We start from the raw sequence: 144179 nt of genomic DNA on the forward strand, positions 1-144179 counted from the left end.
TGATCTGCTCAACAATTTGGTTGCAAAATGAATGAGGTGAAAAGCAGATGGTTCCAGGAGAAAATTCACACAATGGACTGGATACCATGAAACGTATGCACCCCCACACTTCAACTGCAAATGGGAAAATTCAGCCAATTGTTTGAAACTATGACAGTAATATTGAAGCTAGGTATCATTTCTTTGAGATCCATTGCTATTTCTTCACCCAAGTCCATGTGGCATCATCCTACTGGGTGATAGAATCTTAGAATTATACATTACAGAAGACACTTTTTGGCCCATCAGGTCTGTACCACCAAAAATATACGATCTACACTTATCCAGACTAGGACCACAGACTTGAATGTTTTGACACTTCAAGCGCTCATCCAAGTACTTTTTAAAGGTTGTGAGGTTTTTCATCTCAACTGTGCTAATGTTTAGCCAACTCCTCAATATTAACCCTTTCAGACTCTTAACCTTTAGAAGAAGGTGATGACTGCAAATGCTGGACAGTCAGAGTTGATAAAGCTGGAAAAAGCACAGCAGGCCAGGCAGCATCTGAGGCGCAAGAGAGTTGACGTTTCAGGCTTAACCCTTCTTCAGGACTGTGTAGGGGGAAGGGGGCTGAGAGATTAGATGAGATTACGTAAGTGTGGAAACAGGCTCTTCGGCCCAAAAGTCCACACCAACCCTCCAAAGAGCAACCCACCCAGACCCATTCCCCTATATTTACCCCTTCACCTAACACTACAGGCAATTTAGCATGACGAATTCACCTAACCTGCACATCTTTGGACTGTGGGAGGAAACCGGAGCACCCGGAGGAAACCCACGCAGACACAGGGAGAATGTGCAAACTTCACACAGACAGTTGCCCGAGGCAGGAATTGAACCCGGGTCTCTGGTGCTGTGAGGCAGCAGTACTAACCACTGTGCCACCGTGCCGCCCGCAAATAGATTGATATATTGGTGAAGGGGCAAGTGGGGCTAGGGGAAAGGTAGGTGAGATGGCGATGGGTAGGTGAAGGTAGGAGATGATAGTGATAGGTCGGTGAGAAGGAAGATAAATAGGTAGGTCAGATCAAGAGGACGGATCTGAGTCAGAAGGTTGGATCTGGGATGGGGTTCAGGGTGAGAAGATTTGGAAACTGGTGAATTCAGTTTTCATGCTGTGTGGTTGTAGGCACCCAAGGCAAAAGAAGAGGTGTTCCCTCTCCATTTTGAGGGTGGCCTTGTTGGGTGGTGGAGGACGCCCGGAATGGACATGTCATGGGGGGAATGGGAGGGAGAGTTGAAATGGGTGGCCACAGAAAGGTGGGGCTGGTTGGTGGGTACAGACCAGAGATGTTTCCTGTACTGTTCTGTGAGTTTGTGCTCTATCTCCAATGTAGACGAGACCACATTGAGAGCACTGGATAGAATAAATGAGGATGGAGGATGTACAAATAAATCTCTGCTCAATTTGGAATGATCATTCAGGGCCTTGGACTGAGCTGAGGGCGAAGGTGAGCACAGGTTTTGCATCTCTTACAGCGACAGGAGAAGGTGCTGAGTGTGGAGAGGTGGTTGGTGGGCAGTATGGACCAAATGAGGGAGTCGTAGAGGGAATGGTCCCTACAGAATGCAGATGGTGTGGGAGGGAAATACATTTTTGATGGTGGGATCTGACTGTAATTGATGAAAATGCCAGAGGATGATGCACTGGATTTGGAGAATGATGGGGTGGAATGTGAGGACCAGGAGGATTCTTTCTTTGCTAGTGTTGGGGGAATGGGGTTTGAGGCGGAGCTGCAAGAAATGCAGGAGACACGATTGAGGCCACTGTTGATCATGGGAGGGAAAACTATGGTCCTTCAAGTAGGAGGACATCTTGGATGTCCTGGAGTGAAATCGCTCATCCTGAGAGCAGATACGGCAGAGGTGGAGGAAATGGAAGTAGGGGATCGTGTTTTTATGGGGGGGGGGGGGGGGGGGGGCGTGGGAGGAGGTGTAGTCAAGGTAGCTGTGGGAATCAGTCTCAGCACCCTTCCCCCTCCCCAGTCCTGAAGAAAAGTTATGTCCAAAACGTCAACTCTCTTGCTCCTCAGATGCTGCCTGACCCACTGTGCTTTTTCCAGCACCATGCTTAATCGCACTCGTAACCTTTGCACAATAGATTCCCTGCTTGTCTTCCTCAAATATTAACAAACTGTAAATCATTTGGAATGACCACAGGAAGGAAAACTACAGAAACTGATCACAAACGCTCACATGGAGTCTCTTCTTGTTCGTGGCTAGTGTGACAGTTAACTAGAGGTAATACGGTAAACAAGGACCCAGACATTTGTCCAACAGTTAAAGAATTGCAAAACAAAATATTTCAGTTAACCAACCGGGGGCGTGCAATATTTAAAGATGTAGCGAATGCAAGTAAGCAACAGAGAAATAAAATTGGAAAGAAAACAAGAGAAGAAATAACAGTACATTTTCACGAAGTAATTCACAGCAATTATATTCAAAACGAAATGAGACATTAAAGTATGGAGTTTTGTGGCCAGATACTTCTGATACAATTCTGATTGAGTGAAGGCACACTTAATCCACTAAACAACTCGTTTAAACCATTAAGTTGGTTAATATTATACCTTATGTATATTTGTACCATGTTGATTATTACCATCATATGCTGAACAAAGTGTACTCACGTTTACCATTTCAATGACAGTTGACTGAAAAAACAAGGAACAGCAGTCTGGATTAAAAACTGTACTGTCGTAGACATATGTATTTCTAAAAATGTTTTACGATATAGTAAGTAAAAAATAATTATGACAGCTGATTGTTATAGCTTAATGTTAATAGAATGTTTCTGCTCTGACTGCTAACTTCATTTCATTTTGTTCTGGGAGTAAGATTTAAAATTGTAGGCAAACTCCAATGTTGTGACTACTCGTAAGTTTCTTTCATGTTTCATATTTTATCATGCTCTTTTCTCTAAGATTTAAATGCAAGGTGTATAAATCAGTCTTAGATATATTCCTTGTCCATCTTCTGTATAAAATATCTAAACTATTCCTCTTTATATAGACTTGACAAGCTTTAACATAATATTGGAGTTTAATTTTGTTATTTCCCTAAGGTTATCATTTATTATGTGGAACACCCCATGAGTTATTTTTTATTCTATGGAAGCCGTGCCTGATGAGGAGTTTGATGCTGACTAAAAAAGAAACAGTACATAAGTTGCATGATGAAGGGCAAAGATCCAGTTCACAAAGACTTTATCTTTAAACTCCTGCAAATACAAGTTGTGAGAAATAGGACAGAAACCAAGCAGGCTAGCAATTAAAATGGAGCAGGACTTTCCCATTCATCTCCTGCTACACATCTGTTTGACTGCATCTTAAATTTTAAACAGGAAGGAAACCTGCTCCAGGCCAGATGAATCATCTTTCAGGTCCTGGTTTGTGATTTTAACCTGAGGTGTAAACAGGGAAGCATTCATTATCTTCTATGATTAATATTCCTGCTGATGGCTTCATTTGGATTCTTATTTACTAGATGAGCAAAAATCTCCTGAATTAAACTAATCTTTGGCCATCACAATAAAATCCATTCCCTCACCTCCCAATTTTATACCAATCGCTGCTAAATGACTGAAGTTGAGCTCACCTGCTTACTCCCCTGGTTTTGTGTTTGGTCCCAAGATGAACATTGACCACAGAGTGGCACCATCATTAAAAGTGTCCATTTCCAACTCCCATTCATCACTCAACCTTGTTCCAGCCTTAGTTCATCCTCTGCTTGTCATTCAAACCTGCATGACCTCTAAGCTTAAGTATTTAAACACACTCCTGACCAATCTCATATCCTGCCCTCCATTAACTTAATTTTAATCTAAAATTCTGCTTGCTGTGTCTTAATATGAACCATGTCCCTTTCACTCATTGTACTTAGGTTTACTGACTCACATCGGTTACAATAATGTTACTGCTCAATTTTAAAATTCTCATCCTTGCTTTCAGATTCCACCCAGGTTTCACCCTTTCCATATCGATAATTTCCTTTAGTGCTACAAATTTCAGAAATTCCTCCAGTCCTCTATTTCTGGCCTTTCAGGAGTCCTGCGCTATTCACTCAACCTTTGGTAGCTGTTGTGTCAGTTGTCAAGGCTGTGAGCTCTGGTATTTCCTCCCTAATCCATATCCTCTCTTTGTTCCTTTAAGACACTCCTTTATATTTACAAATTTGTTATGTTGCTGTATATGATAGGATGTATCTGAAACAGTTAGCTAACATAATGAGATCACATACATCCATCATGTTAAGGATATAGATGTCTCTTCTTGGGAGTTGCAGATGTCTCTAATTTTGTGTTCTAGAATGTGTCAGTCGCACTTATATGTACTTTTCAGTTGAGCATGGTATCTCACAAGTGACTAGCATTTATCTCAGATGTGATATAACTAGTCAATAAGAACTACATTGTAAACCTTTACTGGTTATTCAGATGAAATCTTTTAGCTCCTGCTGATTATATGTGGTGTTTCTTTTCCTCATGTTGTCAGTAGCATAGAGTGATACCAAAATAAAAGATTGGTGGCAATGAATCTACCTGAGGCTTCTCATTCACACCATTGTAACTTACTGGAGGTTTGGTCTCCTGACATTATAAGATGGTAACAGCAACTAGCAAAAGCTGAAAGAAAAGTCTTTTGTTCTACAAAATATCCAACTATCTGAGAAGAAGCAAATAAGAAAATGTTAATTGAGGACACAAAAACACACAGAGCCAATTAGTTCAGCGAGTGCAGGAGCCAACAGTTAGCAATTGAATTAGATTTGCCTCAGGGCAACTGACTGTGTGGAGTTTGCACATTCTCTTTGTGTCTGCATTGGTTTCCTCTGGGTGCCCCAGTTTCCTTTCACATTCCAAAAATGTGCAAGTTAGGCATGCTAAATTGTCCATCGTGTAGGTTATTAATCAGGGGTAAATGTAAGGGAATGGGTCTGGGTGGGTTACTCTTTGGACGGTCAATGTGGACTTGTTGGGCTGAAGGACCTGTTTCCACACTGTAGGGATCCTAGTTCTAAAAAAAACATTTATTGTTACATCAACTGACATGAGTCAGCAAAATGTTTGCACGTCACCACTTACGGCATCATCTGAGACACAAAGGTTTCTGGGAACAGAATCTTAGGTACAAAGCAGAAAAATAAGGAAAACAAAGTTAAAAAGTCAAACATTACAGTCTTTATTACTAAAATGTAGAAAAAGAAATAAGCATAGTTAACAGGTGAACACCATAGTCCATAACTGCCTGGCTCAACCTCCTCACAAGGGCTCAACTTCTCCCTCATCGGAGCCCCAGCTATCTGCTCTCACCACCTTGCAGCCTGTTCTGGCTACTACTGCCACTTGTTCCCTGCTCTCATTCTCGCCAGCAGCCACTCTGGGCTGTCTGCTCCCATTAAGCAAGTAACTAATACTGCTGGAAACTGAAAACAACTGGAATTAATGGAAAATATTGAAAATGCTTATGTAGACCACAGTCTTAAAAAGCAGCAAGGGAAAAACAGAATGATGTCACATAATATTGGACACCTAAAGAGTGTTAAGGCCCTTAGAGAGATGATGTTTTGTACATTTAAGGAAAACTTTAGGCTGAGAAATTAAAAGAGGGCACAATTCATAATATTTAATAATGAACATTGCTAAACTCTTCAAAATCTTCAATAAAGAAGAAAAGAATATTTGATATGAAGGCCATTCATGAAGGAAATTGTAGAAAGTGCTATATAATTCAACTAATGAGAGAGGAAATGTCAAAGACAAAAAAGAGTTTATTTAGGTTAGAATTCTGAGTAATAAAAACTAATTTTTAATGCACAATCAAAACTTTTCGAAAAATTGCAATAGCAGCATGACACCATTTCTTTTCAAACGTACATCTGCAAAAGAAACAGAGAGAACAAAATAATTTATGTTGTTTAAAAAGGTATGAAAACCATTAAGAAAATGGAGGACAATGACATGAGTAGTCTTATCTCCATGTTAGGGAGAAATGCATCATTTATTCACTTTTAAACATTTCAAAGATCTTTTAAAATAAACCTTCTGCCCTTCACCTGAAAATTCTTCCCTGTGTTATTGATCCTTCAACTAAGGAGAACTGCTAATTCTTATTGACCTTGTCCATGTCTCTCATAATGTCCCACACCTCACTCAGGTTCCCCCTCAGTCTTCTCTGCTCTAAAGAAAACAACCTGAGCTTAACCAGCTTCTCTTCATAGCTATAACGTTCCAACTCAGGGGTAACATCTTGGTGAATGTACTCTGCACCTTCTCCAGTGCAAACACATCTCTCCTACAGTGTGGTGACCACAACTGCACACAATACTTCATCTGTAACTTAACTAAAGTTTTGCACAGATCCAACATAGCTTTTATAATGCATGTCATGACTGATAAAGGCAAATAAGCAAAACTGAGGACTGCAGATGCTGGCAAGTGTCTTGTATGCTTTCTTAACCACCCTATTAACCTGTCCATATTGCCTTCAGGGATCTGTTGTCAAGCACCCCAAGATCCCTCTGTCCCTCTGAGTTTCCAAGTGTTCTGTTTTAATTGAGTACTCCCTTGTCTTGTTATTTCTTCCAAAGTTCATTAACTCAATTTTTAAGTTTAAATTCCATCTGCCATTGATCTGCCCATTTGGCCAACCCATCTACATCTTCCTGTAAACTAAAATTGTCTTCCTCAATATTAACCACTTGGCCAATCTGTGTGTCCTCTGCAAACTCTTAACTTAATATTCCACACCACCATCCCCCATACCTATCCTCTTCTATATCATTTATGTATCACAAACAATAAGAGAGCCAACATTAATCTCTGTGGTTTGCCTCTGGAACTGGTCTCTAGTTACACAATCACATTTCTATCACTGCCCTCTGTCTCTTACCACTAAGCCGACTTTGGAACCTACCAAGTTACCCTGGATCCCATATGCTTGGTTTTGATAAAATCCATATAAACTACATCAAATGTATTACTGTCATCGACAGATATGATCACCCCTCAAAAAAAACAATCAAATTTGTTAGGCATGACCACCTCTGATAAAAGCATGCTGAATATCCTTGACCAAACCTTGCCTCTCCAAGTGGATGAATTCCCTCCATCAAAATTTTCTCCAGTAGTTCCCCTATCACTGATGTGAGACTCACTGATCTATAATGCTCTAGTTTATCCTGACCACCATTTTTTGAAAAGTGGAACCACATTATCTGTCTTCAATCCTCTGGCACTTCACCTCTGGCCAGAGACAATCTGAAAATTTGGGTCAGAGCCCCTGTAATTTCCACTATTTCCTCCCACATCAATCTGAGATACAACTCATCCAGATCTTGGAACTTGTCCACTTTTAAGTCTGCCAAAAGCTCTATCAACCTCCCCATTCCTTATGTCAATCTGCTCAAGAATTTCATATTCCTTCTTCTTGAACTCTGTACATATACCCTCCCTCTCCTGAATTAGGACAGAATATAAAGTACTTATTCAACACCCTACCAATGTCCACCAGCTCCAAGCACAGATTTCCTCCCGGTCCCTAATCGGCCTTACTCTTTCGTTCATATTTCTTTCCTTTCTTGTTACTATATCGTGTATTGAAACACCTCAACCAGTTCAGGAGGCAAATACCAGTGATCAACATAATGTAACTCAAGAAAAGAAGATTTCATAGATTTTAGAAAATTGTTCATTGAACTTGAGGGAAAAAATAAACCACAAAGGTTTTCACGGTTTTGGAAGAACGACTTAATTGTTTTCCAACCACGGGTAAACCTTTAGAATCTGATATCCTTAACAACACAATTACCAGGAGTTGGTAGTAGACCTTTGATGCAACCAATTCAGATATTTAGAAGGAGCAAAATGAAGAGAATTCATCATCTTTAGCATCTATGGTTAAACATGATGAGGTCATTCAAAATGAGTGTAGGTGCAAATGGAAGAAATACATGTAAGTCTACTGTGTTACAACTTAAAAAGGAGAAATTACTACACTACATTACTAATGTAGTATTACTATATTAATAAAAACAACTATGTACCCTGACATGATCTGAGGAAACTAAAAGTCATTTAAAGGAGACAAACATTCAACAGTGGCTTCAATGTCAGAGATAAAGCCATTCTTTACATTAAAAATTCACCAAGGTTTCAGCATAGCAATGAACTGAACTTGAATATTTCATCCTCAAGTAGCAGACTTTTAATCCAACCAAGTTGCCTTAGGTTCAGAGATTTGTGGGGAGACGAGGTAGCAATGGGGAGGTGGTGCCATAGTGTTATTGTCACTAGCCTTGTAATCAGGCTAATTTTCTTGACAGAGGTATGAACCTCAGCATTACAGATGGTGATATTTGAATCAATGAAAATTTGGAATTGCAAGCTATCATACTGGTAAAGTCACTACAGGACGAGTCTCTCATTAAAGAGATATGACCTGGTTGTGGTTTAACTGGAGGGTCTCCATGCCTCAGGTGAAGGGCAAGGTTGAGAAGGCAGACTCAGCCAATGCAGGAATTGAAACCATTTAGTTGGCATCACTCTACATCAAAAACCAGCCGTCAGCCAACCGAACTAATCAACCTCCTACTATTTCAAATCTCCCTCATTTCTATTGACATTAATAAAAATAAAAATCATGAGAGATGTTAAAAAAGGTTATTAATTCACCACCCTCTATGCATTATCACACAAAGTCAAGAATATAGAGTCTGCTTCTTTTTGTTTTTGGTTGTGGACAGAATTGGAAATAAGCCCTATTTAACAATAAAGATCGAGGAAGGAATTGCTATACTTTTAAAGAGTAAGTTACTGAAACCCCTTGTGAGTATGTTTACATTGTTGCTTTGCAAGCTATGGAGGAAGGTATAAGGGTAGCTGGCACAATATGGAGCATTTGTGTAAAGTGAGATTCAAACTGCATCAAATAGTTGATTGGTTTGGGCAATTATGGCCAACTGTAGATGGTAAATTTCCTCAGCCAACTGTCAACTCTTTGTTTGGTTCTTGGATAGCTAAATAGTTTATGAATATGAACAATACAGGGCAAGCCCTTGGACCTCTGGAAAGGGAGGTAGTCTCTCTCTCTCTCTTCTCGCTCTCTCTGTCTACCTAGTGAAATACCTGAAGCTAAGAAGAGCCAGTTGTCTTCTCTCACTAGTTACTATAAGGTGTTGCTTTTAATCAATAAGTCATGGACTCTATAGTTTGTGAACCAGTCACTCTATGTCTCCAGTGAAGACGTAACTGAGCTCAGACAGAAAAAATTGGAGATTTGGAGGACTTGCGAAACGAAAATCAAGCACATCCAATGCTAGAACTGAACTGTCCATTCAACTGATTTCTCAGTATTTGCTTTCCCTCAGACAATGACACCAACATTTTTATCTGTCTGTACATGTCTGTATATGCATGTAAGAGTTTTTACAAGGAGTTAGAGTAACTGGTAGAGTTATATATCAACTGCTCATAGCTATTTACATTTGGCTAGAATCTACATATTTTTAATAAATAGTAGTTATGGTGGCACGGTGGCTCAGTGGTTAGCACTGCTGCCTCACAGTACCAGGGTCCTGGGTTCAATTCCTGCCTGTCTGTGTGGAGTTTGCACATTGTCAGCGTGGGTTTGCTCTGGTTTCCTCCCACAGTCCAAAGATGTGCAGGTCTGGTGAATTGGCCATGCTAAATTGCCCACGGTGTTAGGGGAATGGGTCTAGGTGGGTTTTTCTTCGGAGGGGCGGTGTGGACTTGTTGGGTCGAAGGGCCTATTTCCACACTATAGAGAATCTAAATACATCAATCTGGTCCATAATTTATATTAACCTGAGTCTAGGAGACAGGAAAATTAAGAACTTTTTTCATGCCATGATATTTTTAAAACATTTTAGTGACAACTCTGGGAGTATGAAGGCTTGATTTCAGTGGGTTACTCCAGTGAGTCATGACAACAGCTACGTTGTACAGTCTTACAAACATGCCAAAGGATGAAACAATAATGTGATCATTACATTATTTATTAACATCTACATTGCCTTGTGAATGTTATATGAACATAAAGACATAATGCTGTTATTCGCATACCACCATTGAAATGGCTTTTGTTTTTAAACTTTAAACAATTTAAATTTGCATTGAATGTAAAAGTTTTCAATTCTGAATTCGCTGATTGATTTGCTGCTTACTCGTCATACATGATAGCAGATAATGCTTACCAAAGAGAACACTACTCCAAAGAATAGGCAGACTCTACCTTTAATGGTCTCAGCTTCTATTTCTTTATTGACTCATTGGTATTTTTTGCAATGGCAACCTGACATTCAAAGATAAAATTACAACATGGTCACTTGTTGGCATTTGCTGTTTTAGTAAAAAAATGAAATGATATAAGAGAGATGCAATAGTATGAATGACCTTCAGTGCTTAGCTTGTTTTTGCTTTTCCTCCCCCAGATTTTTGAAACAGGAAGGGTTCTCTGAACTCTTTGGTAGTCAAGTTAATCAGTGAACTCCAAGTATGGATGGAAAATCCACAAGCTCGTTGTTTCGCTATCCCACGTCCTTCTGCGTTTACGCATTGCTGACACTGATGGTATTGTTAATTCTCATTTTAAACATTGCACAAATCAAGGTGGGTGGAGTAATCAAAGTTTGTTCACAGCAAACTGATATGAAAAACAATGTATGAGGTGGCCATGTTTAAAATGTGACACTTGTATTACAAATGGAAAGTATTTCTAGATTTGTTGTGGTTTGGTTATTTGTAATGACATGTTTTTCTTCTAGCTTCCATATTGTTTTCAATGTTTTCCATAACTTTCTCTACTGGGATCCTGTCCTATAGGCATCAGTGTCCTTCCAGTTTCTTTCCCCAGTAACCATTCTGAACATCAGTGCACCACAACTGACCCAAATCTTCAATCCATTTGATGTCCAAACCATCAGCATACTCAGGAATCACATCTGCACCCTGATGCAGCAGGTCCAACTCTAAACTGAGCTTGCATTTGCTGCACTCCACACTCACTTGACTTGAACAAAGATCCTGCCGTCCTGGAAAGTTTCTCCTGGGATTGGTCCAGCAAGTCAGGAAATTTTCTAACCCATACTGCCAATTTGGGAATATAAAAACCAGGCTGATGTGTTCAGATGTAATCACTTCATGATGTAATTCTAGGGCTTTTAGAATTATGAAGAGAATTGATACGTGATCTGGGCAAATTGCTCACAATGGTTAAGTGTTCAAATCCACAAGGCAAAACATATAAAAATAGAACCTATGATGAGAGAACTGGTAGAATAATTGGTAAACATCTGCAGTAAATTACCAAGGAAGACCACTGAGATTGATAGCATGGAGAGAATCATTTAATCTCATGCTAATGGTATGATATGTATCAGAAATCAAAGCTGATGACCAATTATTTTTCTGTTCATTAAGAATAAAACACCAGATACTAGAATGTTGTGTGTAACTGCAAGTTCTTTAATCACTGAGTGATGTATAACCCTCAGGATATCTTCATTTCAAAACACTTCCTTTATTGATTTCAGGAGTTTTTTAGACTGTAATAGATGTTGTTACAACATGGGGTAAGCCCCTCTGCTAATTTAAACCAGACACACAGATAAGATTCACCCTGTGCTATAATCTGTTAAAATTCGAGAGGCAAAGAACTATCCCAAAAGTCATGATTTTAAAGTCAAAATTGACAATTTTTTAAAGTCTAACAAAGAAGATTAACTAACAACTATTTACAACGCCTTTCTCTTAAACCTATCTTTTACCTCCCCCCTCCCCAATTACAACTTACAGAAAAATAATCACGTTTCAAAACCAGTCAGCTTTGCTGAGTTTCCTCGGTAGAGTTTCCTCTGTAGATTCTCTCTTTCCAGGTTGGTTTTGATGTTTTTTTCTGTGCAAGCTCCTTCTCCAGACAGTACCTCTTGGAGACCTCATACTAGCAGCCTAGATCTATTGGTCTTCTGGCATTTCTCTTTGCCGCTCTGGCTAACTGTTCACAATGTCTGATATTTATACCCCGAAACATTGAATTGTTTCATTGACTTTAATATTATCAAAATACTATATTCAAACTTGTTTGGAGTTTGGTATCTTGGGGAATAATTTAAACTGATTGGCTGAATTTGAATTTGTTTTCATCTCATGGCAACCCAGCTACTCTAGCAGTTTCGACTAAATGTTAAATTGTTACCTTGTTCCAGACTCTCTTTGTTTTTCTAAGTCCTTGCTAGCTTTTCAACTCTCTTAAAGGTGCAGTACCCCTACACCTTCATAACACCTCCCCCTTTAAGAAAAAATGAACAATCCTAACAAAAAGATGGCTTCATTTTTTTTCTCTAATCCTTAACTGCAATATCATGACATGCAAATTACTTTAATATAAGTTCATATTAACTTATTCCCACCTATCAATGAATAGATACCAATCTCATCTATACTTTATCCATTAAATCTGCGATAACACACTTGTGATTATATTCTTACAACTCGCAACATATACGATATGTAAATTAAAAGTCTGTAACATAAGACTCCAATGAAATATTCTCATATTCTTGTCTTTAAAGCATTCTAAGAATGTAAAAGGTTTGTGATCCGTATACATAGTTCGTGACATACACATTAAAACGCTGTAAGGCCAGTACCAAACTCAATGGTTCTTTATCAATCGTGGTGTATTTTCTCTGGTAGATGTTGAGTTTCTTTAAAAAGTAACCAACTGACAGTTCAATCCCATCCTCATCTTCCTATAGCAGTAGAGTTCCAACTCTTATGTCACTAGCGTCGATGACAACTTTAAAAGGTTTTGAAAAGTTTTGTGTAGTTAAAATTGGTGCAGTGGTTAATGTTGCTTTTAAATGGTCGACTACTTCCTGCCACTGTTCTGTCCACCAAAACTTTGTGTTCTTCTTCAGCAAATCGGTTAACGGTTGCTATACTGCTGAAGTTTGGAGCAAATTTTCGATGGAATGCACTTAGTCCCAAGAATCGAAGCACCTCTTTCTTTGAGGTTGGTCGTGAAAATTCCTCGATGGCCTTCGTCTTTGCATTCCATGGCGTCAACCTTCCATGACCAATGTTATGACCCAAGAACATCACCTCTGATTTTGTGAATTCTGTTTTATTTAAGTTTATTACCAGTTTTACTTCTCATAGTCATTCAAAGAGCTCTGCCAACTGTACCATGTGTTCTTTCCAGGACTTACTAAAGATCCCTACATTTTCCCAAAAGACTGCAAAGTTTCTTAACCAAGTCACAACTCTGTTCATGAGCCTTTGGAATGTGGCTGGTGCATTCTTTATTCCAAAAGGCATCATTTAAATTGATATAGCCCATTTAGAGTTACAAACACAGAAAATTCTTTCGTTGTCTCTGATAAAGGTACCTGCCAGTAACCATGCAGTAAATCCAACTTGGTGATGTAACTGGCTTGTCTAACTTTCTCAGTGCAGTTCTCCAATCTCAGAATTGGATATGAGTCCAACTTTGTAATGATGTCGACCCTCCGATAATCAACACAAAATAGTTGCGTCCTGTCCGGTTTCGTTGGGTTACGATCGGCAAACTGCACTCACTCTGGCTCGGTTCAATGATATCCTTGTTGAGCATGGCCGCCACCTCCTTCTGGACCAATCTGGCTTTGAAAGGATCAAGCCAATAGGGGTGTTGTTTTATCAGAGCAGTATTCCCTACATCCATTTCATGTACAATAGCATTTGTTTCCCCCCCCCCGTCTGATTGTTACATATGTCCTTATACTGCAGTAACAAATCTTTCAACTATGTTCTGTGCTCCTGAGACAGATAGTTTACTAGCTTATCCCACTGCTCAAGAACTTCTTCATTTTCTAATCTATTTTGAAGCACATCAAAATTCACATCGTCTGGATTTAATTCTTCACTCTGCAGGGCAGTAACTAACACCTATTTCTCCAGTTTTTTCTCCCTAGTATAATACAGTTTCAACATGTTCACATGACATACACAATACTGTTTTTTTCCAATCTGGCATCTTTATTAGATAGTTCACCTGACTCAACTTTTCCTCAACTTGATAGGGACCACTGAACCTGGCTTTGAAGGGATCTCCTATCGCTAGTAACTATACTAACACATAAACCCTTCGGGAAAAGTCCAAGTCTCAGATTTTTTATCTGCCACCTGCTTTATTCTATGCTGTGCCCTCTTTAGGTGCTATTTAGGTAACTCACCTCCTTGATTTAATCTCTCCCTCACCTCTGATACATAATCTAAGTGTGAGGCCTCCAATTTTGGTCCTGTCAATTTTTCTTTAATGAATTTTAAAGGGTCTCTCACTTCATGCTCAAATAATAACTTGAGGGGAATGAACTGAGTAGATTCATTTGGGGCATCTCTAATGGCAAACAATATGAGTGGGATACTTTTATCCTAATCATTTGGGTAATCCTGATAGTATGCTGTCAACATGGTCTTCAAGGTCTGATGCCACCTTTGTAAAGGTCTCCGGGATTCAGGATGATATGCATTTGATTTAAAGTGCTCTATACCTAAGCTATCCATAACCTCCTTAATTAGCCTAGCAGTAAAATTTGACCCTTAGTCTGACTGAATCTCTCTGGGTAACCCATACCACATGAAGAAAGCTAGTAACTCTTCTACCAACCTTTTTGCCTTAATACTCCATAATGGAGTTGCCTCCAGAAATCTGGTAACACATTCACTATAGTTAGCACTTTAAGTTCTCGGGAGGGAACCTACACAATCGATTATAACCTGTGTGACAGGTTCTTGAAATGTGAGAATTGGCAACAAAGGTGCTGACTTTATTACCACTTGTAGCATACCTACCATTTGGCATGTATGACACGTATGGCAAAAGTTAACTACATCCTTGTGCATTCCAGGCCAATGAAAATGTTTTTACACCTTGGCCTGAGTCTTTCTTACCCCTTGGTGACCTCCTACAGGCAGTTCATGCGCTACCCGTAACACGTTCTGTCTGTCTACTACCTGCAACACAAATTGGTGCACTTTGGCCCACTTCTCCTCTGCACTAACCTGCTGTGGTCTCTATTTCTGTCTTAGGATTCTATCTTTCAGGTAATAACCCTCAGGAATATCCTCTTTCAGAGTACGCATCCACATATATATCTTTTATTGTCATCTTTTTCTGTTGCAAATCCCTTAGCCTCTCAGGACTAAACTCTTCTGTCTGACCCCCTGCCTGTTCAGGTTTTTCCTGCACCATTATTTCACACAGGGTGTCCGCTAACTGAACCACAACTCCTTCATCTTTCTCCTTATTTTTTGCTTCGTGCTGTGACCTATGATAGTGGGATCTGGTTACAACACAATTTGGGAAAATATCAGGATATTTCTATTATAACTCCTTGGTTTCTTGGTCTTCCTTGGGTTTCTCAACAACAAAGGGTGTCGCTCCCACCTTGGAGCCTACTGAATCATTTCCAAGAACAAACTGGATTCCTGGTACTGATATTCTGTCAATCACTCCCACTGTAACTTCCCCAGTCTTGAGGTGGCACTCCAACCTGATCTTACATAGGGGAACGCTAAATTTCTGTCTGTAAATCCTACAAATTACCACACTCTCAGGTAACAAATCAGAAAGAGTGCAAATTCACTCGTCCCTTACTATCAACAACTCATTAGATCCTGTATCTCTCAAAATTATAACTTCCTACCTTTCTCCCCCTGTTCTTTCTGAGTGAACTTTACTCACAGAGGCGAATTCTTTATAGTGATCAGGTACTAACTCCAATCACAGCCCCTGTCTAGGCTGTGTGCTGTCCTGCAGCTCTTCAGCTCTTCTTGGGGTTTGCTTTCCTACCTTCATTAATGACACTGGCTTAGCTTCTTTTGCCAGATCTTTACCCACAGTGCTTTTCTTTAATAAACAGCGTTGTGACTTGATGTATCCCACTTTATCACAGTGAGGCCTTTCACCTCCTTTCCAACCTCTTTTTTTAAACCTTATTTAACACTAGTAAACACCAGTGTTCTCTACTTTTGGTTTCGTAGTATAGGATCTCCTCTTCTCCCAACTTCTGTCCCTCACAGGACAAAATTCTGGCCAGAAGCTTGTCTTATGCACCATCATGTACTCATCTGCTAATTCTGCTGCTCTTCTCACTTCCTGAGCTTTCTGTTCTTCCACATGAATTCTTACCATCTCTGAAAGTGAATTTTTAAAGTTCTCCAGCAGAATAATCTCTCTTGGAGCCTCATGGGTCCTATTTATCTTTAAAGCACACACCCATCTATCAAAATGACCATGGTTAATCCATTCAAACTCAACATAAGTCTGACCTGGTTCCTTCTTTACCTTTTTGAACTGCTGTTTATATGCTTCTGCTACCAATTCACAAGCACTTAAAATAGCCTGTTTGATCTCTTCATAATCTCTTGACGCCTCATCTGACAGTACGGCAAACACCTCACTAGGTCTGCCTACCAGTTTAGTCTGAACTAGCATTACCCCTAAATCCTTGGACCACCCCATCTGTCTACCCAATTCTTCAAATTAAATAAAAAAGGCTTTAACATCTTCCTCATCAAAATGTGGCAGAGTTTTGACATATTTGTAAATGTCATTACTCTTTTCATCCCCATCCTGTTAACTTACTTTGCTGACTAAGTTGCAACTTTTCAAGTTCAAATTCTCTCTCTTTTTGCTCAGCTAAGAAACTTCTCTCTTTCTCTTTTTCCTCTCTGTCCCTTTTTTTCTTTCTCTCTCCCTCTCTCCTTCCTCTTTCTCTCTCTTTATCTTCTGACTTCATTCTTCTCAATTGCAATTCAAGTTTTTCTAACTCTCCCTCACTTGTCTGAATCTCTGACACACCAAAGTGTTTGAGTAACTCTCTTACAATTTCAGCTTACTTTTGTCTTTAGTTAAACCCAAATCTAACTTCTTTGCTAATTCTAAAAGTATGGCCTTTTTCTTTCCTTCTAAACTTTCTTGGCAAATTTGAGAATCATCTTCAAATCTCAGAACCTCTTTAGCTATTTTGTCACTTTTAATTTAATCAACCACAAGTCACTGAAATTAAACAAATTGTCTCACTTACGTTTTATTTAAAGATCGAGAACACCAACCTGCAAGAATTTAATTCTATTGGGCTTTATCGCATCCCAAATCTATTCAGAGCTGTCCAAATCTCAGACTGGATCTGTCTAAACCTGTTCAAATCATGAATCTGAAATGCAAACTGCTCAAATCCTAACGATGAACCCCAATCTGTTGCGACACAATTGAAAAGCATTGAAAAGTAGTCACTAAAACAGGAAATAGAAATTATTATGTACAGATTATTTAAAAAGTTGCTCTTTTACACAGAATCATAATGCTTCAATAGATGAGTCAAACCAGAACTGGAGGATTTACCCACTTCCCAAACTTAACTCCAGAGAGAAGCAACAAATGCAGCCCAAGAGGGATCTCTGGACAGAAAGACTGGTGCAATGTGGCTACCAGAATCACAGCTTCACCCCTGAAGAAAGATCAGAGGGAACGTTCCTTATGAAAATGATCGAATGGCCAAAACCACCCAACTCTGCTGTGCCCTTTCAGAAAAGCAGCAACCCAGCATACAGTCCCTTTGTAATTTTAAATTCTGCAAAGACTTTCTATGTGGGGGATCAGTTTCAAGTGATGCTGCAGATGTATGATTTTGATGGTCACCCAAAGCGATATGGGGGTGACTATCTCCAAGCTCGGATCCACACCCCAGCTTTAAAAGCTGGTTCAGCAGGAACAGTTATAGACAACCAAAATGGATTTTACTATATCAATTTTAACTTATCTTGGCCGGGAAAAGTTGAAGTCTCTGTTTTACTGGTTCATCCCAGTGAAGGGATCCAAGTACTTAAAAGATTACGTGAGGAACGGCCAGAGAGAGTATATTTTAAAAGTACCTTCAAATCAGGAGCTGTCTCCGAGACCACTGTGTGTAATCTTTGTTTGTCTCTATCTCAACCACTCTGTAACTTTACTGATGTCAGGACTGGGGAGCCTTGGTTCTGTTACAAACCAAAGGAGCTTCCCTGCTCTGCTCGTATCAACCATATTATGGCGGGCTATGAGCAGAACCTTTTAGAAGGAGAAGAAGGTCATTATTTCCAAAGGTATGCTTTTTTTTAACTTTTATGTCCTCTATCTTCCTTTCTGTGACCTTCATAATAACATGATTTGGAGAATCCAGTATTGGACTGGGGTGTACAAAGTTAAAAATCACACAACACCAGGTTATAGTCCAACAGGTTTAATTGGAAGCACTAGCTTTCAGGTGGTTGTCTGATGAAGGAGCAGCGCTCCAAAAGCTCGTGCTTCCAAATAAACCTGTTGGATTATAACCTGGTGTTGTGTGATTTTTAACTTTGTAATAACAGAGCTAGAATTCAATTCAAAATTCCAATATTGAAAATCTTAGAGTATTACATTTATGTTATATTTAATTGGGGGTTTTATTAATTTAAGAGACAGGTAAGCTTTTTTTAATCGAATCACAGGTCACCAAAGATCACTTACATATAACTGTAGAATAGGTGAAGGAACCTGAAATTTCTGCCCGCTTTCTAAACAATTAGTGTTTCTAATTTTAACAGTTTTTACCTTTTGAAATAGGATCCTCAGCTTCCACACTCACTGACTAGTATACATATGTTTGGAAAGACCCGTGTCAGGCAAGATAGAACACTTTGGCTGCAGTCTCAAATCTGGCTAATTTTACTATTAATTCAAAACACCCTCCTTCACAATCCCTTTGTTTCAAATCTGCTTACGGACAGGAGTTGCACAGGAGCTACAGAGAAGATTTATTTGACAGTCAAATAATTTCACTGAGTTAAGCATACATTGAAAATTTAACAAGAAAATTTAACAAATTTCACCCTTCTTTCAAACCTTCTTCTGTAAAATCACTCAGGCACTCTTCCTCTATTCCACCCCCTGTCCTTAACTCAAAAATGTTCCAACCTCTAACCTCCTGGGCCTGTTCATGTGGGCATTCTTGACCTTTTTTCTTACAGTTAATTGCTGGCTATGGTCAGAATGAAGACATTGATGGGATGACCACATTTATTACTGATCCGATTTCATTGGCAATGAGAATGTAGTGACTGTTCTTCTAACAATAGAACATGCAATTGCACCATCCAAGGGCATTTCAGAGACTTTAAAAGTTGCCTATTAAGTGAAAATGTCACTATCATCACTGGACTATTAATCCCCAGAGACCTAGGAAATGTCTGGGGACTTGGTTCAAATCCTATCACGGTTGATGGTGGAATTTGAATTCAATAAAAAACTGGGATTAAGAGTCTAATGATGACCATGAATTCATTGTTGATTATCAGAAAAACCCATTTGTTCACTAATGTCCTTTAGGGAAGGAATCTGCTATCTTTACCTGGTCTAGCCTACACGTGGCTCCAGACCCACAGCAATTTGGTTGACTCTCAACTGCCATGTGTGATGGGAAATAAATGCTGGCCTATCCAGGAATACCCTCATCCTGTAAATGAATTTAAAAAGGCAGCAGTTGAAGATATCCTTCCATGGAGCAGCATTAGACTGAGTCCATTTGAGACTTTTCAACTAAATACAGCTTGAGTAATTATGGTTCTGAAGCTAAATCATAAACCAACAGATTTATAGTATGTAGCTCTGAAACTTGCATTTGAACTCTGCATTTGAATTCCAATCTTGTTAGTCTAATATCAATCAGACAATGTCCAAATGTAGCAAGAGCTGGATGATATCCAGGCTTGTTTTGATACATGACAAGTAACTTTCACACAAGACAAGTGACAGACAACAAGAGAGAATATAACTATTGTATCCTTAACATTGCATGGTAATACCATTGCTGAATCTCACCATCAGCAACCTGGGGCTTTCCATTGAGCAGAAAGTGAACTGGACTAACCATAAAAATATCATGGTTACAAGAACTGGTAAGAGATTAGGAATCCTGCAGCACATATCCCACCACCTGACTATGCAAAGCCTAATCATGATCAACAAGACAAATCATGAGTGTGATAGAATATTCTCCATTTGCCCAAATGAATGCAATTCCAACAACAGTTAAAAAACCTGATTCTCCAAGACAAAGCAATATGCTTGATTGAAACCACATCCACAGCCAATCACTTACTCCACCAACGACGCACAATGTACGGTCTGTAAGATAACTGCAGAAATTCACAAAGGCTTCTTAGACAGTACCTCGTAAATCCATAACTACAACCAAATGGATGGATAATAGCAGTAAATAAATAGGGCACCACCACTAAGTTCCTGCATGTTTCCCCAAAACCATTCACTTTCCTAACTTGGAGATATCTTACCACTCCTTTCGTGTCAACTGAGTCAAATTCCTAGAACTCCCTCCCAAACATTGTTGGGAGTTTACCTATATCAAAGTGTGGCAGAAGTCCAAGAAGGTAGCTCACCAGCACTGGCCAGTCAGTGATGCCTAGATCTGATGAGTAATTAAGAAACACTATCTTTTATATAGCACATTTTCCATCCTTGGACAACTCAAATAAATTCATAGCCAACAAAGTGTCTTAGATATTTGTGTGCAGAAATTGCTTTTGCAATGTAATGAAATGTGATACCAATATTAGAACACTACAATGTTCGACAAAAGCAAAGAACTAAATAAGTGGATCATGTTTCAGTGATGCTGATTAAAGGATCAATATCAAGCAGGACACAGATAGACATCCTTTTCTTCCATGGACTCTTCTATTTCAGTTTTGAGAGTATGTGAAGGGGCTTGGTTTAACATCTCTGAAAAGCAACAATCTCCACCAAGTGCTTTGTTCAAGTGCTGGGGCTGCACAACTTCTTGGTTCATGGACAAGAATGCTATTCTGACACCTATAGCATGGCCACTAAATTTGCACAACCTGCTGCAGACCAAAGAGAGCAGAATTTTTGAAGATGTTGTGATGGCAGTTGAACAAAACCTCTCCATGCCTGCCCTCAATCACTTAACTCAACAATGTGATGCTGTACATCCCAAAGCCTGGCAGATCATATAAAATAGCATGCCCTTTGGCTATTCGCAAACAGGTGAGGTACTGACCACACACAACATGGCTGAGATTGCAAAACTTGCAACACAGCATCTAACATGATTTGATTTATTTTTTTGTTACAAAATACAATGAGAAGGGTTATATTGTATGGTGTGGCCATCATCTGGCACCATCTTAAAGCACAGAAAAATAAACCAAAACACAGAATATTAAGGCAGAAAAATGAAGAACTAAAGAAGAAGTGTTCGCCTTTACAGTCCTGCTTATTAAGTGTTCCATCATGGGCCATAGGCCTGGTGGCCAGGCTCAAGTACCCTTTGCCACACAGCCACTACCAGAATGCAAGTTGCCAATCTTGGACGCCATCCCACCATCTCACTATCATGAGCCCCTGATGGACCACACCAAAGCAGATGCTACTGGGTACCGCATTGGTATAAACCCAACTCCACCACGGCCATGAGTCTGTATCGTGCCCAACTCGTCAATGCAACCACTGCTGATGGTGCCAGATTTCATCCTGGACCCAAACTCAACCTCTCACCACCTCCACGAATCTGTGCTGGGCTCAGATGCCACTGGAAACCCAAATGCACCTCTTCCGTCATCACCAGGAGGGATAAGTAAAATAAATGACAAAAAGAGGGGAAAAAAAACACAAGAAAAGAGAGAAAAAAGAAAAGCAATGAAATGAAAACTGGATGGAATGGCTGAGCCCAGAAGTCAGAAGCCCTACCCACCACCATACTGGAAGGATCACATTAGATGTGATTTTGTCATTGTTCTTTTTCTGGAGAATCTTGAATGTGCAGAGAATTATGCTGACAATTACAGCCATCCGAGTTCACAGTGGTGTCACAGACACAATACCAGAAGTTAAATACATTAATTCAAGGGACCCCCATTCTTTCCAGATAAAAAGAACATATACACACGCTGAGCCATTTCACCACTACAAACTAGTTAGCAGCCATTCACTGGTTCATTTCTCAGACAATGCCCTGACTAATCAGAGTCAAACTATTTGATTTATAATTTAAATACGATCATTTTCCAATCATACAAGCTAATAATTCTTTCCATGAAGATGAAACATGCAATAATAACAATCATATATTTTCAGTCAGGTCAATGTCAAGAAGCCCATATTGCCCAGTGGCCTGGCTCATGTAACTGTAAAGCCTTCACCCCATGCAGGTAAGAGAAGTCTGAATTACTATGCTGATGAGGGGATAGGCAGTGTCAGATATTAGATGGAACATGAGGTAGTTCTTTGCGAACACTTAAACATGAACGGCTCTCTTGTTTAAGTATAATTTAGTCAGTTACCTCATTTATTATCTACTGAGCATAATCATCTTTTATAACTTCTTTAGTGTGAATAGGGTGCTTTTCGACAAATCTTGTGGCACAGTGGCTCAGTGGTTAGCACTGCTGCCTCATAGCACCAGGGGCCCAGGTTCAATTCCCGCCTCGGGCAACTCTCTGTGTGGAGTTTGCACATTCTCCCCGTGTCTGTGTGGCTTTTCTCCCACAGTCCAAAGATGTGCAGGTCAGCTGAATTGGATGTGCTGTAGTGTTAGGTGCATTAGTCAGGGTGAATGTCGGGGCATGGGTCTGGGTGGTTGCTCTTTGAAGGGTCAGTGTGGACTAGTTGGGCTGAAGGGCCTGTTTCCACATTGTAGGGAATCGAATCTTGATAAGTTTGCATTCATTTGAGTAACACAGTTACAGTGCGCCTATTGTTACTGTAGAATCCCTACAGCATCACATACAATGAATTGGATTTAATCAGCCCTCTGGGGACAGCTTGAGATGGGAGTGCAGTAAAAGTAAAAAGGCGAAGTAATGCCTTCTTTCTTCTTGTTGCTATGTAATTGTAACAGTGGCGGTAAAGGTGAAGAACAAGTCCGCACAGTACCTAATTAGTGCTCAGTCGAGTGAACGTTCTTGACACAGTGAGTTAATTGTCCCTGAAACTGCCATGCGACATCACTTAGTCCACAGAGCACTAAACCCTGGCCAATAATTGACTTGATATGGAAGGCAGGCATCCTGCGAAACAATGCTCTCATTTGCTTTCTGTAGTGTCAGAATCAGACACAGAGCCTCTCGTGTAACACTGGTTGTGTTCCTGCTTCTGATCTAGAAGGCTTGGGTTTGAGCCTCTCCTACTCCAGAGCGATGTAGTAACACATTTGGAGAGGAATTTTAAAAAAAATTCAGAACCAGCATAATGACACTCAGGATCTGACTGGGTATAGTCACTTCAAATTTTACATTGAAACCGGAGGGTCATAATGTTACCCGTGGACAAAATATTGTTAAAGTTAGGCTGTTGAAATTATTGGAATCTTCTGCTGAATATTGTTAAATTAGTTAACTACATGGACTTCTGGACTGACATCTGAATTGAAACAGAAACATAAAAATATAATGTGTATTACCAAAATAAAGTATAGAAAAAAAGTGCAGAAGTCAAGCGGTTTATAGATGGGCTAGGACCCATTCAGTTGGGTAGCTATTTATTAGCTTGAATCAGTTAATAGGCAGAAAACTGTGAGGGGGAGAAGCATTTCTGGGTTGCCAGGCTGTAACTGGCTCTATACAGCAAGGCAAAAGTGAGGACTGCAGATGCTGGAGATCAGAGTCTAGATTAGAGTGGTGCTGGAAAAGCATAGCAGGTCAGGCCGCATCTGAGGAACAGGGAAATCGATGTTTCGGGCAAAAGCACTTCATCAGGAATGAGGCCTCCTCTACAGCAAGGGCCACTACCTGAGCCACAGTTACATATAAACAAGAGTGAGGTATTAAATGAGCAACTAAATATAACCTGTACAGTTTTGCTGATATTACAAAGTTAAATTGGAAAGTAAATGCGAGAGGAATGTGAAGAGGTGGCACAAAGACATAGCTGGGTTGGCTCAGTACAAATGAAAAATAAGAATCATTTTCGAACGATGAGGATTTGGAAGATGAGCAAGCTTTTGTTACAAAAGGACTACATGACAAACAATAAAGGAGGAGTCTCCAGGCGTTGTGCTTAGCCTGAGGATCACCATGCCTCTGGTGATGTCAAGAAGGCAGGACCTTTATGTTGAGGTTGGTGAGTGCAGGAATTGAACCCACACTGTTGGCATTTACTAGTGGCCCAAGCCAGCTGTCCAGACAACTGAGCTAACCAACTACCATTCAACCAAGCATTTAAAATTAACATGATGGAACTTGAAAAGTGCAGCAACAATCTTAATCAGTACACAAGCCTGAATTCCTTTTTATGATCCACAGCAAGCATAGCTCCAATCCCTCACACTGACCAATCTGATACCCAATCACTGTTAAAGCCAGCATTGAACTTGCCCCACCCCACTCTACCACTTCCCAATCATCTGATCAATCCCTGCTCAACCTCAAACTATCTAGGGCATCAAAACGTACATCCACAACATCTGACAGCACCCTGACTACTGTCCCAATATTCAACACCCAACCATTACCCTTATACCCAATCGGAACCATACCACATCCAATCCCCTCCCGCAACACCCACCCAACACCAAGCTCATCCTACCATCTCACTCACTTTCCTGACGCTGACAAAAAATTGTTGAAGTTAGGCTGTTGCAATGGTTGGAATCTTCTGCTGAATATCATTAAGCTAGTTAACTACATGGATTTCAGGCCTGACATCTGAATTGGAATAGAAACATAAGAATATAATATGCATTACCAAAATAAAGTATAGGAAAAAGTGTAGAATTCAAGCTGTTTATAGATGGGTTAAGACTCATTCAGTTGGGTAGCTAACTGAATGCCCTCACCCACCTGCCAATCAAGCCCCTTAAACATTCTTAAAGAGTTTGACAAAGAACATTCTGAGAAAACATTTCTTCTGGCTAGGTAGCTTGGAATACTAAGTCACAGTCATAAAAAAAGAACTGGGGTGGGGAGGAATTCAATAAACATTTAAAATTTAAACCTACAGGCCTCCAAACAGTAGTCAGGAGCTGGGGCACAAGATACACCAGGAGATAGAAAAGATGTGTAGGAAAGGCAAAGTTACAGTGATCATGGAGGATTTCAATATGCAGATGAACTGGGAACATCAGGTTGGTAGTGGATTGCAAGAAAAGGAATTTGTGGAATGTCAATGAGATGGCTTTTTGGAGCGGCTTGTGATGGAGCCCAATAGGGAACAGGCAATACTGGATTTAGTGTTGTGCAATGAGGCAGACTTAATCAGGGAGCTGAAGGCGAAGGAACCCTTAGGAGGCAGTGATCGTAATATGATTGATTTTGCGCTGCAATTTGAGAGGGAGAAGATAGAATCAGGGGTAACAGTATTACAGCTGAATAAAGACAACTACAGAGGCATGAGGGAGGAGCTGGGTGGAATTGACTGGGAGAGGAGCCCAACAGGAAAGACAATGGAACAGTAATGGCAGGAGTTTCTGGGAGTAATTCAGGAGACACAGCAGAGATTCATTCTAAGGGAAAAGAAGTATGGTACAGGGAGGATGAGGCAACCATTGGCAGACTAGGGAGTCAGGGATAGCATAAAAGCAAAAGGGAAAGCATGTAATGTGACCAAGGGCAGTGGGAAATTAGAGGATTGGGAAGCTTACAAAGACCAATTGGGGGCAACAAAAAAAGAATTAAGGAGAGAGAAGATTAAATATGAGGGTAAGCTAGCCAATAATATAAAGGAAGACTGTAAAATTGTCTTTAGATGTATAAAAGGACAAAAGAGAGGCAAAAGTGGACATTGGGCCACTGGAAAATGATGCTGGAGAGATAGTAGTGGTGGAAAACAAGGAAATGGCTGAGGAATTGAATAATTACTTTGCATCAGTCTTCACTGATGAAGATAATAGTTACATCCAAAAAGTTAAAGATAGAGAGGTGGCAGAGCTGAGCATGGCTGCCATCATCAAAGAGAAGGTGCTAGAAAAACTGAATGGCCTGAAGGTGGATAAATCACCTGGACCAGATGTACCCAGAGTTCTAAGGGAGATAGCTGAAGTGATAATGGGAGTATTAGTGGTAATCTTTCAGGAATCACTAGAATCAGGAAGGGTCACAGAGGGCTGGAAAATTGCTAATGTGACACCGCTGTTTAAAGTGGGAGTAAGGCAAAAGACAGAAAATTACAGACCGATTAGCCTAACCTTGGTCATGAGTAAGGCCCTGGTGAAGGTTGAGATTTCTGAATACTTGGAAGTGCATGGTAAAATAGGACAACATCAGCATGGTTTCATCAAGGGGAAGTCATGCCTGACAAATCTTCTAGAATTCTTTGAGCAAGTAACAAGCAGGTTAGACCAAGGAGAGTCAATAAATACTATTTACCTGGACTTCAAGAAAACCTTTGACAAGGTGCCGGACAGGAGATGCCGGACAGGAGTAAGATAAGGGCTCACAGTGTTAGAGGCAAGGTAGTAGCATGGATAGAAGCTTGGCTGTCCAGCAGAAAGCAGAGAGTGAGGATAAAAGGGTCCTTCTCAGGATGGCAGCCGGTGACTAGTTCTGCAAGGCTCAGTGTTGGGACCATATAATTTCACTTTATACATTAACAATCTAGATTAAAGAACTGAGGGCATTCTGGCTAAGTTTGCAGATGATACAAAGATCAATAGAGGGACAGGTAGCACTGAGGAGGCAGGGAGGCTGCAGAAGGATATAGACAGGTTAGGAGAGTGGGCAAAGAAGTAGCAGATGGAGTACAATGTCCGAAAGTGTGAATAGAGACATGGACATGGACTTGGGAAGAAAATTCAGAAGTCTGAAGTACAAAGAGACTTGGGAGTTCTAGTGCAGAATTCTTTCAAGGTAAACTTGCAGGTTGAATCAGTAGGAAGGAAGGCAAATGCAATGATGGTATTTATTTTGAAAGGACATGAATCTAAAAGCAGGGATGTACTTCTGAGGCTCTATAAGGCTCTGATCAGACCACAATTGGAGTACTGTGCACAGTTTTGGGCCCCATATCTCAGAAACGATGTACTGGCCCTCGTGCATGTTCAAAGAAAGTTCCTCGTGGGAGTCATCGATGTAGCGGAGGAAAAGGTGGGGGGTGGTGCCAGTGTTGCTGTTTCAGAGAACACCTCTGGGACACCCGGACCAACCAACCCAACCACCCCGTAGCCCAACACTTTAACTCCCCCTCCCACTCCACTAAGGACATGCAGGTCCTTGGACTCCTCCATCGCCAGACCATGGCAACACGACGGTTGGAGGAAGAGGGCCTCATCTTCTGCCTGGGAACCCTCCAACCACAATAGATGAACTCAGACTGCTCCACTTTCCTCATTTCCCCACCCCCCACCTTGTCTCAGTCAAATCCCTCGAAATCAGCACCGCCTTCCTAACCTGCAATCATCTTCCTGACCTCTCCGCCCCCACCCCACTCCGGCCTATCACCCTCACCTTGACCTCCTTCCACCTATCGCATTTCCAAAGCCCCTCCCCCAAGTCCCTCCTCCCTACCTTTTATCTTAGCCTGCTGGACAAACATTCCTCATTCCTGAAGAAGGGTTTATGCCCGAAACGTCAATTCTCCTGTTCCCTGGATGCTGCCTGACCTGCTTGCTTTTCCAGCAACACATTTCCAGCTCTGATCTCCAGCATCTGCAGACCTCACTTTCTCCTTGGAACATATCCCCCAGGGATACGGGGGGAACCACTGTACCATTCCACTGTAGCAAGCAGAATGGAGACAGTTATTTTGTAGACAAATATTCAATAATGACCATAAGTTTTTTTTCTTTTGTTGTTTATTATTTCATATAGAAACCTAGCTCTTGTTCGTCTATTTTTTGACTCATACCGAGCATGAATTTCATCCCCTTGAATTTCATCCCCTCGAAAACAATACCTTGAGTGTTAGTCAACCCCCTAATTTCAGCTTATAAAAAAAGTCTTCAAATTTCAACCTTTACACAAGTATATATGGTAAATAAGTTGAAATAGGCTTTACTGAATCATGGATGCAAAATAGCCATGGCTGGAAGTCGAATAATCAAAAGTACATTTCAGAGGGATTGACAAAGAAAGAAAAGGCATGTTCTTTGAAAAGGTACAGAGTAGGTTTACCCAGAATTGTTCTGTGAATGACAGTGGAGAAACTAGGATTATTCTCCTTGGAGCAAAGAAAATAAAAGAGAGATTTGATGGAGATGTACAAGATTATGACAAGGTTAGATATGGTAGATTAAAAGTTGTTCATATTAGCTGACAAAGTACTAGGTGACGCAGATTTAGGGTTTTGGACAAATTGACAAGGGGGTTTGTGGAAAAGAACTTTACACCATCTTCTGCCTCCATACCTCTTTCATTATCCTCTTGCTATCTCAATAAGATACAATGGGACCAAAAATCCTCAAACTCTCTCAGTCAATGAGGCAATGGTGACACAGATTTCGTCATCCAAAGCTGAAATGTGAGACTGACTTGAATGCTTTCTGGGGAGATGGATGGTAGTAGGCCAAGTGGCCTACTTCAAAAGAATGACACTATGACTGTGTTTGAATGCTTCGGATCAGGTATTTTCCATGGAATGGAAGTGATGCCACACTAGAATGTGACTAGGAGTAGGTGGTGGCAAGTCACTAAAGACAGAGCCAAAGTGTCCAAAGATTGAAAAACAATGGACGCTTGTGTGAAATACATACCTGATTTTAAAATAAGCATTTGTTTTAGCATGTACATCTTTTGGGGTGTTTTGTTTAAACAGTTTCCAAGAAGTAAACAATTATTCCAGTGTATTCCGATGGTCAGATTTCCTATTTTCAGTTTTCTCATGACAGGCAGTGAGCTCACTGTGGTCTCTAAGCTTTCCGAATAAGTTTTTTCTTAAAATGTGGAGGAGTTTAGAAAATGCCTTGCCAGCCATTTATCTGAACATATAGCTACTAATTAGACATTGCTACCTATTGCTTTAAATGCACAATACTAGGGTGGTTGAGAATTTCCAATTGAAAATCTTTAGTCTTGAATGTTACATATTTTTCATTCTCTACTCATATGTATGTTTAAGGCCTGTATTAGTGTTTACGTATCTTAGCTCATGTTTCAGTCTTGCCTTTCCAATTCTCAGGTAAAGATCTCAGAGAATGTGTCCCCGGCAAGCCGTTGCTTTCACCAGCTGGATTTTATTATCAGGACAAATGGATGTCAACAAGCTGTAACATCCGACGTTTTGACACTCCTGTAGTTATCACAGACTGTCTCCGTGGGAAAAATGTTTATATTCTTGGAGATTCTACTATCCGCCAGTGGTTTGAATATTTGACTGAATTTGTGTCAGGTTAGGCTCAGCTATTGCTCTGACATTTTTGTATTGTGTTGAAATCTGCTTTACATGTTATTTATAACTCAATCTCAAGCAAATATCATAAACTTCTCAATCAGCATCTATTTACTCGAGTATTTAAATTTATGAATCTTGGTGAATTGTCATTTGTGCACAATACACTTTTGGGCAAAATCCATATACCATAGTTTGTAAATAGGTTGAGTACAAATAAAATGATTTTGAGTTGAGCAGAATAAATGATTACATATAATGTGGATAACCTTTTAAGGAAACAGTATAAAATGGTTGATGACAAATCAACTACGTGTTGTCCATCACTTCAGAGTTTTATTTCCATTGAATTCAACTGGAAAAATCTAATTCTAAATTCCTGACAAGTAACTCTAGTTAGAAGATTTATGAATAAACATATGCAAATAGACCTGCCAAGTTCCTTGTTTCTGTACTCATTTGCTCATGATTATATAAAAAGATAAATAGCCAATGTGCAGGGTAAAATATTGGAAAATAGGATTCGAATTAATAACGTTGGCATGGAGATGGTAATGCTGGGTTAAATGACATCCTCCTGCATTGACATTTCTGGGATTCTATAATCAACAATAGTACATTAAAAATTTTCAAATTAAAGCAAGGTGCTGTGGATTCTGGAAACCTGAAATAAATACAGGGAATGCTGGAGAAACTCAGTAGGTCTGGAAAGCGAAACAGAGTTAACATTCTGAACCTGGCATAACTGTTCTTACATTACATCTCTCATTAGAAATCTTGTACCTCCTGTCGATCATCTTAGTTTCTGTGGCAAAATTTTGTTGCAATTGTCCACCACCATTTCCCATAATGAATTCCTATTTGTAGTTATTAAACTTGCTTCCAAATAAACTTGTAATTCTGCAAATGCACCAGCCATTAAATATGCCACTGTAGAACTTTAGTTTTTATAACCCAGCATCTTCAATATTAGAAAAGGCCTTACATTTCAACACGTAAGCTTCTATGCTTCCCCAAATGGTGTAGAAAGTTTTTTCAAATTGCTTATACATAACAGCAAATGAAAACATTCTATAACACTAAGGATATGCAGATGGTGATATAATTTAATCTATCTGCACAGCTGCCTTTTTTTCATTCATTCATGGGACGTGGGCATTGCTGGCTAGGCCAACATTTAATGCACCAGGTTGAGTGAGAGGGGTCTTGTAAACTTCCTTCTTGAACCATTCCACAGTCCATTTGCATGATGTGCAAATGGTGGTAAAATAGTTCTTAACACACTAATCCAATTATTCCTTATCTTCTATGTATTTTACATTTCTCAGTTCACTGCATTCTTTGGAGAACAGATATTTTCCTAATCAATCTCTTCAGAGTTGAGATGTTATAACACACATCTGGAGCAAAATGGGACTGAACCAGGCTCCCTCATTCACAAGTAGGCTCACTACCACTGTAGAATAAGAGCCCTCCTTCCTCATCTTCTAACCTCACTTTAAATATAGGCAAAATGTTGGATAATTACAACCAAATCCATCTCACTGAAAAATTAATTTTAAAGCAAAGTGAAATTGTGTATTTTGTAAAATCAGTGACCAACCTAATTGCATTATTTCCCATTGTCAGTGCCATTGAATGACAACAGATATCTTACCAAAGTCTTGGATATACCCTCTCTTCCTGAGTAAACTGCTACCTTTGCCATGATTTCTTTTGTCATTCTTTTATTAGACTCAAAGAAAGATGGAAATTTATAGCAGTAGAGGTGATAATTTAATCTATCTGCACAGCTGCCTTTTTTTCATTCATTCATAGGATGTGGGCATCGCTGGCTAGGCCAACATTTAATGCACCAGGCTGAGTGAGAGGGCTCTTGTGAACTTCCTTCTTGAACCACTCCACAGTCCATTTGGTGTAGGTAAGCCCTAATACTGCAGTGATGTCCTGGAGCTGAGATGACTGACCTCCAGCAACCACAACCATCATCTTTCATACTCAGTATGACTTCAACCAGGGGAAAATCTTCTTCGATTCACATTGACCCTAGCTTTGTTGGGACCTCTTGTTGCTATATTTTGTCAAATGTGACCTCGATGATAAAGACAGTCATTCTCAACTGAACTCTGTAGTTCAGGCCATGGTAATCCATGTTAAGGCTGTAATGAAGTAAGAAGTTGAGTGGCCCTGGGGGAATCCAAAATGAGGGTTTAGTAAGCAAAGTTTGGTGACCAAGTGCTGTTTGATCCCGTCCACCACTTGCTTATGATCAAAAGTAATCTGATGGAATGGTATTTGACTGGGCTGGATTTGTCCTACTTTTTCACTACAATATATAACTGGGAAGTTTCCCAGATTGTTGGGTAAAAGTCATTGTTGTAACTGTACTGGAACAGCTAAATGTAAAAGTTATCTGATTAGTTAAACTTGCAAATTCTTTCCCATAGCACTGCAAATTCTTCTTTTTCTAATACACATTCAAATTTCTTCTGTAAGTTCCTTTTGAATCTGCTTCTATCATCCAATCAGGCAATGCACTCTAGACTTACTGCATGAGAACATTCTTATTATTATCCTGTCCTGCAGTAGATCATTTGTCATTTAATTAAATTCTATGTCTACTGGGTACAACCTATTTGTCAGCAGAAACTATTTCCCTTTACTACAGTATCAAACCCATGATAACTTTGGACATCTCTATTAAAGTAGCACTTAACTTTCACTGCTCTAAGGAAAATAATCACATCTTCTCTAGTCTTTCCAATTAACTGAGGTGCCTTATTTATTGTATTATTCTGATAAATCTCCTCTAAATATCCTACCTACAATATGCCAACCAGTGTTTTATGAAGGGGATTACCATAATTTTCTTGCCTTGTTATACTATGCTTCCATATGTATTTTAATAGTTTCATCAACTAGTCCTATCACCTTCAAAGTTTTGTATGTGAATCCCCACATATCTCTGTTTCTGCACCCTTATTAAGTTTGTATTGTTTAATTTTTATGGCCTTTCTTAATTCTTACTTTCAAATTGCGTTACTGTTGCACAGTATAACATAAAAGCTAATGTATATGGAAAATTAAGTTCTAAATTTTTAATAGACTCATATTTAGAAATGAATTAACTTAAAAGGATTTTAAAAAGGACCTTCGAAACATTCCTTGTGATGTCCTTATAATAGATTGCAGAGCAGACTCCCAAAGGCAAAGCAGAGACTTTGGATTGAAGGTAAAGTGGGAAAGTATCTACTTCTTACCTTGCGTACAAATGTCAAGATAAGTTCATTCAGATAGTGGTAATCAGGATCAAAAGAAACAACAAACTGCCTTATAACTTCTCTAATATATATAGAGAGAATAGGCATCCTAAGAATGATGTTATTTGTCTTGACTGAACTGATGGAGGTCATACCGAATCATTCACAAATCCCTCAATGAAGGGGAAATGAAGAGCATAAAGCTATTCTTTCTCACTGAAGATAGTCAATAAAAACAGAGAGTATATGTGCACCATCATATGAACGTATCAAAAAAGTCACTTGTTTAAACAAGTTGAGCTGGACATTCCACTTTATGGTTGTAAAGACTTTTTTGTGTTCAGTGAAAATACCAGGATTAATGTTTGTGATAATATAATAAAGTATGGTGTGGGACTTCTAGCATGATTGAATGAAGACTGATTGGATAGGGTAGTGCGACGAGAAGATATGAATCTATTTTGATAATGTGACACTAATTATATAGTATCTGTTTTAGGTCTGAGGAAGTTTGATCTTGGCAATCTGAGAAAGGCGGGGCCACATCTCGCTTTGGATATAGACAACAAGATCAAGATGGAATACTATGCTCATGGAACACCGATCCGAATCCTCCCCGTTTCAAATCAGGATCTGCCATTCATCGCAAATAAACTGGATGAGATTAAAGGTGGAAAGAACACTGTTATAGCCTTCACCATTTGGTGTCATTTCAACACTTTCCCAGTTGAACCATACATCCGCAGGCTCCAGAACATCCGCAGGTCAATTCTACGATTGCTGGAAAGGAGCCCAGATACACTGGTTGTAATAAAGACTGCCAATGTCCAGGCCCTTCCGCGGGACGTCAGTCTCTACAACAGTGACTGGTATTCCTATCAACTTGACTTAGTGATGAGAAAGATGTTTGAGGGCATCAACGTGGCATTTGTGGATGCCTGGGAGATGACAATAGCACATTACCTACCTCATGAATTACATCCCAAAAGCATCATTATAAAGAATGAAATAGAAGTATTTCTTTCATATGTGTGTCCATTGTAAAAGTGTTAAATGTCATTTTAAATTTGTTTCAATAGTTTTCAGTTATCATGAAATTTCAATTGATTTAAAGTACAATAAAAAATTACAATGCCATCAAAACTCCTAAATTTTGGAATGTCAAAGTTGAATATGAATTGCAGTTATTTCCATTGTGGTTCTCCCTCAGTGGCATGACTGCAAAAAAAGGCAGTAAAACTGGTGAAGGAGACATAGTGGCATGACCTTTCTGTGTGCTTTAAAATGGAGCTCCAGTTCATCTATTACATTCATTTCCAAGTATTAGTATTTTTTTATTGACTTTTCCTCTAGGAATGGTATGGAATGAATCTTGACACAATAGTGTCAGAATCTTAGGTGGAAGTTTTGACCTGGAGAAAGATTCTTACATTAGGAGATACTCAGTCCCACGTTTGTCTTAACTTTCAATGCTTTACGTGACATAGCTAAATACAGGTTGCCCTTTCTTGCCATCCTTTAATGTGGGAGAAGTATATCTAGTGACTGTATAATTTTTTTAAACAATTTTGAACTCCAACTTTTGTGCTTATTCTCTATGCATTGGCCTCTATTCTAGTTTACTCTATTCTAAAAACCAGCATTTATGGTACAACAACTGCTTCAAAGTGAAATTGCTAGACTTATTGCTATCTTGCTGGTATTGCTCTGACTGCGGATATTTATTTGGGGAATTACAATGTGTTGCCGAGTATCCAGCTATTACAGACAGTTAGAAGTCTTTTAATCAAATCAAGCAAATATGATGCAGGTAAGCCCCAGTTGAAATCCTAAGGGACATGTGGATGAACTGTATAATCCCAATAAGTGACCCTCAAAGACCGATGCCAAAACTTTTGCCAATTCATTTTTTGTGGCTTCACAAATATTTCAGGCTCCACACATCCATGGCTCACACCATCTTACTACCACCCATTCCCACTCCCATTTACAGGCCCATATAGATGTGTAATTTATATTCACATATATTAATCTCTTTAGAATTAGGGTTTCAACCTAGTGGCATATGGGTATTGATTACTTTCATGAAGATTTCTTAAAAAAAAATGAAGTGCATTGGAAAATTGATCAAATCCAGCATGTGTCAGACAGCAACCTGAAGAAGGGTCACTGATCTGAAACATTGACTCTGCTTTCTCTCCACAGATGCTTCCAGACCTGCTGAGCTTCTCCAGTAATTTATGATTTTGTGTCCTTATATTCAATTTCAACAAGAACATGTGCAAAATGGAACCACAGTTTCTCAATCGATGGTCTTTTTTTTTACCCAAGCGAAATAATCAGTTCCTGGCCCTTCTAAACCAAACACAAGGTATACTTCTTAAATTATTTACTCTGTCCAGTTGTAAAGCTTTTACAATGCAAGTTTCCAATTTCACACCAAGGACTCTATCTGTCATACTGGTTATACAAAAAAAAGCTCCAGAAATACTAAAAAGTTGATTATTAACCTTTTCATACTAATGAAGCGATTTAGTTCCAAATTCAGTTTATAAACTAAATTATATTTATAAAAACCACATGCCTTACATTAAAGTGAGAATACCCTCGACGTTGGGTTGAACATTGTATGGAATATCCTAACATTGTTGGAAAGTATGTATGATGACTGCTATGAGCAGCAGATCATGATGTTTGCAGAAGTGACTCAGGAGTCTTTGACCTTTCTCTGCACACTCACTATGTGTCATCCTGTATGGGATCTTAGAACTTTCAACTAGTGGGGAGTCAGGCTACTCTTTTACCTGCCCACACCAATTTTTGCTCTTGAAGTCTCCTGCTAGCCAAGTCCAACTGGTTGACTTTAGGGTCATCCTGTTATTGTGTTATGCCTCACAGTCAGTAAACCTTTAAGAGACATATTATGTCAGTATACCTTTAGGGGTCATGCTCATGTGATCATTAATGTGTCATAACATAAAGCATTGAGGGTATGAATGTTTTAGACTTCATTTTAATTCAGGCTACTTAAAGCATGATGTGCTGAAGAAAATATATTGTTCTTTGTAACCAAACAGCTTAGGACACACCCAGCCACATGTGTTATGAAGGAGAAGATAAGCATTGCCACATCAGTGCTTAAAAATGTGTTGCTGGAAAAGCGCAGCAGGTCAGGCAGCATCAAAGGAGAAGGAGAATCGACTTCTTCAGGAATCGGCTTATGCCCGAAGCATCGATTCTCCTTCTCCTTTGATGCTGCCTGACCTGCTGCGCTTTTCCAGCAACACATTTTTAAGCTCTGATCCCCAGCATCTGCAGTCCTCACTTTCTTCTAATTGCCACATCAGTTACAAATACACTGCAAGAAGTAATTCTACAATTTGTTTTTGTTCATTTGCTGTAATATCTGAATCCTGAGGATCTTTATTGTTTAAGAACTCTGGTAAAAATATACAAGAACTGGAAAATTAAATCTTTTGCCACCAAGTTCTGAAGTTGTGACAGTGAAGGACAAGAAAATTGAGAGAAAGTCAATTTTCTGTACTTAATCAGCTTTCTGCTTGCAATAAAAGGCATGCTGCGGAGGTGCCAGTATTGGACTGGGGTGGACAAAGTCAGACGTCGCACAACACCAGGTCATATTCCAACCGGTTTGTTTAAAATCACAAGCTTTCGGAGGGTGGGTCCTTTGTAGATGAAGTGAAGAAGGAGAAGCGCTCCGAAAGCTTGTGATTTTAAATAAACCTGTTGGACTATAACATGATGTCATGTGGCATCTGACAATAAAAGCCAGGCAGTGGTAGTAGCCTATTGTATTTCTGCCAATAGAATACGACTTTCTAGTTATGGATTTATCTTGAAAAAATGGAATAGCGTATGGCCAAGAGATTATTCATCTTGACAATACTCGAATCTTCAAATGATCACATAGAACATAGAAGAATACAGCGCAGTACAGGCCCTTCGGCCCTCAATGTTGCGCCGATCCAAGCCCACCTAACCTACACTAGCCCACTATCCTCCATATGCCTATCCAATGCCCGCTTAAATGCCCATAATGAGGGAGAGTCCACCACTGCTACTGGCAGGGCATTCCATGAACTCACAACTCGCTGAGTAAAGAACCTACCCTTAACATCTGTCCTATACCTACCCCCCCTTAATTTAAAGCTATGCCCCCTTGTAATAGCTGACTCCATACGTGGAAAAAGATTCTCACTGTCGACCCTATCTAAACCCCTAATCATCTTGTACACCTCTATCAAGTCACCCCTAAACCTTCTTTTCTCCAATGAAAACAACCCCAAGTGCCTCAGCCTTTCCTCATACAATCTTTCTACCATACCAGGCAACATCCTGGTAAACCTCCTCTGCACCCGTTCCAGTGCCTCCACATCCTTCCTATAGTATGGCGACCAAAACTGCACACAATACTCCAGATGCGGCCGCACCAGAGTCTTATACAACTGCAACATGACCTCAGTACTCCGGAACTCAATTCCTCTACCAATAAAAGCCAGTACGCCATATGGCTTCTTCACCGCACTATTTACCTGGGTGGCAACTTTCAAAGATTTGTGTACATGGACACCAAGATCCCTCTGCTCATCCACACTACCAAGTATCCGACCGTTAGCCCAGTACCCCATCTTTTTATTACTCTTACCAAAGTGAATCACCTCACCCTTAGCTACATTGAACTCCATTTGCCACCTTTCTGCCCAGTTCTGCAGCTTATCTATATCCCGCTGTAACCTGCCACATCCTTCCTCACTGTCTACAACTCCTCCGACTTTCGCATCATCCGCAAACTTGCTCACCCAACCTTCTAACCCCTCCTCCAGGTCATTTATAAAAATGACAAACAGCAATGGTCCCAAAACAGATCCTTGCAGAACACCGCTAGTGAAGGCACTCCAAGATGAACCTTTGCCATCAACTACTACCCTCTGTCTTCTTCCAGCCAGCCAACTCCTAATCCAAACCTCCAACTCACCCTCAATGCCATACCTCCGTATTTTTTGCAGTAGTCTACCATGGGGAACCTTATCAAACACCTTACTAAAATCCATATACACCACATCTACCGCTTTCCCCTTGTTCACCTCCTTAGTCACCTTCTCAAAGAATTCAATAAGGTTTGTGAGGCACGACCTGCCCTTCACAAAACCATGCTGACTATCCTTGATCACATTATTCCTATCCAGATGTTCATAAATCCTATCCCTTACAATTCTCTCTAAAATTTTGCCCACAACAGAAGTGAGACTCACCGGCCTATAGTTACTAGGGTTATCCCTACTCCCCTTCTTGAACAAGGTAACCACATTTGCTAGCCTCCAATCTTCTGGCACTACTCCTGTAGACAACGAGGACATAAAAATCAAGGCCAATGGCTCTGCAATCTCCTCCCTTGCTTCCCAGAGAATCCTAGGATAAATGCCATCAGGCCCAGGGGACTTATCTATTTTCACCCTTTCCAGAATTTCCAACACCTCTTCTCTACATACCTCAAAGCCATCCATTCTACTTAATTGTGACTCAGTACTCACATTGACAACAATGTCCTGTTCCTGATTGAATACTGACGAAAAGTATTCATTCAGTGTCTCCCCAATCTCTTCAGCCTCCACACGCAACTTCCCACTACTATCCTTGACTGGACCTATTCCTAGAGGTAAAAACAATGACTGCAGATGCTGGAAACCAGATTCTGGATCAGTGGTGCTGGAAGAGCACAGCAATTCAGGCAGCATCCGAAGACAGGCAAAATCGACGTTTCAGGCAAAAGCCTATTCCTACTCTAGTCATTCTTTTATTCCTGACATACCTATAGAAAGCCTTAGGGTTTTCCCTAATCCTACCAACTAAGGACCTTTCATGTCCCCTCCTTGCTGCTCTTAGCTCTCTCTTCAGGTCCTTCCTGGCTACCTTATAACTCTCAATCGCCCCAATTGAACCTTCATGCCTCATCTTTACATAGGCCGCCCTCTTACATTTAACAAGGGATTCCAATTCCTTATTAAACCACAGTTCCCTCACACGACCCTTTCCTCCCTGCCTGACGGGTACATACTTATCAAGGACACTCAATAATTGCTCCTTGAACAAGCTCTACATATCAATTACACCCTTGCCTTGAAGCTTACTTTTCCAAGCCACACATCCTAAGTCATGCCTCACCGCATCATAATTTCCCTGCCCCCAGCTATAACTCTTGCCCTGCAGTGCACACTTATCCCTCTCCATCACTAGAGTAAAAGTCACCGAACTGTGGTCACTGTCCCCAAAGTGCTCACCTACCTCTAATTCTAACACCTGGCCTGGTTCATTACCCAGAACCAAATCCAGTATGGCCTCACCTCTTGTTGGCCTATCTACATATTGTGTCAGGAAACCCTCCTGCACACATTGGACAAATACTGACCCATCTAACGAACTTGAGCTATAGCTTTCCCAATCAATATCAGGAAAGTTAAAGTCCCCCATAACAACCACCCTATTACTTTCACTCTTCTCTTGAATCATCCTCGCAATCCTTTCTTCTACGTTTCTAGGACTATTAGGAGGCCTGTAAAAAACTCCTAACAGGGTGAGCTCACCTTTCCTATTCCTAACCTCAGCCCAAACTACCTCAGATGGCGAGTCTTCATCCATCGTCCTTTCCACAGCTGTAATACTATCTTTGACAAGCAATGCCACACCTCCCCCTCTTTTACCCCCACCTCTGACCCTACTAAAACATTTAAACCCTGGAACCTGCAACAGCCAATCCTGTCCCTGTTCTACCCATGTCTCCGTAATAGCCACAACATCGAAGTCCCAGGTACCAACCCATGCTGCAAGTTCACCTACCTTATTTCGTATACTTCTTGCATTGAAGTATACACACTTCAAACCACTTTCCTGTTTACAGGCACCCTCCTTTGAAATTGACGCCATGTTCCTAACCTCCCTACACTCCAGGTCCTGCACCCTAAAGCTACAGTCTGGGTTCCCATGCCCCTGCAGAGTTAGTTTAAACCGCCCCCAAGAGCACTAGCAAACCTCCCACCAAGGATACTGGTGCCCCTCAGGTTCAGGTGCAGACCATCCTGTTTATAGAGGTCCCACCTTCCCCAGAAAGAACCCCAGTTATCCAAATACCGGAATCCCTCCCTCCTGCACAATCCCTGTAGCCACGCATTTACCACTGAAAAAATCCATATGATATACAAATTAGTCTATTTTCAAGGCTTCTGCTCTACTCGACTTAATGCATCAACAAAGGCTAATTAAGATTTTATGGAATCATTGTTCTTGAAACATTTCATCAGGCTGTCAATGAAATGTTTTTGAAAGCAACCAATTATGTTCAGCGCTGTTTTATTCAATATTTTGATGAACTTCTGCTTAGCTCAATGAAAACTTTTATTCTTAATTTGAAGAACTTTTTACAATTACACAGATTCTATGTAATTGTACAGCATGCAAATAAATATAACTTAGTTTATCCTGAATGTAACAGTTTGATAGTGTGATGTTTGCAAGATTTTTTATGGGCAGGTAAGCAAATCAACAGGTCACAATATTGCAATCAATCTCTCAGTCCCATATAAGGATCATTATAACTGGGAAGGAACAAGTGTGGAGCGCACAAGGAAACATCTCCTTTTCCATCAATATAATTAACTCAAAACTGGAGGAAAAGTGAATCGCAGCATTAAATTTCACTTTCCTCCTTTTTTAGCCCACAGTAAGCAGCTAATTGTAGCACCTATACTTTGTCTTTGCTAACACTGAAATACAATCAGGTACAAATGTCTGTCCTAGACTGCCATAATCATTTGACCTCTACTATGAGGCAAACATCATGTGGGCAGATATCTTAAGCTTCTCTTCAATAAAATGCTTTTGTTTAACACTGTTGGCTTGTACCTTTTAAACATGGTGTCAGAAGAAGCGCTGAGATGAGTGTTTAGAGCTGAAATAAAAAACAAACAAGAGTTGTGAGCTGCCATACGAATAACAAGAATGGACTGATGATCATAGTGAAAGCATAGTTTGAGAGAATATTGTTACGCCAATTGCTGCAGTTCAAACTTCTGGAGATCTGAGGGAAAACTAAGGATTCTTCCTTGAACAATGGTAGAATTATGTCACTGCGATGGATTTGTTGAGCTAAACTGAATAAGTAAAAGTCACAACACTTCTATAACTGTTGGAACGAGATTTTCAAGACAAATTCCACTCTGAATGGGTTTCCTCCAGATGCTCTGTTTTTCTCCCCCAATCCAAAGAAATGTAGGCTAGATGATTTGACCATGCTAATAATATCCAGGGATGTGCAAGGCTAGGTGCATTAGCCATGGGAAATGCAGGGACAGGGTAGGGAGTGAGTCTGGGAGGGATGCTGTTCAGAGGGTCAGTGTAGACTCGATGGGCTGAATGGCTTGCTTCCAAACTGTAGAGATTCTATGATCCTTTCAAAAGTCTCTCTCAAACGCCGAAAAAAACAACAGGCAGCAGAATTTTTTAAAGCTTTGAAGGCATGCCTTCAACCCCAGGTGAGATTTTCATATGAACAGTACACATTCAACACAAGGGAAAAAATGTAAAATAGTCCATTGATCATGATGCAAACATCATTAACTCAATTTGCAGAATCCTGTGAATCTGAACAAGTAAAGGAGAAGCCAGCTAGATACAGGACTGTATTAGAAATAAGGAATCGAAAAGTGAAAAGGCCCTGACTGAGAGAAGACAAACTTGCAGTCAGAAATGTGACTGACCCATGTCTAAATGCTGAGGTTGTAAATTGACAGCTAGAGCACAATCATGGTAGAACAAACCAGCCTTGCCTTTTGCTGACAGGTACACCAGGCACAACAGGGAGGGTTATTGGGTCACAATGGTCATGTCTCTGACTCTGAGCCAGGAGGCCAGTAGCCCACCTTCTCCAGAGGTATGTAATAACACCTCTGAACAGGTTGTTTAGAAAGTATCTGGAACAATCAAAATGACTAGAATGAAAATAATACAGGAGATATTATGTCCAACATGAGGAAATCAATATTCTCACTGCAAAAAGATGAGTTATGTTGCGTGCAGGTGTATGGCTAAAATGAACTAGGAGAAAGTGAGGACTGCACATGCTGGAGATCAGAGTTAAGACTGTGGTGCTGGAAAAACATAGCAGGTCAGACAGCATCCAAGGAGCAGGAGAATCGATGTTTCAGGCATAGGCCCTTCATCAGGAATGAGACCTGCTGCCTGACCTGATGTGCGTTTCCAGCACCACACTCTCGACAATGGCTAAAATGAAGCAATGTAAGCAGGAATGGATGGCCAATGGAGAGATAGTAGCTGAAGAATCTGAGGAATCACTACACTATGTGCAACAGTTCAATCAAGCTGATAGGTTTGAAATGGCTTGTGGCTGTTGGAGTGAAGATTTCAGAAGGATACTTTCAGATCTTCATAAAAGGTCAGATAGATTGGTCCATCATGCAATATTGTGGCATTCACTCACCTGTGCAAATTGGCTTAACTTGGTAATGCAAAAATGAAGTCCTGAAAGTAAAGGTGAGACTGTATGATAGCACCATACTCATTTCAAAGGGACATATTACATATACGAGATCAGGAGTCCCAGATCATAAACTGCAAGCAAATGCCACTCATCTCAGCCGAAACAAGTTGAAAGCTTGGGCTGATAGCCCTCAATGTTGAGTTGCATGCTAAGCCATTGGCCATGGAGTGCATCCTAGATAAGTACAAAGATGTGTTCACAAGATTAGGACATCGTCCAGGTGACTATCTTCAGGAAGTAGAGTGTAAGATTAGTTCATCATTAGCTAGGGAACATTCCAGCTGCCCTCAAGATTAATCTGAAAGCCAAGTTAGAAAAGCTGCAAAAAAAAAATCAAAAAAGTGACAACTCCTACGGAATGGATTAGTAGTGTGCTAGCAGTGAAACAGCCCAGAAAGCTGAGGGTGTGCAATGACTCAAAACATCTCAATAAAATGCTGAAGAAATCTCACTACCCCATGTCAACCTCTGGAAGGATTTTGTTACAACTTATAAAGGCAAAATTCTTCACCAGATATATCTCGAGAAGCTCAGCAGGTCTGGCAGCATCTGTGGAGAGAAATCAGAGTTAGCATTTTGGGTCCAGTGACCCTTCTTCAGAATAGTCTGAAACCTTAACTCTGATTTCTCTCTATCGATGCTACCAGACCTGTGGAGTTTTTCCAGCAATTTCTGTTTTTGTTTCTGATTTCCAGCATCCACAGTTCTATTGGTTTTAAAGAATCTTCACCACCCTGGCATATGAAGCAAGATGAAAGCAGCAGCATTTTAAATACACTCAGCATGTCTTTAAGGAGTCAGATGATTACGCATGATTTTTAGTACTTTCTCTGCTCCAGATGAATATCAATGCCAACCTCATGAGATAGTTAGTGATCTTTCTGGAGTTAAAGCTATACTGGAAGAAACCATTGCTGATCACGATCAAAATCTAGTGAGACTGCTCAACAGTACAGAACAGAACAGAAGATGAGCAAAATAATTTGTAATTAAAGGTGCCACATAGGCCACAGACCGACTAGAAAGCTCTTTACTCACATCCCAAAAAGGTGTGACCTGTCAAAACGGTGCAACAAAGAGTAAGTATAAAAACAGTGCGGCAAGTTGTTGGATTCATTGACTATTTGGTAAAATTTATGTTCGATTTATCGTGGAGTGTGAATTATTACATCAATTCACAGCCAAGGAAGTGCAGTGCTACTGGGGCAGAGAACAAGAAGAAGCATTCACTATCATCAAGCAAGTAATCAAGTTGAAATAGTACATAAATGATGATGGCATCCTGTAGTTTGATGCCAGCAACACAGGATTTGGATTAACCCGAATGCAACAAGGTCAACTGGTTACGTTTGCACCTAGGGCACAGGCGCAGTGAAAATTGCTAAAGATATCATAAAGAAATCAAACTAATCCTGCATAGGTATACACAGAGCAATCCTCAACAACCGATTGAAGGCATGGAAAATAGTCCAGTACAAAATCTAATGTCACCCTGTACACAAAAGACTCTTCCAAAGGAAAATACGGCCACTGAAACCAGAAGTAGTAATAGGTGTGAGTGAAAAGTCAAGGTGAAATGGCAGGAAGTCAAATTTCATTTTAACAAGGCTGCTAAACCATTGCCAGAGTTGCCAGGACACAAATATTCAACAAGCTCAACAAAGGCCAGCTCAAATGGAAACTCGGAACCTGTATGGACCAGTTACCATTTCCAATTTCAGTGAAGGAAACGAATGACCAACCACAGGCACATACACCCAACTGCAGAGACCATTCTTTAACAGCAGGTGGTTATTTTACTTGGCAAGATGTATCCAAAATTGGTTTCGTGATTAGAGACGGAGGGTGTTGGTAGAAAGCTATTTGTGTGCCTGGAGGCCAATTGTGATATATACATATAAAATAGATGAGAATGTGGGCAGGGTAATAAGTAAGTTTGCAGATGACCATTATTGTTAATAGTGAGGAAGAAGAAGGTCTTAGATTTCAGGAAACTGTAATCAGGTTGGTCGAATGGACCATTAGTGGCAGATGGAATTTAACCTTGGTAAATGTGAGGTGATGTACATTGGAAGAAATAACAAGGCAAGGGAGCACTCAATAAATAATAGAACACGAGGCAGTTCAAAGGATCTTGGAGTGTTTGACAATTGATGCTTGATGGTGGTTAATGAGGTGGTTAAGAAGGCCTTTATCAGTCATGATGTAGATAATAAAAGCAAGGAGGTTATGTTGGAGTGATACAAAACCTTGGTTAGGTCATAAGCAGATTACTGTGTGTAGTTCTGGTCACCATACTATAGGAAGAATGTGATTGCACTTGAGAAGGTACAGAGAAGATTCACCAGGATGTTGCCTAGATTGGAGCATATTGCCTTGAAGAGAGGCTAGACAGGCACAAGTTTTTTTCTTTAGAGCAGAGTAAGCAGAGAAGACACCTGATTGAGGTGTATAGAATATTACAGGCATGGACTGGGTGGATAGAAGGCAGTGGTTTCCCTTAGTTGAAGGGTCAATAACGAGGGGGCGAGCTGGGCGGAAGTGAGGTTGGAGCGCAGAGCTGGTCGGGAAGGTAAGTGATTGATATTTGAGTGGGTGTGTTTTAGACCCCATGCCCTACATAGTAGAGTAGAGTAATGGCAGCGCAGGCAGTGGAATGTTCCTCCTGCAGGATGTTTGAGGGAGGGGTGACCACCGATACTCCTGCTGACTTCATCTGCAGGAAATGCAGTCACAGAACGAGTTAGGGAACTGGAACTGGAGTTGGATGAACTGAGGATTATTCGAGAGGCTGAGAGGGTGATAGATAGAAGCTACAGGGACATAGCTACGCCAGAGAACAGAGGTAGCTGGGTAACAGTTAGAGGTGGGAAGGGGAGGAAGCAGACAGTGCAGGGATCCCCTGTGGTCGTTCCCCTAAACAATAAGTATACCGGTTTGGATACTGTTGGGGTAGCAGGGGTAAGCTGCAGTGACCGGGTCTGTGGCGCGAGGTCTGGCTCTGAGACTCAGAAGGGAAAGGGGGAGAGGAGGAGAGCGCTAGTTATAGGAGACTCTCTAGTTAGAGGGACGGACAGGCGGTTCTGTGGACATGGGCGAGACTCTCGGATGGTTTGTTGCCTCCCGGGTGCCAGGGTCCGAGACGTCTCGGACCGTGTCTTCAGAATCCTTAAGGGGGAGGGTGTGCAGCCAGAAGTCGTAGTGCATGATGACACCAACGACATATGTAGGAAGAGGGGTGGGGAGGTCATTCAAGAGTTCAGGGAGTTAGGCTGGAAGCTATAAGCTAGGACAGACAGAGTCGTCATCTCTGGGTTGTTGCCGGTGCCACGTGACAGTGAGGCAAGGAATAGGGAGAGAGTGCAGTTGAACACGTGGCTGCAAGGATGGTGTAGGAGGGAGGGCTTCAGGTATTTGGACAATTCTGGGGAAGGTGGGACCTGTACAAGCAGGACAGGTTGCACCTGAACCAGAAGGGCACCAATATTCTGGGGGGTAGGTTTGCTAGCACTCTTCGGGGGGGTTTAAATTAATTTGGCAGGGGGATGGGATCCAGACTTGTAGTCCAGCAAGTATGCTAGCTGGTTGTCAGGATGTCCAAGAATGTAGGGAGGCTGTGAAGAAGGTAGCACTGACAGGGAATACTTGCGGACACAGAGATGGGTTCAAGTGCGTACACTTCAACGCAAGGAGTATCAGAAATAAGGTGGGTGAACTTAAGGCGTAGATCGATACCTGGGACTACGATGTTGTGGCCATCACGGAAACGTGGATAGAAGAGGGACAGGAATGGTTGTTGGAGGTTCCTGGTTACAGATGTTTCAGTAAGATTAGGGAGGGTGGTAAAAAAGGAGGGGGGGTGGCGTTGCTAATTAGAAATGGTATAACGGCTGCAGAAAGGCAGTTCGAGGGGGATTTGCCTTTGGAGGTAGTATGGGCTGAAGTCAGAAATAGGAAAGGTGCAGTCACCTTGTTGGATGTTTACTATAGGCCCCCCAATAGCAGCAGAGATGTGGAGAAACAGATTGGGAAACAGATTTTGGAAAGGTGCAGAAGCCACAGGGTAGTAGGCATGGGCGATTTCAACTTCTCAAATATTGATTGGAAGCTCTTTAGATCAAGTAGATTGGATGGGGTGGTGTTTGCACAGTGTGTCCAGGAAGCTTTTCTAACTCCGTATGTAGATTGTCCGACCAGAGGGGAGGCCATATTGGATTTGGTACTCGGTAATGAACCGGGACAAGTGATGGGCTTGTTAGTGGGTGAACATTTTGGTGATGGTGACCACAATTCTGTGACTTTCACCTTGGTTATGGAGAGAGATAGGTGCGTGCAACAGGGTAGGTTTTACAATTGGGGAAAGGGTAATTACGATGCTGTAAGACAGGATCTGAGGAGCATAAGTTGGGAGCATAGGCTGTCAGGGAAGGATGTCGTGGAAATGTGGAACTTTTTCAAGGAACAGATACGACGTGTCCTTGATATGTATGTACCTGTCAGGCAGGAAAGAAATGGTCGTGTGAGGGAACCTTGGTTGACGAGGGAGGTTGAATGTCTTGTAAAGAGGAAGAAGGAGGCTTACATAAGGTTGAGGAAACAGGGTTCAGACAGAGCAGTGGAGGGATACAGGATAGCCAGAAGGGACCTGAAGAAAGGGGTTAGGAGAGCTAAGAGAGGGCATGAAAAATCTTTGGCGGATAGGATCAAGGATAACCCAAAGGCATAACCTTGCAGCCACGTGAGAAACATGAGAATGACGAGAACGAGGGTAGGTCCAATCAAGGACAGTAGTGGGAGACTGTGTATTGAGTCGGAAGAGATAGGAGAGGTCTTGAATGAGTACTTTTCTTCAGTATTTACGAACGAGAGGGACCGTATTGTTGAAGAGGAGAGTGTGAAACGGACTGGTAAGCTAGAGGAGATACTTGTTAGGAAGGAAGATGTGTTGGACATTTTGAACAACTTGAAGATAGACAAGTCCCCTGGCCCTGACGGGATATATCCTAGGATTATGTGGGAAGCAAGAGAGGAAATTGCAGTACCGTTGGCAATGATCTTTTTGTCTTCACTGTCACCGGGGGTGGTACCAGGGGACTGGAGAGTGGCGAATGTTGTGCCCCTGTTCAAAAAAGGGAATAGGGATGACCCCGGGAATTACAGGCCAGTTAGTCTTACTTCGGTCGTAGGCAAAGTAATGGAAAGGGTACTGAGGGATAGGATTTATGAGTATCTGGAAAGACACTGCTTGATTAGAGACAGCCAGCATGGATTTGTGAAGGGTAGGTCTTGCCTTACAAGTCTTATTGAATTCTTTGAGGAGGTGACCAAGCATGTGGATGAGGGTAGAGCAGTGGATGTAGTATACATGGATTTTAGTAAGGTATTTGATAAGGTTCCCCATGGTAGGCTTATGCGGAAAGTCAGGAGGCATGGGATAGAGGGAAATTTGGCCAATTGGATAGGAAACTGGCTAGCTGGTCGAAGTCAGAGAATGGTGGTAGATGGCAAATATTCAGCCTGGAGCCCAGTTACAAGTGGAGTTCCGCAGGGATCAGTTCTGGGTCCTCTGCTGTTTGTAATTTTTATTAATGACTTGGATGAGGGAGTCGAAGGGTGGGTCAGTAAATTTGCAGATGATACGAAGATTGGTGGAGTTGTGGATAGTGAGGAGGGCTGTTGTCGGCTGCAAAGAGACTTAGATATTAGATTAGATTACTTACAGTGTGGAAACAGGCCCTTCGGCCCAACAAGTCCACACCGACCCCGCCGAAGCGCAACCCACCCATACCCCTACATTTACCCCTTTAACCTAACACTACGGGCAATTTAGCATGGCCAATTCACCTGACCCGCACATTTTTGGATTGTGGGAGGAAACCGGAGCACCCGGAGGAAACCCACGCAGACACGGGGAGAACGTGCAAACTCCACACAGTCAGTCGCCTGAGTCGGGAATTGAACCCGGGTCTCTGGCGCTGTGAGGCAGCAGTGCTAACCACTGTGCCACCGTGCCGCCCACAGACCAATTCCCCTACCCTATTACTCTACATTTACCCCTAACTAATGCACTTAACAGACACACCCCTGGACAGTATGGGCAATTTAGCATGGCCAATTCACCTAACCTGCACATCTTTGGATTGTGGGAGGAAACCGGAGCACCCGGGGGAAACCCACACAGACATGGGGAGGATGTGCAAACTCCATACAGACAGTCACCCGAGGCTGGAATTGAACTGGGGTCCCTGGCGCTGGGAGGCAGCAGTGCTAACCACTGAGCCACTGTGCCAGATATGATGCAGAACTGGGCTGAGGAGTGGCAGATGGAGTTCAACCCTGCCAAGTGTGAGGCTGTCCATTTTGGAAAGACAAATAAGAATGCGGAATACAGGGTTAACGGTAGGGTTCTTAGTGAGGTGCAGGAACAGAGGGATCTTGGGGTCTATGTTCATAGATCTTTGAAAGTTGCCACTCAGGTGGATAGAGCTTGTAAGAAGGCCTATGGTGTATTAGCGTTCATTAGCAGAGGGATTGAATTCAGGAGTCGTGAAGTGATGTTGCAACTGTACAGGACTTTGGTTAGGCCACATTTGGAGTACTGTGTGCAGTTCTGGTCGCCTCACTTTAGGAAAGATGTGGAAGCTTTGGAGAGGGTGCAGAGAAGATTTACCAGGATGTTGCCTGGAATGGAGAATAGGTCGTACGAGGATAGGTTGAGAGTGCTAGGCCTTTTCTCGTTGGAACGGCGAAGGATGAGGGGTGACTTGATAGAGGTTTATAAGATGATCAGAGGAATAGATAGAGTAGACAGTCAGAAACTTTTTCCCCGGGTGCAACAGAGTGTTACAAGGGGACATAAATTTAAGGTGAAGGGTGGAAGGTATAGGGGAGATGTCAGGGGTGGGTTCTTTACCCAGAGAGTGGTGGGGGCATGGAATGTGCTGCCTGTGGGAGTGGTAGAGTCAGAATCTTTGGTGACCGTTAAGCGGCAATTGGATAGGTACATGGATGGGTGCTTAAGCTAGGACAAATGTTCGGCACAACATCGTGGGCCGAAGGGCCTGTTCTGTGCTGTATTGTTCTATGTTCTATGTTCTATAATTTTAAAGTGAAGCCAAGATGGCTTGGAGGGAATTTGAGGATAAAGCTTTTCCCCCAGAGGGTGCTGAGAATCTGGAATGCACTACCTTGCAGAGCAGTAGAAATGGGAAACCTGAGACCCTTTAAAAAATACATAGGTGAGTATTTGAAATGTCCTAAAGCTGTGGGGTAAGTACTGGAATTAGTGCAAATACAGTCAGTTTTGCAATAACACGCATTTCTTCAATACAAATTGGCTATAAAACGATTGAAGAATGTAGACCATTATTTATAGAACGCAAACTTTCCTTAACTGTGTTGGCTATAATGCGATTCCGGTTAAAATGGTGCTGCTATTACGCGATTTTCTTATAATGTGGGATCGCACGAGAATGGAACTATCACCTTATATCAGAATAGACTGTAGGTTGGTGCAGATTCAATGAGCCAAAAGGCCTTATACAACATTTTTTTCCCTATGTAGTTCTGTTCAATAAAACCTGGTGCTATTCACTCACAAGAATGTAGACTTCCTTGACTAAGTCCCCTTCTACCTACTCAAGCCTAATCCCTCCCCTTAGGCTAATATTATTCACCTCCTGCAAATTCTAACACTCCCCAGCCTGAGACTTGATCACTCCCATTCTTCTGCTATCAGTCTGCTGACTAAGCCCCAATTGTACCCCATTAGTACTACCCTTTGAATGGCCTGTGGTTCAATCAGTATCCTTCACTAATGTTACTAGTGACCTTCACATTACCTGAGTTTGCTTTTCCCCAAGGGTCACCTATCCCTCTCCATGGCTTGTAATTAGACCAAATCCTCTTAATGGAATCTCCATATGACAACTTTTAAACGCTTTTTTTTTGTCTGTGATTGGTGACTTCTTGTGAAAATCTACAATTTAAAAAAAAACCTGCTGTTGGTTGCTCCTTTTTATTTGTAGAGGTTAGAATTTGCTTGGGTGTCCACCTGAGATTTGGTATTTTAACCATGGCTGGCTGAATCTCACACTTGCTTAGAACAGCAACAGAGAAACGTAAGGAAAGGAAAAGTGCAGATATCTTACTTCTGTCAACTGTTAAGCACTCAACATTGCACAGATAGAAAGGTTTAGTTTCCTATTTCTTACATTCAAAAAAACTTCACATTTACAGTTAATATCTCTGAAATCCCCTGACTCAGTGTGAAATGTATTTGTGTAAGAGTCCATTGAAGCTTACAATATGTAACACTGAGCAGATATTGTCATTCCTATCAACAGTCTCAATTAACAATTTGTGACAGTACCACTTTTGGGTTCACAATGTTCCTACTTTTTTAAATCTGCAATTAACCTTGGTGTTTGAGCTATTTGCATAAATCAGGAACTGCGTGTGCTGTTCAATACAATTAAATGCACTGTAACATAAATTATATTTTGAAGCCAAAATCGTTATTGTTTGTTTATCAGTGACATATAAAAGAGTGCTCAGTTTATCGTTAAACAGTAGGTTGAGTAGATTTTTCAAGTTAATACGTAAGTCATGTTCCAGCTTTTGGTGTAGCAGGACACCCACCCGCTAGGACTTTCTGTTTGAAATTCAGTGTACCCTTCCACTATTTTCTAAACATTTAAAATAACTGCAAGAAAATGGAGTTGTGCTTATAGCAATGTTTCTGATACGCATTCATGGTTCGATGCTGGGAGTGGGAAATTAGAAAGTTTTTTTTAGATTCAGTCTTGTCTTCTGCTTTGCCCCATCTCCTACTGGAAAGATAATGAAACCGCACCTGAATTTAGGCACCGGGCTTCATCATATTGTCAGCGATCAGTAGACAACAACTGGGCAACTCCTCACTTCCACAAGGACAAAGTTGGACTGCAATCCACCTCTACTTCAGGTAGGCCTGGAAAACGTGGAGGATGACTAGAAGGGAGGTTGGTGATCAGGCGAGGAATAGATCAATAGGAGAAAGTAGGTCAGGACAACAATGGTTTTTTGGACTGTTACAGTGCCAGTCAGAGCAATGGTGGCTCTTCCTCAGCCCATATTCACACATAAGTATCTTTTGTCCAACTGTCTTTCAAGAAACACTGGTTATGCCTCTTGCAGACTTGACTGAAGAAGGTCTTGTGGTGCATTGGGTAGCACCTCTGCCCCTGGGTTTGAATCCCACCCCAAACCTGATGTCCAAGTAAAATGCATTCATAACCTGGCCAAACAGCTCAAGTTTCAACGTGTAAAACCTTCTAATGGCAGGTGCTAAGATCGGGAGAGATTCTTGGTCAGTCATATTGCTATCCCCATCTCCACAGTACACCATGCCGCAAAAGTATATGTGGCCATGAGTGATGCACCAGATGTTGCTATCCTGAAGGAGCAGGTCAGTTTCTGGAAGGACCTCCTATTGTTATGACTATGTGAGGAGGGCTTGGTCAGTACTGGAACATCAGGTGGGTGTTTAGCTTCTGCTACGCTCCCTTGTACATCTTCCAGTAAGTAAGGCTTCACCCTCACTCCTCCTCTTCTGCATGAGAACTCGTCTGGTCCCTGCTTTAAATTTACTATCAGTCTATCTGTTAACCAGATCTCAAACTCTGCCTTGTCAGCTTTTTTTACCTGCCCAGGTCCTTACTTACCTTCTTTTATAGCTAGTGGTCGAAGTCCAGCCCTTCTAACTCCATTGAGTTCTGCCTCGTCCCTTTCTAGCACTGGACATCAGCCTTGTTTATTTGAAGTGACATTTTTTGAGTCACTTATGGGTTGTGCTATCCTCTGCAGGGCTTCTGAACCATCCCCCGTCCCAGGCTTATCAGCTGAATCCCACTGGCTTAATTCTAGTGGCATTTTTTGAGGGAATCCAGCATTCACAGACATCAAATGCCATTGTGCTGTCTAACAAAAGAAACAAGGGTGATTAACATTAATCTTTTTAAGATGATAATGAGGTTGTGGATTGGGGCATGACAGAGCAAAGTATTTCAGAGTATGCAAGGCCAGAGAGAACCTAATTCAGCCTCACTTCCAGGATGAAGGATTGCAGTTTGGATTTCAAATGTTTAAGATTCTGTTGATAATCTGGAAAGCAGTCATTGCTTAGTGCGAGAAATATGAGGACCTTGCTATTTTTACAGTCCTTGACCTTTTGTGCTGTTGAATATACATTTCATTATCCACGTGATGGTATGCATGACATCTTCAGGTGATCCCACTTTAAAGTGTAGATACATACTATGTCCAATAGACCATTAGGGAAAAGACTTGAGTCAGTGAAAGTGTGATCTAGGTTTGCAGTGGGTGAAGGTTAGGTAGCTCTTCAGGCATCTGCCAGAATATCCTAAAGGACATTGGTTGGGTTGCTTTTGGAATATTGTGTGCAATTCTAGTCTCCCTCCTATTGGAAGGATGTTATAAAACTTGAAAGGTTCAGAAAAGATTTACAAGGATGTTGCCAGGGTTGGAGGGTATAACCTAAAGGGAGAGGCTGAATAGGCTGCGGCTATTTTCCTTGGAGCATTGGAGGCTGAGAGGTGACCTTATAGAGCTTTATAAAATCATGAGGGGTAAATAGACAAGGTATTTTCCCTGGGGTAGGGAAGTCCAGAACTAAAGGGCATAGGTTTAGGGTGAGAAGGGAACAACTTAAAAGGGACTGAAGGGGCAACTTTTCATGCAGAGGATGGTGTGGGTATGGGATGAGCTGGTGGAGGATGGTATAATTGCAACATTTAAAAGGCATTTGGATGAGTATGTGAAGTTTAGAGGGTTATGGGCCAAGTGCTGGAAAATGGGACTAGATTAATTTAGGATATCTGGTTAGCTTGAACTAGTTGGACCGAAGGGTCTGTTTCCATGCTATACATCTCTATTCCTCTATGATCTTCTGTCCTTTCCAACATCAGTAATTCTTCAATGTTTCGGAATGTGTGCTTGCTGTTAAGTTGCTCTAAAATGGTTCAAGTTTAGAATAGAATCTGTAAGCAGCAGCATTTTGTGCAGTTTCACCTCAGTAGACCAAAGCACAGTACGGGAGAGTAGGTATATGAGCTGCTCATTATTTTGTATCATTATATTATATTACCCTTGAAAGGCAGTGCATTCACTTGACTGACTCATAGAGTAAGCCTTGCCCTTTAGAGGGGTGTGCAACCATCACTGATGCCATACTCTCACTCACATGTTGGTTGTGAGAGTGGAATTATGTGTGCAAGCTAAGCAGGCTAAGCCAGGCTATGGTGGATTCACTGTACATTGTGTCTCACTCCAGTGTTGGCCTTATTATAGTGCAATGTCTTGGCTAAAGTTCTGAATGTAATGGATCCCTGACATTTCAGGCTAACTGCCGTCAAAGAGTCAAACGCTTGTGAGAGGTGAGCAATGCTTCACCATTGCAACGTCTTTTATCCTTAAGACATCTGAAGACGCTGCTCGTCTGCCACATAATGTGGAGGAGCCAGTGTCTGACTGGGGTGGACAACTTTAAAAATCACTTAACACCAGGTTGTAGTCCATCAGGTTAAATTGGAAGCACTAGCTTTCAGAACACTTCTCCTTCATCAGGTAGCTAGTGGAGCAGGATCTTAGGGCATAGAATTTATAGTAAAAGATCAAAGTGTCATACAACTGATGCAATGTATTGAGCAAACCTAGATTGCTATTAAGGGAGCAGATTCATGCAGAAGCTGGTGTGTGATCAAGATGGTGGTGCAATCTAGGTTTGTTCAATACTTCACATTAGTTGTATGACACTATGATCCTTAACTATAAATTCTGTGTCCTATGATCCTGCCCAACTAGCTACCTGATGATGGAGCAGTGCTCCAAAAACATGTACTTGAAAATAAGCCTGTTGGACTATAACCTGGTGTTGGGTGACTTTTAATATCTGTCACATAGCTGTAGCTTCACCAGGTCTGACAGGAAATTGTATATTACGCCAGGTATTCTAACAGTGCAAGTACGCACAAGTTTACAGAAAGGAAAGGATACTTACAATGATGTGTCACCCAAGTCTCCTATCTGCCCTTAGTACATTTTCTTCTTTCTCATTCTGGAGTGAGTTAAATGTCTGTTAAGCTTCCCACTGCACCTCTGTGCCAGCTCCCACAGCTGGATTAGAGGACTCCTGTTCTGTGATCAGTCCTTTAGATTGCAAGACTTGGGCAGCCAGCACTTGATTATTTGGGCCCTAAAAAGCCATAACCTGCTGAGCATTTCCTCTCCAGATGTTCGCTTACCCTTCTCAGCTTGTGCTGCTGTGGAATTTAGGATTGCAGGAAGACGTTTGTGGGATGGACAGGTGGTGATGAGGGTGGGGGTGTGGATGAGGTGCTGTCTCTCGCTTCCCCTTCCTGTTAGTGCCTGCTGAGTGCACTCAGTCTCCCTGAGAGGAAGGGACTTGAGAGTTAGACATCTCTCAAGCCCCTCTCGCTTTGCCTAAACATGTACAGATAGAGTGATGCCCATATCCGGGAGAAACTGAGAACTGCAGATGTTGGAGATCAGAGTCAAGAGTATGGTGTTGGAAGAGCACAGCAGGTTAGGCAGCATCCGAGGAGCAGGAGAATCGATGTTTCGGGCATAAGCCCTTCATCAGGGCTTATGCCCAAAACGTTGACTCTCCTGCTCCTCGGATGCTGCCGGACCTGCTGTGCTTTTCCAGCACCACACTCTCTACTGATGCCATATCTAGCAGTCACTGAATGTGTTGGACCTATATTTCCAAGATGATCATCAACGTATTCATAAAGGCAACCAGAGGCACACATGTTGGGTTTAGCACAGCATTGGTAATGTTAATGGACTACTCCACCCTTCGATCCAGTTTACTGACTGCCCTAGTATTCTCCTGTTCCAGTTTCTGCAGTTTGTTGAAGTTATTCATGGCCAAGAATAGGATTGTCTGTCTGGAAGTGAGCAGGTGCCTGATTTCCAGCATTCCTCTGAGACCTGGCTTTTTTTTCCCCAACTGCAGAGATGTTCTCACCAGAATCTGCTCCCAAGTCTAATCTGGAAGCCATATTGAGCATGGTGAAAGTTTCTGAGCTTGTCAAAAAATGCAGACAAAAGCCTCCTCAGAGGTGGAACTGGAATTGAGGGTCTCTGGTACTAACCATTGTCTGGGGAAGTTTTGCTGGCTTGATGTCTGCATGGGTGAGGAGAGGGAATTAGTTCCAGAAGAGGAATCAAAGCTTGTACTGATGAAGAATGAGTTAACTTTGGTGTTAATGGGAGAACACAGCAGCATAGCACAATGGAACTTACTGGGCTGATTCCTCGTAGACAATTTACTATCCTCATATGAGTTTCAGGCTAGTTCCAGTATTTTCTGGTTATTGGGAGTGAGGAGTGAAGGATCCAATTTCTCTTACAAGAGATAAATGGATGGATTGAGTCTGATGGAAATGGATGGAGAGCAATTAGTGGTGACATACAAGTAAAAGAATTGGTGAGATGTACCTAGTTAATGAACAGGAAGCACAGAGGGCAGGAAATGTTAGTATTTTGGGAGGATGAGTTGGGTAAGAGCTGTTGTTTGGACGTAATGCACACATTGCTGAGAATTGTATTCATAACTCTTTGTGAGCTGAGTGTACAATGGCAGAGTTAGAGCTAAGGTCCTGTGAATGTAAGGTATGTGCACCTTTAAACCATGCCAGTCATTCACCTTCTTTTAATACTGTGGGAGTCCTGCTTCACTCTGATAGACACTGATTTATAGAATCATAGAATGCCTACAGTACATAGAGAGGCCATTTGGCCCATTGGTCAGCACCAACCCTCCAAAGAATATCCCATCCAGACCCAGCCCCTAGCCAATCCCCGTAAACATTTACCCTGGTAAATCTACTTAACTTGCACATCTATGGACTAAGTCAGAAGTCACAAGACACCAGGTTATGGTCCAGTAGGTTTATTTGAAATCACAAAGTTTCATCAGGTGAAGTTCTGACTAAGGAACTGCGCTCCAAAAGCTTATGATTTCAAATAAACCTGTTGCACTATAACCTGGTGTTGTGTGACGTCTGACTTTGTCCACCCTAGTGCAACACAGGCACCTCCACATCATCTTTGAACTATGGGTGGAAACTGAAGTACCCAGAGAAAAACCATGCAGACACAGGGAAAATGTGCAAACCACATGCAGAATGTCACCCAAGGCTGGAGTCGAACCCAGGTCCCACCAGGCTACAGTTTGCTCCCTGGTTGGCTGTGCCTGTTGCTGTGCTTTCCAATGGCTATTAGCTAGAAAAGGAACTGCATGCCTCTCCACCATCCCCTCCAGAAACAGCTCGAGATCATCATCTACAAAGTGGGAGCGAGTTTTCCTTTCCTCTAAGTCATGTCTGCAATGTTAAGGCTTGAACACCTAGTGGAAGGGATACTTCCTAGCTTCCGGTTGTGTGCAGCTTAGATTTAAATAGAGCACCAGAGGTGCAAAAGTCAGAAGATCCCAGAAGTAGTGAGCACTTCCCCTTCTCCAGCTGAGCAATTCAGTGAGAAAGATGCCCAAGAACCTGGCTACGTAATTAATAAGGTGGAGTGAGGAAGGTTGCTTGACAAAGTGTGCCATGTTGTCATACACACTACGAATCTCACTCCATAAACCATTTCACATTGAAATGGGAAAGCATTCTGTTTTTCATTCATTCATGAGATGTGGGCATTACTGGTAGGATAAGCAATTATTGCCCATCATAAACTGCTCTTTGTGAAGACAGTGGTGAGCTGCTTTCTTGAATTTCTGCAGTCCATGTGCTTTAGGTAGACCCACAATGTTGCAAGGATGGGAATTTCAGGACTTGAACCCAATGGTACTGAAAGAATTGTGATATATTTCCAAGTCAATATGGTGAGTGGCTTGGAGGAAATGTGCTGGTAGTGATGTTCCCATGTATCTGCTGCGCTTGTCCTTCTGAATGGAAGAGGTCATCGGGTTGGAAGGTGATGTCTAAGGATCTTTGTTGAATTTTTGTGGTGTACCTGTAGGTGGTATACACCACTGCTACTATGGAGATTAGTTAACCATGATTATTGCCATCCCTTTAACATAAGGGTGCAATATTTCTTCTCAATTATTTTCTCCAATATTAAGGTTAATGTTAGAGAGACTGTAAACCACACTTATCAGTGAACTTTTTGCCCTGCATTCCTCATCTCCACCCAGTGATTTTCCACCCTGATGTCCAGCAGCAAGTTCATCTTTAACAAATGTTTTTAACTGTGTTATCCCCTCTGTCTTTTTGTAACTTCCATTTCCTCTTGAATGTTAAATGCTGCTCAATATTGAGGAACAAACCCTTGTCATTCTACAGCCATGTCTTTGTAATAGAGCATATTTGTTTACAGGAGTCCCCAGTTTATGAATATCTGCCCTATAAATGCTTGTGCTTACAAATACAATCCCAAACAGGGGTATATTTTTAAAGATCTGACATAAGAACAATTCCAGTATTTACAAACAGCTTTTTAATATTGTCCAACATAGTGTTCCAACTTGCATACAAATCGACTTGCAAATGGACTCAAAATTGGAACACATTTGCAACTTAGGGACTGCCTGTACTTCAATTCGTGCAGTCAAATTTTAATTGTTTAATTTGTTGTGAATGCTATGCACATTCTGATACAGAGCCATTAGCTTTGTCTTTTTTTTATCTCTGTAATACATAGTGTTGTCTGTGGGTTAAGTATTAGATTTTTTCTCTCTGGGTACAACTCCAATGGAGGAATGTGCTAGTAATCGAGCCCCATTAATCCATAAACTGTACCATGAGTGCTGATAGTTTATTTAACTACCAATATAGCCATTTGTTTCCATTTATCATTGTTAGCTCGATCAAAATAGATTTTCACCAGATTTTTTTCAACTCAAAAATAACTTGTTTATGAGGAAAGAAACTTATGCATAACAAATGACAAAACTAGTCACGTAAACTATTATGTTCAATTAAACTATATCACACTCAATCCTAAAAGATGCATTAATACACAGACAGAACAAGACACCATGCTGCAGAGGTATTATGTGTCAGAAAAGAAAGGGTAAAGAGAACAACATATTGTGGATCAAGAATCCAAACTAAAATGGCAGAATGAGTTGACTCACTGCAAGTTTGTTTGGTTTCCAGTCAACAAGATCAAGTTGCTATTGGCCACAAAGCAATTAAAAACCCTCAGTTTGAATGAAAACTTGGTCCAATCAAGGCTGTTGGAATATGTTAACAGTTCAGCTTTCAAAGTTTATGAGGAGATCAGAAATATTGATTTCTGGAACATTCTCTGATTCCAAATAAATACTTCACTGAGACATCGCTTCAGCTGGTTTTCGTTAACAGTTTTATGTTTTACTCACAGAGAGAGATGGAAATGTTTCCCCTCCTGACAACTTTACTAAAGTCTGAGCTAAAACAAAAACCATAATTCCATAGGCTGTTGCTACTTGATGGCAGCAAAAATCCTACAATTTTTCCTTCAGGCTTGTTGTCAAGCCGTTAAAGGCACAAATGCTATCTCAACTCTTAAAAGCTTTAGGTTTTCACCTTTTCCCACAAACAGTTTATTTCTAATAAACAGCAAATAAACCAAAATGCTCCTTGACTCTTGACCTTTTCTAAGAAATCAGATGATAAATTCCACATCAACTCAGTAACACCCAAATAGTTCATTTTTCCAGCATTCTTTCTGCCAGTCTTTGATCCTTATTTTCCATATTACAATTTTACTTGCCTTGCCTCCACTCTATGAAATATTACATATTTCCATATTTGATCCCTTGCCTCTATTATTTAGCTTGAACCCTACTCTGCAAGGGGAGATTCTATTCAAAGTTGGAGTTATGCCTAGCACAGAAAATGGTTGTGGCTGCTAGAGATTAATGATCTTAACATCAGGAGGTTCTCAGAATAGCATCCTAGGCCCAATCACCTTCAGTTGCTTCATCAATAATTTTCTCTCCGTCATAATGTCAAAGAAGAGAATATTCAGTGATAATTGCACCATTTGTGGCTGCTCAGATACTGAAGCAATTCTATGCCCAAAGATGGCAAGACCTGGGCAATGCCCAGATTTGGACTGAGAAATGGAAAGTAACATTCACACCACACAAGTTCCAGGCAGTGACTATTTTTAACAAATAAGAATCCAACCATTACCCCTTGAAATTCATCATTTGGAGGTGCCGGTGTTGGACTGGGGTGGACAAAGTTAAAAATCATTTAACATCAGTTTATAATCGAGAGAATGGTGCTGGAAAAGCACAGCAGGTCAGACAGCATCCTAGGAGCAGGAGAATTGACATTTCGGGCATAAGCCCTTCATCAGCAATAGGCTTGTGAGCCGGGGTGTGGGGGGTGGGGGGTGGGGGTGGCGAGAGATAAATAGGAGTGGGGGTGGGGTTGGGTGGAAGGTAGCTGAGTGCTTTCAAATAAACCTGTTGAACTATAGCCTGGTGGTGTGTGGTTTTTACCCTTGAAATTCAATAGGATTACTATCACTGAATCCCCCAATACTGACATCCTTGTAGAGGCTCAGAATTCTGTGGCAGGTTAACACACCTCCGATCTCCTCTATACCAAACCACAAGCCACAATGCATAAGCCAGAAGTATGACTGAATACTGTTTAATTGCCTGCATGGGTGCAGCTCCAATGAATAACATTCTGGAGAATTACTTTCCACTTCTCCCTTTCCACATTTTTCCCTATACCCTCCTTGTGCTCAAACCTATGCACAATTGCAACTTGACTACTATCTCCCCTGAGTTAATCATTAGCTGTATTTTGGCACTCTTCCTTTCTAGGTATAAAGTTTATGATAGCCTACTGACAAGTAGGCACTTCTGTTTAAACATGTTTCTGCAATCATGGTGCTATAAAAGGACGATACAAATAAGCATGCAGAAGTTAAGACTATTAGGCTGCTGTCCAGATATATAAGAAATCAGACATAAGATCAGAAGTAGCCCGAGTATCCAATGAGATGATGGCTGATCTAATAATCATCATCTCCAACTTCCTGCCTTTTCCCCATAATCCTTGATTCCCTTTACTGATTAAACATTTGCCCATCAGCCTTGAATATATTTAACAATGCAGCTTCAACAGCCTTCAGTAGCAAATAATTCCACAGATTCATTACCCTCTGAGAAAAGAAATTTTTCCTTATCTCTGTCATAAATAGGCAACTCCTTCTTCTGCGATTATGCCCTCTGATTCTAGGGTCTCCGGCAAGGGAAACAACCTCTCCGCATCCACCCTGTCAAGTTCCTTAAAAATCTTTCAAATTCAATAACGTTGCTTGCATTCTTCGAAATTCCAATGAGTACACATGCAACCTACTCAACGTTCCCTCTTAAGAGAGTCCCTCCAAACCTAGGATCAGCTTAGTGAACCTTCTCTAGACTGCCTCCAATATCAGTACATCTTAGATAAGGGGTCCAAAACTGTTCACAGTATTCCAGCTGTGGCCTGGCTAGTGCCTTGTATACTTTCTGGAAAACCTCCCTACCTTAATACTCCATTCCCTTTAAAATAAAGGCCAATTGTTCATTTGCCTTCCTTCTTACCCACTGAACTTGGATGCCAGCTTTTCAGTTAGTGTTTACTTTTCCCATTTCTTTCTTTCAGATAAAAGAATCTGCAAGTATTTGCCAAACTGCGTAGAAATATAAGCCAATTGTGAGGCCTCAAGTACCCACCATGTCTGTACGCCAGTCCACTTTCCAGCTGATGACATTTTTGCTGCTGATTCGAAACATGGACTGCATTAAGGTATTGGGGATGAATAGTTATGATGATTATCCAGTTAGCTGGTCTTAGGATGATTTTATGTTTTGCTTTTACTTTTGTAATGGATGCTTATGCTCTTTTTGCTGCTATTGTCACCTCTTACATTTCTTTCCTCCCTCTTCTCCTGAAACAATAATAAACTCCCTGAGTTGAGCTTCAACATGCCCCGGTTTTGGACCACTTCTTCATCTGCCTGGCTATTAGTCACATGTGATATGGCACTTAGTATTAAGTGCTAGCAGGCTAACATAAGGCAGGTCCAATCTTGCCCTCATCCAACATATACACATATTTCCATTAAGGAAGCCCATGTTTTGCCTTTGTTAAATGAGGGTCACATTTTCACCCAAATTCCCTAATGTCTCCCAGCACGTAGACAGTAAGCATCTTCCCAATTCCTTGCTGGCGTCCTTTTCAGCTTCAAGGAGCAGTGCAACTAAAGTCTGCCACTTACTCCTTTAAGGGTAGAATAATCAGGCGAGCCAGTTTGGAGATTCCATTGTGCAATTAACGCAACATGTCACAAAAGGCTAGGGGGCAAAGAATAAATGATGATCAGATGAGTGACAACATCACAGCAGAAATCAAGGAAGCAAGGAATTAAAGACTGGGCTTTGGGAGTTTGTAAGATTATAAGAAATAGATGTAAGACACTGCAAGAGGCTAGAGAAGAAATTGCAGGGGCCCCAGTTGATATTTTTGTGGGTTAGTCACGGGTAAGGTCCCAGAAGGTAGTGAATGCTGTGCCATTATTCAAGAAGGGCAGCAAAGAAACGTCTGGGAACTACAGACCAGTAAGCTTAACATCTGTGGTGGGTAAGTTACTTGAGAAGATTCTTCATAAACATGCATTTGGAAAGGCAGGGTTAGATTAGGAGTAGTCAGCATGGCTTTGTGAGTGGGAGACCACGCCTCACAAATTTGTTAGAGTTCTTTGATGAAGTGACCAGGAAAGTTGATGAGGGCAGGGCAGCAGACATTATCTCTATGGATTTCAGTAAGGCCTTTGATAAGGTTTCACATGGTTAGATCTGGAAGGTTAGGTCGCATGGAATCCATGGCAATCTGGCAATTTGGATACAAAATTGGCTTGATGGTAGGAAGCAGAGGGTAATAGTGGAAGGATGTTTGTCAGACTGGAGGCTTATGACTATTGGAGTGCCTCAGGGGTCAGTGCTGGGCCCATTGTTGGTTGATATCTATATCAGTGATTTGGATGAGAATGTACAAGGCATGATTCGTAAGTTTGCTGATGACACTAAGATAGGCGGTAATTTGGACAGTGAAGAAGGTTATTAGAAATTGCAGCAGGAGGTTGATCAGCTGGGGAGGTGAGCCAAGAAGTAGCAAATGGAGTTTATTGTCAGTAAGTATGAGGTCTTGCATTTTGGAAAGTCAAATCTAGGTAGGAGTTTCATGTTGAATGGGAGGGCCTAAAGGAGCGTAGAAGGACAGAAGGACCTTGGAGTTCAGGTGCACGGTTCTCTGAAAGTGGAGTCAGGGCAGTGGAGAAGGCTTTAGGCACACTGACCTTCATCAGTCAGGGCATGTTATGTTGCAGTTAAAAAGGATGTTGGTGAGGCAGAACTTGGAGCATTGTGTTCAGTTTTGTCACCTTGTTAAGGGAAGGATTTTATTAACCTGAGAAGAGCGTAGGAGAAATTTACAAGGATGTTTCCTGGATTCAATTGTCTGAGTTAGAGGTAGAGGTTAGACAAGCTAGAACTTTGCTTCTTTAGAGAGTACTGAGGGCGAACCTTATAGAAGTGTATAAGATCATGAAAGGCATGGATATGGTGAATGCACTCAGTCTTTTTCTGGGAATCGAGGACTAAAGGGCATCAGTTTAAGGTTAGGGGGAAAGAATAAAAGGGAACCTGAGGGGCACAGAGGGTGGTACGCATATGGAACGAGCTGCTAGCGGAAGTGGTTGAGGCGGATAGATTATCAAAATTTAAAAGGCATTTGGACAAGTACACGGATAGGAAAGGATTAGAAGGATGCGGGCCAAGTGCAGGGAAACGGGGTTAGCGTGGATGGACATTTTGGTCAGCATGGACCAGTTTGGGACAAAGGGCTTGTATCCGTGCTGTATAACTCTATGACTAGGCCATTTGGCCCATCATACCTACTTCTCTCTTCAATACAAACATGGCTCATCTGACTGTAGCCTCAACTCAATTTTTCTGCCTGTCCCCAATCATGCTTGAGTCCTTTATCAATTGACAATCTGTCTAAATCAGTCTTTAATGTACTCAATAACTTAGCTTTCACTACTGTCCAGGGAAGAGATCACTGGCCATCAAGAGAAGAAATTTCTCCTCTTCTTCATTGTTATGAAAGCCTAGATTTTGCTTTAGAATATAATGTTTGGTTTTAAGCTTACATCGTTTAACTCTAGGCAAGTGGAGGCATCTGATTGAGAAACTGAAAAGCAACTTTGATGAAAATGCAACGTGGGCGGCACGGTGGCACAGTGGTTAGCACTGCTGCCTCACAGCGCCAGAGACCCGGGTTCAATTCCCGACTCAGGCGACTGACTGTGTGGAGTTTGCACATTCTCCCCGTGTCTGCGTGGGTTTCCTCCGGGTGCTCCGGTTTCCTCCCACAGTCCAAAGATGTGCAGGTCAGGTGAATTGGCCATGCTAAATTGCCCATAATGTTAGGTTAAAGGGGTAAATGTAGGGGTATGGGTGGGTTGCGCGTCGGTGTGGACTTGTTGGGCCGAAGGGCCTGTTTCCACACTGAAAGTAATCAAATCTAATCTAAAATAAAAGCTTGGATTTATTACATTTGAAAGTTAACACATGTTGATCAGACTCCATAATGAAAAGAGTCAACAATGAATGATCAATCTGTGATGCAATGAAGCCAATGGGAAATGAAAACGGGCAGTAAAATCCATGAGCAATAGAAATTGAAGGGTTTGAGCTATAGGGAGAGGGTAATTAAGCTGGGGCTGTTTTCCCTGGAGCGTCAGAGGCTGAGGGGTGACCTTATATAGGTTTATAAAATCATGGGGGGCATGGACTAGGTCTTTTCCCTCGGATGGAAGAATCCAGAACTAACGGGCATAGGTTTAGGGTGAGAGAGGAAAGATATAAAAGTGACTTTAGGGGCAACATTTTCATACAAGGGCTGGTGGGGTGTATGGAATGAGCTGCCAGAGGAAGTGCTAGAGATTGGTAACATTTAAAAAACATCTGGATGGGGATATGAATAGGAAGGTTTGGAGGGATTTGGGGCAGGTGCAGGCAAATGGGACTAGATTAATTTAGGATATCTGGTTGGCATGGACGGGTTGGACCGAAGGGTCTATTTCCGTGTTGTACATCTCTATGACTAAATTATTTATATGCATTTCAGAATCAATATTTATGATGAAGGAAAAAATAATCACAGTCTGTTTAAGTTTAAAGCAAGCCACATTTCCGTAGAGATTCTGATTCATTGTGAATCCTTGCTTATAAGTTTCTTTTGCTTTGTTTTGTGTGTTGAAAGAAGCAGCAATTCGTTTGGGTTTTGTGAGAGAAAAGCTGCTGGAGAATTTGGTCCACCTTGCAGTGAGTGCAAGAAACCTGCAGAGGTCCTCACTGAGCACTCTGAATCACAGAACAGATAGAGAAATAGCAGTCGTTGTATATCCATAGCCAAGACAGGTAGCTTAAAGATCACAGATCGTGAGGTCTTTAAAGACAATTGGAGCATTTCTTAGCCAGAAACAAATGAAAGGATTCCAATGATATTTGTATATCGAGATAGCTGAAATACTGTTGTCCATAGTTCCAGAAGTGTCTGAAAGTATTTGAAAGGATTAACACAGAGACGTCTACTATGATTATGTCCTATGGAGCAGTGGGCAAAACAATTTCGGATCACAAGGAATTGAGACCTAATATCTGGTTCTTCTCAAAATCTCTGGAACAAAGCCAGTCAAATCATGTACACCAAAACCAGCTACAAACATGCAATAACCTAAATCTTGTTAATTCGAACAGACTCTTCTAACTAGACCACAAAGTGATTTTTGTCTATAGCACTATATGAAGCAGGTCCTGTAGTACACTGAGTAAAAGTCATGGTTGCAACCATCATATGAGTAGCAGCTCATACAGTGTAGTGAGTTGTCACATCCATACAACATAGTAGAAAGTGCAATTGTTTTGACCATTTATTAGAGAATGCATGGTTAGCTGCGATTGGAGATCTTCCAATTCATACAGCCACAGAGTCATGGAGTCATTCAGCACAAAAACAGACCCTTTGATCCAAGTAATCCATGCCAATCATAATCCCAAACTAAACTGGTCCCAACTGCCTGCACTTGGCCCATACCACTCCAATCATTTCTTATTCATATACATATCTAAATGTCTTTTAAACGATGCAACTATATTCACATCCACTACTTCCTCTGGAAGTTCATTCCATACACAAACCATTCTCTGAGTTAAAAAAAAGCCCCTCCGTCTTTTTTAAAACCTTTTCCTCTCACCTTTAAAATATGCCTCCTAGTCATGAAATCCTCCACCCCAAGGAAAAGACATCTGCCATTCAACTTATCTATACCCCTCATTATTTTATCAACTGCCATAAGGTCATCTCTCATCCTCCTACGCTCCAGTGAAAAACATCTCAGTTTATCTGGCCTCTCCTTATAACTCAAAACTTCCATTCCCAGCAACGTCTTGGTAAATCTCTTCTGAACCCTCCAGCTTAATAATATCCTTCCTATAACAGGGAGATCAGAACTGGACACAATACTCTAGAAGGACCTTACCAATTTCCTATACAACCTCACCATAATGCCCCAACTCATGTTTAAAGATCTGAGCAATGACAACAAGCACGTTAAATGCCTGCTTAACCACCCTAACTGTAGATGATGCAAAGTTCAAAGAATTATGAACTTGAACCCCTATATCTCTGTTCTACATCACTGTCCAAAGCCCTAATTTTAATTGTGAAAGTCTTGTCTTTGTTTGTTTTTGCAAAATGCAATACTTTGCATTTATCAAATTTAAACTCTATTTGCCACTCTTCACCCCATTTACCCAATTGGTAACAAAGAACAAAGAAAAGTTTACAGCCCAGGCACAGGCCCTTCAGCTATCCAAGCCTGTGCCGATTCAAATCAACCGCCTAAACCTGTCGCCCAATTCCTAAGCATCTGTATCCCTCTGCTCCCCACCTACTCATGCATTCTACCATGCCTGCCTCTGCTACCTCTTCTGGCAATGCATTCTAGGCACCTACCACCCTCTGTGTAAAGTATTTTCCGCATGTATCCCTCTTTAATCTTTCACCTCTTACCTTGAATGTGTGACCTCTTGTTATTGAATCCTTAGCTGTGGGAAAAAGCTTATCTCTCTCCACTCTGTCTATTCCCTTCATGATTTCGTAGACCTCAATCAGGTCCCCCCCTCAATCTTCTTTTTTCTAATGAAAACAATCCTAATCTGCTCAACTTCTCTTCAAATCTAGCACCTTCCATACCAGGCAACATCCTCATAAACCTTCTCTGCACCCTCTCCAAAGTGCCCACACCCTTTTGGTAATGTGGCGACTAGAAGTGTACACAGTAATCCAGTTGCAGCCGAACCAAAGTCTTGTACAATTTTAACATGACCTGCCAGCTCTTATACTCAATATTCCGTCCGATGAAGGCAAGCATACCATATGCCTTCTTGACCACTCTATCCACCTGTGTAGCCACCTTCAGGATATAATGGACCTGAACTCCCAGATCTCTCTGCTCATCAACTTTACCCAAGGCTCTTCCACTTACAGTATAGTTTGCTCTAGAATTAGACTTCCCAAAATGTATCACCTCACATTTGCCCAGATTGAACTCCATCTGCCACTTCCCTGCCCAACCCTCCAATCTATCTATATTCTCCTGTATTCTTTGACAGTTCCCTATGCTTTCTGCTACTCCACCAATCTTCGTGTCATCTGCAAACTTACTAATCATACCAACAATGGCCTCTTCCAGATCATTTATGAATATCACAAACAACAGTGGTCCCAATACTGATCCCAGTGGAACACCACTGGTCACCTTTCTCCATTTCGAGAAACTCCCTTCAACTACTACTCTCTGTCTCCTGTTGCTCAACTAGTTCTTTATCCACCTAGCGAGAACACCCTGCACACCATGTGACTTCACTTTCTCCATTAGTTTACCATGGGGAGTCTTATCAAATGCCTTACTAAAGTCCATGTATATGACACCTAGAGCCCTTCCTTCATCTATCAACTTGGTCATTTTCTCAAAGAACTCTATTAACTTGGTAAGGCACAATCTCCCCCACACAAAACCATGTTGCCTATCATGATAAGCCCATACTTTTCCAAATATAATAGATTTTATCCCTCAGTACCTTCTCCAACAACTTTCCCATCACTGACATCATACACTCTGGTCTGTAATTACCTGGAATATCCCTACTACTCTTCTTGTACAGGGGGACAGCATTAGCAAACCTCCATTCCTCTGGCACCTCACCTGTATTTAAGGATGCTACAAAGATATCTGTCAGGGCCCCAGCTATTTCCTCTCTTGCCCCCCTCAGCAACCTGGGATAGATCCCTTCTGGTCCTGGGGTTTTGTCCATCTTAATATTCTTAGTCTACCCAACACATCTTCCCTCCTTATGTTAGTGTGATCCAGAGTAAATAAACTTCTATCTCTAATCTCAATATTCATCATGCCCCTCTCCTCAGTGAACACTGATGCAAAGTACTCATTGAGAATCTCACCCATTTTCTTAGGTTTGACATACAACCTTCCTTCCTTATCTTTTAGTGGACCAAGCCTTTCTCTAGTCACACTCTTGCTTCTAATATATGAATAAAAGGTCTTGGGATTCTCCTTAATTCTGCTCACTAAAGCTATTTCATTACCCCTTTTAACCCACTTGATTTCTTGTTTAAGATTAGTCCTACTCTCCCAATATTCCTCCAAGACCTGTTCTGTTCTTAGCTGCCTGGACCTTATGTATGCTTCCCTTTTCCTCTTGGCTAGTCGCATGTCTCCTGTTATCCATGGTTCACAAATCTTGCTTTTCCTATCCCTTGTTTTCAAAGGAAAATGCCTATCCTGCACTATCTTCAAACTATCTTTGAAAGCCTCCTACATAAAAATTGTGGACTTCCCTTCAAATTGCTGCTCCCAATCTACATTTCCCAGCTCCTGTTGAATTTTGATATAATTGGCCTTGACCCAGTTTAGTACTCTTCCCTTAAGCCCACTCTCATCTTTGTCTACGAGCATTCTAAAACTTACAGAGAATTGTGGTCACTATTCCCAAAGAAATCCGCCACTGCAACTTCTACCACCTGGCCTGGCTCATTCCCCAACACTAGGTCCAATATGGCCCCTTTCCTAGTTGGACTATTGACATACTGCTCTAGAAAACTTTACTGGATGCTCCTTACAAATTCTGCCCCATCCAGACCTCTGACACTAAGTGTATCCCAGCCAATGTTGGGAAAATTAAAATCTCCCATTACCACCACCCTGTTGTCTCTACATCTTTCCATAATCTGTTTACCTATTTGCTCATCTACCTCACGCTCACTGTTGGGAAACCTGCAGTACCTCCCCAACAATGTAACTACACCCTTCTTATTTCCAGCTTTATCCATAATGCCTCACTGCTCAAGCCCTCCATAATGTCCTCCTTTAGCACAGCCGTGATATCATCCCTGACCAGCAATGCAACTCCTCCCCACCATTTTACTTTCCTCCCTGTCCTATCTGAAGCATCTAGATCCTGGAACATTTAGTTGCCAATCATGCCCTTCCTTCAACCAAGTCTCTGCGATCATAATAATGTCATACTCCCAGGCACCCATCCAAGCCCTAAGTTCATCTGCCTGACATGATGTAGTTTCAAATCAGAATGTATGTTTGGAGGAGAACTTGCGGGCGCGGGTGTTAACATGCATCTGCTGCCCTGTCCTTTTGTGTATCAGAGGCTACAAATTTCAAAGGTGTAAGTCTAAGGAGCCAATGTAAATGGAGTCATATCTAGCAAAATGGAAAATGGTTTTTATTGGACGTCAATAATCTCACTTCCAGGATATCATTGCAAAAGGTCTTAAGGATAGTGTCCTAGGCCCAATCATGTACAGATTCTTCATCAATAACCTTACTTCCATCATAAGCCCAAAATTAGGGACATTTGCTGATGATTGTACAATGTTCAGTACCACTTGCAACTCCGCAGATACTAAAGGATCAATGTAGCAGGACCTGGGCAACATCCAAACTTGGCCTGATGAGTGACAAGTGGTAGACAAAGACCATCTCAAACAAAAGTTAATCAAAACATCACCTATTGACAATTAAGGGCATTACCCATTGTCAAATTCTCTTTAAATATTCTAGGGCTTACCACCGATCAGAAACTGAACTGGGCTGTTGTATAAATGAATGGAAATGAAAAAGTCAATTCAAGATAAACTGAGGCTTTGACCAATCTCATACTTAATGCAGCAAATGCTGAAGCATCAAGCTGTTTGAGCCATTTTAGCAGCTTAGACTGACAGCAGTTGGAGACTTGCATTGTCTTCTTGTGAGCCATACAGTTCTTACCTACTTCTTGCCGTGGTAGTTAATGTGCCTAAGAGTTACTGTTACCTGTATATATTTACTGGAGTATAATCTACTATGTTCTGTTATCTAAGACAAGACTCTGCTGAAACATTTTAGTGATTCATCCGTCATCGTGGATTATTGGACAGGCATTTAGAATAATGAAGAGAATGGGTGGCAAGGTTCGATCAAACTACAAGGGGTTGGTACTCAGGCCTTCTCATCTTTGTTATAATATGTCATATAAATATTGTTGCTACTCAGATGGCTCCAGAGCTTAGAATTCTACGTCAGGTATTCCATCTTCCATCTCTCCAAAGCCACCAATTTGCTGGAGCATGTTTTGCATTATTTCATGCCCTACAATACCCCATCCCAAGGATCCCACAGTCCCAGCTCAGAGTGTTGGTATAACTGGTGTCAGGCCAGACTCTCATTCATAATCATAATATCAGAAAATGACAAACTTTCCAAATTTAAAAGTATGTCACACTCTGTGCCAAAAGTCCAAAAAACATTTAAGGCCTAAACTACTCTTTTTAGCTTTCTTGCTTTTTCTCTTTAACAAGTGGAAGGATTTCAATTGAAAATGACAAATGGAAGCAGGATATAGAAAATATTTATTTAAAAAATTTCCTTCCTATTCACAGTATAATAAATATTCAGCATCTAGACCAGGGCAAAGTAAGAAAAGATACCCAGCTTCAGCATCAAAGTCAACAAAGGAACACATTGAAGATCAGGCACCTTGGACAGATAGGTTATTGCAATGTGGCTACCAGAATCATAGCTTCACCCCTGAAGAAAGATCAGAGGGAATGCTCCTTATGAAAATGATCGAATGGCCAAAACCCCCCAACTCTGCTGTGCCCTTTCAGAAAAGCAGCAACCCAGCACGTGTTCGCTTTGTAATTTTAAATTCTGCAAAGATTTTCTATGTGGGAGATCAGTTACAAGTGATGCTGCAGATGAGAGATTTTGATGGTCACCCAAAGCAATATGGAGGTGACTATCTCCAAGCTCGGATCCACACCCCAGCTTTAAAAGCTGGTTCAGCAGGAACTGTTATAGACAACCAAAATGGAATTTATCGTATCAATTTTAAATTACTTTGGCCAGGGAAAGTTAAAGCTTTTGTTTTGTTGGTTCATCCCAGTGAAGGGATCCAAGCACTTAAAAGACTACGTGAGAAACAGCCAGAGAGAGCATATTTTCAAAGTACTTTCAAATCAGGAAATGCCTCCGAGACTACTGTGTGTAATCTTTGTTTGCCTCAATCTCAACCATTCTGTAACTTTACTGACCCCAAGACTGGGGAGCCCTGGTTCTGTGACAAACCAAAGAAGCTTCCCTGCTCTGCTCGCTTCACCCACACAATGGGAGAGTATCAGCAAGATCTCTTTGTAGGAGAAGAAGAACGTTACTTCCAAAGGTATGTCGCTGAACAATTTCTTATTTACTATAGTTTGATTTCTGCTTTCCTCACATGAGACATAAAGGTTCTTTGCAATCATTGCCCAATTCTGGAGCCTTATTTGTGATAACATTGCAATTTCCATGTCTAAAAGAGTGTATTGGGTGGCAGTTGGTGCTGCAAGGCAACTGCAAAGACACCTGGAAGTCATGTGTACAAAGCTGGAATCACACTGCACTTCAAAGAGTCCCCATGTTCTTGATGATTTTCTGCCAAAATAATCATGACGGGGAATGACCAAACCTGGTTGGCATGCCCCAAGTTTGACCAAATAATGCACCTTGCCATGGGTGATCCATAGACAATCGTGAAAAAATAATTTAAACAGGAGGCATATACAAAAGAAGTGGGTTGTCCCCAGTATGTAGAAACGTAATCCAAAATGACAAAATAAAAGCGAAATGGTTAACCAAAGAAAAATTGAAAATGGAACAAAAATGTAAAATTGTTAATCATTTAGTAAAAGGAGCTTAAGGTTACCCTGTGGTAAACCATTTGTAAAATGGAACTACATACATTGGTGGTGTTAACAAGCCTGAAATGATTTTGACTTCGTTATGAGGCATTTACCATTCTATTAAACACAGATAAAGGGCATTTAAAATCAAATAATTTTGGCATGAAAAGTTTGTGTTATTAATCAATCTCTATTTGGAGATAATCCTGGTCTTTAACATTGATGTGATATTGCCTTTCAAATAACCATGCCTCTCAGTGAGGGAGCAATCAGACCTTTATTTGCTTCTTGGCAAACCTTGACCAGTAAACATTAAAAGTAGCAATTAGTTGCTCTGAGTAGAATACATGTCCAACCTAGTTTATTTTGTTTTGTTTCAGTCTCTACCCTTGAAACAGCATGGACCTGGGTAGATTTGCTCCTTGATCATAAACTGATTAATGGAATAACTTATATCCTTTATTTCTGAGCCCCTAACCTCAGCGTCTTCCCATTTCCTTCTTTGCGTCTAGAAGGTCTCCTTAGTTGCCTTTCTTAATGTTTTCTGATCTTTCCAGGGGTTTTGCAGAAAAAGAGGGCAGAGTATCTGCTGCTGGTTTCAATCTTTTCAGTACTTCTTTCAATATTCTATGACCATTTTTGCTGGTTCCAGAATTTGTAGGGCTTCTGATGTTGAACTAGTGCCAAACAAAATTATTTTCTACTTTACATTGCTGTTAAGAATCCCATAAAAAGTTATGTCTTGTTCTGTTAGGTGCAACTGGATATGTCATGCTGGTTTTAGTAGTAACTCTTGCTGAATAATAACCAGGTTATTCTGATTGATTAATAAATTGAAGAATTAATTTACAGTGGAGCCTCGATTATCTGAATGAGACAGGTGGACAGTATTTCATTAGAATAATTGATTATTTAGATAATCGATTTGACTTTAAACAAGGGAAGTCATACTGATCTAACATTTTGCTCTATTGGAGAGTTTGTTTAAATCTATAATTTCAATGAGTCTGCTATTTTAACAAACTAATCTTTGCATTCTGCAAATTGCAAGTTAAACTGAGAAGAACTGAACCCTTACCATCTCATAAATATATGAAGTTCCAGCATTGAGCAAAGTCTTGAACAGCTTCTACAATCACAAGAGCATTTGTCAGTTTCCGCTGAACTCAGTTTCGCAATGCATTTACTTTCTCTGATGGGAATAAAGTATTTACTTTTACAAAGGACTGTGTAACTAACCCTTAGGTTTAAAAAAGTTCAGTCGCTCTTGCTTGAGATGCTTGTATTTCTTTGCTTTTGTCAGTGTTTCCACATGTTCATCAGTACAGGTAAATTGAATACACATTCCTTTTTGATGTACATTGAGATCTTTTTTGGATAATCTGAAACTCAGATAATCAAGGTTCCTCTGTATATTAGCAGATTTACATTAGATTACTTACAGTGTGGAAACAGGCCCTTCGGCCCAACAAGTCCACACCGACCTGCAACCCATTCCCCTATGTTTACCCTTTCACCTAACACTACAGTCAATTTAGCATAACCAATCCACCTAATCTGCACATTTTTGGACTGTGGGAGGAAACCCACACAGACACGGGGAGAATGTGCAAAGTCCACACAGTCACCTGAGGCGGGAATTGAACCTGGGTCTCTGGCGCTGTGAGGCAGCACTGCTAACCACTGTGCCACCGTGCTGCCAATTTATGATGAGTTATTGGTAGATTTTTAAACAAAATCCTTGAAGCTAAGTTGTTTTTAAAAACTTTCATGGATATTTCAGCTTCTGCTGAAATTCTATATGTATGTCCCAACATTTGTTTCACTTTGTAAAACTTTTATGAAGTGAATGATTTTAATGCCTTTCATTGCTCGTATTCCTGCCTGTGAGAATTTTTCAAATTGTGATTGGTTACTTAGTGACATCACTACAACTTCACATGCAAATTCCTATAACATGACATTGAAATGAGTTGTATTTCAAGAGAGTTCACTTTCTTGTTACGGAAGTCAATAAATCTCATAGTGAGGTGGTTTTTGAGGTCAGCAAAACCCATGGCCATCATATGCAGACATCGGCATTTTTATTCCCTGCATGCTGCTTAAATATTATAGGGTGGACAGCACAAAAAGTTTAAAGTGAGAACAACCTTAAAAAGTCAATGCATCGTGTTTCCAGCCTTGTACTGTTTTCCAGGAATGTCAACTTTCACTTAAGATTTAAATGGAAATTTATTTTTTGATATCACTCTTTCCCCAGTTACCTGATGATATCTTGATACTGATGCCCAGAGATTTGAAACATATCCTTGGGATGGCATGGTGGCTCAGTGGTTAGCATTCTGCCTTGTAAAGCCAGGGAGTCAGGTTCAATTCCAACCTCGTGTGTCAGTCTTTGTTGAATTTGCATATTCTGCCAGTGTGGGTTTCCCCTGAATGCTCTAGTTTCCTCCCACAGTCCAAAGGTGTGTAGGTTATGCAGATTGGTCATGCTAAATTGATCAAGGATGTGTGGATTAGCCATGGGAAATGCAGGGTCTCAGGGAAAGGGGAGGGTGTTCTTTGGAAGGTCAGTGTGAACTCAAAAGGCTGAATGGCCTGCTTTCACACTGTAGGGATTCTATGATTGTGCCTTTGATGTTGAATTGTTAAAATCTCCCTGCATACCATTCAGTTTGCAATCCAATCCAGGCAAAACAGTGTGAACTAGTGCAAATTTACAGCAATATCTGCTGTCCTTTTGGGTAATTTTACTGGTCAGAAGGGAAAACAATAGTCTGGATGACCACCATCACCATCTCTGGATATGTTCTATTTCACCAGCTGGACAGGCCCAGCAGAGTTGGCAGCACAGTTGCGTCTAGTCAGGAGGGAGATGTCCTGGGAGTCCTGAGCATTGATTTCCAACACCATCAAGCCTGATGATACCAAAACATGGGCAAGGAAACTTCCTACTGATTACCAAAGACCAGCTTCTTTTAGTTGATGAATCAGTACTCCCCCATGTTGAACAGAGGAATCACTAGGGTGGTAAGGGTACAGAATGTACTCTGCTTGGGGAATTTCAATATCCACTGTAATGGCTTGGCAACAGCACTACTGACCAAGTTGGTAGGAACCTTACAGCATACAGCTGCCAGACAGCTGCCAGACTGGCAGATGGTGAGGGAACCAGCAAGAGAGAAAGACATACTTAACCTCATCTTCATTATCTGTCCATTGCAGATGGATTGTTCCATGACAGTATCAGTAAAAGTGATCATCACACAGTCCTTGTGGGGCAAAGTTCTTATTTTACATTGAAAATATCTTACATGGTGTAATGTAGCATTATGGCTGTTCTCAATAGTAAAGACTTCAAATCGATATAGCTACACAAGACTGAACATCCATAAGGCACAGTAGGCCATCAGCAGCAGAAATGTGCTCCAACACAATCTGTAACATCATGTCCTGCCGTATCCCCACTTTACCATTGCTGTCAATCCAGGGGATAAATCCTGAATCAATGAAGAATGAATAAGAACATGCCAGGACAATTCCAACCCAGCTAATTACCACCCCATTAGTCTCCACTCAATTAGTAAAGGGATAGAAGGTGTCATCAGCAGTGCTATCAAGCAGCATTTACTTAGCAATAAAATGTTCAGCGATGCCCAGTTTGAGTTCCATCAGGGCCATTCAACTCCTGACCTCATGATAGTCTTGGTTCAAAGATAGATAAAAGAACTGAAATCCAGGGTTGAAGTGAGGGTAACAGCTGTTATGGACTAGACCAGACCACCCAAAACATTCTTAAGCAGGCAGTCCCAAACCATAACTTTGCAATTTGTTTCGGTAAGTGTGTAGTGAAAATTACCCAGAGCAAGTTAGCAAGGTTGACTACCAGGTTTAAAATAGATAAAAATTTATTCACAAAATTACACGATGAAACACAAAGAATAGAATAAAGAACCCCTACAGAACTCAGTCTATCCAAACGAGACTTAATTATGCTGTTCCAATTCCACACAACAGTCCCAATAAGCAAAAACTATTAGAAATCAGTATAGATGAATGGAACAGATGCTTACAGGTTGAAGTTAGAAGGGCAGAGAGAGAGAGAGAGAATTTGTTTCCACACAGCTCACTGTTGAAATCCCAACTACTGGACTGAACTAAACTGTTTAGCTCAGCTAAAGAACTGACCACTCCCTTTTCTTTATACAGGGCACTTCCAAAACATGACCACTTTAGCCTGAAATCTAATCTGCTTACATTTAAACAAAAAGCCTCTCAAAATCCTTTTCATCTCTGTACCTAACCAGTCTGGTCAGAGCCCGGCCTGGTTTATTACCCCTCTGGAAAAAAGTTAAGGACAGAGTATCCTTGAGCCAAGGAATAGCTTTTAATAAAAAAAGGGCTAACTTAGTGGCACCAGCCACGCCTAAAATAAAATGAACCATCAATACCAAAAGATGGCTTCATTTCTAACCTTTCAAAATCCCTGTTAGTAGTCTGAACACACAGATATACTATACTAATTATAAACATGTAAACAAGCACAACCACATGCAAATTCAAGCCGTGGCACACCCACCACCGAACACCCCTGTATCTTATTCGAGTCTCAACAATGCATTGGTAATCACAGTTTTGCGACTTTCCACCTGCACAATTGTCAAATTGAATGGTTGTAACAACAAGCTCCACCTAAACAGTCTGGCATTTTTGTCCTTTAATTTCTCCATAACTGTCAATGGGCTATGATTGGTGTGCATGATTGTCTCAGATGCATTGCTGGTAATATAAACACTGAAATGTTGCAATGCCAACACCAAGCTTAAAGTCTCTTTCTCCACCGTTGAACATTTCTGTTGATGAACGTTCAGCTTCTTAGAAAAAAAGCCGATGGGTTTTTCTATCCCCTAGTCATCCTCCTGCAGGAGCACCGCACCGAGACCCATATCACTGGCATCAATAGCCACCTTGAAAGGCTTTTTGTAATCCAGTGTGGCTAATATTGGGGCAATGGTTAACACAGTTTTTAGGCTGTCAAATGCCTTTTGACAGTTTCCTGTCCACTGAAACTTCTTGCCCTTTTTTAACAATTCAGTGATTGGAGCAGCCACACTGCTAAAGTTCAGCACAAACATTCTGTAAAATCCACTCAATCCCAGGAACAGCAATACTGCTTTCTTCATTGACGGTGTGGGAATGCCCCAATTACTTTCGCTTTTGCATCCCATGGGGCCATTTGTTCGTGTCCAATAACATGGCTCAGGAAGGTGACTTGGGCTTTGGCAAATTCACTTTTAGCTCGGTTCACCACAAAGCCTGTCTTCCGAAATCGATTGAAAAAGTCCGATAAATGCTGTATATGTTCCTTCCATGAATTACTAAAAATCACCAGGTCATCAATATGTACCACACAGTTGGGCAATGACTTATTAGTCAGACTCTGAAGTGTGGCTGGGGCATTTTTCATACCAAGTGGCATGACTTTAAACTGATAAAGTCCATTTGGCGTTACAAAAGCCGAAATTGTCTTTGCTCTCTCTGGCAGAGGTACTTGTCAGTAACCTCTGAGCAAGTCCAACTTAGAAACATAAGCTGCTTGTCCCACTTTTTTGACACAGTCCTCCAGTTGGAATTGGATATGCATCAGTCTTTGTAACGGCATTGACTGCGCAATTGTCCACACATAACCTTTGGGTACCATCTGGTTTTGGTACCATGACTATGGGTGAGCTCCAGTCACTGTAAATCACTTCAATTAGTCCATCTTGGACCATGCACTCTATCTCCTTCTGAGCATGTGCTAACTTTAGAGGGTTATGCCTACAAGGATATTGTTTAATTGGAACAGCATCTCCGATATCTAGAACATGTATAATTAGGTTAGTACTTCCCAGCTTGTTTACACTTATCTCCCCATGTGATAGTAATAACTCTTTCAGGTCATTTCAATGTTCTTGTGGAAGGTAATTCAATAATTTATTCCATTTTTGACAACTTCCTCATTGTCCAATCCTCTGAATTTGGTTCTTCCTCCTGTGCTGTAATCATTAACACCTTCTCCTCTTGCTTTACTTCCCTATCAAAATACCTTTTGAGCATAATCACATAACACACTCTGTGAGATTCCTTCCTGTCTGGAGTTCTTATCAAGTAGTTCGCTTCACTCAATTTCCTCTCAATTTGATATGGTCCACTAAACTTAGCTTTTAAAGGCTCACCTGTTACTGGAAGTAACACCAATACCTTATCCCAATTGCAAAATTGCGAATTTGTGATTTCTTATCCGCTTGCTGTTTCATTGTACGCTGTGATGCTTTTTAAATGCTGTCCAGCCAACTCTACAGCTCTATTTAATGGTTCTCTAAAATTTGACACATTATCTAAATGGGTGGTCTCTGAATTCTGACTTATTAATTTCTCCTTAATCAGTTTTAATGGTCCTCTTACTTCATGCCCAAAGGTTATTTCGAATGGGCTGAATTTGGTTGATTCATTCGGTGCATCTCTGATCACAAAAAGTACAAACGGACCTCCCTTATCCCAATTATCTGGATAATCCTGACCATAAGCCCACAACATGGTCTTTAGTGTTGATGTCATCTCTCTAGCGCTCTCTGCGATTATGGATGGTACGCAGTAGATTTGAATTGCTTTATTCCCAATTTATCCATAACCTCCTTGAATAGTTTGTATGTGAAGTTTGATCCTTGATCTGACTGGATCTTTATTGCCAGTCCATAGCTAGTAAAAAAATTAAGTAATTCTTCTACAACCCATTTTGTTGTGATGTTGTATAATGGGATTGCCTCTGGAAATCTAGTTGATACATCCATTATTGTTAATAAATAGTTATTCCCGCTTTTTGTTTGAGGTAGGGAACCTATGCAATCAATCAAAACCCTCATAAAAGGTTCCTCAAATGTTGGAATAGATATTAAAGGTGCAGGTTTTATTACTGCCTGTGGTTTTCCGATTAACTGACATGTATGACATGTCTAGCAAAATTGAGCTACATCTTTGTGTAGTCCAGGCCAGTAAAAATGTCTCTGTATTTTAGCCTGTGTTTTCCTCACCCCTAAATGACCTCCAAGTGGTCGCTCATGTGCCACTTGCAGCACCTCCTTTCTATACCCTACTGGCAAAACAATTTGATAAATTCCTGTCCATTTCACATCTAATTCGATATGTGAGGGTCTCCATTTCCTCATGAAGACATCATTTGTTAAGTAATAACACACAGAAATGCAATCACTTTTTTTCTCTGTAAATGCTTTTTAATATGACTGTTTTATGTTCACATCTTTCTGTTGTAATTCAATCAATTTAGCAGTGTTAAAGATACTGGCATGCTTATCTATTTGCTCCTTCTCTGTACCACTTATCTGATCAAAAAACTTTTGGATAACCCTATGCCAGTTTCCTGATCTGTGCCTTTTGATCTCTCCTGCTTCAGCTTGTGCCTCTGTGATCTTGTGATCACACAATCAGGGAAAATTCCTGGATAAACAATCTCCATGTCTTCAGTTGCCTGCATCTCCACTGACTTTTGAACTAGAGTAGGCAGCATGGTGAATCAGCTATATCATTTGCAAGGACAAACTGTATTCCTGGAGCTGAGGGTTTGTCCAGAACACCTACCACAGATTTTCCACTCTTTTTTGGACTCTCTAGCCTCATTTTACATAATTGAGCACTTTTTATCTCATCATGAATTCTTGTTGCCAGTACCTTTTCTGGTAGCAGTCTCACAGGAGTTCATATCTCCTCCTCCTTCAGCTGAGAGAATCCTGTGTCCCTTAATGTTGTAACTACTCCTGGCCTATGTGAATAAACTTTACTCTTGCATGTATATTTTTTAAGCAGATCTGGCACTTCCTCCTTAATCAATCTCTGATCACCTTGTATACTCTGAAGCAATTGTCTAACTTCCCTTGTGCTTTTTGTTACTAGTCCAACAAAATTCCAGACTTGTCCTGTTTTCCTAGATCTGGCTTTCTCCTAGCCCACCAACACTGTGGCTTTGTGTGGCCCACTTTATTAGACTGAGAACACTGAAGCTTTTTAACTTCTTTGTCCCCCTCAAGGGTTTCTTTTATAGCCTGTTGTAAGTTATCCTGATGATGTTCACTGAGATCTACCTTTCCCTTTCCTTGTAAGGATTTCTCTTTGCCCCAATTTCTATCCCTCATGGGTAGAAATTGATTCTGGAAGCCAAGCTGTGTTTTATGGACCAGCTCATAGTCATCAGCCACTTCAGCTGCTAACCTTGTTGTTTTAAGTCTCTGCTCTTCCACATGGGTTCAGGCAATGAATTTTTGAATTCCCCCCAAATAATTACCTCTCTTAGGGCATCATAGTTTTGCTTGATTTTTAAAGCTCTTATCCATCTATTAAAATTACTCTGTTTGATCTTTTAAAATTCAGTATAGGTTTGACCAGGGTCCCTCCTGAGATTCCTGAAACGTTGCCTATAGGTTTCTGGTACAAGTTCATATGCACTTAAAATGGCTTCGTTCACCACCTCATACTCCCCAGATACCTCCTCTGATAGTATGCAAATACCTCACCAGCCCTACCCACAAGTTTCGCTTGGATCAACAAAACCCACATTGCCAGTGGCCACTGCATTTGTTTAGCCACCTTTTAAAATGAGATGAAGAAGGCTTCCACATCTTCTCTTCAAATTTAGGCAATGCTTGAATATACTTAAACAGTTTCTCACTAGGCTTTTGATGATCAGAGCTGAAAATGTGTTGCTGGAAAAGCGCAGCAGGTCAGGCAGCATCCAGGGAACAGGAGAATCGACGTTTCGGGCATAAGCCCTTCTTCCTGAAGAAGGGCTTATGCCCGAAACGTCGATTCTCCTGTTCCCTGGATGCTGCCTGACCTGCTGCGCTTTTCCAGCAACACATTTTCAGCTCTGATCTCCAGCATCTGCAGACCTCACTTTCTCCTTTTGATGATCAGAGGCTTGCTTATCCTCACTGTCTTCCTCACTAAGCCTACCCTCAGCCTTTCTCTTCAGGCTTTTAAGCTGACTTTCGTTTTTAAGTGTCAGTTTTTGAAGTTCAAAAACTCTCTCTTTATCTTTCTCTGCTCTATTTTTCCCTCTGTTCTGCTGCTCTCTCTTTTTCCCTCTCTTCTGTTTTTAATTGTAACACAAACTGTTTCATTTCTGCTGCCCTTTTCTTATCTCTTGCCTCTAACTCAAGCTGCTTCATTTGCACGGAGATTCTTGACATCTCTACAGATTCTGATGGTTTCCCCAGCACGTTTAAATTCTGAGCTACTGCTATAATTATCTCTCCTTTCCTCACAGAAGCAGGCAGTTCCAATTCCAGCATCTCTGCCAATTCCTGCAGCTTGGTCTTGTTCACTTTTTGCAACACTTCCAAAGTCACCACATCCACATCCAGAAAACTTTTGGTGACTCAAAGAGCCATTACTATCCCAAGTTTTGTCTACCCAACCAAGCCAACACCCAAAATAAAGACATTAGCAACTACCACTCACTGTTTAAAATCCCACAACCAGCCCCTAATCTGTTATGGACTAGGCCAGACCACTCAAAACATTCTTAAGCAGGCAGTCCAGACCATAACTTCGCAATGTGTTTCTGTAAGTGTACAATGAAAAATTACCTAGGATAAGTTAGCTAGATTGACAACCAGGTATAAAACAGACAAAAAATTATTCACAAAATTACACAATTAAGAATACAGAATAAAGAACCCCTACGGAACTCAATCTATCCAAACTAGACTTAACTATGTTGTTCCAAATACACACAACAGTCCCAATAAGCAAACCCCATTAGAAACCAATATAAATGAATGGAACATATTCTTACAGGTTGATGTTAGAAGAGAAGAGAGAGAGAGAGAGAGAGAGAGAGTTTGTGTCCACACAGCTCACTGTTGAACTCCCAACTAGTTCTGGACTGAACTAAACTGCTCAGCTCAGCTAGAGAGCAGACCACTCCCCTTTCATTATACAGGTCACTTCTAAAACATGACCACTTTGGCCTGAAGTCCCATCTGTTTACATATAAACAAAAAGCCTCTTAAAATCTTTTTCATCTCTGTGCCAAACCAGTCTGATCAGAGCCCGGCCTGGTTTATTACACCTCTGAAAAAAAATCAAAAACAGAATATCCTTGAGCCAAGGAACAGCTTTTAGAAAAAAAGAACTAACTTTGTGACACTGTCCTTGACATTTATGTCACATTTAACCAAGTGTGGTGTAAATGACGTCCAGTAATGTGAATTGAAGAAAACACTTCATTGGTTGGAGTCATAGCTGGTAAACAGGAGATGATCACTGTTCTTGGAGGTCAGTCATCTTAACTGCAGGAGATCTTCAGGGTAGTGTCCGTGGCCCAACCATCTTCAGCTGCTTCATCAAACACCTTCCCTCCATCATAAGATCAGAAGTGAGGATGTTCACTAATGATTGCACAATGTTCAGCACCATTCATGACTCCTCAGACACTGAAGCAGTCAATGTTCAAATGTAACAGGACCTGGAAAGTATGCAATCTAGGACTGAAAATCATAGAATCCCTAGAGTGTGGAAACAGTCCACACCAATACTCTGAAGCGTAACCCACCCAGACCCATTCCACTACCCTGTTGCCGTATGTTTTACTCTGACTAATGCACCTAACCTATACGTCCGTGAACACTATGGGCAATTTAGCATGACCAATTCATCTAACCTGCACATCTTTGGATGGTGTCAGGAAACTGAAGAACATGGAGGAAACCCATGTAGGCATGGGGAGATTAGATTAGATTAGATTCTCTACAGTGTGGGAACAAGCCCTTCGGCCCAAGTAGTCCACACTGACCCTCCAAAGAGTAACCCACCTAGACCCATTCCCCCTATTTACCCCTGACTAATGCACCTAACTCTATGGGCAATTTAGCATGACCAATCCACCTAACCTGCACATCTTTGGACTGTGGGAGGAAACCGGAGCACCTGGAGGAAACCCACGCAAACACGGGGAGAATGTGCAAACTCCACACAGACAGTCTCCCGACACTGGAATCAAACCTGGGTTCCTGGCGCTGTGAGGCAGCAGTGCTAACCACTGAGCCACTGTGCCACACAAATGCCAGGCAATGACCATCTCCAATAACAGATAATCTAATCACTTGCACCTCTCATTCAATGGTGTTATCATCATTGAATCCTCTACTATCAATATCCTGGGTATTACAATTAACCAGAAACCCAACTGGACTAATCTAATAAATATAATGTCTACAAGAGATAGTCAGATGCAAAGAATAATGAAGTGAGTAACTCACTTCCTGACGCAACAAAGCCATCAGGAAGGCATAAGCCAGGAGTGTGATAGAATACTCCCCACTTACCTGGATGAATGCTGCTCCAGTCTACAATCAAGAAAAGTGACACCATCCAGGACAATGCAGCCAGCTTGATTAGCATCATCACCAGCATGTTCCCCGCTAAACCATTCATGATCCTGGCTTAGAACTATATCGCTGGTCATTTAGTGTCATTAGGTCAAACTCCCGGAATTCCCTCCCTAATAGCATTGTGGGTCCAACTACAGCACATGGACTGTGACTCACCACCAGCTTGTCAAAGGCAACTTACGATGGGCAATAAATGCTGTCCAAGCCAGCAATACCTACGTCCCACAAATAACAAAAAAATCTTGTAATGACATGCACCGGAGATTATTGAACCATTTGACGCTATTCAAAAAGTGTTTTAAATAGAACATAGAACAGTAAAGGCCCTTCAGCCCTTGATGTTGTGCTGACCTTTTATCCTACTCTAAGATCAAATTAACCTACATACCCTACATTTTACTATCTTCCATGTGTCTATCCAACAGTCACTTCAATGTCCCTAATGTAACTGACTCTACTACCACTGCTGGCAGTGCATTCCACGCACCCACCACTCTCTGTGTAAATGGCATACTCAGACCTCTCCCCTAAACCTTCCTCCAATCACCTTAAAATTACACCCCCTCCTGATAGTCATTTCCGCCCTGGGAAAAAGTCTCTAGCTATTCACTCCACCTATGTCTCTCAACATCTTGTACACATCTATCAAGTCACCTCTCATCTTCTTCACTCCAATGAGAAAAGGCTTAGCTCACTCAACCTTTCTTCAAAAGACATGCACTCCATTCTGAGCAGCATCCTGGTGAATCTCTTCTGCACCCTCTTGAAAACTTTCACATCCTTCCTATAATGAGACCAGAACTGAACACAATATTCCAACTGTGGTCTAACCAAAGCCTTATAGAGCTGCAGCATAACCTCACGGCTCTTAAACTCAATCTCCCCGCTAATGAAAGCCAACACAGCATACGCCTTCTATCAGCTTGGGTGATAACATTGAGGGATCTATGGACGTGGACCCCAAGATTCCTCTGTTCCTCCACACTACCAAGAATCCTGCCTTTAACCCTCTAATCTATTAAAATTCGTCCTTCCAAAACTAATCACTTCACAATTTTCCAGGTTGAATTCCAACTGCCACTTCTCAGCCCAGCTCTACATCTTGTCAATGTCCCGTTGCAACCTACAACAGCATTCTACACTATTCACCATTCTTCATGTGAATGGAAACTTACTGACCCACCATCTCACTTCCTCATCCAGGTCATTTATAAAAATCACAAATAGCAGACGTCCAGCACAGGTTTCTGTAGAACACCACTGGTCACCGAGCTCCGGGCTAAATACTTTCCATCTATTACCACACTCTGTACTCTAGGGACCAGCCAATTCTACATCCAGACAGCCAAATTTCCCTGTATCCCATACATCTTTCCTTTCTGAACCATCCTACTACGGAGAATCTATCAAACGCCTTGCTAAAGTCCACATACCCAGCATCCACTGCTCTACCTTCATCAATGTGTTTTGTCACATCCTCAAAGAATTCAATAAGGCTTATGAGGCATGATCTGCCCCTGACAAACCCAAGTTGACTATCTCTAAACAAGCTATGCTTCTCCAAATAATCATAAATCCTGTTTCCCAAAGTCCTTTCCAATAATTTGCCCACCATCGACATAAGACTGACTGGTCTGTAATTCCCAGGGTTATTCCTATTCCCTTTCTTGAACAAGGGAATAACATTTGCCACCCTACAATCATATGGTAACACTCCAGTGGATAGTAAGGACACAAAGTTCATCGCCAAAGTCACAGCAATCTCTTCCCTTTCTTCCTGTAGTAATATCCCATCTGGCCCAGGTGACTTATCAATCTTCATGGTTTTCAAAATTTCCAGCATATCCTCATTCTTAACATCAACCTATTCATATATGTCAACATGTTTCACACTGTTCTGACAAACAACAATGTCCCTTTCAGGAGTGAATACTGAAGCAAAATATTCATAAGAACCTCTCCTACCTCCTCTGACTCCAGACATAAGCTCCCTCTAAGATCACTGATCAGCCCTACCCTTACTCTGGCCATCCTCTTGTTCCTCACATAAGTGTAGAACACCTTACGGTTTTCCATAATCCTGCCCACTAAAGATTTTTCATGCCCCCATCTACGTCTCCTAAGTCCATTCTTCAGTTCCTTCCTGTCAACCTTTTATCCCTGTAGAGCTCTATCTGATCCTTGCTTCCTCAACCTTAGGTAAGCTTCCTCCTTCCTCTTATCTAGATGTTCCACATCACTTGATATCCAAGGTTCCTTCATCCTTGGCTCAGTGGGACAAACCTATCCAGCACTCGCAGCAAGTGCTCTCTGAACAATTTCCACATCTCTGTCATGCATTTCCGTGGGAGCATTTGTTTCCAATTTATGCTTCACTATTCCTGCTTAATAGCATTGTAATTCCCCCTTCCCCAATTACATACTTCCTCACGCTGTCTGCTCCTATTTCTCTCCATGACTATAGCAAAGGCCAGGGAGTTATGATCACTATCACTGAAATACTCTCCCACCAAGTAATCTGACACCTGACCTGGGTTGTTGTCAAGTACCAAGTCCAATATGGCCTCCCCTCGAGTCGGTCTATCTACATATTGAGTCAGGAATCCTTCCCAGATACACCTGACAAAATCTGCTCCATCCAAACCATTTGCACTAAGGAGGTTCCAATCAATATTAGTGAAGTTGAAGTCACCCATGTCAACAAACCTCTATTACTTTCCAAAATCTGCCTCACAGTCTGTTCCTCCGTGTCTCTATTGCTATTAGGGGTCTACAGAAAAACCCCAAAAAAGTGACTGCCCCTTTCCTGTTTCTGACTTCCACCCATACTGACTCTGTAGACAAACCCTCCTCGACAATCTCTCTTTCTGCAGCTGTGATACTAGGCCTGATTAGCAATGCCACTCCCCCACTTCTTATATCTCCCTCCCTATTCCTTTTGAAATATCTAAACTCTAGAACATCCATCAACCATTCCCATCCCTGTGATGTCCAAATCTCTGTAATGGCTACAATATCGTAGCTCCAAGTACTGATCCATGCTCTAAGTTCATCACCCTTATTCCTGACACTTCTTGTGCTAAAACAAACACGCTTCAACCCATCACACTGACTACAACTTTGTCTTATCAACTGTCTATCCTTCCTCACAGACCCTCTGCACTCTGGTAAAAGGATCATCCCAGAACATATTTCCCTAGTTACAATTCTATAGGCACTGGTCTCTCTCATATATGCATATATTTTGTCCAACTTAACGATGTGATCATTCAGATATAATGGTACTTATACACAACCTATTGGCTTTCTGGAATAGTATAGCTGAGGCTGATTTGCACTTCCCTCAATATCCTAAATTGGTACACTGCCAGCAGGGTTCACTGGCTTCAGTGAACTCAGTATGGATATAACACCAGACTTGATTGTTGTGATTGGCACAAGGTTGCCCAGATGGACCTTGTTGAGTATGAGATCCCTGATTGGGGCTGTTAACCTGGGCCAGTTAGGGAATCCTGGATGACAGATATAAACAGGAGTCCCAGGGATTCTCTTCACTCTAGGTACTGGCTCTGATTTAGCCAGAGTCTTTCTCCTGTGTACATGTATATAAAAGGTGATTTGGTGAAGGGATATTGGCCTCTGTGCAGTTATTTCATTAATGTTTCTGATTTTTGTGACTCAGCGACTCACTGGGTAAACTTATGCAGCTATTTTGCATGGTTCATCTACCAATTTGTTTTAAAATGCTGCATGACTTAACAATATGAAAGTTAAGCTAAAAGAGAATTTCAAATTACTGATTGAAGTGTAAACCTGGTAGATGAATGACCAGATCATTATGAAGTCTTCCAATTTTACATCTAATTAACTGCAATGAAAATAAGCATCACATAACTTCTATAACTTTGTGGGTTGACTTAAACTCTAGTCAAAACTTAAAAATCTACCCGCATATGTTTCAAAAGTGCACTAGAATCATAATTTCTGAAATTTCTGCTTTAAGTTGAGAGAGAGATTCTTTTTACACCTTCAATAAGTTGATATGAATTTTTGTAATGGGCCTCCTGCTCATCCATTGGAGTGGTGGTGGAAAAGCTGGAGAAATGTCTGAATAAAATGCAGTGGATGATTTCTGTGCTACTTCCTCAACTCTTTTGTCCTATTTGACAATGAGAACCACTGTGAAAATTCACTCCTGTATATAATTTTAAGCTTTGCACATTTCAAACTCTACTTGTTAATAGTTGAATGATGCACTGGCTTAACATGTAACAAATGTATTATATTTTCAGTAAAGTAAACATCAAAAAGCCCATACTGCCCAAAGGTCGAAGTTATGTCATTGTACGTCCTTCACCTACACCAGGTAAGAAAGTATAAATTATTGCCATGAATTCCAAACTAAAGGTTTTCTATTTGAATGAATTATGTAATTGGTGTAGCTGGCACTTAAGTATACTAATAAAATAATATTTAATGTGTCTACATATTCATTTACTCAGTTAATTAAGAATTTGAGCAACATGTTTAATTTAAATGTCCATATTACAGAGGAGGAAATGCTGGATATCTTGAGACACATAAAAGTGGATAAATCCCCAGGACCTGATCAGGTGTACCCTAGAACCCTTTGGGAAGCTAAGGAAGTGATTACTGGGTCTCTTGCTGAGATATTTGTATCATCAATAGTCACAGATGAGGTGCCAGAAGACTGGAGGTAGGCTAACGTGGTGCCACTGTTTAAGAAAGGTGGTAAGGACAAGCCAAGGAACTATTGACCAGTGAGCCTGATGTCAGTGGTGGGCAATTTGTTGGAAGGAATCCTGAGGGACAGGATGTACATGTATTTGGAAAGGCAAGGACTCATTAGGGATAGTCAACATGGCTTTGTGCATGGAAAATCATGTCTCAAAAACATGATTGAGTTTTTGAAGAAGTAACAAAGAGGATTGATGAGGGCAGAGTGGTAGACGTGATCTCTATGGACTTCAGTTTGACAAGGTTCCCCATGGGAGACTGGTTAGATCTCATGGAATTCAGGGAGAACTAACCATTTGGATACAGAACTGGCTCAAAGGTAGAAGACAGAGGGTGGTGGTGGAGGGTTGTTTTTCAGACTGGAGGCCCGTGACCAGTGGAGTGCCACAAGGATCATTGCTGGGTCCTCTACTTTTCATCATTTATATAAATGATTTGGATGCGAGCATAAGAGGCACAGTTAGTATGTTTGCAGATAACACCAAAACTGGAGGTGTTGTCGACAGTGAAGTAAGTTACCTCAGATTACAACAAGATCCGGATCAGATGGGCCAATGGGCTGAGAAGTGGCAGATGGAGTTTAATTCAGATAAATGCGAGGAGCTGCATTTTGGGAAAGCAAATCTTTAGCAGGATTTATACACTTAATGGTAAGGTCCTAGGGAGTGTTGCTGAACAAAGAGACCTTGGAGTGCAGGTTGATAGCTCCTTGAAAGTAGAGTCACAGGTAGATAGAATAGTGAAGAAGGCATTTGGTATGCTTTCCTTTATTGGTCAGAGTATTGAGTACAGGAGTTGGGAGGTCATGTTGCGACTGTACAGGATATTGGTTAGACCACTGTTGGAATATTGCATGCGATTTTGGTCTCCTTCCTATCAGAAAGATGTTGTGAAACTTGTAAAGGTTCAGAAATGATTTACAAGGATGTTGCCAGGGTTGAAGGATTTGAGTTATAGGGAGAGGCTGAACAGGCTGGGGCTATTTTCCCTGGAGTGTCAGAGGCTGAGAGGTGACCTTATAGAGGTTTACAAAATTATGAGGGCCTTGGATAGGGTAAAGAGACAAAGTCTTTTCCTAGGGGTGGAGGAGTCCAGAACTAGAGGGGAAGATATAAAAGAGACCTAAGGGGCAACCTTTTCACACAGAAGGAAGTACGTGTATGGAATGAGCTGCCAGAGGAAGTGGTGGAGGCTGGTACAATTGCAACATTTAAAAGGCATTTGGATGGGTATATGAATAGAAAGGTTTGGAGGGATACACGCCAGGTGCTGGCAGGTGAGACTAGATTGGGTTGGAATATCTGGTCGGCATGGACGAGTTGGACCAAAGGATCTGTTTCCATGCTATATATCTCTATGACTCCATAAAACAATTAAGATAGATTCCACAAAAATGTATTTTTTAAGTTTAAATCCATGTGACTAATACTGATCTTGTTACAATTTATTTTTTGTAAAAACCATAAATTAGTTACATAAATCTTGAGACTTGAGCAGTTTTGTGCATTTTAACCATTTAAACACATGGTTTCATACTTTTGTTTCAAAAAAAAATTATTTTTAATTTTTTTTCTCAATTAGAACTTGCTGAAGTATTGTACGTCATTCTTAGGACAGACTTTACTGTCAAAACACAGCCGAACAGCTGATCAAATTGATTGAGAAGGAAAATATTCCAACAGTTGCAGTTTTTCATTGATCATTGGATCAGCAAGTTTCAAAACTGGCCGTTGAGTTATCCACTATGCACATTAGCCCAGCAATTACAAGAGGAATGTGATATGTATGAATGCCTAATTTATTAAATAGCATTATTTACTTATATTTTAACTGAATTATTGACCATTTAAAATAAATGGGACAATAACTCTTGAGAGAGGGTAGAGAGTTTTGATTCATTTGCGATACACAATTAAAGAACATAGAACATAGAACATTACAGCACAGTACAGGCAACTTTTAGGGATCTCTGTACATGAACACCAAGATCTCGCTGCTCATCTACACTACCAAGAATCTTACCATTAGCCCAGTACTCTTTATTCCTGTTATTCCTTCCAAAGTGAATTACCTCACATTAAACTCTTATTTACCACCTCTCAGCCCAGCTCTGCAGCTTAGCTATGTCCCTCTGTGACCAATAACATCCTTCGGCACTATCCACAACTCTACTGACCTTAGTGTTATCTGCAAATTCACTAACTCATCCTTCTAGCTCTCATCCAGCTCATTTATAAAAATGACAAACAGCAGTAGCCCCAAAACAGATCCTTGCCGTACACCATTAGTAACTGAACTCCAGGATTAACATTTCCCATCAACCACCACCCTCTGTCTTCTTACAGCCAGCCATTTCTTATCCAAACCATCAAATCATCCTCAATCCTATGCCTCCATATTTTGTGCAATAGCCTACTGTGGGGAACTTATTGAAATCCATATACACCACATCAACCACTTTACCCTCATCCATCTGTTTGGTCACCTTCTCAAAGAACTCAATAAGGTTTGTGAGGCACGGCCTACCCTTCATAAAATCGTGTTGACTATCCCTGATCAAATTATTTCTATTGAGATAATTATAAATCCTGTCTCTGATAACCGTTTCTAACAATTTACCCACACAAAGTAAGGCTCACTGGTCTATAATTACCAGTGGTGTCTCTACTCCCCTTCTTGAACAGTCTTCCAACACTATTCCTTTAGACAATGATGACATAAAGATCAAAGGCAAAAGCTCTGCAATCTCCTCCCTGGCTTCCCAAAGAATCCTAGGATAAATTCCATCTGACCCAGGGGACTTATCTATTTTCACATTTTTAAGAATTGCTAACACCTCATCCTTGTGAACCTCAATCCCATCTGGACTAGTAGCCTGTATTGCAGTATTCTCCTTCACAACATTTTCTTTTTCAGTGTGAATACTGATGAAAAATATTCATTTACCACTTCGCTTATCTCCTCTGACTTCCCACTACTATCCTTGATTGGCCCTAATCTTTTCAGTCAGAATAATTTTCAGATTATCTGTTGGAGGATTTTCTACCCATGTGATTTCATAAAGAGCCTACAATCAGGAGATAGTTTACAGGCTTCATCATTCAAGCTTGTACCAACGCAATGTGGGAGAGACCTCAGAGTCAAGCTTCAAGACACTCTGCCATTTACAGCTCAAAGCAGCATATTTATACATTTTACATCACAATGGTTACGTGCAATATTGGTATTAAATAAACTATATGTTAAACATTACTGCAAAAATAGAATGCAGTTCAGTTTCTTGCAGGTGGCAAGTCAGATTAGATTAGATTAGATTACTTACAGTGTAGAAACAGGCCCTTCGGCCCAAAAAGTCCACACCGCCCCACCGAAGCGCAACCCACCCATACCCCTACATTTTACCCCTTACCTAACACTACGGGCAATTTAGCATGGCCAATTCACCTGACCTGCACATCTTTGGACTGTGGGAGGAAACCGGAGCACCCGGAGGAAACCCACGCAGACACGGGGAGAACGTGCAAACTCCACACAGTCAGTCACCTGAGGCGGGAATTGAACCCGGGTCTCTGGCGCTGTGAGGCAGCAGTGCTAACCACTGTGCCACCGTGCCGCCCACTAAGTCCTCTAATTCTATGGCCGTACTATCTTCAGAGCTTACCTGTCTATAAACTACTGCTCCTAACCCAGGACTTTCCTTATAAATTATACTTGTGTGACTATCTTAAACTATACAGATGGTCTCTAAACCCTAAATAACTGCTGACTGTTTTTTCTGATGCTAATGACCTAAAATCATAGAATCCTTACATTGTGAAAGCAGACCATTCAGCCCACCAACCTACCGAAGAGTATCCCACCCATCCCTGTAACCCTGCACTTCCCATGGCTAATCCACCTCACCTGCACATCATGGGCAATTTAGAATGGCCAATCCACCTAACCTGCATATCTTCGGATTCACACAGGCACAGGGTGAAGATGCAAACTCCACACACAGTCCCCTGAGGGTAGAATCAAACCCAGGTCCCTGATGTTGTGAGACAGCAGTGCTAACCATTGAGTCATCATGCTACCCATAAAGCTCAGTTCACCCCAGACAGGATTTGAACCCACTAAGCCTGGCTTCAGTGGTCAGTGTCTTAACCATTAGGCCACGAGGGCCATAAAACGAGGCATTTGTCGTAAATTCAGCTGGTGAGAGAATTTAACCCAAGCTGTTAAAGAATAAAAGAAAAATCAGAATGGAGAACAGAGTGTAGGATCTGAAAGCACCGAACTTATTCAGAAGCAGAGGTGTTATTCCGCTTGCTCACAATTCTCCACATTACTGACCTGTTTTTTCCTACATTTCCATTATTCCTGTAAACCTTTTTCTAATTTTCTTCTAAATATTACTACTAGATTTGTTTCCACTTTGCTTTAAAGGAATGCATTCTAAATCACAATTTTACAACTCGCTGCACAAGAACAAAAATAATTTCCTTACAATTTGTTTTACTAATTCTCTTAAATCAATGTTCCCTAGTTACAATCCCCTGGCAATTTCTTCTATTTACTCTATCAAAATCTTTCATGATTTTGAATACATTTTTTTCAAATATCCTCTGCATTTTCTCTACTGTAAACAGAACAACCCTTGATTACCCTGCCTCTCTATCCTTGCTGAAAATGTGTTGCTGGAAAAGCGCAGCAGGTCAGGCAGCATCCAAGGAGCAGGAGAATCGACATTTCGGGCATGAACCCTTAAGGGGCTCATGCCCGAAATGTCAATTCTCCTGCTCCTTGGATGCTGCCTGACCTGCTGCGCTTTTCCAGCAACACATTTTCAGCTCTGATCTCCAGCATCTGTAGTACTCACTTTCCCTTTCTATCCTTGCACCAATCCTCCCAAATGCCTTGAAATCCTTCATAATTCTAGTACTTAGCTGAAATATTCTGAAGTTATGTGAGAACGTAATTATTTTGAGTAACACTAACCTTGCACCTGGACACTTGCAGACCCCACAGTTCAATCGTCAGCCTGTTGTATGGTCTCAGATCCAACTCCACCATGGGATATCCGAAGCCCATTTCAACCCTTTAATTGACAGTAATCTCATCCTTCAGTAGTTGCCTTATTTCTTCCATTAGCTGCCTCCATCATCAAATTTCCACCATCCCTCCCACTGCTTCCTCTTCCAGCCACATGAGATCATGGCTTCTCCATGTACCTGCTTCATGTCTTTAGCCTCCCTACGTGCAATTTGCTTCAGCGGCATATTTGCCCTGGCAGCCCAGATTTTTCCTTGGTCATTAAAGTCCTGTTAAATGGAAACACAAATATTTTTAGAATCCAAAATGTCGGACAGGCAGAGCACAGCAAGGGGGTGTACAGGAGGGAGTGTGATTTCCAGGGTGTAGGTGGGGGGAGTGTTTAATGGACAGAAAGGAGTAATCTTTTAGGAAGGGAGTCAATCACAAGAATTGTTGGATATGTGGACAAGACAAGATGGTAAAGGGTCAGTGATCATAGGGTTGGAGGGGGGGGGTTTATTCAGAACATGATGTGATGAGACATTTCTTCACACAGAGTGGTGAGCCTATGGAATTCTCCACCTGGGAAAGTGATTGATGCCAAAACATTGAATGTTCTCAAGAAGGAGATGGATATAGTTCTAAGCACTAAAGCGATCATAGAGAATGGGGTGAAATTAAGAACAGGATTCTGATTGGATGATCATTCATGATCCTTTAAAATGGTGGAAGAGACTTGAAGGATTGAATTGCCTACTGCTAGTCCTATTTTGTATGTTATCATGTCCTTATGGAGAGAGGAAAATCTAGAAAACAAATATCGGATCACGAGTGGAGTTGAAGGGTCTAGGGAGGAAATGGCTATCCTGAGAGGAATTGAGATGACAAAGTGAGGTCAGTGCTGGAAAAAACTGTAATAATTCCTTCTGACAATTGCCTGAATGAGGTCAGGGAAGCCAGCCAGTGTTAAAGCTAGAGTTCAGGTTACACCTTAGACACAGCCTAATTACAATGCTCAACACAAGTACAACTCTACAATCGCATTATTCACACAACCTACCTCTCTACCTCCATTAAAACCAGCTATAAGTTGGTGAGTGCAGTTTTAAATCTCTCAATCAGCCAAATCAGCTGAAATTTATTACCACTGTTTTTTCCAGATTTCTGTCATAAGCCATGATCCATTTGATTCAAATCCATAGTAATGTGTGAGTTGTTCATTTTCCATGTTCAAAAGAGAGGACCAGAGGTGAATGAAAGGATCCAGTTGCAAATTTGCAAATAAACTATTTCTTCCGGTGGCAGAATCCAGGGCGAGATCTTAAAATTAATGCTAACCTTTTAAGGGTGAAATCACGAAGTATTTTCACTCAAACAATAATGTAAAATTTAGAACTCTATCTCCATAAACAGTCAGCTTGATAAGGTTTTGTTTGTTACGGTTATCAGGAATATGGTAGAAAGGTGACAAAATAAATTTGATTGTCAAATCATCGATGACCCAACTGAATTTCCGAACAGGCTTGAGAGGCTGAATGATTAGTTTCTGATGCCATGACAGACTTTGCTTATTATTGGGAATAAGACTTTTAAAGTGGGGAGGGATGTGATTCTTTCTTGTTCTTGTCCTTGTTCTTGTTCTTGGGAGGCTTGCTATTATTGGCAGATATTCAGTGCTCTCTGCATTAGGTGCAGTGGTGGTTGTCTTTGAGCAATGTAATCCCTTTCCCCCACCAACATGAAAGCTCACTGGATAAAGTTCCAGTCAGCTACTCAAGGCTGACAGGCAAACAGCCTATCAGCCTATCAGATACCTCTATGCTGATATCTCACCCTCAGAAGCTGCGGACCAATCAGAGGCTGGTAGCCACTGGGACATGGAGATCATCACTAGATGTCCAAGCTATGCAGCCAGGGAGGGTGGGATTTCTCAGCATAACACAAGGTGGGTGGGGGTCAAGGGGAGAGATAAGACTCGACAGCTTTTACAGTTGAAAAAGAGATGGAGGCTAGAAAACTCAGGGAAATAAATACCAACATTTTGAAAACAGTACACATTACAGAGAGGAAGTGCTGGACATTTTAGTAAACATAAAGGTGGATATATCTCCAGGACCTGATAAAGCATATTCCAGGACATTGTAGGTGCTAGGGAGGAAATTACAGGCTCCTAGAAGACATATTTGTGTCACCTGGTTAGGTGCTGGGGGAGTAGAGGGTGGCTAACATTGTACCATTTTTAAGAAAAGCTGTAAGAAGCCTGAAAACTATAGACCGCTGAGTCTGACACTGGTGGTGGGTATATTGTTAAGGGTGATTATGAAAAATAGAATTAACATGTATTTGGAGATACAAGGATTGATTAGGGATAGTCAGAATGGCTTTGTGTGAGGAAAATAGTGTACCACAAACTTGATTGGGTTTTTTAATGAAGTAACCAAAAAGATTGAGATTACATTGATAGATATTGTTTATTTGGACTTTAGTAAAGACTTTGACAAGTTTCCACATCGTATACTAATTAGTAAAATGAGATCACATAGGTTTCAGAGCTTGCCATTTGGATACAAAACTGGCTAAATGGTAGGAGACAGAGAATGGTGGTGGAGGGTTGTTTTTCTGGCTGGAGGCTATGATCTGCAGTGTTCCACAGAGATTGTTACTGGGTCCACTTTAGTTTGTCATTTAGTTAAATGATTGGGATGAGCATATAAGAGGCATGGTTAGTAAGTTTGTGAAAGACACCAAAATTGGTGGTATGGTGGACAGTGAAGAGGCTTATCTGAGATTACAAAAAGATCTTGATCAATTGAGTCCATGGGCTGAGGAATGGCAGATGGAGTTTAGTTTGGATAAAGGTGAGGTATTGCATTTTGTTAATACAAACAAAGATAGGACTAATAAAATTAATGGGATGGCCATGGATAGTGTGTCATTCAGGGAGACTTAGGGGTTCACACACATAATTCTTTGAAATTTGTGTCACAAGTAGACAGGGTAGTTAAGAAGGTTTTTAGCATGCTTGCCTTCATTGCTCAGATCTTTGAGTGTAGGAGTTGGGATGCCATGTTGAGTTTGTACAGGATGTTGATGAGATCTTTTCTGTGTGCAGTTCTGGTCACCCTCCTATAGGAAAGATATTATTAAACTAGAGAGGATTCAGAAATTATTTACCAGGATGTTGCTGGGAATGGAATATTTGAGATATTAAAAAAGGACTGGAAAGGCTGGGGATTTCTACACTGGAGTGTAGGCGGTTATAAAATCATGAGGGGCATCGATACAGTGAACAACAAGGGACATCTTGCTAAGGTGGGGGAATTCAAAATTAGGGGGCATGTTTTTAAGGTGAAAGGAAAAAGACTTAGAAAGGACATGAGGGGCAACTTTTTCCTAAGTGTTTCGTGTGTGAAATGAACTGCCAGAGATGGTGGTGGATGGTGTTATAGTTATAATGTTTAAAAGACATTTGAATATGTACGTGAATAGGAAAGATTTGGAAGGATATGAGCCAAGCACAGGTAGGTGGGACTAGTTTAGCTTGGGAACATGGTCAGCATGGACTAGTTGGACCGAAGGGTCTGCCTCTGTGCTGTCTGATTCTGTGATTCTGAGTCAGCAGGTTTCCAAGCCAGGGCAGTTGATGCTCTCAGCAGGCACTCCCAGCTCCGATCCAGATGCCCAATTGCTTCCAGATTGGGGCATATCGAGTCCCTGCATCTCCCCCTGCACACTCAGCCAGGTTTCCCTGTCAGGAAAGCGGCCACTATTCTCACTACTGGGGTGTCAGCTGAGATGGTTGGTTGAGGTCTTTAAACGCCATTAATTGTTTACTTACGGACCTTAATTGATTAGGAATGTCATCCATGGAACATCAGGCACTGAGTTTAATTGCTTTGGTAGTTGAAAGGGACCAGATATCTCAACAGCTCTAACTTACCTAATTATTTGACCTCCATGCCACATGCCATGTTAGGGAATGTCCTATACTGTGTTTCATTTCATCCTTTACTATAAGAACATAAGATGTAAGCCATTAAGCCAATCAAGTCTGCTCCACCATTCAATGAGACTATGGCTGATCTGATAATATTCAACTCCATTTTCCAGCTTTTTCCCTATGAACCTTGATTCCCTTTCTGATTAAAACTTTATTATTTACGTCCTTCTGTTCGAATATTCCTTACCTGTGATTCAGCATAAGAAGAGCAGGTGAAGAGTCATCTAGACTTTAAACATTAGCTCATTCTCTCTCCACAGAAGCAGCCTGACTCACTGTGATTTCCAGCATTTTGTTTGTTTTTAGTACATATTCTAGCATCTGCAGTAATGTGCTCCTACAAAGACTGAAGACCGCCTCCTCCATATTGTTGCAACTTAAGACCATGATAGGACTTTTCTCACAGGAACATAGTTGTTGACTGTACACTTCTCATGCAATCAATAAAAAGTACAATTTGATTTTTCATTGCCAAGTAAACAATGACTATTTAATGTGAAAATGCTTTGAGGACATATTGTAATGATAAACAGCATCAGAAAATGTGTGACTGAAATCCTTTCAAGTCTCCATGAACTTTATTTTCAGGTGTAAGCCTTGGAAAATGTGTGCCTGGCAAGCCTTTGCTTTCACCATCTGGATTTTATTTTCAAGACAAATGGACATCGACAAGCTGTAATGTTCGGAGCTTCAATTCTCCTGCCAGTGTCACAAACTGTCTTCGTGGGAAAACTGTTCATATTTTTGGAGATTCCACAATACGCCAGTGGTTTGATTATTTGATACGATTTGTACCAGGTTAGAATCAGCCATCTGGTTTCAATGTTGTGCCATAATCGTCCTTAATTACTATTTATTCATCAGATTAGAATCAGTTCTTAGATGTAATTCCATGAACTAGTGCACGTTTAATTAATTTACTCAGCTATTTCTTTCATGGCATACCTGTAGCCATTGTACAATAAGTAACATCCTGGCTTTGCTGTTACTAACTACTGCCTGGTTTACACATTTGGAATACTTACACTCATAAAGCAAAACGATCAATTCTAGGTTAATGTATAAATCTTGTAGCTACCTCTACCAGAAGATCTACTATCAGAATATCCTTGTGTCTGCCTGGTCCAATCTGTCACATCTCCTTTAATTTGTTTGCAAGCATTCTGTGATATTTGCCAACAAGTACATCAAGGTCAATCCTTCTTCCAGCTGCCTTTCACTTTGCCCTTCAGCAGACAACTCTGTAGATTTTTAGCTCTGTTCAAAGGATCAAAGTACTGACAAGTCACTGTCTGGATCTTGTGATTTTGAGTTAATTTTGTTGTTGCAATTTCAAGCATCTCTTCATTTGTCTTATCGTCTATTGATGAAAGGTTAGGTATCTCAAAAACCCTTAAAAAGTGAAAGCTATTTAAAGCCACTGATCTTACTTATTGTTCGGGTTTAAACAGGAAAAGAATGTGGTGTCTTTTGAGGCTTTTTTTTCCTTGCTGAAAACGTCAGTTTTCTTGATAACACAACCTTCATCGCAAAAAATTCGATGTAAGTGAGGTAATTTGGAGGTTTACCTGGCCACCAGACTAGAATTACCTTGTTAAAGATGGGCAGACAGTGCCAAATTGTTAGACATGTGAAAGTTGTTCACAACCTACCATTTGCAATTTAACCATGGGGGTAGAATAACCTATCTCATTAGCTCACTCTGCAGAAGTGAAACAGTAATTTCAAAATTCAAAAGAGATTCCACATTCATTTCTTTTCAGCCACCTGAATTCAACAACAGTGGCTAGGTTTCCCAGGGCTGCAATACTGAGGCTGAAGCAGCTGGCAAACAAGAACTGATAGAACTTGCATGAAAATGGAGCTGTGTAGAACAGGAGAGCTCCTCCTATATTTAAAAGAGGGAAAGAGCCAAAAATCAGGTAACTTCAGGCTAGTTAGCTGAATGTAAGTTATTGGAGTATATTTGAGTCTTTTGAAAAGGATTTAATAGCAGAGCATTTAAAAACACATACATTGACATGGCTTCATGAAAGGGAAATCATATCTGAGAAACTTATTAGCATTCTTTGAGGAAGTTATAAATGGAATGGATAGAGGAAAAGCGATAGATGAAATATATTTGGATTTTCAGAAGACAGTTGATAAGATACCACACATCATGTGATCTAACAGCATAAAAGCCTATGGGGTTTGAGGTAGTATATTGACATGGACAGGGGACTGGATGGATAACAGAAGATAGGGAGTTAGGATAAGGGGGACACTTTCAGGATGGCAATCTGTAATTAGTGGAGTGTCACGTGGATCAGTGTTGAACCACAATTATTTATGATTTATATTAATGACTTTGATGCTGGAATTGAATGTACTATAGCCATGTTTTCAGCTGACACAAAGAGTAGGCTATAGACAAATGGTGAGGATGGCACACAAAGTCTGAAGGGGATATCGAAAGTTTAAATGAGTGGGCAAAACCTTGACAAGTAGAATATAATGTGGGAAAGTGTAAGGTTATGCACTATTGCAGGAAGAATAGAGGAGTAGAATATTATTTAAATGGAGAAAGACTGCAAAAAGCTACAGACCAGAGGCATTTGGGAGCCCTTACCTATGAAGTACAAAACGCTAGCATCCAAATTAAGCAGGTAACAGGGAATGTAAATGGAAGTTTAGATTTTATTTCAAAACGAATAGAGTATAAAAGTAGGGAGATTTTGCTGAAATTTTACAAAGCACTACTCAGACCTCAGTTGAAATTCTGTGAATAGTTTGGGACCCCTTATCTAAGGCAAGATGTATTGGCATTGGAGGGAAGGTTTATAGGCTGAAACCAAGTATGGAGAGACTGCTGTATGTGGAGAAGTTGAAAAGTCTGTGCCTGGAATATAGAAGAATAAGAGGTCAACTTATTAAAATATACAAAATTCTTGGGGAACTTGACAGAGTAGATGCAGAAAGGTGAATAAGGAAGCTTATAGTGAATATTAAGGGCTCAAAACAGCAGAATCCCTAAATTACAAAAAAGCTTAAATAAGAAATTAGGAAAGTAAAATGAGACCTAAAAGGACAATGGCCGGTAAAATGAAGGAAAATCCTGTTATTTTATGGGAACATAAAGGAAGAATGGATAATTAGGGAAAAAGTAAGACCCGTCAAGAAAATGTGTTGAAAGTTCACAGTTGTTTAGTTGTGATTAGAAATTATTTGTTCTTATTTGTTGTAAACAGTACTACTTCTAAGTCTAGAAACCTAGCTATGCTTTTCTGTTAAACTGATTCCATCAGACAGATAATTCATTCACACTGATGGTGACCTGGAAGTACTGGAGCTTGAGAATCAGTGCATTATCCTAAGTGCATTCAAAATTTTTGCAAAACATTTCAAAACTGTACACTCTGATTATCAACCCTTCTAGTAATAGAAACAGTTTCTCTAATTCTATTCTATTTAGCCCCTTATAATCCCAAAAATTTCAAACTAATCTCTTTTTCACCTTCTACTATCAAGGGAAATAATCATAACCTTTCAAATTGTTCAGCATAACAGAAATATCTCATCCTGGAGTTATTTTCTGAAACAGTAGCTGAGCGTCCAGGGGAATTGTGGACAATTTTATGAATGATCTCTACAGGTTAACAAAAAAATGAGCTTCGAAATCTGAATTCACAAGAGAAAGAAATATTATTGGAATTGAAACGTTGATGAGTCTTTGTGGGATTTATTACAGTCCAAGAAGATGTGACTTTGGAGTTTATTCAGATTCAAATTGGATCATGAGTAGCATTGTATGGGTCCTCAGATCTGGGGACTGGTCTAGGATACAGCATAGTCATAGAATCATAGAGGTTGACAGCACAGAAATGCTGTAAATTGGCTTATTATGTTTGCACCAGTCAAAAACAACCACCTAATTTTGTACAATTAAACCTCGAATCCCCTTTTAAATCACTATAGACACATATTGCCAGACACCATTAAACAAAAAAGAAAACATTTGTGTGATAGGTGGAGGGAACAAAATGGGTAAACACAATTCAATAGGACTAGTCCTCAGGGTTTAATGAGTTTGTTCCTTTTGTCTTCCATTATCTTCTGTTCTTCAATTGTTATTCTCCAATTTGTTTTACTTCTTCAAAGAAGGCACAGAGTGATTGGTACACTAAATGCAAAGTCTCGTAGTTCCCAATTAATGGCAACAGCTTACAGCAACTGGACGGAAACATATAACTGGCTTTATTCAGGCCTTTACAGCAGAGAGATAGAGATACAAAACTTGATTTTCCAGCAGGCCAGCAGTAATCTTCTAAATTCCTAAGCATTTTCTTGGGAACCAATCAGAGAGCTGTCATCAAACTGATGACTTGAAGCATCCACAACTGGTCACATCTGCACAAACCAATCAGCAGTCTGTTGCCAGCTGAATCATGCTTTGCATACACATCCATAAGATGTCCTGTCATCTTATCACACCAACTTGCAGCCAACTTGCAGAATATTTCAGAGAAAATCTCCAGAACCCTCGGACAAAACAACCCCACCACTCTGTAGCCAATCATTTCAACTCCCTCTCCCACTTCTCCAAGGGCATGCAACTCCTTCACCACCAAATCCTAGCCTCCCGACTCCTGAAGGAAGAGTGCTTCATCTTCCACTTTGGGACCCTCCAACCACATTGGATTAATGTTGATTTCACCAGTTTCCTCATCTCACATCCCCCTACCTTACCCCAGATCCAATCCTCCAACTTGGTACTGCCCTATTGAACTGTCCTACCTGTCCATCTTCCTTCCAATCTATCCGCTCCACCCTCCACTCCGATTTACCACCTTCACCCTCCACAATTGCATTCCTAGATACTTTCCCCCCAGCTCCCTCCCTCCCTCCCAGTCCAAAGATGTGCAGGTCAGGTGAATTGGCCGTGCTAAATTGCCCGTAGTGTTAGGTAAGGCGTAGATGTGTAGGGGTATGGGTGGGTTGCGCTTTGGCGGGGTAGTGTGGACTTGTTGGGCCGAAGGGCCTGTTTCCACACTGTAAGTAATCTTATCTGTCAGCTCCCTTAGGCCCCCCACCACAACATTCCTGATGAAAAGCTTATGCTCAAGACATCAGGGGTGGCACGGTGGCTCAGTGGTTAGCACTGCTGCCTCACAGCACCAGCGACCCAGGTTCGATTCCAGCCTTGGGCGACTGTCTGTGTGGAGTTTGCACATTCTCCCTGTGTCTGTATGGGTTTCCTCCGGGTGCTCCGGTTTCCTCCCACAGTCCAATGATGTGGAGGTTAGGTGAATTGGCCATGCTAAATTGCCCCTACTATTAGGAGCATTAGTCAGAGGGAAATGGGTCTGGGTGGGTTACTCTTCAGAGGATCGGTGTGAACTTGTTGGGCCGAAGGGCCTGTTTCCACACTGTAGGTAATTTTATCAGCTCCCTTACTCCTCGGATCCTGCCTGACCGGCTATGCTTTTCCACCACCACACGTTTAGACTCATTCTGCACCGTAACAATTCTGCTACTTACAATTCTTCTATTATATGTTGATCTTCTAAACATTTTATTTGCTCTCAGATTAAAATAATTGCCAAAATCTTATAGAGCGTATTCAAACATATCTGTCACTTGTTTATATTTGTAGCATAATAAAATATAGGTTATGTTGAATAGAATAGTTTATTTGTTGTTCAGCTTGTGATTTAATATTTACATTTGAAGCAATCCTGGATCTTGGAAATTGTTTTCTACACGATGCTCAATCCTATCATCTATTTGACCCATTTCTGCAATTAAATCGTGCACTTGCATTATTTCTCTTGCTATGTTTCTCTAATGTGACCGCTTATTCTTTTGACTTTAAAGCTTCTAACTTTTGCATTATTCTTAATGCTATTGCAATCTCTGACACTTGTTCACATTCTCTTCTGTAATAGAGATGCTGTTTTGTTTTCCTCTTCTTAAAGTTTCTAACCTGTACAATATTGCACTCTTTTCCTTACTTAATTCCATTAAGAAGTAATGATTTATGGTAATCTTCTGTCTTAGGTCTTAGAACTGTGAAAGCTGCTAATAATACACTTATCAACTCTCAATTTGCTGAGGAGAAAGTAAACAAAATTGGTATGGAATATTATTCCCATGGCATACCAATCCGAATCTCCCCTACTTTGAGTCAGGACCTGCCATTCATCGCAAACAAACTGGATGAGATTAAAGGTGGAAAGAACACTGTTATAGCCTTCACCATTTGGTGTCATTTCAACACTTTCCCAGTTGAACCATACATCCGCAGGCTCCAGAACATCCGCAGGTCAATTCTACGATTGCTGGAAAGGAGCCCAGATACACTGGTTGTAATAAAGACTGCCAATGTCCAGGCCATTTCACAGGAGATCAGCCTCCAGAGCAGTGACTGGTATTCCTATCAACTTGACTTAGTGATGAGAAAGATGTTTGAGGGCATCAATGTGGCGTTTGTGGATGCCTGGGAGATGACGATAGCACATTACTTGCCTCATAAAATACATTCCCAGCAAGTCATTATAAAGAATGAAGTAGATGTGTTTCTTTCATATGTGTGTCCTTTGTAAAAGGGTTATACACTGTTTTAAATATGTTCCAATTGCAGTTTGCAATCTTCAAATTAATGTTGAAAATACCATGAAAATTAACAATGCCATTAGAGCTCCAAGATTTATTTAATCCTCTTTAATTCATGTGGACAGCAGTTATTTTCACAGTCATCCACTAAACATTTAAAAATCCCAAGGAAGAAATGTCAAATCTAACACTCAGAGGCACTCAGAGGTATACTCGCTAACATTAACATATCAGCCCGGGGTTTTGGTGCACCCTCTTTGTTTCTGGCTATGCAGGCTTCCATCACAGTACCAGAAGCTCAAAGAACACCCAATATCACACTCCTGTCCTCATTACCATACACACTAACCAATACATGGAGTTTGCACGTTCTCCCCGTGTCTGCGTGGGTTTCCTCCTGGTGCTCCGGTTTCCTCCCACAGTCCAAAGATGTGCAGGTCAGGTGAATTGGCCATGCTAAATTGCCCATAGTGTTAGGTAAGGGGTAAATGTAGGGGCATGGGTGGATTGCGCTTCGGCGGGTCAGTGTGGACTTGTTGGGCCGAAGGGCCTGTTTCCACGCTGTAATGTAATCTAATCTAATCTAATCTACTTTGCTGACAAAGTCAAATGGGAGATTGGACCACTGCTATCAATTAGGCTGGGAGATAGAAGTGTCGAAAAGTGTGGCACTGGAAAAGCACAGCAAGTCAGGCAGCATCTGAAGAGCAGAAAAATCAACTCTTCGGTCTTAAAATTCCTGAAACATCGACCCTCCTCCTCCTCAGATGCTGCCTGATGTGCTATGCTTTCCCCGTGCCACACTTTTCGACACAGAATCTCCAGCATCTGCAGTCCTCACTCTCTGGGAGCTGGAAGTGGCTGTGGTGGGGTTGGATAGCAGTGATGGAGTGCAGCAATATATTAGCTAATGTGGGAATGGAAAGAGGTGGACAGGGGAGCGCAATGTGACAGTGATTGTTTAGGAAAGAGTTTGGTGCCAGAATTTTGGAAAGTAAGGCCTAAGATGGTGGTGGTGGTGGTGTGGGGTTGGTTAGAGGTGACTGGTTGATGAAAGGATGGTGGCTGGTGGCAGAGTCGAGGTTTGCAGTGGGCAGGTGAATAGGGAGGTGGAGGGAGGGTAATGCAGAGCTGACAGGGTGGTGAAGAAGGTGGTGGTGACTGAGAGGTGGCTAATAACAGGAAGTTCAAGGCTGGTTAAGAGGATGGTGTAAGGAAGGTCATACTATCTTCAACCGGATGGAAAATGACAGTCAAGGCAGGAGGCTGTTCTGTTAATTAGGTTTTTTTTCAGGAAATCTAAAATCCATTTTTTTTAAGTCACTCATGGGATGTGGGCATCACTCATGGGCCAACATTTATTGCCCATCCGTAGGTGCCCTTGAGAAGGTGGTAGTGAGCTGTGCTCTTAAATTGCAACAGTCCACATGCCCCACAATGTCCTCGGGAGAGAATTTCAGGATTTCAACCCAGCATGAATGGTGAATAATGAATGAATGGTGATAGATTTCCAAGTCAGGATGGTGAATGGCTTGGAGGGGAAACTGAAGATGTATTTGCAGGCCTTGTCCTTCTACATTGCGAGATCGTGAGTTTGCAAGATGCTGCTTAAGGAATTCTCCAGCTCCACTCTCTTCCCAGTGTGCTATCTGCTTCAAAGATGTCCAATTTTCTTGTAAAATCGCACCTCTACCAGAATGCTTCCATGTGACAAAATACTCTGTCCTCGAAATGTTGTGTAAAATGATTTCACATTGCTCCATTGGATATATGTTTAAATTGCAATCAAATGAAATAGATTTTCCCCATTCACCCTATCAAAGTTGTTCAGAATTTTATTAATCTCTATTCATATCCATTAGCCTTTTCTGCTCCAGTGGAACTAGCCCCAATATTTCAAACTCTCTAATAGTTTCTATTCCTTGAAACAATTTTAGTAAAACTATACAGAATGTGTGTACGTTTTTAATGGCCTTTCAGATATGTGGCACTTAAAAGTGTATACTAATGATTAGATTACTTACAGCATGGAAACAGGCCCTTCAGCCCAACAAGTCCACACCGACCCACCGAAGCGCAACCCACCCATACCCCTACATTTACCCCTTTTAACCTAACACTACGGGCAATTTAGCTTGCCAATTCACCTAACCCGCACATCTTTGTGACTGTGGGAGGAAACCGGAGCACCCGGAGGAAACCCACGCAGACACGGGGAGAATGTGCAAACTCCACACAGTCAGTCGCCTGAGTCGGGAATTGAACCCGTGTCTCTGGCGCTGTGAGGCAGCAGTGCTAACCACTGTGCCACCATGCCGATGACTTAACTATAAATCCATCAGCTAATGTGTCCATACCTGTGATGTGAATGTCTATGGTGAGACATTTGTGGTATCAGTATCAATTATATAAATTCATGCTTCTCTTATTGTGCATAAACTCCCTGCTGCTCCTCCATGCTGCACATGTGAAAAGATTCTGCTCTACTTGCTTCAATACATTATGTGCTGTACCTGGAAAACAGGACCTGTTATAATCGCATTGCCATCATGGATTGAATGTAATGGATCAATATTGAATTAGTTATCCTCTTATTTATGCTGCAACTTACCCACAAATAGTATGAATCCATCAGCTCAAACAATATTGTTTAAATTTAGAAAGCAATCTATACTCTGAGACATAAGGTATCACTCAAAAGTAAATATGAACTAAAACGAAATCTAACAATCTGGCCAACCAAAATATAATTTCCCTTCTACAATAGCACCATCTTGTGGCAATTTATATATATATTTATTTACCAACTTTCAGTTGTACATTATATTTGGTGCTGAAGATGGGATTGTGTATGTCCCTAGCTAAACAAATGTGTTTTGATAAGCTTCCAGGAAGCCAGTAGTGGAATTTGCTGAGAAATAATTTTGAAGATCCAGTTTGTACGGAAAGATTTTTTTGTGGTGGCTGAATGAACAGATATTATTGGGAGAGTGGGAGAGTACAGATATGATTGAGTATTTTCAGTGTATACGTGGAATAGTTTGAGATATTTCTCACTGCTCATAATTTCCTCGGTGTCCCTGACAGTCCAACTCTTAATGAGGTGATAGGAAATGAAAGAAATTCAACATTTTTCACTGAAGTGGACCTCGAATTGTAGGATGTTATATTATAGCATAGATTCCAGACCATACAGGGGGCTGTACCATTAAAACAATTATATAATATCATCACATGTGATTTTTATAAGAAGGGTAACTGACTCAGCTTCAGTCACTTTCTCTGTAATGGAGACAGTGCAATTCAGGCAATCAGTTTTGTAAAAGTAACATACACTAACATTAGTGGGGATATAACCCACACACTGTGTAAATCTGTGATAATATAACTTTAGAAATGGTTTGTGTTGTGAATAAACTTCAAGATACCTGCCTCACAAAAAAAACTGACTCTTTGTGTCATATATTAAATGGGTGAACGTATAGAAAACTACAAATACACCACAGTGGCACTAAAATGAAGTCATGGCAACTAATGAGTGAAGACTAAAGTCTGAAAAGGTTTAACATCTTTTTCTAAACAGTCATCCATCATCCTGTCTAATTTCAAAGCTGAACTAAAGCCAATTCTAAAGTGCCACAAACAGGATTAAATGTTATAAACCTGTACTGAGCATATTGAGCATTCTACCTTTGTCCTTCTGTTTAAAAACATTAGAAACAGAAAACCTCTCATTTAAAGAAAAAAGGACAATTTAAAACAAGTTGAAAGGATAGCTCCTGGATTTAAATAAAAGAAGCACGCCTACAGCAAAAAACAGGAATAAAAATTAAAGAAACAGTTTTCTTCATTGAAAAGGTTAGTCTGTTCACAGCCATTTACTGGTTCCACCATCTTACTGCTCAGAAAAGGCATGCTGTCACCATAACCTGTATCTTTAGGCACAAATACAACCCAAGAGCATAAGCCTGCAACTTCTAAATTTACAGCAAGAATAAAAGGAGATTAAGTTTAATTATAAAGAGAAGAACTTTAAAGCCAGCAGCAAAATAAAAATGGGAAAGCAAATCTCTGCAGTGCAATACAGGTTCTTGCACAGACATTTTTACAGAGCATAAAGCCATATAAAATAAAGCTGGGAAGTGGATATTTCACCATGGAATAGTAGCCCTGTGGCATTCTATCAGCATTTCTGTTATTTAAAGGAAGAATCGGTCTTTACTTAATGGATCAGAAGGACTAGGTGCCATCAATAGGGTAGCACAATGGCTCAGCAGTTAGTACTGCTACCGCACAGCACCAGGGACTCGGGTTTGATTTCAGTCTTGGACAACTGTCTGCGTGGAGTTTGCACATTCTCCCTGTGTCTGTGCGGGTGTTCTGGTTTCCTTCCACAGTCCAGAGATGTGCAGTTTAGGGGGCTTGGCCATGCTAAATTGTCCACAGTGTCCAGGGATGTGTAGGTTAGATGGATTAGCCATGGTAAATGCAGGAGTACAGGGATAGGGTAAGGTGATAGGATTTGGGGGGATGGCATTCAATAGGTCGGTATAGTTTAATGTGCTAAATAGCCTGCTTCTACACTGCAGGGAATCTATGACCTCAACTGCATATCATCAACACACATCACACAGGAGGATAACTCAGATACTGAAGACGTCACATCTGATAACAATGACAAGCCTATGGCACATGATACAGATCTATCCACAATGACAGAGAGCACCGCAAAGTGAAGATACACTACACATTCACGGTAACTGTATAAGGACCAGTTCTGGTTATGTTGTACATTCACCAAGGCATAATTTAAATCTACAGATACAATATATCCATATGCCCTCTCAGTAAGTTTCACACAATCAGGAAGGAGAGATCACATCCACAGTGAGATGCAGCCTAAGTGGGTTTATAGTTCTGGGAATTTGGAGACAATGTAGAAGTTCAGTACAGAAGGGAAGAGATTCTTTTTGTTTGCTTTTTTGGGGGCTCATAGTTTTTTAACAAGATAAATTGAAGCCAGGGATCAGAGGCCCAGCAGAAGATGACATCACAGGAACACGAGAAGTTAATTTGTTAGTGATAGCTGCTAAGTTGACCATCTATTTTAGGTTATCTGCAAGTTAAGGTAAGTCGGGAGATTTTTTTCAGGCTACAAAGTAAAAGTGCAGTATGAAATTTTCAAAAATGAACTTAAGAGTTAAGTCAATAAAATAGAGGTGTGAGTTCAGATGATGTGTGGTAACTGCATGCTGTGGGAGCTGGTGGATCCCATTGTGGTTCATAGTGACCACATCTATAGCATGTGTTGGTTATTTGAGGAACTCTGGCTCAGAGCTGATGAGCTGGAGTCTGAGCTTTGACCACTGCAACTAATTAGGGAGGGGGAGAGTTACCTGGATGCTGTGTTACAGGAGGCAGTCACACCCCTTAGATTAACTAACATTCAGTCAGTGGATAGTAACAGAAGAGTGTGACTACGAACGAGGGAGGTAGAGGGATCCAGGAGGTAGTGCTGAAGGAACCTCAGCCCTTGAGCCTGTCTAGCAAGTTTGAGATTCTTACTCCTTGTGTGGATGAGTGTAAGGGGGCTGTAAGGAGGGTGAGCAAACTGACCATAGCATCATGGTACAGGAAGCCAATCCAAAGGGTGGAGAGAAGGGAAATGTCATTGTAATTGGGGATAGTATAGTCAGGGGAATAGACACAGTTCTCTGTGGCCAAGATTGAGAGTCCTGAAGGGTGTGTTGCCTGCCACGAATGAATGAACTTACAGTTTTCCTGTAATGTCACCTTCTGCTGGGACTCTGATCCCTGGCTTCAATTTACACTGTTAAAAAAAACCTAAAAGCTATGAGCCCCAAAAAATGAATACAAAAAGAACCTCTTCCCTTCTGTACTGAACTTGTACATTCTCTCCAAATTCCCTGAACTTTATATCCACTTAAGCTATGCCCAGGTTCGAGATATCTCATCTGGGCTGCAGAGCAAATAGGAGTAGGACAGAAAAGATCCAGTTGTTGTGGGCCATTTAGGGACCAATGATATAGATAGAAAGCGCAAAAAGGTTCTGCTGAGGGAATATGAGCAGCCAGAGACTAAATTAAAAAGCAGAAACAAAAAGATAATAGTTTCTGGATTACTACCTGAGTCACAAGCTTATCGGCACAGGGTCAACAAGATTAACAAGATAAACCCATGGCTCAAAGATTGGTGTGGGAGAAATGGGTTCAAATTCACAGGACATTAGCATCAGTACTGGGGAAGGAGGGAACTGTTCCAATGGGATAGGCATCACGCGAATGTTGCTGGGACCAGTCATGTAAGTCCTTGAGAATCATATAACTAGGGCTACGGATAAGCCTTTAAATTAAATGGGCTGGGGGAGTGGTTTCAGTTGGATGGAAAATTATGGAAAGAGTTAAAGGTGGGAGGGCTTGGCAGAGGTCAAAGTTTCCAGAACAAGTAATAGGACAGAAAGTATGAAAAAGATCAGGAATCTAACTTCAAGCTGAACAGATAAAGGGATAACTATGAGAATGGAGATGGTCAAGGGACAGAGGGTGTTGTATTTAAATGCACACAATATACGAAACAAGGTAAATGACCTAATAGTGCAGATTGAAATTGGTAGGTACCATGTTATGGGTATCACAGAGATGTGGCTGCAAGGGAATCAAGGCTAGAAACTAAATATCCAAGGGTACACATTTTATCAGAAGGACAGGAAGGTGGGCAAAGGGGACAGGGTTGCCTTGTTAATAAAAAATTAAATTCAATTAATGGCAAGAGTTGGAAGGCATAGAGTCTGTTTGGGTAGAGTTGAGGAACCACAAAGGTAAAAATATCTTGATGGGAGTTATGTCAATAGTCAGGATGTGGGGAAGAAGATAAATCAGAAGATAGAAAAGACATGTAAGAAAGGCACTATTGCAAAAATCATGGGCACTTCAATGTGCAGGTGAACCGGGAAAATTAGGTTTGTAATGGATCTCAAGAACAGGAATTCACCGAATTTCTACACTTTTTTTGGAGCAACTTATAGAAGAGCCCACGAGGGAATAGGAAATTCAGGATTTAGTGATGTGTAATGAGGTAAACATTATTAGGAAGCTCAAGGTGGGAAGAACTCCGAGGGAGCAATGACCATAATATTATAGAATTCATTCTGTAGTTTCAAAGAGAGCAGCTGGAAACAGATGTAAAAGTATTGCAATTGAGTATAAGTAGTTACAAAAGACATGAGGGAGGAGCTGGCCAGAGTTGATTGGGAGGGGGGGGGGGGGGGGGGCAGGGAGAAACCAGCAGGGAAGATGGTAGAACATCAATGACAGGAGTTTCTGGGGGTAATTTGGGAGGCAAAACAGAAATTGATCCCAAGAAGGTAGAAACAATCTAAGGGGAGGATGAGGCAACCATGGCTGACAAGGGAAGTCAGAGACATAAAAGTTAAAGGAAAAGCAGACAATGTGATGAGCATTAGTGGGAAGCTAGAGAATTGGGAAACCTTTAAAAACCAACAGAGGATCAAAAAAGCAATAAGGTGGGGGAGAAGATGAAATATGAAACTAAGCTAACTAGTTTCATATAAAAGAAGCTTGCAAGATTTCTTATAGACAGATTAGAAAAAAGTGGACTTTAGACCACTGGAAAATGATGCTGGAGATGTGTTAATGGGGAACAAAGACGTGGCAGAGAAACTGAATAGGTACCTCGCATCAGCTTTAAGAGTGGATGACAGCAGCATGTCAGAACTTCAAGAGAGTCAGCGGGCAGAGGTGAGTGTAGTAGCTATCACGAAGGAAAAGGAGCTGGGGAAGCTGAAAAGTCTGAAGGCAAATAAACCACCTGTATCAAATGGGCCCCAGAGTTCTGAAGGAGATAGCTGAGGAGATTGTAAAGGCATTGGTGGTAATCTTTCAGGAATCACTGGATTCAGGGACAGTCTCAGAGGACTGGAAAATGACTAACATCATGCCCTGTTTAAGAAGAGGAGGAGGTGGAAGATAGGAAATAATAGGCTAGTTAGCCTAACCTTTTTCACTGGTGAGATTTAAGAATCCATTATTAAGGATGAGATTGCAGAGTACTTGGACATACATGGTAAAATAGGATTGAATCATCAAGGCTTCGTCAAGGGGTGGTCATGACTGACAAATCTGTTAGAATTCTTTGAGGAGGTAACAAGCAAGTTAAACAAAGGAGAGCCAGTGGACATGATCTATTTGGATTTCCAGAAGATTTTTGGCAAGGTGCTACAAAGGGGGCTGCTAAATATGATCGGAGTCTGTGGTGTTATGGGCAAGGTACTGGCCTGGACAGAGGATTGGCTGACTGGCAGAAGGCAGAGAGTGGGGATAAAAGGGTTCTCTTATCAGGATGGCAACCAGTGACTAGTGAAGTTCCGCAGGGGTCAGTATTAGGACCACATCTATTCACTTTATACATTAATGATCTGAGTGAAGGAACTGAGGTCATTATTGCAAAGTTTGCAGGTGACACAAAGATAGCTGGAGAGACAAGTAGTGTTAAGGAAGTAGGAGGCTGCAGAAGGACTTGGACAGGCTAGAAGAGTGGTCAAAGAAGTGGCAGATGGAATACAATATGGGAAAGTGTGAGATTATATACATTGTTGTAGGACAAATAGAGGCATGGACTATTTTCTTAATAGAGAAAGGCTTCCGAAGTCTGAAGTGCAGAGGGACTTGTGAATCCTTGTTCAGGATTCGCTTAAGTTTAAGATATACGTTCAGTTAGTGGTTTGGAAGGCAAGTTCTATCATGACATTCATGTGAAGAGGTCTGGAATACAAGAGCAGGGATGTATTGCTGAGGCGGTATAAGGCTCTGGTTAGATTGCATTGGCATATTGTGAGCAGTTTTGGGCCACGTATCTAAAGACGGATGGGCCAGTATTAGACATGGTCTGGTGGAGGTTTACAAGAATGATCCTGGGGGTGAAGGGCATGTCATATGAGAAATGATTAAGGATTCTGGGTCTGTACTTGATGGAGTTAAAAAGGATGAGAGAGGAATTGAATGAAACTTACAGATTACTGAGGAGCCTGGATAGAGGGGACGAGGAGAAGATGTCTAGTGAGAGACAAGGACATGGGGGCGCAAGGAGAGGGGTCCATCCTTTAGAACTGAGATGAGAAGGAATTTCTTCAGGAAGACTCTGTGGAACTCATTACTGTGGAGGGCTGTGGAGGCTCAGTCCTTGAGTATATTTAAGACAATGATTGATAGATTCCTGATGGGAGGGGATCAAAGATTATAGGGTAAAGGCAGGAAAATGAGAAACATATTAACCATGATCTGAATGGAGCAGACTGAATAGGCTGAGTGGCCTAATTTTGCTTCTACATCTTATGATCTTTACATGTTATCAGAAAAGGATTCCTCTTCCTTAAACAAAAAAGAGGGGATAGAGTCATAGAGATGTACAGCGTGGAAAGAGACCCTTCGGTCCAACCCGTCCATGCCGACCAGATATCCCAACCCAATCTAGTCACACCTTCCAGCACCCGGCCCATATCCCTCCAAACCCTTCCTATTCAAATACCCATCCAAATGCCTCTTAAATGTTGCAATTGTACCAGACTCCACCACTTCCTCTGGCAGCTCATTCTATACACGTATCACCCTCTGCGTGAAAAGGTTGCCCCTTAGGTCGCTTTTATATCTTTCCCCTCTCACTCTAAACCTATGCCCTCTAGTTCTGGACTCCCCCACCTCAGGAAAGGACTTTGTCTATTTATCTTATGCATGCCCCTCATAATTTTGTAAACCTCTATAAGGTCACCCCTCAGCCTCCGATGCTCCAGGGAAAACAGCCCCAGCCTGTTCAGCCTCTCCCTATAGCTCAAATCCTCCAACCCTGGCAACATCCATGTAAATCTTTTCTGAACACTTTCAAGTTTCACAATATCTTTCCGATAGGAAGGAGACCAGAATTGCACACAATATTCCAACAGTGGCCTAACCAATGCCCTGTACAGCCACAACATGACTTCCCAACTCCTGTACTCAATACTCCGGCCAATAAAGGAAAACATACCAAACGCCTTCTTCACTATCCTATCTACCTGCGACTCCACTTTCAAGAAGTTATGAACCTGCACTCCAAGGTGTCTTTGTTCAGCAACACTCCCTAGGACCTTACCATTAAGTGTAGAAGTCCTGCTAAGATTTGCTTTCCCAAATTGCAGCATCTCACATTTATCTGAATTAAACTCCAGCTGCCACTTCTCAGCCCATTGGCCCATCTGGTCCAGATTCTGTTGTAATCTGAGGTAACCCTTTTCGCTGTCCACTACATCTCCAATTTTGGTGTTATCTGCAAACTTACTAACTGTACCTCTTATGCTCGCATCCAAATCATTTATGTAAATGACAAAAAGTAGAGGACCCAGTACGGATCCTTGTGGCACTCCATTGGTCACAGGCCTCCAGTCTGAAAAACAACCCTCCACCACCATCCTCTGTTTTCTACCTTTGAGCCAGTTCTGTATCCAAATGGCTAGTTCTCCCTGTATTCTGTGAGATCTAACCTTGCCAATCAGTCTCCCATGGGGAACATTGTCGAATGCCTTACTGAAGTCCATATAGATCACATCTACCGCTCTGCCCTCATCAATCCTCTTTGTTACTTCCTCAAAAAACTCAATCAATTTTGTGAGACATGATTTCCCACCCACAAAACCATGTTGACTATCCAAAATCAGTCCTTGCCTTTCCAAATACATGTACATCCTGTCCCTCAGGATTCCCTCCAACAACTTGCACACCACTGACGTCAGGCTCACTGGTCTATAGTTCCCTGGCTTGTCCTTACCACCTTTCTTAAACAGTGGCACCACGTTAGCTAACCTCCAGTCTTCTGGCACCTCACCTGTGACTATCGATGATACAAATATCTGAGCAAGAGGCCCAGCAATCATTTCTCTAGCTTCCCACAGAGTTCTAGGGTACACCTGATCACGTCCTGGGGATTTATCCACTTTTATGCATTTCAAGACATCCAGCACTTCCTCCTCTGTAATATGGATATTTTGCAAGATGTCACCATCTATTTCCCTGCAGTCTATATCTTCCATATCCTTTTCCACAGTAAATACTGATGCAAAATACTCATTTCGTATCTCCCCCATTTTCTGCGGCTCCACACAAAGGCCGCCTTGCTGTTCTTTGAGGGGCCCTATTCTCTCCCTAGTTACCCTTTTGTCCTTAATGTATTTGTAAAAACCCTTTGGATTATCCTTAATTCTATTTACCAAAGCTATCTCATCTCCTCTTTATGCCCTCCTGATTTCCCTACTTCCTTTATACTCTTCTAAGGATTCACTCAATCTATCCTGACTATACCTTACATATGCTTCCTTCTTTTTCCTAACCAAACCCTCAATTTTTTTAGTCATCCAGCATTCCCTTTACCTACCAGCCTTTTTTTTCTCCCTGACAGGAATATACTTTCTCTGGGTTCTCGTTATCTCATTTCTGAAGGCTTCCCATTTTCCAGCTGTCCCTTCACCTGCGAACATCTGCCTCCAATCAGCTTTCGAAAGTTCTTGCCTAATATCGTCAAAATTGGTCTTTCTCCAATTTAGAACTTCGACTTTTAGATCTGGTCTATCCTTTTCCATCATTATTTTAAATCTAATAGAATTATGGTCGCTAGCCCCAAAGTGCTCCCCCACTGACACTTCAATCACCCGCCCTTCCTTATTTCCGAAAAGTAAGTCAAGTTTTGCACCTTCTTTAGTCGGTACATCCACATACTGAATCAGAAAATTGTCTTGTACACACTTAACAAATTCCTCTCCATCTAAACCCTTAACACTATGGCAGTCCCAGTCTATGTTTGGAAAGTTAAAATCCCTGACCGTGACCACCCTATTTTTCTTACAGAAAGCTGAGATCTCCTTACAAGTTTGTTTCTCAATTTCCCTCTGACTATTAGGGGATCTATAATACAATCCCAATAAGGTTATCATCCCTTTCTTATTTCTCAGTTCCACCCAAATAACTTCCCTGGATGTATTTCTGGGAATATCCTCCCTCAGCACAGCTGAAATGCTATCCCTTATCAAAAATGCCATTCCCCCTCCTCTCTTGCCTCCCTTTCTATCCTTCCTGTAGCATTTGTATCCTGGAACATTAAGCTGCCAGTCCTGCCCATCCCTAAGCCATGTTTCTGTCATTGCTGTGATATCCCAGTCCCATGTTCCTAACCATGCCCTGAGTTCATCTGCTTTCCCTGTTAGGCCCCTTGCATTGAAATAAATGCAGTTTAATTTATGAGTCCTACCTTGCCCCTGCCTGCCCTGACTATTTGACTCGCTTCTGCTCTCAACTGTACCCGTCTCAGATTGATCTCTTTCCTCAATAAGACCCAGAAAATAACACCGTCTTATTCCTCTACAAACACTGCCCCAGGTTAAATTAATAGTTATGGCTTATATTTTAAGTTTAATCAAGAGACATTTCTCCAAAAGCATATAATCAAGAAAGAACCTACTCTACTCACTACTGCAGATTCTCTGTAAGCCACACTTCAAACAACGATTAACTTATCTGATTCTGTGCTGTGAACTTCTCCCAACAGTTCCTCCAAGATCAGTTGTGAATTTCACTGTTTGATAATTTTCTTAGATGCTATCCGATATCCAGTGATACACGAATTCAAACAGCAAAGGCAGTAACTGTGCAGGTTCTCTCTCTCTCTCTCTCTCTCTCTCTCTCTCTCCTGCAATGACCTCACCATATGCTTCCTTTGTCTGTTCTCCTCCCTTTTAAAACTGCTGTTGTTTTGACTTTAAAGTTCCAAAACAATGCAACAGCATATGAAACAGTAATTGCTGCTCCTGGAATTCAAGGAAATCACCTCCAGCATCTAAAATACGGGCGGCACGGAAGCACAGTGGTTAGCACTGCTGCCTCACAGCGCCAGAGACCCGGGTTCAATTCCCACCTCAGGCGACTGACTGTGTGGAGTTTGCACATTCTCCCCGTGTCTGCGTGGGTTTGCTCTGGGTGATCCGGTTTCCTCCCACAGTCCAAAGATGTGCAGGTCAGGTGAATTGGCCATGCTAAATTGCCTGTAGTGTTAGGTGTCGGGGTATGGGTGGGTGGCGGGTCGGTGTGGACTTGTTGGGCCGCAGGGCCTGTTTCCACACTGTAAGTAATCTAAAACTAATACCTCAAAAAAGGAGCAGCTGTTATAGCCAGAAATATTTCCCATCCTCCATCTTGTATTACCCAGAATGCTGTATTATGGCATATATTCTAGACCAAATAGTCCTTTACAATTAAAACAGTTGCATCTCATGATGACATGTAACGATCCAGTTATAAAATTTAATTTATTCTTTGGAAAAATGAAGCATAGACTGGGTGAATGCTTCATAGAACATCTACCTTCTGTCCGCAAAAAAAAGATGCTGAGTTTCCAATTGCCTGTCGCTTCACCACACCACTGTGTTCCCTGGCCAACATCTCTGCTTCAGGCTTGCTTCAGTGCTCCAGCGAAGCTCAGTACGAGCTGGAAGAATAGCACCTCATTTTCTGCTTGGGAACTCTACAGCCTTCTTGACTCATTATCGAGTTTTACAATTTTAATGTTTGAGGCACCTTCTTCCATGTCCTTACCCAAACTCCCAAACACCAGGCCTTGTTATCAAATGATATGCTATCATACATAACCTATTGTTAGCCACTAATTGTCCCCATTAATAGCTATTCATTCTCCTAGGCTGTTGGTTATCTGCTCATTTGTCTGTCCAACTGTTCTTCTCTCTCTTTCGGCTCTATCTCCACCTATCAATACTCCTTACTCCAGCCATATAAAGACCTGAACCCAAGTCCACATCAGATCTTCCTGCGTTCGATTGCCCAAACTTTATTGTGCTGGATCCTGGGCACCATCTTGCCTTTGTGCAGCAGCAGTTCAGTTACTTGAGTAAGATAAAGAAGTTTGAATACTTGTATGAACAGATTCAGGAACAGCTTCTTCCCTATTGTTATCAGATTTCCGTGTGAATTTCTCAAATGTTAGCTCTGCACCTTCTCTGCGGCTGTAATACTGTATTCATAAGCTCATAAGTTTATAAGATATAGGGGCAGAATGAGGCCATTTGGTCCATTGAGCCTACTCCACCATTTAATCATGGCTGATATGTTTCTCACCCCCATTTTCCTGCCTTCTCTCCATATCCCTTCAACCCATTACCAATCAAAAATCTGTCTAATTCCTCCTTAAATTTACTCACTGTCCCAGTATCCACTGCACTTTGGGGAAGTTAATTCCACAGAATTGGGAGAAGTAGCTTCTCCTCAACTCTGTTTCATGTTTGCTACCTTTTATCCTAAGACTATGACTTCTCATTCTGGAGCCCCACAAGAGGAAGCATTCGCTCCGCGTCTATTTTATCTACACCTTTTGTTGATTAGATTAGATTACTTACAGTGTGGAAACAGGCCCTTCGGCCCAACAAGTCCACACCGACTCGCCGAAGCGTATACCACCCAGACCCATACTCCTACATTTACCCCTTCACCTAACACTACGGGCAATTTAGCATGGCCAATTCACCCAACCTGCACATTTTTGGATTGTGGGAGGAAACCGGAACACCTGGAGGAAACCCACGCAGACACGGGGAGAATGTGCAAACTCCACACAGAGAGTCGCCTGAGGCGGGAATTGAACCCGGGTCTCTGGCGCTGTGAGGCAGCAGTACTAACCACTGTGCCACTGTGCCGCCCATTATTATCTTGAGTACCGTAATTTGATCTCCACTCATTCTCCTAAATTCCAGAGAGTATAGGCCTAGACTGTTCAATCTCTCTTCATACAACAAACCCCTCATGTCTGGGATCAATCTAGTGAACCTCCTCTAAACTGCCTCCAATGCCACTACATCTTACCTCAAATAATGGGACTAAAACTGTGCATAATACTCCAGGGACAGTCTCACCAACGCCTTGGAAAGTTGCAACAATCCTTCCTTACCTTGATATTCTATTCCTTTAGCTAGAAAAGTCAACATTCCATTCAGTTTCTTTATTATCTGCTGTACCTACATGCTAGTTTTCTGTAATTCATGAACAAGAACACCCAGATCGCTCTGCATTGGAGCACCCCGAAGTCTCTCCCCATTTTTTTGACCAAAATGCATGACCTCTCAGACTTGTCCATGTTAAACTCCATCTGCCACATTTTGGCCCACTCTCCTAACCTATCTATACCCATTTGTAAAGTTGTTATTTCCTCATTGCCATTTATCATCCCGCCTATTTTTGTGTTGTCTGCAAATTTGGCTATAGAGCCTTCTATCCCTGTATCCAAGTGGTTCATGTACATTGAAAATAGCTGGGGTCCAAGGACTGAACCCTGTGGAACACCATGATTTACATCATGCCATCCAGAAAAAAATAGTATTGTGCACTCTGTTCTACTATTGATGCACTTTGTATGGTATGATCTGCCTGTACAGCACACAAAACAACACTTTTCACTGTATCTCAGTACATGCAACAACATTAAGTCAATCAATCAATTAATCTTTGCCTACACCAACAACTATGACTGTTACATTGCATGAAGGACACTGGTGGTCAGCCACATATACCCAGCCCATGGATTAGACCAGGTTGTACCTCTGAGCTTGCTGTCATAGTGCTCACTAATTCTGCACATACCAAGATGCTCAGAACATCACTGAATGAATTGCTTTGCCTTTCTACACATTGTATTCTTGGCCAGAGGTACCAGGCTCATATTACTACTATCTTGCCAGGCCATTTAGCAAAGATGTAAAGCCAGGAATCAATACCCCTCAGTACAGTAAAAAAGGAGTAGCCTTTGGTTCGGGGGTCCCAGTGCAGTAAATCAAAGCCAGCCTCCAATAGCAATCCAGGCACTGCTCAGGACAGTCAGAATCAGGATCCTCTCCTCATAACAGGGCAAAGAGCTGAATGATGGGCAGCAGACTACCCAGCTTGATTACTTCTGCCTGATTGTGGGATGTTTTCCTCCTTAAATGAGAGAGAGGGAGGTCGTATGGAAGATGAAATTGGGTGTCCCAGCCAAGACTGTTATTGCATGTGAGTGAGAAGGCCACACAGAGGCTGTGCAGAGTTAATGATGGAGCAGGTTGGGAGGGTGAAAGTAAGTGGGGAAGTGTTGCATGCATTAAGAACTCCTAAAGATTGTGTCAACAAAGAACTAATGCTCCTGAAGCCGATGAATTGATAATCTTGAGTTTCTATTTGTATTCTGTCAATAATGTGCATCATCTTCATCTGCTAAGAATGTTAGAGCATGAACATTGGAGTGGGTCCGGTGGCAGAGGTAGCGTGAGAGTCACAGGAGGCTCCCAAGCACTGAGGATGTCACCTAGACAGGGGACGAAACGTCTGCAACACAAATTCCCAGCTCGGCGAACAGAACCTCAACAACGAGCACCCGAGCTACAAATCTTCTCACAAACTTTGAGTAGAGTGAGTGTGATGTAGTGAGAGTAGATGGTAGCACTTACACTGTTGGAGTGCAGAAGGACATTGACCTTCCTCCTACAGTGTTGGACATTCCTACAGATGGCAGAGACTGCTTTAATCTGAGTGGAAACCTCAGACCCAACTAGCCTCGTATGGTGATGTAGCCCCCACTGCTGGTCCTGGGGGAAAGGAAGTCCCTCATCTGCACCACCCCATCGAACAGGATCACTAGGACTATGCTGGCTGAGCAGGGTACCAATTTGCCCTTGTCTCCACATCCAGGGCAGATGTTAGGAACTGTAAAAGCGGCTCTGGTCTAACAATGCTTTTCCTTGTGCACTCAATGGAAATAAATATGACACTGTCACTGGGGTTGCCAGACAATTCCAAGATCTGTGGTGAATGCCGCTGGGTAAGATGAAGCAGAAATTGGATGTGATAATCACCATAGGGGCTGAAATTCCCATTTAATGCAGCAAACCTGCTAAGTTACGAAGAGAAAACTTGCTCAGCCTCGTGGTGAGAATCAATCCAGAAGTTTGAGTAATGAGACCAAGTATGAAAGGTAACACAGATGTTATTACAGAGACAAAGTTTGACAGTAATTGCTGGTTTACCCTTTTCCTCAAGGATTAACCTTGAAAGGCAACGAGATTAGCACATCATAACAAAGACAGCTGTGACAAGAAAGAGGGGGAAACTGCCAGCAGCCTGTTTTACAGAAATAAAAGTTACAAGCAGCCATTTCACAGGAAACAGAAGAAGAACTCCTAAAGATTGTGTCAATGAAGAATTAATGCTCCTGAATCGGATGAATTGATAATTCTGAGTTTCTATTTGTATTCTGTCAACAAGGTACATCATCTTCATCTGCTAACTGTGTCTTAATATCAAAAAACACACAATTTTTATATTGCATTTTACCCCTCATATCTTAAAGAGTTAAGAACCTATACCTCCCCATTGTATCAGCTAAGTAATTCTGTGATAATTCTTAGTCTGAAGAGGATTGCCATTCAGCACCTACTTTTTATGACCAAACTCCTCATTTCTGGCTCAGACTTCTTGCCTGGGTTTATTCAAAAATGCAGAACACACCAGAAATCAAACTATACCCCAGTGTAGTGCAGGATAGTCAGAGGAAGACAAACCAGGCCCACTTCTGAAGCTTGTGCTGTATATGATATTTCCAGCTTTGTTTCACAGTAGAAAATATTTTCAAAAGTAGCATCATCACTTATGAATTATTCCAACAGCCCTCACATCCCTCCATCACCCCTCAAGAGTTCTCACCCTCCTCCATCACCCTGCAGCAGTGTTTATCCTACTCCCTTACTCTGAAAGTGTTCATGTCCTTCCCTCACTGTCACAACAGTGTAACCTGCTCGTCCTCAACTCCATAAAAATGTCCTACTCCTGCCAAGAATGACTCTTCTGACATGGACCAGGCATTCTGGAAGGTGAGTCAGCAGAGACAAGTGAGGTGGAGGAAGTGAGCACTGTCTGGGGGTTGGGAGAAACATGTTACAGGATGGAGTGGTAGGGGGAGCTATCCATGTTGGGGAGGATGTTGTTGGTGCTTGAAGTGTTTTGACACGTCATCCAATTTACTTTGAGTTAGACTGATCAAGCTTTATGCATGTGTGAAATTTCTAAGTAAACCCAAAGTAAGGACAATTTAAGCAGTTCAAGGCTTGTACTTCTGAACACCTGAATTCACTGCCATTGGAACATTATAGCAATCTGGCAGAATAAAACCAGTAATTGGATGATGAATCTTCCCACATAAGCACTTCAGATAGAGTCTGTAATGGAAAATTAACATTTATTGTGAAATCTATAAAAGCATTGGGAAACAAAGAAGTAAGAGCCTGACTTTGCAAAGTACTGCAGACAGACAGAAAAAATATAAAGTTAAAACTGCCTTACTGCAGACGTACAAAGCCAGTAAACTACCATCTCAACAGTCAAGGAATGAGAAAAACAGCTCCATATATGGAAAGGAACTCAAATGTTCCTGGAGAAGCGAATTATAGTATAAAGGGAATATGTAAAAGCGATCAGGTGCCCCTTACATGAGGCGTCTTGCCAATGTATCGGTTTCCTGCAGAGGTTAAAAATAAACTTTTTCTTTGCGGTTGCTAGCATTTAAGTCAAGTCAATTTAATTTCCATGACAAGTCATAGAGTCATAGAGATGTACAGCATGGAGACAGACCTTTCGGTCCAACCCGTCCATGCCGACCAGATATCCCAACCCAATCTAGTCACACCTGCCAGCACCCGGCCCATATCCCTCCAAACCCTTCCTATTCATATACCCATCCAAATGCCTCTTAAATGTTGCAATGTAACAGCCTCAACCACATCCTCTGGCAGCTCATTCCATACACGTACCACCCTCTGTGTGAAAAAGTTGCCCCTTTGGTCTCTCTTATATCTTTCCCCTCTCACCCTAAACCGATGCCCTCTAGTTCTGGACTCCCCGACCCCAGGGAAAAGACATTGTCTATTTATCCTATCCATGCCCGTCATAATTTTGTAAACCTCTGTAAGGTCACCCCTCAGCCTCCGATGCTCCAGGGAAAATAACCCCAGCCTGTTCAGCTTCCCCCTATAGCTCAAATCCTCCAACCCTGGCAACATCCTTGTAAATCTCTTCTGAACCCTTTTAAATTTCACATCTTTCCGATAGGAAGGAGACCAGAATTGCACGTAATTATCCAACAGTGGCATAACCAGTGTCCTGTACAGCCGCAACATGACCTCCCAACTCCTGTACTCAATACTCTGACCAATAAAGGAAAGCATACCAACACCTTCTTCACTATCCTATCTACCTGCGACTCCAATTTCAAGGAGCTATGAGCCTGCACTCCAAGGTCTCGCTTTGTTTGGCAACACTCCCTAGAACCTGACCATAACATATAAGGGAAGCATTAAGTTCTTAGAAACCACAGCAACTAATTTGGCACAAGGCATAGACATAAATTAGTAACCAGTGTGTTTTTGGCAAAATAATTGAAGCACACTTCCGTGCACAAAATCCATTATCTTCCTTACTAATGGGGTCACGATTAATGCTTACTTTTCAATTACTTATGCACAAAGCTGGAAGATTTTAACCATGTACAGACTTTTCTGCTATAACGCAGCAATTCTGTTCTCATGCATTCCTGTGTTATAAGAAAATTGTGTAACAGCAGCATCATTTAATCTAATGAGGCCAGAATCATGTTAGAATCAATACATGCTTTGAAAGTTTGCGCTTTAGAAACAGTGTCCCCAACTTGTCAATCATGTTATCACGAATTCATGTTAACAAAATGTGCATTGTAGAAGAAAGGCCTGTAGATGGTACCTTTTTTTGAAATTGCATTTTAAACTTTAATCTGAGATAAAATTTAATAATTAACTCAGTGTTCATTACGAAAACATTCATTACATTCACCCCATATAGTAATAGCTGCAATATTGAGCCTTAAACTAGAGATTCACATTGATTTACAAGTTTTCATGTTTGCTATTTATTTGATTAGGAATATTTCTCGAGCTTGCAGTTAGTGGAGGTGACATTCTAGTGGTATGACTACTGGACCATTAATCCAGGGACTCAGATAATGGTCTGGGAACCTGCTTTAAATGCTGCCACAACAAATGATTGGATTTGAAATCAATAAAACTAAGAACCTAATGATGACCATGAATCCATTGTGAATTGCAAGGAAAATCCCATCTGGTTCACTCGTGTCCTTTAGGCAATTTAGCAACATGGGTGACTCTTAACTGTCCTCTGGGCAACTAGGAATGGATAATAAATGCTAGCCTAACCATTAATGCCTTTGTCCTGAGTCTCATAGTGAATAAAAATGGGAAGCTATTTACAAATGTCCGCACACAATCTGTCACTAGTTAGCACAGTTAGCTTGCAAACTATATGAAAGCAGTTGAGTTATCTGCTGGCAACCAAAGTAAGGAGATGAAGCATTCACTGTTTTGTGGTCCTAAATAAAAGTTGGATGATTACTTAGCCATTAAACTACTGTTACAGGAATGATATTATGAAGCTGGAGAGGGAACAGAAGAGCTTGACCGGGATGTGGCCTGGAATGGAGGGTTTGAGTTATAAGGAGAGGTTGGATAGCCTGGGACTTTTTTCACTGGAGTATGGGAGGTTGAGAAGTGACCTTATAGAGGATTATAAAATATTGAAGGGCATAAATAAGGGGAATGGCAGGCGCCCTTTCCCTAGGGTGGGGGATTTCAAGACTAGGAGGCATATTTTCATGGTGAAAGGAGATAAACTTTAAATACATATGTGAGGGGCAATTTTATTTATGCAGAGAGTGATGCATGTGTGGAATGAACATTTAGAAGAAGTAGTGAATGTGGGTACAGTTACAACATTTAAAAGACGTTTAGGTAAATATACGAATGAGAAATGTTTGAAGGGATGTGGACCAAGTGCAGGCAGGTGGCACTAGTTCAGTTTGGGATTATGGTTGACATGGACTGGTTGGACCAAAGGGTCTGTTTCACTGCAGTATGACTGTATGATTATGACTATGACTCTAATGAAAAGATATAAAATATTGACTCAAAGAATACCTGGAACACTGTGGGAGAATCAAAGTGAATTCAGGCATACATTGTGATTAGTTCCTTAAGGAAGTGAAACCATCTGGAAGATTTTTGTATTATGTAAGGGAATTATTGGGAAGAAGTAAACAGTCGAAACTGATTTCATATTGTAGCTATTGCCCAAGCTCCTTCTTATTAGATTCCCAACAGTATGGAAACAGGCCCTTCAGCCCAACAAGTCCACACCAACCTCTGAAGAGTAACCCACCCAGACTCATTTTGCTCTGACTAATGCACCTAACACTATTGGCAATTTAGCATGGCTAATTCACCTGACCTGCACATCCTTGGATGATGGGAGGAAACTAGAGCACCCAGAGGAAACCCACGCAGACACAGGGAGAACGTGCAAACTCCACACAGACAGTTATCCAAGGCAGGGATTGAACCTGGGTCCCTGGTGCTGTAAGGCAGCAGTGCTAACTACTGAGCCACCGTGCTGCCCAAAAATATTATCACATTATGTAGGCTGCTTTGAAAAGCAACCAAATATTTTCTGTACCTCCATTCAAAGGGTATGAGGTATCAGTTCTAGCAATGCAACAAAACCAGGTTAATGGCCATGCCGTTTAACACTTATTTGTTTAACGTAATTTTATCATTGAGACACTTATTTCATGAGTGCAGATGTGAACAAGTGGCGCTGGAATGATCAAAAGCTGAGATCAAATTTATTAGATTTGGTTGTAACATCAGTATGTTCTCAATTTAAGTGAAATTCAGGGTAGTTGCCACAATGTTAAAATTATAACATCAAAGGTGCACCGTGAAAGGATAAAACAAAATTGAATTGGCATTTTGACATTATGGCCTGTCGATAAACTGATATTGCAATAAATATGGGACTCTAGGTAATGATTAAGTTTTAAAATAGCTCTTCGAACTTAAGATAAAACAGAATGTTCTGAATTTGAGACATTATGTGAATATTGCAATTTTGCCTGGAGACAGACTCATGTTATCTGTAACCAAAGCCCTGGAAAATCAGATATCCATTACTCACACCTTCACAGAGGGGAAGCCGGTTTTCTGTACAAATAGACACAGAGGCATGGAGATGGGGGCAAAATAGCTGCTCGCTGTGAGAATCAGAGGAAAAGTGACAACAAAATCATTGTTTAATGATACAGAACTTAGAGTAATAGAGATATACAGCACAGAAACAGACCCTTCAGTTCAAGTCATCCATGCCAATCAGATATCCTAAATAAATATTGTCCCATTTGCCAGCATTTGGCCTCTATCCTTCTAAACCATTCCTATTCATATACTCATCCAAATGTCTTTTAAATATTGTAATTGTACAACCTCCACCACTTCCTCTGGTAGTTCATTCCATACACGCACCACCCTCTGCATGAAAGTTACCACTTATGTCCCTTTTAAATCTTTCCCTTCTCATCCTAAACCTATGCCCTCTAGTTTTGGACTCACCCTTCCCAGGGAAAAGACCTTGTGTATTTACCCTAGCTATACCACTCATGATTTTATAAATCTCTACAAGACCACCCCTTCAGCCACCATTGCTCCAAGAAAAATAACCCCAGCCTATTCAGCCTCTCCCTATAGCTCAAATCCTCCAACCCTGGCAACATCCTTGTAAATCTTTTCTGAACCCTTTCAAGTTTTACAACATCCTTCCTATAGCAGACAGATTAGAATTGAACAATTCCAAAAGTGGTATAACAAATGTCTTATACAGTCGCAACATGACTTCCCAACATCTATATGTAATGCACTGGCAAATAAAGGCAAGGATACCAAGCATCTTCCTCACCACCCTCTCTACTTACAACTCCACCTTCAAGGAACTATGAACCTGCAACCCAAGGTCTCTTTGTTTAGCAACACTCCCCAGAACTTTACCATTAAGTGTTGAACTCCTGCCCCAATTTGTCTTTCCAAACTGCAGCACCCCACATTTATCTAAATTAAACTCCATCTGCCACTCCTCAGCCCATTGGCCCATCTGATCAAGACCTTGTTGTACTCTGAGGTAACCTTCTTTGCTGTTCACACCACCTCCAATTTTGGTGTCATCTGCAAACTTACTAGCTAAATCTCCTATTTTCAACTTGTGGAGATTTGAGGAACAAGGAGTTGAAATAATGGGCTGGCCACTTGAAACCAGTTCAAGGATGCTCTGAAGGTTAAGTGCATTGAATGTTTATCAGAAGACTCATACTGGCATGACATTCTGAAGGAATTGTGTTGAAAAGCTGAGAAGAGTGTGGGACCTATTCTTAGGACTGCATATCTTCTGCAACATTTAAAAGGCATCTAGATGACTATGTTGTAATTTTACCTGCCACCACCACTTCCTGTGGCAGCTCATGCCACATATGCAACACCATCTGTGTGAAACAGTTACCCCATAGATCCTTCTTTAACTCTTTCTCCTCTCACCTTAAACCTATGCTCTCTAGTTTTGGACTGCCCCATCTTAGAAGAAAGATTTTGGCTAGTCACCTTATCCATGTCCCTCATAATTTTACAAACCTCCAAAAGGTCACCACTCAGCCTCATACATGCCAGGGAAAAAAAGCACAGTCGATTCATCCGCTCCCTATAGCTTAAACCCTCCAATCCCAGCAACATCTTTGTAAATCCTTTTTGCGACCTCTCAAGTTTAGCAACATCTTTCCTTTAGAAGGGTGAACAGAATTGTATGGAGTATTCTAAAAGTAGCCTCACCAATGTCCTGTACAGCCACAACACGATGGCCCAACTTCCATACTCAATGTTCTGATCAATGAAGGTAAGCTTGTCAAACGCCTTCTTCACCATCCTGTTGATGTGTGACTTCACTTTCAGGGAATAATACACCTGGACCCCTAGGTCCCTTTGTTCAGCAACACTCCCCAGGGCCCTACCATTAAGTGTATATGTCCTGCCCTGGATAAAAGCAAATTGCTGCGGATGCTGGAATCTGAAACCAAAAGAGAAAATGCTGGAAAATCTCAACAGGTCTGGCAGCATCTGTAAGGAGAGAAAAGAGCTGACGTTTTGAATCTTGAAATTTTGGTATTTGTCCTGCCCTGGTTTGCCTTACCAAAAATGCAACACCTCGCATTTATTTACATTAAATTCCATCTGTCAGTCCTTAGCCCACTGGCCAATCTGATCAATGTCCGATTGTACTCTGAGATAGTCTTCCTCACTGTCTATGTGTGAGGAAGTCATCTGCAAATTTACTAACCATGATTTTGGTGTCATATGCAAACTTACTAACCATGATTTCAATATTTATATCCAGATCATTTCTATAAAGGACAAAAAGCAGTGGGCCCAGCACCGATCCTTGAGGTACACCATCAGTCACAGACCGCCAGAACGAAAAGCAACCCTCCACCACCACACTCTCTCTTCTACCTTCAAGTCAATTTTGTATCCAGTTGGCTAGCTTCCCCTGGGTCCTATGTGGTCTAACCTTACTAACAAATCTACCATGCAGACCCTTGTCAAACACTTTACTGAAGTCCATATAGACAATGTTTACTATTCTGTCTTTATCAATCTTCTTTGTCATCTCTTTGAAAAACCTCAATCGAGTTAATAGGACATGATTTCCCACACACAAAGCCATGTTGACTATCCCTAATCAGTCATTGCCTTTCCAAATGTATGTAAATCCTGACCTTGAGAATCTCTTCCAACAACTTACCCATCACTGACCTAAGGCTCACCTGTCTATAGTTCCGTGGTTTTTCCTTACCACCTTTCTTAAATAATGGCACCACATACGCCAACCTCCAGTCTTCTGACATCTCACCTGTAGCTATTGATGATACAAATCATCAGCAAGGGATACAACAATCTCTTCCCTACCTTCCCACAAAGTTCTGGGAAACATCTGATCACATCCTGGGGATTTATCTACCTTTTTACATTTTTAAATTGCCAGCATCTCTTCTTCTGTAATGTGAAATCTTTTCAAGACATCACTATTTGTTTCCCCAAGTTCTGTAGCTTCCATGTCCTCCACAGTAAGTGCTGATGCAAAATATTTGTTTAGTATCTCACACATCTCCTGTGGTTCTACACTAAAACAACTATAATTATCGTTAAAGGGTCCTATTCTCTCCCTTGTTACTCCTGCCAGTTTCTTTACAACCTGCTGAGACCAATTCTTGCAGCTTTTCATTTTGTGAACTTGATTGAGCATTTAGCTTAATATATTTTGCCTGGTCAATCAGCAATCACATGAAAATCTTTGTAGCTGCTTTGAAGGCTAATTTCTTTGTGGGGTATTATTATTGTGAGCCTTATTTTCTCCTGAAGCCCAAAGTTTCCACTAAGCAAAATATCATGATGTTCTGAAATATTTACAAACTGGTCTTTCCGATTTCCACCTTTGAAGGCGTGGGATATTTTCCCCTTCGGGAGTTTGATTGCATGGGAAACATGAACTGGTCAATAAATCATGTCAGGCCTCTTTCACAAAACTGACATGGGGATCACACTGGTTCCCCACCATGGGTGAGGGGGTGGTTGTTGAAACGTTATTGTTGATTTTGGTAATGATGACTAAACAGTGAAAAAAATCAATTGTTCCTGATTGCAATCCAGTGATGACTGCTGAAAAATACGTAAGAGTGGATGAGGATAGACAACGTCACCTAAAGTATAATAACTTGCTAACCCCATGGCCTGTTTATGGGAATGTTCATCAGACAGTTAAATGAAACAACAGAAGGGCGTATGTTCACTTTACTAATGATCTGCCAAAGATAATAGGGATAAATCTGATACTGATGCAGCTGATAATGTGTTTCTGCTCTTTAAGTGCACCCACAGTAAACAATATGATGCAAAACACTCCAAGAATGTGAGGAACATTTGTGATTGAGAAACTATATTTTTAAAAAAACACACTGACCTTGATGGGTTAAATAACTAATGACATAAATTGAAAAAAAAAATTCAATATGTCCATCATTTTTAATAGAAGTGGCCTGTGTGATTTCTATTTCATTTTTGAGCCTCTTACTTAGAAATCAATTCACTCTGGGTATCACTGTCTGCCCTTTCCCCAACTGAGAAGATTAGATGGTTTGTTTTCAGATCTTTGCCAATGTCACTATGCAACTAACAGGGATATCATGGCTTAGTGGAGCTTGCGTGAGACTCTTTCTGTCTCTAGTCTCTAATGTAAAACAGAGCAAAAATTGAAACAAGTGCCCTAATTAGTATTAACTTAGTACAAAATGACTGTCTTCACCACAATCAATCAAAAGAGCCTCAAGATACTGAGGGATTTAGTGCAAAACATTACTTGGCCAAAACTAGAAACAGAATTCTGCTTTGTACTAATGTGATTTTCAAAAAGAATGACACTTGATTCTAAGCTTCTGAAATATATTCGCAGATTAGTCATATTCCTTGACCTGCTTAATCAGACAATTTCTTGACTACAATGACTGCCTGAGAACATTGTCGCAATGGTGCATATATAATAAACCTATCAGTTCCACCTGTGTAGACAAGTATTATTAAAAAAAACTTAATAAAATCGATGACTCAACAATCATATGAGAATGCTAGCAGCTGCTATGGAGGCTCATTTCTTTGCAGCGTGTTATTATTGTGAGCTTTATTTTGCAAACAATCCACGGTTTCTGCAAAACAGGAACAAAAGCATGATGTTCTGAAATATTTACAAATTGCTGTTTCTGATTTCTACCTTTGAAGGCATGGGATTTTTGTCCCCACCGGGAGCTTGATTGCATGGGAAACATGAAACTGGTTAATAAATCATGTCAGTTCTCCATCACAGAACTGGCAAAGGGATCATACTGGTTCTCCACCTAGGGTGAGAGGTTACCTTTTGACCAGCTGCATAAGGAGGGGGGATGAGCACTGCAGGAAGGCACACTACAGGACATTTGTTAAGGTTTTGAGCTGGTTTTGTGGCACAAATCTACTGGATTTTAGTTAATACATGCAGGAGAGTTTTAACCTCTCGTTTGAGTCGCCATCATGTTTTGTTTAAAAGTGTCTTTTTGCACCCATCTAGGATTTAGCAAATGAAAGAGAGTATGTAATGTTGCTAGAATAATCTCATTGTTGTTGATAATAAACTTTCCAGCATCGAAATAAACTTTTTCATGGTCTTAATAGGAAAGCAGGGTTTAATCTTGAACAGAATTTCAAGCATGGTTGCATACAAATCATTAAGAAACTGAGGACTGGTTTAAGGAAGCTTTTCTTAACACAAGGAGTTATAGTATCTGGAGTAATACTGGTAAAATACATGGAGTAATCTGAGAGAATCAGTTATGTGATCAAACGTTTAAACATCTTCTTAATGGAACTCTGCAAAGACTTTGCAGATAAATAAAACCACAAGGTTCAAAAATATCTGGTATTTTGAACTCGGAAGATGTAATAATAACTTGAAAAGTAGAACTGCAAAAGTTGTATATAAACGTCATCCAAAAGAATAATACAGTATTCCAGTTACAATAGAAAAAGGCCAGAGCAACTCAAATCTAAATGGCTGGCTGCATTCCTTTCTTTAAATGCAAAATCTCTATGAACTGATGAGTAGTGCCGGGGATGTTGTCTGCATGGATTTTAGTAAGGTATTTGATGAGGTCCTCCATGGCAGACTGGTCAAAAAAGTAAAAGCCATGGGAGAGGGTAATGTGTATAATTAGATCCAAAGTTAGCTTAGTAACAGAAAACAAAGGGTAATGGTTGATGGTTGCCCTTCAAATGGAAAGCTGTTTCAAGTGATGTTCCGCAGAGCTCAGTACTGACACCCCTGTTGTTTATTTGATACATTAACAGTTTAGATTTCAATGTGGGTCGCACAATTCGGAATGACACAAATACTAGCCAAGTAGTAAATAGTATGGCGGGTAGCTGTAAGCTGCAAAATGATAGTGGAGTGGGCCAAAAAGTGGCAGATGGCACTCAAGTGTAAGGTATTGTACTTAAGGAGGTCAGACAGTAAAAGAGAATACACAATAAATAGGAATAATCAAAGGGATAGATGAAGTGAAAGTTCTTGGTGTGCAAGTGCACAGGTTCTTAAAGATAGCAGTATAGGTAGATAAAATTGTAAAAAGACAGATGGAATTCTCTCCTTCATTAGCAGAAGTATAGAATACCAACGCAGGGACATAGTGATGAAACTGTATATGACATTAGTGAGGTCACAACTTGAGTATTGTGTGCAGTTCTGGTCACCACATTACAGTAAGAATATAATTGCTTTGGAGAGACTGCAGAGAAGGTTTACGAGAATGTTACATGGTGTGGAAAATTGGAGCTATGAGTAGAGTTTGGAGAAGTTGGTGTTGTTTGACTTGGAACAGAGAGGCTGAGAGGTGACATGATTGTGGTATACAAAATTGTGAGGGATAGGAGGAGCCTGTTCCTATGGCAGAGAGTTAATAAAAAACAATGTTAAGCTGAGTGGCAGAAGCATTAGAGAGGTTATGAGGAAAAATATCTTTTACGCAGAGGGTGGTGGATGCCTGGAATTCACTGCCTGAGTTGATGGTGGAGGCAGAGACTCAAAACTGGATATAAGTTTGCTTGCTGAGTTGGAAGGTTCGTTTTCAGATATTTCGCCACCGTACTAGGTAGCATCATCAGTGAGCCTCTGGTGAAGTACTGGCATTAGTGACCCGCTTTCTATTTGTGTGTTGAGGTTTCCTTTGGCTGGTTATGTCATTTCCTGTGGTATTTCCATTTTCTGTCTTGGTGATGTCATTGCCGGTTCTTTTTCTCAGGTGATAGATGGGATCCAAATAAATGTGTTTGTTGATAGAGTTCCGGTTGACCAACCAACCCAATCACCCTGTGGCTCAACACTTCAACTCCCCCTCCCACTCCACCAAGGTCCTTGGACTCCTCCATCGCCAGACCATAGCAACACGACGGCTAGAGAAAGAGCACCTCATCTTCCACCTAGGAACCCTCCAACCACAAGGGATGAACTCAGATTTCTCCAGTTTCCTCATTTCCCCTCCCCCCACCTTGTCTCAGTCAAATCCATCAAATTCAGCACCGCCTTCCTAACCTGCAATCTTCTTCCTGACCTCTCCGCCCCCACCCCACTCCGACCTATCACCCTCACCTTGACCTCCTTCCACCTATCGCATTTCCAACGCCCCTCCCCCAAGTCCCTCCTCCCTACCTTTTATCTTAGCCTGCTGGACACACTTTCCTCATTCCTGAAGAAGGGCTCATGCCAGAAATGTCGATTCTCCTGTTCCTTGGATGCTGCCTGACCTGCTGCGCTTTTCCAGGAACGCATTTTCAGTTCCGGTTGAAATGCTATGCTGTTAGGAATTGCCATGCATGTCTCTGTTTGGTTGTCCTAGGATGGATGCGATGTCCCAGTCAAAGCGGTGTCCTTCCTCATCCGTAGGTAAGGATACTAGTGATAGTGGGTCATGTGTTTTTGTCACTAGTTGATGTTCATGTACCCTGGTGGCTAGTTTCCTGCCTGTTTGTCCAATGTAGTGTTTGTTACAGTTCTTGCAAAGTATTTTGTAAGCATTTGTTTTGCTTGTTGTCTGAATAGGGTCTTTCAAGTTCATTAGCTGCTGTTTTAGTGTGTTGGTGGGTCTGTGGGCTACCATGATGTCAAGACATCTGAGTAGTCTGGCAGTCATTTCCAGATGTCTTTGATGTAGGGGAGAGTGGCTAGGGTTTCTGGGCGCATTTTGTCTGCTTGTCTGGATTGGTTGCTGAGAAATCGACAGACTATGTTCACCAGATACCCGTTTTCTTTGAATACATAAAGTCAGCCCTGTTCACATCCATCAACATCAACCTGGCCAAGGAAACACTGACTACACTATTAGAAGAACTGAAGACACATACACCAAACACCACCAACTTCATCAGCAAGGACAGTATCGTCAAGCTAGCGGACCTATGCCTTATCACCCACTTCACCTTCAACAACAAAACCTACAGACAAACCAATGGAACACCCATGGGATTTCCAATATCAGAGTTCTTAGTTGAGGCAGTAATGCAGAGGCTCGAACAAAAAGCTCTGCTAACTATCCAAATCAAACTTTAAGTCCGCTACGTGGATGACACCGTTCTCATCACTAATCGAAACAAATTAGAGGAACCCTTCAAGACCATCAATAATACCCACACTGGCATAAAATTCACAGAAAAGGAGGAAAACAACAACAAACTGCCATTCCTAGACGTCACAGTAGACTGAACAGCAATGGGGAACTTCAAACCAACATCTACAGGAAAATAACACATCCAACCAAATACTGAACTACAGAAGCAATCATCCCAACATCCTCAAACAGAGCTGCATTAGAACATTATTTCAATGAGTCATCACACACTGCAGCACAGAGGAACTACGAATAGCAGAAGAAAACCACCTATACAGCGTATTCAAAAAGAATGCGTACCCAATGAAAACAGTCCGCCGATTTCTCAGTAACAAACACAAACAGACAAAACACATCCAGAAACTCTAGCCACTCTCCCCTACATCAAAGACACTTCAGAAATGACTGCCAGACGACTCAGAACTCTCAACATCATGGTAGCCCACAAACCCACCAATACACTAAAACAGCAGCTAATGAACTTGAAAGACTTTATATAGACAACAAGCAAAACGAACATCAGTTACAAAATACCTTGCAAGAACTGTAACAAACACTACATTGGACAAACAGGCAGAAAACTAGCCACCAGGATACATGAATATTAACTAGCCACAAAAAGACATGACCCACTATAACTTGTATCCATACAGATGAGGAAGGACACCACTTCCTTCAGAAGCATTAAACCAAGTGGAACTTTAAGATATTGGGTTGGAATTTTGTTCCTGGCTGAGTTTTTTCTCAAAGCTGACCCATTCAATGTAATAGGTCAGTTTAAAATTTAACTTGGATGAATTCTTTTCAGTCCAATAATCAAACTAGTCTTGCAATATTTTGATATGTTAAACCAGCATTGAATAATGGGAGTCCCATCACATCATTTTTCCTACACAGGCAATTGATGAAAATTCTTGATTCGGAAATTGGAGAAAGGATGCTTGTAATTACATTAAAAAGGGACACGTAGAAACGTGATGAATTATCTAGGTAGCGTATTTATATAATTAGTGTCATTTTTGTTTAATGTGAAATCGTAAATCAAATAATTTAGGAAAAACTTTGAGTAAAGGAGCTTGTCTCAATTCAATGACTTTTTCATCTATTCTAGAATAATAATAAGATAAGAAAAATGAATGAGTGGCTCAGAATTATTGCTTACTAAAAATAACTATATTTCAAAAAGCCAAAGAACTGCGGATGCTGGAAATCAAAAACAAAATCTGAAACTGCTGGAAAAACTCCGCAGATCAGGCAACTTCTGTGGAGAAAAAGCAAAGTTAGCATTTCAGTCCACTGACCTTTCTTCAGAAATACATTTTGCTAAATACTAGGTTATTAAGCAACATTGATACATGTATATTCCTTGTATTGAGTTGATGCGGTCTATTAGCTGAAGCTCAGTTAATGGCACTCTTGGCTCTGAGGGGGTGTTGGGAGTGATGGAGGAGTGGACGAGGGTATCCCGCAGAGAGAATCCCTGTGGAAGGCTCACAAGGGAGAGGAGGTGAATATGTGTCTGGTGGTGGCAACTCGCTGGAGGTGGTGAAGATGGCAGCTAATGATCCTCTGGTTGTGGATGCTGGTGGGCTGGTAGATAAGGACAAGGAAAACATATTGCTGTGGGAGGGAAGAGAGGGGGCCATTCATTCTCCTAGCCTGATCATTATACAATCCTTTATCTGTCCAACTGTTCTCCTGTCTCTTTGAGCTCTATCCCCAACTATCGTTTACTCCTTATCCCCTCCCCCCCATCCTACCTTCTGCATCTAAACTGATATTTTCCTAGCTACCATCAATTCTGAAGAAGGGTCACCGGATCCAAAACATCAACTCTGATTTCTCTCAACAGATGCTGCCAAGCTTGTTAAGCTTTTCCAGCAACTTTTGTTTTTGACCTGACTCTGAACACACAGTTGAGCTCATATAGAACTGAATTCCTCACCTCTAGAGCTGACTATTTCAACTTGACTATCCCCAGGCAGTCTTTCATTTCCTACTTTCCATAAATTTGAGGTTATCCAAAATTCTATTACATATTTTCAGACTCGTACCAAGACCCATTCACTCATCATTCCTGTGCATACTGACTCCAACAATTCCCAATCAAGTAACACCTACATTCTTCTGTAACACCTACTTCTGTAATCTGCTCCCAACTTACATTGCTCCAACACATCTGTGCTCCTTTAAATCAAAGCATCTCTATTTTAATCACTTCACAATCAGTGCTCATGTCTTCAATTGCCTAAATCACAAGCTCTAGATTTCCCTTCTAAAACTCTCAATCACTCTGGTTTTCCTTTCAATTTAAGATAGTCCTTAAAACCTTTCTTTTTTCACTAAATTATTGCTCACCTGCTTTTATACCTTCTTATATAGATCAGAATAAAGTCCTGTTTGTTAACATTCCAGGGAAAAAACCTTAGAATGTTTTATGGAATTAGAGGTGGGATATAAATTTCATCTGTTTTTCTGAAACACAATTGGCAAGTGAAAGAAAAATACCTTCTTATAAACTATTTTGGGAAATTACACTAAAATAGAAAATTGTTTATTCATTTTACAATGACATTCTCTTTTCCTGTAAAGATCACTTCACTTTTCATGATTAAGAGTATGATCAAATATCATTGCCTCAGAAAAGAATAAATATTGCTTCTATTCAATAATTCAAGGCCATGGAAAGTTTGAAAACAACAAGCATATTACTTGACAAGTGCAAATCTACAGTCAGATAAGGAGAGCAGGGCTATGCAAGATGAGATATACATAGCTTTTTTGGATAGATCTTATAAACATAGAATACAGCAATACAGTTTCAAGAAACCATTGATAGCAATTGCCACTTGAATGAGCAACCTTCACTAGTGGTGCTGTCCTCTAATCAGCAGCCTAGATATTTGGTAGCATCAATTTGGGTTTCTACTAACCCCATATTTAATGAACTTGACCTCAACTGCTTTCTGTCACAGAGAATTCCACAAATTCACCGCTCCCTATGTGAAGCAATTTCACCTCTTCTCAGTTCCAAATGGCCTACCCTATATTGTTAGACAGTATCCTTTGGGTATTAGACTCCTCAGTCAGCATGAACATCCATCCTCTGTTTATCCTGTCAAATCCTGTTCAAATTTTATAGGCTTCTTTGAGATCCCTTCTCATTCTTCTAAACTCCAGTGAATAAAGTCATAATCAATCCAGACTCTATTCAAACATTCATCCAGCTAACCCAGGACACAATCTGGTTAAAATTTGTTGCATTCCTTCCATAGCTACAGCATTCTTCCTTTGACAAGGAGAGCAAAACTGCACACGATACTCCACGTGCAATCTCAGCAATGCCCTGTACAATTGCAGCAAGACATCTCCACCCTTGTACTTGAATTCTCTCGTTATGAAGGCCAACATATCAGTTGCCTTTTTCACCACCTGCTGCACCTGCCTCCTTTTTTTCAGTGACTGGTGTACAAGGACACGCAGGTTTAGTTACCTCCCAACCTTTCTCAATCTGTTGAGATAATAACCTGCCTTCCTGTTTCAGCTATCAGTTTGGACAACTTCACAAAAAAAATTATTTCAACTTCAACAAATGGAAGTGTACTTAAGTAGATAGACAATGGCATCTACACTAAATTACTTGGTATCCCTAATGTGTGCCACAGCTTTCCCAATATTAACTGGATATGATTTTTAATATGTCAATGCTGGAAAAGTCAGAAAGATTTATATATATGTGTGTGTGCGTGCAGCATAATTTTAACCTACTTAATCCTATGAAAATGATATCAGAGCTCAAAAACTATCAACATGAAATACCTTTTGACAACCAGTCATGGTAACCATGACAATAAATGTGGTTGCATATCAGAATCGATTTTAAGTCAATATTTCTGAAAAACATGCAGCAAAATTATGCAGTACTGAAAGGTCTGTTACATTCAATGGGTACCAGTAAATAGATACCTTTCAACAAATTAATTTTCTTTATCATAGAAACTGAATTATGACTTTTAAAACTTGCAATGCTATTTATTAAATAACTTCATTGTCATAGTGGAATATTCAGCAGATTAAGAAAATAACAAGCTTTAGTGAGATAATTATACAATTCATTGTAATACTTGTCATTAATTATGATGACATTTTCACAATTGCATTCTTCTTTCTTGTGGCTAAACATTGTTTTCAATTATTTCAGCAGCTCAGCTGCCATGCTTTCTTTTCAATAAAAAAATTATAACAGGAGAAACGACACAATCATAGATTCATCTCTTGTGCAAAAGGATTATAGAGTCAATGGCCTTGTTTCACCTTCAGTAAACAATCCTGAAAATGTGAATCTAATTCATTTAGCACTTATACAGACCTTTGCAAAGCTATTGACTCAGATAAGAGGTAATCCTGATAAAATGTGATATTTTATCCTGCTCTTCAAAGCTATACTTACAATCCAAGTTAATTAACAATCTTGTGTCTAAATTATCCATTCCTTAACATATTTATTTCATGTCTCCTCTCAAGTTGCTTATCTCTATTGAAAACATGTTCTGGACTGTGAGTCTTTGTAGTAGCAGTCACGGCAACTTTTGTGTTGCTGACATTTTGTCTATGAATATATTTGGCAACTCATTGTGAAATGTTTCAACACTGATTGTTTTATTGATTGTTTTACTCTTGTCACGTGTACCAAGATATAGTGAAAAGTGTTGTTTTTTTGTGCTGTACTGGCAGATTGTACAATACAAAGTGAATCAGGGTAGCAGAACAGGGTGCAGAATACAGTGTTACACCCACAGAGATGGTCCAGAGAGAGATCAGAATTAACATTTCAGAGGTCCTTTCAAAAGTCTGATAACAGCAGGGAAGAAGCTATTCTTGAATCTGTTCCTACATGTATTTAACCCCTCATATCTTCTGCTGCATGGAAGAGGGTAAAAAAGGGTATAACAAGAGTGGGAGGGGTCTTTGATTATGTTGGTTGCTTTCCTGAGGCAGTGAGAGGTATAGATGGAGTCAATGGATGGAAGGCTGCTTTGATTAATGGGCTAGACTATGTTCACAACTCTCTGTAGGTTCTTCCAGTCTTGGGATGAGCAGTTGCCAAACTACGCTGTGATGCATCTGGATAAGATGCTTTCCATCGTGCATCTATAAAACTTGCTAAGAGTCCTTGTGATATGCCGAATTTCCTGTACCTCCTGAGGAAGTAAAGACATTATTGTGCTTTCTTGACCAGCTCATCAATGTAAGTGGACCAGGACAAATTGTTGGTGATCATTACTCTCAGGAACTTGATGGTCTCAACAATCTCCACCTCAACATTATTGATGCAGACGGGGTCATGCCCTCCACTGAAGTTGGTGACTGGCTCCTTTGTCTTGCTAATGTTGATGAAGAGATTGTTGTCTTTATACCATGCTGCTCAATCTCTTTCCTGCACTCTGTCTCATCTTCTTCATTTTACAATGAAATTCTCTTTTCCTGTAAAGATCACTCATCGTTGTTTGAGTTCTGACCTACAACGGTGGTGCCATCATCAAACTTGCAAATGGAGTTTACGCTGGATTGTATTTGCAAAATAAAAATTTTTCAAAACCACCTCACAAAAACGGCATTGGGATCTTTGACTCACCACAGTATGAAGGTTTTGTTTTCAAAGGCTCCTTAAAAATAACTATTTAAAAGAAAATGTGGCTGAGGTGCTACAGCACTAACCTCCTTTCCAAAATAAAACTCTCACTGGCTGGGTAAACCTAGTACACTCTATTCTCACTATTTATTTATTTATAAAAACGTCTTTCAGTTATTGCCTCCATTTCCAATTGATCTTTGTCTGATCGGATATGTGTCCTTATCTCCTTGTTATTTGTGACAGGCAGCAGAAACACACTAAATATTGAACGGAGTAGTTAATAATGGGACAACTTCATGTGCTGTCACAAAAAAGAAAGAAAGGCTTACAATTGTATCATTTTTCATGACCTGTGGATGTTGTAAAGTGATTTACTTTTGAAATGTTGACATACAGGAAATGTCACAGCCAATTTACACTCTGCAAGGTCCTACAAATGGCAATCTGATAACAAGATGATTTATTATAGCAATGCTGACTGAGGGATAAATATTAGCTCTTCTTCAAAACAATGCCATGGAAACTTTAAATGCACCTGAAGGAAATATGCAGAACTGCGTTTTAATTTCTCATCAGAAACACAGCATCTCTTGCAGTGCAGCATTCCTTCAGTACTGAATTGTGTCTTGGTCAAGATTTAAGCATTTCCAGTTTTGAAGTAATATTCTTCCAACACAGAGGGAAAATATGCCACAGTTGAAACCATCATTAAAGTTAAAATCATTACTTAAACAAGATTAGTTCCGTGGATACAGTGACATAATGGTCATGTCACTGGACAAGTAATCCAGAGACTCATTCTAATCCTCTGGAATTCTGGTTCAAGTCACACAATAATGGGCATTCACCATTGCAGAGGACAAAAAAAAAATGAATAAGGCATTTAAATGCTACAGGAGGCATATAGCTAAAGAGAGAGGATCATCTCAGTTAACATGTGGAGTAGGTAAACACCACTTAGTTGAAACTGCAGTGTTGTTTAAATAGCTGCAGGTGTTCAAATTCAATGGCAGTAGCTCCATCACCTTCATGAGCTCAGGTAAAATGTATCAGTTGAACTACTCAGTAAATTTACAATGGTGCATAGCAGCTCACTAAGGAAGAAGAAATCTCAAACGTGAAAGACTACAGGTGCTGGGAATGTGAAATTAAACCTAAAAATGCTAGGAAAATCCAGTAGGTTTGGCAGCATCTGTGGAGAGAGAATCAGATTTAACATAGCAAAATGTGGCATTTGATCAGAACAGAGAAGAAATCTCAACCCAATTTCTCAGCTGATTACATCAAACAGGAGAATCTCACTTTTGGAGACTTAGGGGAGTAAATGACAGTTATTTCCACTTATATTCCAGTTACATTCATGCTCTCTAAAATTATACAATACACATTGGGATTAAATATTATTTGCTCTGGAGTTTTAAAAAAATGTTGTAAAGATAGATATTTAGGTATTTAGGGCAAGACCCACCTCCCCCGCCCCCCCATGACAATTTCCTGCCTCTCAGTATCCCATAAAACCTCTGCATATTTTGGGCACAAATATATAATGCATATAACCATTAACAGATCTATGATAGTTCCTTTCATGCTTAACTTTGAATATTAATAGGGTAATAAAGGGGTTTATATCTTCAAAGTCCACATTTCCATAATGCATAGAATTGCAGATTGGCTTTTTGGGCAACACAACTCTGTAGCCAGGCCTCAATGGAGTTCTATGAGTAAGATCTCCAATTGTGTTATTAATAATGTGGTCTTCTATTTTATCTATGCAAACCGGAATTGTTACAGTCATACCTGGCACATAGGAAGATGTTTGCTCTTGTTGGAGGTTAGTCATTTCAGGACCAGGACATTTCTACTGGAGTTCCTCAGGATAGTGTCCCAGGCCCAACCATCTTCAGATGCTTCATCAATAACTTTCCCTCCATCATAGGGTCGGAAGTGGGGATGTTTGCCAATGATTGCACAGTTTTCAGCACCATTCGCAAGTGCTCAGACACTGAAGCAGACTATGTGCAATTGCAAGAAGATATGGGCAATGTCCAGGCTTGGACTGACAAGTGGCAAGTAACATTCTCCCCAGTCAATAACCATCTCCAATAAGAGACAGTCTAACCACCGACCCTTGACATTCAATAGTGTTACCATCACTGAATTCCCCACTATCAACATCCTGTGGGTTACCACTGATCAGAAACTCAAATGGACTCACCATGTAAAAATGCAGTCACTACAAAAGCAGGTCAGAGGCTAGGAATACTGCAGCAAGTAACTCACCTTCTGACTCCCCTAAGCATATCCACTATCTACAAAGCACAAGCCAGGAGTGCAAAGGAATGCTCCACACTTGCCTGGATGGGTTCAGCTCCAACAACACTGAAGAAACTTGACATAATCCAGAACAAAGCAGCCCATTTGATTGGCACTACATCCACAAACATCCACTCCCTCCACCACCAACGCTCAGTAGCATCAGTGTGTACTATCCACAAGACGCACTGCAGAAATTCACCAAAGATCCTCCGATAGCACCTTCTAAACCCATGACCACTTCTGTCTAGAAAAACAAGGGCAGCAGATATATGGGAACATCACCATATTCAGGTTCCCCTGGAATTCCTTCCATAATGGCATTATGGGTCTAACTACAGAATGAAAACTGCAGTGGTGCAAGAAGGTAGTTCACCACCACTTTCTCAAGGATAACCAGCTTTGGGCAATAAATGCTGACCAGCCAGAAAAGCTCATATCCTGCAAGCAATTTTTTTTAAATGGTCTTTAGGGAGTTAAGTGGAGGACAGGCAGAGGCCCAATTAATTGGTTGTTTTTGTGTATATTGCCTTTAAGTGTTTACCTTTAAGGACTCTGTATGCAGTGTGTATATAATGTGACTCTGCCTAGCAGTTAGTCTATTGTGGCTATGCAAGCTGTAAACACAGTGGGCGGCACGGTGGCACAGTGGTTAGCACTGCTGCCTCACAGCGCCAGAGACCCGGGTTCAATTCCCGCCTCAGGCAACTGACTGTGTGGAGTTTCCTCCGGGTACTCCGGTTTCCTCCGGGTGCTCCGGTTTCCTCCCACCATCCAAAGATGTGCAGGGTCAGGTGAATTGGCCATACTAAAAAATTGCCTGTAGTGTTAGGTAAGGGGTAAATGTAGGGGTAGGGGTGGGTTTCGCTTCGGCGGGTCGGTGTGGACTTGTTGGGCCGAAGAGCCTGTTTCCACACTGTAATCTAATCTAATCTAAAGAAATTAGTTGGTTTGCTGTAATGTCTGCCTCATAACTTATAATAGACTGGATTTTCTGAGATGACTCAGATAGGTAAATTGCCAGGTGGGTGTGGGTAGGGTACCAGGTAAATAGGGTGTCAACAGGGTATGAGGCCAAGTGAGTAGGGTGCCAAGTGTGTAGAATGACATGAGCATGGCATGGATGTGAGGATGGGTCCAGCGTCTGTGGAAATGGCAGCAACTCAGCCAGTGAAGAAGTCAGTGGGTGACAAATCCTTGGGGAGGAAGAGGTTTCTGATTCTTGGGGCGCAGAAAGAATTTTTAGATCTAGAGCAGAAAATTGTCAGTTTTGGTGGCAAGGGGATTTCAGGTGCTCTAGATGTTGGGATGGCAGCAAAGGAGAAGAGGCTGTCAGACAACAGAGGGAGATGGGAATTGGATCAGGGTTTGGGAGCTGTAACAGATTAAGTGGACACATAGTTATAGATATGTGAATGAAGTTGGGAAGTCATTTAAATAGTTATGCAAGCGTTGGAGTCGTTACTTAATAGTCTTTATCTGTCCTTAACAAGTCTGGCCTACATGTGACTCCAAGCCTACAACAGTGTGATTGCTTCTTAACTGCTCGGTGGGCGGCACGGTGGCCCAGTGGTTAGCACTGCTGCCTCACAGCGCCTGTAGACCCGGGTTCAATTCCCGACTCAGGCGACTGACTGTGTGGAGTTTGCACATTCTCCCCGTGTCTGCGTGGGTTTCCTCCGGGTGCTCCGGTTTCCTCCCACAGTCCAAAGATGTGCGGGTCAGGTGAATTGGCCATGCTAAATTGCCCGTAGTGTTAGGTTAAAGGGGTAAAGGTAGGGGTATGGGTGGGTTGCGCTTCGGCGGGTCGGTGTGGACTTGTTGGGCCGAAGGGCCTGTTTCCACACTGTAAGTAATCTAATCTAATCTAAGATCTAATCTTTGCTCTCTGGACATTTAGGGATCGGCAATAATTGCTGTACCAGCCTACAACCCCATACACCCCCAATCTATATATTTTTAAATAGTTGAAAGTTAAACAATGATGGGTAAATCAACACTGCAGGAGATCTTTTGCCCAAAATATAGATTTTCCTGCTCCTCGGATGCTGCCTGACCTGCTGTGCTTTTCCAGCACCACTCTAATCTAGACTGCAGAAGATCTGTTTCAGCTAGAACAATTTAAAACTGTATTTAACCAATTCTTTTAAAAGAGCTTGGATGACTATTTGGCTGAGAATAGATTTGATAATTGTCATAAATACTGAAAAAATAATGACCCAATGGTTGGAAAGTAGCCACTCGTTGAAAAGTGTTCAATTAACTTTTCATATTCTTTAAATGTGAGTATTCTCTTTCATTATTTAATCTACTGGTGCTAAGTTTAAATAATGTCAAATATGGACTTGATTTCTGACATTGAGTTGCCAACTAGTTGAGTTAGTTTGTTTCTCAATTAATAAACAAATCACATGAAAGAACTGCTATAATCTACAATAAAGTAATAAATACATAAGGGTATTGACAGAATAATCTGTTGTGTGCTAACTATTACAGCATAATGTTTAGTCTAAAAATAATGAACAAGAATCTTATTACTAT

The 144179-nt window shown here is 41.0% G+C and overlaps 2 protein-coding genes across 3 annotated transcripts; both read left to right on the top strand.

The window, feature by feature from the left end:
• The first annotated feature begins 2658 nt into the window (after positions 1–2658).
• LOC122555264 (NXPE family member 3-like) lies at positions 2659–33817 on the top strand. Of its 2 annotated transcripts, none has more exons than XM_043701083.2 (6): positions 2659–2775; positions 10489–10666; positions 17397–18184; positions 22233–22306; positions 29205–29414; positions 33174–33817. In XM_043701083.2, the coding sequence occupies exons 2-6, from the start codon at positions 10553–10555 to the stop codon at positions 33716–33718; spliced, it is 1731 nt and encodes a 576-aa protein (XP_043557018.2). In that variant the 5' UTR covers positions 2659–2775; positions 10489–10552; the 3' UTR covers positions 33719–33817. The 2 variants fall into 2 exon arrangements, with proteins under 2 accessions (XP_043557018.2, XP_043557019.2); XM_043701084.2 differs by having other exon boundaries at positions 10489–10627.
• A 145-nt stretch (positions 33818–33962) lies between these two features.
• Positions 33963–103649, top strand: LOC122555265 (NXPE family member 3-like). Its single transcript, XM_043701085.2, has 6 exons — positions 33963–35045; positions 60938–61081; positions 70352–71133; positions 87372–87445; positions 97442–97651; positions 102893–103649. Exons 2-6 carry the CDS (start codon positions 61010–61012, stop codon positions 103435–103437), a joined length of 1683 nt encoding a protein of 560 aa, XP_043557020.2. The 5' UTR covers positions 33963–35045; positions 60938–61009; the 3' UTR covers positions 103438–103649.
• Positions 103650–144179: the final 40530 nt, after the last annotated feature.

The sequence above is a fragment of the Chiloscyllium plagiosum genome, unplaced genomic scaffold, assembly GCF_037043375.1.
Source record: "Chiloscyllium plagiosum isolate Xiang-an unplaced genomic scaffold, Cpla_swu_hap1 HiC_scaffold_12, whole genome shotgun sequence".
NCBI lineage: Eukaryota > Metazoa > Chordata > Chondrichthyes > Orectolobiformes > Hemiscylliidae > Chiloscyllium > Chiloscyllium plagiosum.

Coding starts and splice junctions, on each gene's coding strand:
- LOC122555264 (XM_043701083.2), top strand. CDS start 10,553: ATGGATGGAAAATCCACAAGCTCGTTGTTTCGCTATCCCACGTCCTTC. Junction 10,667..17,396: donor TAAACATTGCACAAATCAAG/GTGGGTGGAGTA, acceptor TCTTTTACACAG/AATCATAATGCTTCAATAGA. Junction 22,307..29,204: donor AAAGCCTTCACCCCATGCAG/GTAAGAGAAGTC, acceptor TCCAATTCTCAG/GTAAAGATCTCAGAGAATGT.
- LOC122555265 (XM_043701085.2), top strand. CDS start 61,010: ATGTCTGTACGCCAGTCCACTTTCCAGCTGATGACATTTTTGCTGCTG. Junction 61,082..70,351: donor GAAACATGGACTGCATTAAG/GTATTGGGGATG, acceptor TCCTATTCACAG/TATAATAAATATTCAGCATC. Junction 87,446..97,441: donor ACGTCCTTCACCTACACCAG/GTAAGAAAGTAT, acceptor CTTTATTTTCAG/GTGTAAGCCTTGGAAAATGT.